Source organism: Spea bombifrons, chromosome 1, assembly GCF_027358695.1.
Source record: "Spea bombifrons isolate aSpeBom1 chromosome 1, aSpeBom1.2.pri, whole genome shotgun sequence".
Classification (NCBI taxonomy): Eukaryota; Metazoa; Chordata; class Amphibia; order Anura; family Pelobatidae; genus Spea; species Spea bombifrons.
In genome coordinates this window covers 20068659-20212837 of record NC_071087.1, presented here as the reverse complement: position 1 = coordinate 20212837, position 144179 = coordinate 20068659, and the positions used below count along the sequence as shown (strand labels likewise).

Sequence of the window (144179 nt, the reverse complement as noted above, 5' to 3'; positions counted from 1 at the left end):
CATTATTTATGTATTGTTTGGAAAATGCATGAAATCTGTTTAGTTTAGAAAAACGTCGCCTCAGAGGAGAGCTGATAGCTTTATATAAATATATTCGGGGCCGATACAAACCATTGTGTGGAAATCTGTTCATAAACAGGACTATGCATAGGACACGTGGTCATGCGCTTAGACTGGAAGAAAGGAGATTTAGACTAAAGCAGAGGAAAGGGTTTTTTACAGTAAGGACAATAAGGATGTGGAATTCTCTGCCTGCAGAGGTAGTTTTATCAGAGTCTGTACAGACGTTTAAACTGCAACTGGATGAATACTATGAAAAACAGAATATTCGGGGATATAATCTGTAATTATGGGGAAACGGCTTATTGATCCAAGGAGAAATCTGACTGCCATTTTGGGGTCAAGAAGGAATTTGTTCTCTGGTTAGCGCAAAATTGGAAAGAGACACAAACTGGGTTTTTTTTCCTTATTTTGGATCAACAGCAACAAATTTACAGATATAGGAAAGGCTGAGCTTGATGGACGCATGTCTTTTTTCAGCCTATATAACTACCGTATGTAAGCTCTCATTGCTTATGCACATTTAATAATTGAGCAGAAACCTCATTTAAATGATTGAAAGGTGCAGTCATTCCATCTGAATTTTCTAGGTTAGAATGTATACGCAGCTGTATTTAGAGGATATTTACAGACTGCTGGCTGTCATACCTGTCTGATAGTATCTCCTTCCGGATTGCTGACAGTGATCATTTTGTCTTCACTGCCCAAGGCTAGCAAGTTCTGAGAGCTCCAGCAACCGCATGTAATACGTCTGGTGTGTTTCCCTGCAACAAACATATATAACAACAACAATAACATTTCAGAAATTGTACACTCAGCTAACAAAATCAGACGTGGTCAGCATGGAGTTCTTAGCTTTTGTTGAACCGCAAAGTCCATAATTCTGAATGGGAGCTGCTGTAGATGGTTTCAACATACACCAAATACAGAAGAAAACATTACTTCACTATAAGCATGTTTTAAAAAAATAGTTTAATTACATCTTAACCCCTAATTATGCATATAAATTCCAAAGCAGTCTTTTAGAGCAAAACTGAGAAAGCAACCCTTGTGGACCGGGAGATTCTGGAAGCGCTGGAAGACATATATTTGAGCGGGGAAACCTGTACTGGATGATAGCCTGAAGAGGATATTTCCCAAAGAAAGCTCCCAGAAATTTGCCAATATCTTACCAAGCACAGGGACCTTACGAGACGTCTGTAGGTTGTAAATGAGCAAACTTCCTTTAGATGTTCCAACGGCTAACAGAGATCCAGCCTTTGATCAAAGCAAGAAGGACATCTGATCCCTATAATAAACAGCGACATTTACCAAACTCTTCAATGACAAGCAACACAAAAATATGTACACAATATGACATTTGGCAGGGTTCCGCAGCAGTACCGTACTTTGGAATACAACATGTTTGGCTTGTACAAAAGTTGAAAGGAAAAGGAACTATCGGACAACCAAGAATTGGGCCTAGTTGAAGAGAGTCTATCGTCCATGAGACTTTACTGCATTTGGGTATCAGAGCTTTAAAACATTTTTACTCAAATTACATTTTGCCTTTAATTATTAGGTATGAAAATAAGCCTTCAATGAACATCGATATTATATATGGTACGGTAATACAGATCTGAGGATAAAGGGGCAGGGATCTCATATTTGGGAAACAGAATCATCAATATAGAATCTGACAGCAGCAGGAAAGCACAATATGGTCCATATATTCCTTCCGTAGAAGCCTTGCAAATTACCTGACCCTTATACTTGCTTTACATCCAGGACAGCCTTATGGCTAATTATGCATGTTTAACTCCCTCATTGCATTAACGTGCACACAATAACTAGGACACTATTTTAAGAACTATGTCCTTTGTGGAGGCATTCATTTAGACAACTGCAATTTCTTGAAATAATAATTAATGCACGGATTCCTGGTAGATTATCATACATGTCCGGTTGAAATGTTTCCTCTTGGAGTTGGCGTGGCATTTGCCCTTACCTCATGCTGCTGTCTAACTGACTGGTCTTCCTTGTGTTTGGATCCCAAATGTAGATGGAATTTGATTTATCAGCAATGATAGCGAGAGCGTTCCCATCTTTGTCCCAGTCCATAGCAAAACACGTGCTGGGGTTAAAGTAAATGAAAGACCACGAACGCCAACACAGTATTACATCGAATCTGGAATTTTTAAACGTCAATAAACTAAAGATATATGAACAGCTTCGTCATGAAGGTCTGTCGAGCAAACTACTCACCCTGGTAATTTAATTTCATCTTTCTTCACCCCATGCCGATCATAGATTTTCACACTTTGAGATGATCTAGGTAAAATCAGGCAGATTAAGCAATACATAAACATATTTAGCTTTCATTTACTTATCACACTTAATATTGTTGTGTACGGTGTGGGTGTTTGTATTTATATGTGTGTGAGTCGAGGCATGGACTCCACTAGACCTCTTAAGATGTGCTTTGGTATCTGGCACAAAGATGTTAGCAGCTGACCCTTTAAGTCCTGTAAGGTGTTAGGAAGGGTCTCCATGGATGCGCTTTCGGCAGCGGATAGGGGTCAGCGTGGACATCCTGACTGCTCTGCAGCTACACAGCCCCATACGCAACAAACTGCAATGCACTTTGTGTTCCACACACGTTTCTATCAGAACCAGCATTAACTTTTTCAGCAACTCGAGCTCAATGAGCCTTGGCCGCCCATGACCCTGTCACCGGTTCATCGCTTTTCCTTCCTTGGACCACTTTTGAAAGGTACTGACCGCTGCAGACCAGGAACATCGCACAATAGCTGCAGTTCTGGAGAAGATCTGACCCAGTCAAATAGTCATCACAATTTGGCCCTTGTCAAAGTCACTCAGATCCCTTTCCTGCTTCTAACACATCAACTTTGAGGACGAAATGTTCACTTGCTGCCTAATCTATCCCACTCACTAACAGGTGCCATGATAATAAAATTATCCATGCTATCCACTTCACCTGTCAGCGCTCATAATGTTATGGCTGATCGGTGTGTGTGTATACACACACACACACACACACACACACATACATACATACGCACGCACACATCAAAAGACGGGAAGGGTCTATTAGGTCATTTAGAATAAGCTTACAGGAGGTAGCTACACTAAAAAGTAATTTTAAGTCAAGACACGGAGGCGAATATTGTGCATTAACCCTTTCTTTACTCCCACACAGCAGCAAAGAAAAACTACAACAGTGAATAGAAAAAACAAGTAGGAGTGTACATATAATAACCCCTCCCACATAACATGCATCCCATAAAAGGTGACACACATCCCAAAATCCTCCTCTTTCTTTGCTGCTCCCAGACAGCAGATAAGTACATTATTGGCCTTAATTTTACTTTTAATTTTATATTTAATTTTTTATTTAATTATTGTATATTGCATTCATTTGGTGTTTATCGGTGGTCTGGACTGCGGGTTTCCCCGGTGGGATTTCCCGTGGTCTGGCCGATTGTGCACTTATATTTATTTTATTTAATTGCTTTGTTCTATTTGTGTACCTGTGGTTTTTCCCCCTGGCTTGCCGCTCCCAGGCTCCCTGTCGGGCCGGGGGCTCAGAGGCCCTTCTGGTTACCTCTACCTTTCCCCTTAATTTCCCCTGTGTGTCTCGTGCGGTGTGTCGCGTCGCCGGCGTTTTTTCTTCTGACGGTTCGCCGGCTCGTTTTTTCTTTCTTACCCTTTCGGCGGTCGCGCTTGCTTCCGACGATCGGGGGTTTTTCCCTTCATCCTCGTGCGTCGCGGACGTTCTTCTTCTCGTCCGTCTGCTCCTACTCCTGGCTCCTCCCACGACGTTTCGCGGGCTTTTACTCTAGTCCTCGGACGTGTGGTGGATAGGAGCCTCGGGTTGAGAGTCCGGTATTTGCCGTGCATTTCTTTGTTCCTGCCGTTCTCCTTTCTGCAGGATCATTTGTTCTTAAACGTTCGTTTGTTCCTCTTGCGTTTTTCTTTGCCGTTTTCTTAAAGGGGCATATCCCTGTTATACATTTATACCTACCATCTACCTGATTCCATACATATATATTTTATTGCTATGGCTGGGCAACAACCCCCATCTGAGGTGTTGTCTGACATCTGAGGTGTTGTCTGACATCTGAGGTGTTGTCTCCCTGGCCGAGAAGAACGCCATAGAACGGGTTCCCCCGGACACCCCAGGCTTCCTCAGCAATATCTTCCTCGTGCGCAAAAAAGGTGGAGGCCTTCGTCCGGTGATCAATCTCCGTCACCTCAACGGTTATGTTCGCTACCGCCACTTCAAGATGGAGGGCATCCATCTCCTTCGGGATCTCCTGTTGTCGCACGACTGGATGGTCAAAATAGATCTCAAGGACGCTCATCTCACGGTTCCCGTGGCGGAGCACTCCAGGAATCTCCTTCATTTTCTCTGGCGCAATGTCTCCTGGCGTTTCACTTGTCTCCCCTTTGGTCTTTCGTCAGCTCCTTGGTGCTTCACCAAGCTGCTCAAGCCTGTGGTGGCACTTCTGCGGTCTCGGGGCGTTCGTCTGATTATTTATCTCGACGATATGCTTCTCATGGCTCAGGAAAGGGAGATCCTCCACCTGCACACCCAGTGGACGCTGGAGTTGGTCCAACAGTTGGGTTTCCTCATCAACGAGGACAAGTCTCACCTCATCCCGTCCAGAAGACTGGAGTTCCTGGGGTTCGCCGTGGACTCCGTGGACAGTGTTCTTCGCCTTCCAGTCTCCAAGATCCACTCCATCAAGAAGGAGATCCGGAGGGTTCTACGTTTGCGGACAGTTTCGCTGCGCCACTTAGCCCGCATTATCGGCCTCCTGGCAGCCTCCATCCAGGCGATCTTTCCGGCCCCTCTCCATTACAGGGCTCTGCAGCGCCTCAAGATCCATCATCTCCGCTCGGGGGCGTCCTATGCGGATCTCGTCACCTTGGATGCCTCTACCATAGCGGAGTTGCGTTGGTGGTTGGACAACATGTCCGCCTGGAACGGCAAGGCAATTTTCGGCACTACCCCGGATCTGTCAATCGATTCGGACGCCAGCCTGCACGGTTGGGGCGCGCGATGTGGCGAGATCTCCACGGGCGGTCCTTGGTCCCGGATGGAGACGGGTCTCCACATCAATTGCCTGGAGCTTTTGGCGGGCTCGTTTGCCATACGGAGTTTTTCCAAGGATCACATCAATTCTTGCATCCGCCTGCGCATGGACAATGTCTCTGCAGTGCGCTATATCAATTATCTGGGGGGTACCCAGTCAGCCATCCTGGCGGATTTGGCCAAGGACCTATGGTCCTTTTGCTTGGAGCGCAACATCACGTTGCAGGCGGAGTATATTCCCGGCCTTTCCAATGTGGTGGCGGATTGGAATTCGCGCTACCTCTCCGACGCCAGCGACTGGACCCTGGAGTGGGGGGTGTTCTCCTCTATTATGGAGCTCTGGGGTCCGCTCCGCATCGATCTTTTCGCTTCCCGGTTGAATTCACGTCTCCCTCTCTTTTTCAGCTGGCGGCCGGATCCGGACGCGTTGGCGGTGGACGCTTTTCTTCAGGATTGGTCCGGAGGCCGGCATTACGCTTTTCCTCCGTTCGCTATGATCCCCAGGACACTCCTTCAAGTCCGCCGGCAACAGGTCACTCTGGTGCTCGTGGTTCCCTTTTGGCCCTCCCAGGCTTGGTTCCCCAGTCTCCTGGACCTTCTGGTAGAGGTGCCGCGGTTGCTCTGTTCTCACGGGCCTCTTCTTCTGGACCCTGCAGGGGCACCTCACCCGTTGATTCAAGACGGCAGTCTTTCTCTCCTGGCTTGTTTGGTCTCCGGACAGTCCGCCGGCCTTTCGGTCTCGGCTCAGCGGCTCCTGGCCGGAGCGTGGGCTCCAGGTACCCACAAGTCTTATGGTGCAGCCTGGCAAGCTTGGTCTGCTTGGTGCTTGGAACGGGGTCTGGATCCCTTTTCAGCTCCTCTAACCTCTGTTATCCTGTTTCTTACCTCTTTGTTTGAGTTGGGACGCGCTTACAGGACAGTCAACCTGTATCGTTCGGCGATCTCCGCGGCTCATGTTGGGTTTGACGGGGTCCCTCTGGGCAAGCATCCGTTGATTTGCCGTCTTCTTAAGGGTATCCGGTTTGCTCGGCCGCCTCGACCCAGGTATTCTTCTACTTGGGATGTGTCTCTGGTTCTGCGCTTCTTTCTCTCTTGGCCCCCTAATTCTGAATTGTCCTTGCGGCAACTGTCAGCTAAGTTGGCTATGTTGTTCTGTCTCATTTCGTGTAAACGCGTCTCTGATGTTAGGGCTCTCGACTGGGACGCTCGTTCCTTTGTGCCTGAGGGAGTGCGTTTCGATATCTCGCGTCGCACTAAGACCTCTATTAAGTCGGTCACTTATCCGGCCTTCCCGGCCAATGCCGCTCTGTGTCCTGTGGTTTGTCTCCGGGAGTATGAAGCGCGCACTTTGGCTTTCCGTTCTGCTCATTCTCCTGTGACGTCGGCTACTTTGTCTCGCTGGATCAAGTGGGTTATGTCCCTCGCTGGTGTCGATGTCTCCAAGTTCGGGGCGCATTCTACTAGGAGTGCTGCGGCGTCCAAATCCCTGGCTCTGGGTGGTCGCCTGGAGGATATTTTACGTGCGGCGGATTGGTCCAGGGAATCCACCTTTCGGGATTTTTATTTCAAGCCTATTGATCATGTTTTTTCCTCCGTGGTTCCCTAGCTTTAAACTTGCACAATATGAGCCTCCGTGTCTTGACTTAAAATTATTGGATTTTGCTAAAATATGACGTAAAGTCATGATTTTATGAAAGACACGGAGGCGAATATTGTTCCCTGCCCGTTTCTTTCCCCCTCCAGTGATTGAGGGTTTTTGCTGTGTCTTTTCTTGGCAGGTTGGAGGGTTCTATGGTCTGGTAGGTTTCTCTTTTCCTCCGTGCTGCGGTTGGACTGTTTTTTCCTTGTACTGTGTATCTATGTATTTGTTTATATGACTGCTGTTGTGTCTTTGTTCTGTACCTCTTTTCATGGTTGTTCTGCATATTTTGGCCTCTGTGGTGTTTTGTTGACTGGATCACTAACTCGTGTTCGCATGTTTTTCCTCGTCTTCTGTTTCAGGTTCATCCTTCTAATCCTCGCCTACCTGGTGGTGGTTGATCTTCGATGCGACCAGTCTCCTTTCCTTCGGCGTTCTGCGAGTGGTTTTGGCGACGGAGTCGGTGTCCTGTTTGGCTCATGTTGCCTGTTGGTTCCGGTTTGGATTATCCGGTCTTCGTCGCAGCCTCGAAAGAGGAGGATTTTGGGATGTGTGTCACCTTTTATGGGATGCATGTTATGTGGGAGGGGTTATTATATGTACACTCCTACTTGTTTTTTCTATTCACTGTTGTAGTTTTTCTTTGCTGCTGTGTGGGAGTAAAGAAAGGGTTAATGCACAATATTCGCCTCCGTGTCTTTCATAAAATCATGACTTTACGTCATATTTTAGCAAAATCCAATAATTGCCCTTTATAATATACGCTAAAAAAGGTTTCTGTTTGGAGAATAAAAACATGATACATTGTAAGTTACGCTGACATTAAAAGTATGGAAGAAAAGGTTTCCTTGACATACCCTGTCACTGCAATGTAGTTCCCCAACGTTCTCTGCCAGACATACTGGATAGGAGATCCAAGCAAGCTCTTTTCCGTCAAAGCAAATACACGCTGCAGAACAAAAGCTAATTAATGAAGATTTCCAAATGCCGGTCAAACCTTTGCCCTTAAATTTAGGATTATATGCACTCAGATCACAAGACACAGACGTGTTCAGGGATCCACAGTTAAAAACATAAGAAGGGACCTTTATTTGTTGGTTTTACTGAAAGATAAAAAATATAATTAAAACTTAACTGTGAATTTAACATTAAAAAGAGTACAAAAAAACCACAGGTAAAGTTTATACAGCGCATCTGTTAATAATTATTATTTGGGTTTATTCTAGATCCTGTTGTCAGACTTGATATTTTTGTATGTTTATACTGCACTTGGAAATTATACCCCAGAAGTCTATCTCTACTCTTGAGCCCTAGCTGCCCCATTAGCAAATCTTTACACTTCTAGTACATTTGACAATAACCCCTCACAATATAAATATGTTATTTTACATGCTATGATTTGATCTTAAGAGCTTGCTGTCAATTATCTCTGCCTTGACGTTATGGTAATAACCATAACTATATGTAAGGAGTTAGTCATGAGTCCTATCAGCATTAAGGAGAAGAGCAGCGGCAGGGGCCACAAACAGCTTGTAGGGGTGTCTTTAATCTCCTACACATCTTATACCAAAGATTCATGGCTATCACAGGGGATAGATTGAAAATAAGGGATTTATTTACTAAAGGAGAGCTGTGGTTTGAAGTCTCTCACTCCAGTGTTCATAATGAGGAGGCAACAGTGGCAGGTTCCTCCAGCACGAATGATTGAGCTGGCATGTATAATGTTCCCAGGGCCGGCCCAAGACAAAATGCCGCCTCCCCCCATTATCTATCCTTATCTACCCTACTTTCAGCAGTCCTGCGGCGAGTCTCCCTGCTCGGTCTCAGTTTGTAATGCTGAGCGCCAGAAATGACGTCATCTTCCGGCGCTCAGCATTACAAGCCGGCACCAAGACCGAGCTAGAGGGCTCGCAGAGGAGAGAGAGAGGGGCGCCGAGCGGGTACCGATAACTTGGTAAGTGAAAACCACTCGGTGCCCCTCTCTCTCTTTTTAAAAAAAAAAAAAAAGGGGGGGCTTGGGGCCGCTCCATTGTCGGGTCAGTGCGGCCCTGAATGTTCCAATAGTTCAATGGGTCAGCAGACTTTGATGAGCTCTCATGTATTTAACTATACATCATACAGGACCAGCCAAGCTGTCTCTGCAGCAGAAGCTCCCTGGGGTTGGCCCTTCACAGTGAAGTCAATGGGCTAAAACTCAGCTGTCCTGTCCAAACTCTCCTCATAACTGTTTAGTGAATAGAGCCCTAAGACATACAGCCTTGCGTGCTGTGCACTACAACTCCTATGACGCCTGGTTAACCTATGGGACACCGGCTGCAGCGCCTACAACTCTCCTAAATCTCAGCAAACCACGGTGTATCTGTCTGCACCCCTCAGTCTAGTAGAGCGGAACCCCAATCAGTTTCGGGAATTGTTGAAGAGCGCAGCCCCCGCCTAACCCAGCAGATTCCTCTCCATGACTCGGATATACTCGGGCGCTGCTGACGAGGCGCCTGAATACACAGCTGTCTTTATTTGTAGCCATTTGTACCCCTCGAAGATAGCCCATGCACGGCCTTCTTACCTTCATCCTTTTCGTCACAGCTCCGTATTGCGCATGCGCGCCCCCTTGGCAACCGCAGGCGTTCAAGGCGACACAGTATTTTCGATCTCCGTAGCAACTGCTCAGCCAATTACAACAGAGAAAGGTGGGAGACTCGTTGAGTCGAGTTCTATGTACAAGAGCTGCGTTAAGATCGTTGCCTCTTTTCCGGAGACATATTTTGGAGACCAAACGCAGGTTCCAGTGTTTTGAACTTTACTGGCTGCATAACCATCATAAAGTGTTTCTTCATAGCGATACGTTTGTTGATTATGTAAGTAGTCTGATTCAAACCAAAACACCGCCAAATATTCGATTTTAGGTTCCATCAGCATATAAAATGTTTATTTGTTTCAATATTATAAAGGTTACTGGAATTATGTTGAATGTTTTCATGCACTAAGTGTATTAATTGTAATAAATCAATTCATAAAGTCAATAACCGCAGCTATCTCTAAAATAATACCCCTGATTTAATGTAAAGAGCAACGTAGGAGCAGATAAATCTGCATACCCAGACACACAAACACACATACCGAGACAAACATACATATTTACACACTTGAGCCTTCCAGGTGTCCCAAGGATTTTGTGTTACGCTACTGCTTGGGGGTAGCACACAATTTTATTTAAATTAAAGTATGTTTTGGGGGTTTTTAGGTAGTTTTTTTTGCATGTCATCTACTTTTTTTTAAATACAGACGTATACAATTTCTTTTTTCATCCAAGCAAAAATCTTGTTGTCTTTTTCCCTTTGGGAAAAGCCTTCCCTTCCAAATGTTTGTACAGTATATATTTCTATTTAACAGTAGACAATTGTAACATTTTTCTCACAATTAAGGTGCAATATTTAAAAGAATAACGCACACAAAAAGAATTAGGAGACTACTAAAAGTTTATTATTAAATCAAATACACTATGTGGACAGAAGCAAAAAGTACACATTTACCTCAAAGGAGGTCAGATATAGGGCTACCTCTGGACTCACAGAGAGTCTTTCTTCAGCTCGCAGGAGAGAAAAAACCTCATTGGAGGAAATCTCTGGGGGACCATGGCTGAAAGAACTGCTCTTCCCTCTGGGCATTAAGAGGTTAATATAAATCCTGACTGTGCTTTTCTACACTGCACCTTTTACTGTAGTCTATTCAATATTTGCTATATGTTTCTTAGCCCTGTAAAACAGAAAGTTAACATGAAATAAAAAAAGAAGTGACCGCCTTGTTGTAGATGTTACTCCTTCCTCGTTCTGCAGCACCAGACATCTTCAGATATCTCAACTGGAACCCTGACAAACTGCCAGGTAGCCAGCGAACTTGATATCTCCAGGGCCTCTTGTCGGAAGTCTTCATACGCCTTATGGGTGTTACTCCTTCCTCATTCAGTAGCAGCAGCCATCTTCAGATATCTCACAAACTGCCAGGTAGCCAGCGAACCTGAAATCACTAGGATCACAACATAAGTATTAATATATCGGACTGGAACCCTTTATATAGGCAGCTTCTATTGTGACATCACAATGCCATGAACAGTGTCTGTGACATAATTTTCTCTTCTTAATATGAAAAAAAAAAAACAGCTTTGCCACTGCATAAACCTGTGCACACTAACTAGGACACTGGAAAGAACCACCCTTCCCTCTGGGCATTAAGAGGTTAATATAAAACCTAATTGTGCTTATATTTATATTACTATATTACTGTATACTATTCAATCTTAACCCTGTAAAACAGAAAGTTAACATGAAGTAAAAAAAGAAGTGACCGCCTTGTTGTAGATGTTACTCATTCCTCGTTCTGTAGCACCAGACATCTTCAGATATCTCAACTGGAACCCTGACAAACTGCCAGGTAGCCAGCGAACTTGATATCTCTAGGGCCTCTTGTCGGAAGTCTTCATACGCCTTGTAGGTGTTACTCCTTCCTCGTTCTGTAGCAGCAGCCATCTTCAGATATCTCAACTGGAACCCTGACAAACTGCCACAAATTGTGACATCACACTGCCATGAACAGTGTCTGTGACTTCATTTCTTCTTCTTACTATGTAAAAAAAACAGCCTTGCAAATTGCTTTGTCACTGCATAAACCTGTGCACACTAACTAGGGCACTGGAAAGAACCACCCTTCCCTCTGCTTTTCTACACTGTACATTTTACTGTATACTATTCAATCTTAACCCTGTAAAACAGAAAGTTAACATGAAATAAAAAAAAAGAAGTGGCTACCTTGTTGTAGATGTTACTCCTTCCTCGTTCTGTAGCACCAGACATCTTCAGATATCTCAACTGGAACCCTGACAAACTGCCAGGTAGCCAGAGAACCTGATATCTCTAGGTTCACGCCGTAAGTGTTAATATATCTGACTGGAGCCCTATATATAAGCAGCTTCTATTGTGACATCACAATGTCAGTGTCTATGACATCATTTCCTGTTCTTACTCAAATAAAAAAAAAAAAAAACCTTGCAAATTACTTACCACTGCATAAACCTGTGCACACTAACTAGGACACTAGCCCTGGGCTAGCTGTGAAAACAATCATTCATCAAAGACAGTGTTCAGGGGTCCACAGTTTACAACATACATAGGTCTTACTAAAAGAAAAAAATAGATTGTAAAAACGTAACTTTAAATTAAACACTAAAATGAAGACGCACCAGAAAAAAAAAAGAAATGTAAAGTGTATATAACACATCACTCAATCAAACTGCAGCTAGGAGCATGTACTGGAAATACTAGATTCTCACATAGTCCCTGCCCTGCCTGCCTTAACAGTTTTATTCCCATTCCTGGTGTTTACCTATAACTACCCATCTATGAAAAGTGGAGGGAAAGAAGATATTAATTAAATGGGTAGAAACATAGGAAAATATGATATATGATGTGACCTGTTATACAGGGCCCCCAAGGTACTCAGAGATGGCTCCAGCCTGGCTGTCAAACAAAGATAACACAGGTAGGAACTCCAGTGCTTAAACTAATCCCATTTATAGGATTGCTGCCAGGGGATTAAAGGTTGGGTTGTATGCATGTATCTGGTTATCTATGTTAATGCAGTTCTGTGGATATACGAGGCTATATTTTACAACAATTAAATGTTCATTCCTGCTGTACTCAATTCTAGGTAGTTGTATCTACTTATTGGGTATACACAGCAGGGTTCCATGGTGTGCATGCTAGCTGGTGCTGGAAGTGATTTCGAGGACAACAGGAGGATACATCTGGGTGATTTCTGGGAGTTACTACGGCTCTCTTGGTGAACCCGTTACATATTACAACAGGTACTATGATGGAACCCAAATAATAATAATTATTAATAAAAAAGTTATATATTTTTATTTGTTATTATTATTATTATTATTTGGGTTTTATTAATGTTCCTGTTGTCAGACTTGATATTTTTCTATGTTATACTGCGCTTGGAAATTATACCCCAGAAGTCTATCTCTACTCTTGAGCCCTAGCTGCCCCATTAGCAAATCTTTACACTTCTAGTGCATTTGACAATAACCCCTCAAAATAAAAAATGTTATTTGATCTTAAGAGCTTGCTGTCAATTATCTCTGCCTTGACGTTATGGTAATAACCATAACTATATGTAAGGAGTTAGTCATGAGTCCTATCAGCATTAAGGAGAACAGCAGCGGCAGGGGCCACACACATTTTGTAGGGGTGTCTTTAATCTCCTACACATCTTATACCAAAGATTCATGGCTATCACAGGGGATAGATTGAAAATAAGGGATTTATTTACGAAAGGAGAGCTGTGGTTTTAAGTCTCTCACTCCACTGTTCATTATAAAGAGCCAACAGCGACAGGTTCCTCCAGCAAGAATGACTGAGCTGGCATGTATAATGTTCCAATAGTTTAATGGGTCAGGAGACTTTGATGAGCTCTCATGTATTTAACTATACATCATACAGGGCCAGCCAAGCTGTCCCTGCAGCAGAAGCTCCCTGGGGTTGGCCCTTCTAGTGAAGTCAATGAGCTGAAACTCAGCTGTCCTGTCCAAACTCTCCTGACAACTGTTTAGTGAATAGAGCCCTAAGACATACAGCCTTGCGTGCTGTGGACTACAACTCCTATGACGCCTGGTTAACCTATGGGACACCAGCTGTAGCGGCTACAACTCTCCTGAATCTCAGCAAGCCACGGTGTATCTCATACCTGGGAATTCTCCAGGTTTGACTCGGAGATTGCCGGGTGAAGCACTGCTTCTCCGGGTCAAGACCCGAATCCTCAAGGTCGCGGGAGCATGGTCTTGACACGGCCCGCTCCCCGCCCATTTTCCCTCTTAATGGGGGTGTTTCCCGCTGCTGCCATCGGGAATATCCCCCTGACGTCAGTGTGGAGTCCTGGCCACATCCCGCAAGGGAAGGCTCTGGGTAGCCGGAGCCCAGAAGCACTGCCATGTAAGCAGCATAGAACAAAACCTAATTAGGTTAATTAACCGAACCAAACACTTAAAAATTCCAGTCACTGATATTCTTGTTATTTAGTTTTTTTCCATTATATCCTTACATATGTCTTTCATGCCCAGCAGTTATCAGTAGGCTAACTTACAATATATCATGTGTTCCTTTTTCCCCTTTTCTTTCTTTATATAGTTATTTTTTAGTTTATTTATACTAAATGACCTGCTAGACCCTACCGCAGGGGCATCCAACCTGCGGCCCCCCAGCTGCTGCAAGACTACATCTCCCATCCTCCTCAGCCAGCTCCTTGGCTGAAAGAGCATTATGGGAGATGTAGTCCTGCAGCAGCTGGAGGGCCGCAGGTTGGACAACCCTGCCATTATGCCTTTTGAAGTGAGTGTGTATGTATATATAGATACACACACATTGTGACAGGGAGAGGGGCATGGTGGTGGATATGTTTCATGGAACATCTTGCAGCGCAGTCCTCAAATTGCTGAAAAAAGGTAATGTTGGTTCTGATAGAAAGGTGTCAGAACACAAAGTGCATTGCAGGGACAGTCTAATATCGCTGACTCCTCTGTTATAGATTAATGCATATGAAAGTATTCTGTGAGTAACCCTAACCCTCTTTGAGCACCGCTTTACTTTATATGTAATATGTAGCTAATAAAACACTTGGGAGAGAAGTTATAGGGATGCGGCAAAACCTTCTTTGCTTCTCCATGATAAGAAATGTCCTGAAGCTAATTGGCTACTGAAGCAGTCAATCAGTGGCAGTAAGTACTTCCAATCAAATCAATGTATGTCCTGTCACTGATTGACAGCTTAAGCAGCCAATCAGTGGTAGGAAAGTGCTCCTGACATGCGATGTTCAGCAGAAGTAGAGCCGGAGCTCACTGGAGTCAGCTCCTCGGGCGAGGAGATGCATTCGCCATATTGGACATAACATCGGTAACTGTTACTGTGTTTTCAGTATCAAAAACTCATACAACTGGAACTGTTGCAAAACGTTTAGGGGGAAAAAAGGAGTGTACGTCCTTGATGTGACATTAAAATGATAAATAACTTGTTACATTATATTTTTTACAATTTAATCAACAATTCTGTATAACTTCACATGTTTTATATAAAAATCAAATAGTTCCATTGGGTAATCCTTAGCACAATAAACTGAGGTTATACACCAAAAAACTGCGTTCAGGTCTAATTTGCAACACAGGCTCACAAGCAATAACGGAATAGAACTTGAACAACAAGTTGGTGCTTATATTACAATACTGACGCTCAGGAAAGTCACATCATTCAAGCTTTTATAGACACTGGGTGCTGCGTGACAAGGCACAAAGTGAACAGGCAACTACCACCCCTCGTCCTTCAAGTAAGATGGTACATCGGGTCACTTGATATTACAATTAGGAAGACAGCATTGAAAATAAAATGCATTTAAAAGAAACCCAGAAATGAAAACACATTTAAAAAATTAACCATCGAAGTGCAGCAGGTTTGTGTACCGTTTTACTGGTATTCTGGGTTAATAGGATGCACAAGTAGGGGAAGTTCCCATTCCTGCTGCATTGCACTGATTCAATGTATGATGGCTAAGAGAAAAACATTTGTGACATTTTAGTCTAGTTATATATCTATATATACACTGCCGTTTAAAAATTTGGGGTCACTTAGCTGTTTTCATTGAGTGTAGTTAAAAAATAAAAACAAAAAAAAAACGCACATTGTATTTCAAATTTTAAATATTATCTATGAAGCCTTTGATTAGGATATATACACTACCATTCAAAGGTTTGGGGGGAAAGATAAAGGACCTCTGTACACCTATGAAGATATTCCATAAAAAATCAGCCATTTCCACCATTAACAATGGTTTCTCATCCATTTATTACGTTTTTATATGAAGGACACCTGTTGAGTTTTGATCTAGGTGTTTGAGATGTAAATTCAAGGCCAGAACATTTAGGTAAATGTTGGTTTTTATTGTTTAGATATGCAATAGAGTGCCACAACTCCACTGTAACATTTCTCATCCCCTGGGTACAACGTATCTTGCCTCCTGAGTACAGTGTATGGGATCTTTTGAGAGTTTTTCTTTAATTGTTTAGATACCCTAATACTTTGGAGGGGCACTTTCTAAGAGAATGTACAAGTGCAAAAACTGTACATGACATTTATGTTATATGCAGTTTTATATCATTCTAAACAGCAGCACAGAGTATATTTCACCTGTCGGGATTATCTAAGTGCGTACAACGTCCAGGGTTCTATTGTGGCCGTCGTAGGGAACCAGCCTGTGTGCAAACAGAAGCATTTCACAGAGAAGCAGCATACGTATAATTATATGTACTTGTGTCACGCATACCAAACTGAATATACCTTATGATACAAGTGATATGAAACAATGCGATTTCTGTTTCCACCCCCCTTTTTGTGTGAAAATTAGTTACGGCTGCAGCATCCATTTATTTCTCCTGCCGGTGGTCTTTCCGGCTAGGGCAAGAAGGCTCACGATTGCGCCATGGATTTATTTTCCTGCACAACTCAACCCCTGGTCCTAACACTCAGAGCAGTACTAAGAGGCTGCAATATATTATCAGAGAGGCCAAGAATTAGATGAACTATGTAACATGGGAGCATGGATGCTGTCTCAAACTTTCCTGAGGTTGTAGGGGTCATGGCTTTTTACAAGAGTTTTCGAACTTTTCCTGGATAATATTGTTACCCGTTGGATAACCCCACCAACGGTATTGTGCTATTTTAAAATAATGTAGTACTTAAAGCATCCCATTCAGAATAAACAAGCTCTTGACACTCTTGGTTTCTTTCTAAGTGAAGGTCTTACAGAACACGTATGTCTTTTGTATAAGTAACAGTGTGATTTACTGTATATTGTGCTTGTTTAATATTGTTTAATTGTTGCCATTTTCCAAAAACGTGCGGCAATAGCTTGTAACAAGTCTTCCTTTTTTTGTCATTGGATTCCCAGTAACTATATATTTCGTTCAGCTGGTGTGGATTTGAGTCCTAGCCTGGCCTCGTTCAGTAATTCTGGAGGGCTGACTCCTGCAAGGACTCTCCTTATGTTGCCATCCAGTCTGTCTCTGGTCACGCATGGCTTGAGCTGGACTACCACCAGCTTGCTCATCTACCTCTATATCTCATAGTGCAAAGCTAACTGCAAATTCTATGCTATAACAGCAATAACACAATACAAATAGTAAAAATAAGTATTAAAAATAAGACTTTGGTTTTAAAAAAGTAAATAGAAACAAAATAGAAACAAACAGATCGATACAAAAAAATATAACAATATAGCCATCAACAAACTATCAATTAATCTTCATTTGTTTCCATTCTTTGCTCTTTTTATCTTGTTCTCTCACTTGCATTATCTTCACTTTTCCATACGTTTCTCATCCCAATGACAGTGTCCATTATTTCACCAGATGCAGCCCATATAGGTGTTTCACCAATGGAACGTTTATAACCAGCCAAGGACACATGGACAATTCTGGCATCCCATACGGAACTCACCAATGTCCTTCAAAGACCAGCTGGCACTTGCTTTGACTGCTGCCGAACTAACAGAGCAGGGTAGCATATTGTTTTTTCCTATAATGAAGTAAAAACTATCCACATTATCCAATACCCAGTGATTCCGAAATATATTGGATCCATTAATATTGGTCATAAACAATTATTTCCCAAGAATGATAAAAATAGATCTTGGAAGGTGAATCTTTGTTTAAAGCTGATACATTCTTTATGCTTGATTATAAATTATTGAATATAACTTAGTACAGATAAAATGTATTTAAATCCGAGCAGATTGAGATAAAAATTGTGTTTTTTCAATAAACTTGTAAATAAGAAGCAGTGGTGAAGGAGAATCTCTTTGGATATGTGGTGGTCTAACACACGTGCGTCTTATGCGTGTCTTATAGTTTCACGGTCACTACGCAGGCACCGGCTCTTCCAAGGCACAATGGGGCAACCTTAAAGAAACAAAGCGAAATGAATTAGAACAGAAACCTGATTCACTTGCACAAATTTTAAATACAAGTGCACAAGTATAAACCGAACACCAAAAATAAGGGTAATGACAAATTAAAAGCAATAACTGCAGTGTCCCTATTAGATATGGAGCCGGTAATGGTATAATGTAAAAACCCAGATGGTCAGTTCACAATGGGCGTTATAAAGTTAATGAATTACTAAAAAATAAAGAGATTTGTTACCATGTAATGTTTTCATTTGTTCTTTAACATTATTAAGTCTTCAGAACTTTGTATTATAAGCAATGCTGACCTGCGTCCATTCATTTGTTTGAGGGTCATACGCCTCCACGTTATTGAGATAGCTTTGTCCATCATATCCGCCAACAGCGTAAAGTTTGTCACCCAGCAGACATACCCCTACTGCGTCTCTACTTATACTCATGGAGGCCACTGAAGTCCACATGTCTGTTTTGGGATCGTACCTATAACAGTTTAAATGAATTACTCATTTGTACCGCATGAATCACATTATGCTAAGCATATAAAACATAACTCTCTGGAAGTGTTTTATCAGGTAGGCAGACAATCCTACTAAATTCATATATATATATAGTCTACAGCTTTATTAAAAGGCTTATGGCTACACTCAGACATAAACCCACAGATGTCAATATGAGCTACTCCATAAAATGTTAGGTAGCAGTAGTTATTTTTTCAGGTACAGTGGTTGACAGTCTCTGCTCTAAAAGGTCCTCTACACATCCCCCTGATCTGTGTATGTAAGAGGATCAGGGGAAATCCTTATTATGAGGAACCGGTTCAACACAGGCATACCCCACATTAACATACACAATGGGGTGAAAATGTACCTAAAGTGAAGCACTTTTCATTGCATGTACTGCATTGCAATCGTCATCATTTCCACCATGAAACGCTTGAAGATAAACTGACTTGCAAAGGGAATGTATTAAACAGGGAAACGATTGCGCTGCATCTATGTCCGGGGCACGTCTGTATGTGTTTGATGTCCCCATCTGAAATGTTACCTTTCGACACAGTCTGAAAGCCGAGATGTTAGGTTGGAAGCTGGTGCATCGTGTCCTCCGATTGCATACAAGAACCCATTCCAAGTAGTGACTCCCACTCCTCCTCTTCTCTTTGACATCTGGGAGCAAAGGGTCCATTTGTTGGTGTGAGGATCAAAGCATTCTACAGACTTTAGACAAGAACTCCCATCACGACCACCCACTGCATAAAGTCTAGTGGGAAAAAAAGCAAAACACAGTTTCTAAATTACCAAAATGGCCTCAATATGCTAAAACTCCAAGAGAAATTATTCAGCTAAACTAATAAACAGTTTGGGGGACTAATTCCCAAAATTGTAAACTGGAATCTGAAATCTGTAATCTGAAGGTTTTGCAGCATAGACCATAAGATATGGTACACATGGATTTGTAACACCAACGCTTTTCCTATATAGTGTGAAGATTGTTTTTGTAATTAGGTTAGTTTATTGCCGCGCTGCTACGCAAGGTTCCAGCAAGTGTTCAATTACTTACTTTCCACTAAGCACTGCCACGCCAACCGTGCTCCTAGGCGTTGACATGCTGGCCACAAAGTTCCACTGACGTGCTTGAGGGTCCCACCTTTCCACCGTGTTCAGGTAACTCCATCCATCATGGCCACCTACAGCATACATGGGTCCTTCTAACACCGCCACTCCTACAAGGAGGATGCATTCAACACGTACAAAGTACGTAAGTGTTAGGAATTATCGAAAAGACATGCAATACACAGAAACGATGTATGGAAATAGAACATATTTTGGCAAAATATATATGGACAAGGATGACAATATAAGGTAAGGAAGAGTGGGGATGCGGTCCTCTCAATAGATTGGGGTTGATCTTCCCTTTGTAATGCCATGAAGAAATGTACAATCAGGATAAAAAAAATTAACCAAAAACCATGCTCGCTGCTTATGGCAATGCTAATTAGATCCTTCTTGTCCACTAAAATCCCTTCCTCTATAGACTTTTGTTAGTAATAGTGTATGCCTGTGTGATTAAGACACATCACTGAACAATATTGGAACCTGCATAGTCCACAACAGTTTATGACTAATCTGAGAAAAAACAAACTTCTTGAGGAAAAAACAGCTACTTTATGTTCTCACATATTTTTAAAGTCATTGTAAAAGTGATAACAAGAAGCACACAAAAAGGTACAATGCTGGTATAAAGGCCATATCAGATCTAAATGTGTGTTTTAATTAAAAATTCCCAAATAGGGACAAAAGCAAATAAGGAACACACATCCACATGTTTCCTGCTTTGGCATTGGTACTTTTTTGTTCCAGTCCCCAAAAGTATTTATTTATGGGAGTCCCACAATCTAAGCCTGGTCTACAATCCCGTTACACCCGTCTCCTTTCTCCCTGGAACAGTCTGTCATATTACAAATACATACGCCATTTAGAGTTCTGCATAGGTTTTTCTAAACAGGGCAATAGTCCCGGTAAGCATTGCTACCTACCAAGGCCATGTCTGTGCGTAGACATTGGTGGCATAACACTCCATGTTTTAGTTTTTGGATTGTAACACTCAACAGTATTCAAAGTGTGTGTGTGTGTGTGTGTGTGTTAAATGGGGGCATAGGGCATTTCTGGAATGCCTTATACCCCTATATACCACTCTGGCACTTAGGGGGTTAAAAGGCATATTATGGGGCAGAGTGGCATATAGGGAGGTATAAGGCATTTCAGGAGGCAGAGTGGCGTTTTCCCTAAGTTAATATTCAGATTTTGGGGGGTCGTCTTATAATCAGGGTCGTCTTATAATCGCTACTGGGAACACTGCCAAAATGTATTCTGCAGTATTGTATCCCAGGAGACACCATTGGTAACACATGGAACTAAAAATGTCTATGAAGAGTATAGAGCAATACCTTTGGTGGCATCCATTCCACCTACAGCAAACAGCATACCGACTGTGGACTTTCTTGGCTTTGTGCGAGGGCTCTGTAACATGGGTCTTCTTTCAGGCAACAAGTGGTACTTCATGGCTTCCATAATTAGAGTGCATTCGTTTCCATATCTGCAAGAAACTACAGTTCCAGATAATCATTATTATTATAGGAAAGCTGTATTCATGCTCCGTTCTACCTCCTTATATACTGTATGCAGCGCACAAAGTGTATATTAAATAAACCAAGACATATTCCCTGGGGGTAAAAGGTATATCAGGGGGCTCAGTGGCATATAGGGGGTATAAGACATATCGATATTAGGCATATCAGGGGGGCATAAAACAAGTCTGGGGGTAAAAGGTATATCAGGGGGCTCAGTTGCATATCACTGGCATATAAGGAGTATAAGGCATATCAGGGGGCACAGTGGCATATCAGGGGGCACAGTGGAATCTGGCGTATAAGGCATATATGGGGGCAGAGTGGCAAGCTGGGGGTCAGATGTGCATAACTGGGGGCAGTTTGGTAAATAAAAAAATTTAAACAAGGCCTTTTTCTCAGTTTTTATTAAATATGAAAAATAGTTAACATATGAATTAATATTTACTAATAACTTTGTATTAAAACCTAGTTTGAGAAACACCGTGTTTGGGTTCTTGTAGCTTTTATTATTATGTCAGTAAAATAAGAAGGTGAATAGAGAGAGGCCATTGCAATAAAGAGATGAAAGTGTAAATTGTACGTTTTTTATTGCAATTTTTCTTCAATTTAAAATAATGTATTTTTTTATCCGATTAATCGATTAATCGACAAAATAATCGGCCAACTAATCGATTATTAAAATAATCGTTAGTTGCAGCCCTAGTGCCGACCAACAACCACGCGCCGACCACCAACCACCACCACGCGCCGACCAACAACCACCAAGTGCCGACCAACAACCACCACCACGCGCCGACCAACAACCACCACGTGTCGACCAACAAGAGGAAGGCAGGAGACTTTTATAGCAGCCAGCAAATAAAGGTACAAACCACACGATGCACACAAATATTTAACAGCCTACGAATAAGCACTCAGCTTGAAATGCATAAGGCGTTTACTTTCATGGTTCCCCTCTGGGCCATATTCATCTGGTGTGCGGGAGGGGGAGGGGGATTTACAAACCGGCAATAAATAAATATTTTTCACATCGTGAGGTTGTATATTTAATTGCTGCCTCCTTGGTCCCTTTCTGTTGTTGCGCTGGATGTCAATGCCGGTGAGATTCGTGGAGAGCGTCGCAAACCTAAACACTGCGGTCCTTATTTTAAGAAAGAAGAGGGAGTTATGATGCCTTTCCTAATGTGGGCTTTCGTTACTCACCATCTGTGTGATACTATGGAGCCGTAATGTTACTGTAATTTATTGCAATTCCGATCATATAGGCCTTTTCATTAGCCATTTCATGGTAGGTAGGCCATTGGCCGTAGGCCGTTGAAATCATGTCCTTCCCGTAGGTAAAAGTTAAGTGTTTGGTAATGAAAGCGTTACATGATCAATAAACATAGCCACAAGATGTGTAGTAAACCTAGCCACACGGCTACTGAGCCCAGGGGCCCTGTGCCCATTAGAAAACGGTCTTACTGTGCTTTTTCCCGGCGATGTCCGCTCGTCAGTCTTCATCACAGAAAACTGTATATCACTGGGCTCGAGCCTCACCGACGTCTGTGCCATAAACAAACAAAATCACATTTTTTCATAGAAATACCCTTGAAACTTGCCTCTGATGACAAAAGTAGACTAACAATTCCTGCATAATTGGTATCTGCCATTATTTATGTATTGTTTGGAAAATGCATGAAATCTGTTTAGTTTAGAAAAACGGCGCCACAGAGGGGATATGATAGCTTTATATAAATATATTCGGGGCCAATACAAACCATTGTGTGGAAATCTGTTCATAAACAGGACTATGCGTAGGACACGTGGTCATGCGCTTAGACTGGAAGAAAGGAGATTTAGTTTAAAGCAGAGGAAAGGGTTTTTTACAGTAAGGACAATAAGGATGTGGAATTCTCTGCCTGCAGAGGTAGTTTTATCAGAGTCTGTACAGACGTTTAAACAGCAACTGGATGAATACTTGGAAAAACAGAATATTCGGGGATATAATCTGTAATTATGGGGAAACGGCTTATTGATCCAAGGAGAAATCTGACTGCCATTTTGGGGTCAAGAAGGAATTTGTTCCCTGGTTAGCGCAAAATTGGAAAGAGACACAAACTGGGGCTTTTTTGCCTTTTGGATCAACAGCAACAAATTAACAGATATAGGAAAGGCTGAGCTTGATGGACGCATGTCTTTTTTCAGCCTATATAACTATGTAAGCTCTCATTGCTTATGCACATTTAATAATTGAGCAGAAACCTCATTTAAATGATTGAAAGGTGCAGTCATTCCATCTGAATTTTCTAGGTTAGAATGTATACGCAGCTGTATTTAGAGGATATTTACAGACTGCTGGCTGTCATACCTGTCTGATAGTATCTCCTTCCGGATTGCTGACAGTGATCATTTTGTCTTCACTGCCCAAGGCTAGCAAGTTCTGAGAGCTCCAGCAACCGCATGTAATACGTCTGGTGTGTTTCCCTGCAACAAACATATATAACAACAATAATAACATTTCAGAAATTGTACACTCAGCTAACAAAATCAGATGTGGTCAGCATGGAGTTCTTAGCTTTTGTTGAACCGCAAAGTCCATAATTCTGAATGGGAGCTGCTGTAGATGGTCTCAACATACACCAAATACAGAAGAAAACATTACTTCACTATAAGCATGTTTTAAAAAAAATAGTTTAATTACATATTAACCCCTAATTACACTGTTATAGATTATAATGTCAGTGACACCACTACTCTAAACTGATGTGATGTAATAAGATGTCATGTGCAAGCAATAAGCCATTATAATATAAAACCCGATTAGCTAAGGGAAAAAAGTGTGGTTATTTTTCATATTTGTTCAAACAAATTCATATGCACAAGTGCAACAAAATATCACAATTATGCATATAAATTCCAAAGCAGTCTTTTTCCGCAGAACTGAGAAAGCAACCCTTGTGGACTGGGAGATTGTGGCAGCGCTGGAAGACATACCGTATTGGCTCGAATATAGGCCGCACTTTTTCCCCCCACTTTAAGTCTTTAAAGTGGGGGTGCGGCCTATATTCGGGGTCTAGCTCCCGACGCCCGGGACATGCAGTCCCGGGCGCCGGGCAGCCAGCGGGGTTAGGATACAGATCCCCGCAGCGGTGCAGGGGACCTGCATCCTACTTCCCGATACGCTCAGACAGCCTCCCCTGCCAGCACTTCCCACGGGGGGGGTGCCGGCACGGGAGGTTGTCTAAGCGCATCGTGTAGACCGTCCGCACGATGCGTTTTACCTCTGCCCACCCCCGACTTACCGGAGCAGACTCCCGGGTGTCTTGCGGGGCCGGCGGGAGACATCTACGCAATACGCGTATGCAACTTCCGGTACCGGCACCAGAAGTTGCATACGCGTATTGTGTAGATGTCCCCCGCCGGCCACGCAAGACAACCGGGAGTCTGCTCCGGTAAATCGAGGAGGGGGGGGCAGAGGAGGACAGTGGCAGCATATCTCGGGGGGGACAGTGGTAGCATATCGGGGGGGGGGGGGAGGACAGTGGTAGCATATCGGGGGGGGGGAGGAGGAGGACAGTGGTAGCATATCGGGGGGGGGGGGAGGACAGTGGTAGCATATCTCGGGGGAGGAGGACAGTGGCAGCATATCTCGGGAGGGGGGGCAGAGTGGCAGCATGTTTTTTTTTCGTGCTTTTTTAAAGAAAAAAACTTTTTCTTTAAAAAAGCACCAAACTTTTAGGGTGCGGCCTATATACGGGGGCGGCCTATATCCGAGCCAATACGGTATATTTGAGCGGGGAAACCTGTACTGGATGATAGCCTGAAGAGGATATTTCCCAAAGAAAGCTCCCAGAAATTTGCCAATATCTTACCAAGCACAGGGACCTTACGAGACGTCTGTAGGTTGTAAATGAGCAAACTTCCTTTAGATGTTCCAACGGCTAACAGAGATCCAGCCTTCGACCAAAGCAAGAAGGACATCTGATCCCTAAACAGCGACATTTACCAAACTCTTCAATGACGAGCAACACAAAAATATGTACACATTATGACATATGGCAGGGTTCGGCAGCAGTACCGTACTTTGGAATACAACCAAGAATTGGGCCTAGTTGAAGAGAGTCTATCGTCCATGAGACTTTACTGCATTTGGGTATCAGAGCTTTAAAACATTTTTACTCAAATTAAATTTTGCCTTTAATTATTAGGTATGAAAATAAGCCTTCAATGAACATCGACATTATATATGGTACGGTAATACAGGACTGAGGATAAAGGGGCAGGGATCTCATATTTGGGAAACAGAATCATCAATATAGAATCTGACAGCAGGAAAGCACAATATGGTCCATATATTCCTTCCGTAGAAGCCTTGCGAATTACCTGGCCCTTATACTTGTTTTACATCCAGGACAGCCTTATGGCTAATTATGCATGTTTAACTCCCTCATTGCATTAACGTGCACACAATAACTAGGACACTATTTTAAGAACTATGTCCTTTGTGGAGGCATTCATTTAGACAACTGCAATTTCTTGAAATAATAATTAATGCACGGATTCCTTGTAGATTATCATACATGTCAGGTTGAAATGTTTCCTCTTGGAGTTGGCGTGGCATTCAGTCGCCCTTACCTCATGCTGCTGTCTAACTGACTGGTCTTCCTTGTGTTTGGATCCCAAATGTAGATGGAATTTGATTTATCAGCAATGATGGCGAGAGCGTTCCCATCTTTGTCCCAGTCCATAGCAAAACACGTGCTGGGGTTAAAGTAAATGAAAGACCACGAACGTCAACACTGTATTACATTGAATCTGGAATTTTTAAACGTCAATAAACTAAAGATATATGAACAGCTTCGGCATGAAGATCTGTCGAGCAAACTACTCACCCTGGTAATTTAATTTCATCTTTCTTCACCCCCAGCCCTAGCTGCCCCATTACCCAATCTTTACACTTCTAGTACATTTGACAATAACCTCTCAAAATAATTTTACATGCTGTGATTTGATCTTAAGAGCTTGCTGTCAATTATCTCTGCCTTGACGTTATGGTAATAACCATAACTATATGTAAGGAGTTAGTCATGAGTCCTATCAGCATTAAGGAGAACAGCAGCGCAGGGGCCACACACAGCTTGTAGGGATGTCTTTAATCTCCTACACATTTTATACCAAAGATTCATGGCTATCCCAAAGGATAGATTGAAAATAAGGGATTTATTTACTAAAGGAGAGCTGTGGTTTTAAGTCTCTCACTCCAGTGTTCATTATGAAGAGCCAACAGCGGCAGGTTCCTCCAGCAAGAATGATTGAGCTGGCATGTATAATGTTCCCAGGGCCGGCCCAAGACAAAATGCCGCCCCCCCCCATTAACTACCATTACTCCCCCTGTACTTTCAGCAGTCCTGCGGCGAGTCACCCTGCTCGGTCTCGGTTTGTAATGCTGAGTGCCAGAAATGACGTCATCTTCCGGCGCTCAGCATTACAAGCCTGCACCAAGACCGAGCTAGAGGGCTCGCAGAGGAGAGAGAGAGGGGCGCCGAGCGGGTACTGATAACTTGGTAAGTGAAAACCACTCGACGCCCCTCTCTCTCTCTTCCCTTAAAAAAAAAAATAAATAAATAAAAAAGGGGCTTGGGGCCGCTCCATTGTCGGGCCGGCCCTGAATGTTCCAGTAGTTCAATGGATCAGGAGACTTTGATGAGCTCTCATGTATTATACATCATACAGGACCAGCCAAGCTGTCTCTGCAGCAGAAGCTCCCTGGGATTGGCCCTTCACAGAGTCAATGGGCTGAAACTCAGCTGTCCTGTCCAAACTCTCCTCACAACTGTTTAGTGAATAGAGCCCTAAAACATACAGCCTTGCGTGCTGTGGACTAAGACTCCTATGACGCCTAGTTAACCTATGGGACACCGGCTGCAGCGGCTACAACTCTCCTAAATCTCAGCAAGCCACGGTGTATCTGTCTGCACCCCTCAGACTAGTAGAGCGGAACCCCAATCAGTTTCGGGAATTGTTGAAGAGCGCAGCCCCCGCCTAACCCAACAGATTCCTCTCCATGACTCGGATATAATTGTCTTTATTTGTAGCCATTTGTACCCCTCGAAGATAGCCCATGCACGGCCTTCTTACCTTCATCCTTTTCGGCACAGCTCCGTATTGCGCATGCGCGTCCCCTTGGCAACCGCAGGCGTTCAAGTCGACACAGTATTTTCGATCTCCGTAGCAACTGCTCAGCCAATTACAACAGAGAAAGGTGGGAGACTCGTTGAGTCGAGTTCTATGTACAAGAGCTGCGTTAAGATCGTAGCCTCATTTCCGGATACATATTTTGGAGACCAAACGAAGGTTCCAGTGTTTTGAACTTTACTGGCTGCATAACCGTCATAAAGTGTTTCTTCATAGCGATACGTTTGTTGATTATGTAAGTAGTCTGATTCAAACCAAAACACCGCCAAATATTCGATTTTAGGTTCCATCGGCATATAAAATGTTTATTTGTTTCAATATTATAAAGGTTACTGGAATTATTTTGAATGTTTTGATGCACTAAGTGTATTAATTGTAATAAATCAATTCATAAAGTCAATTACCGCAGCTATCTCTAAAATAATACCCCTGATTTAATGTAAATAGCAACGTAGGAGCAGATAAATCTGCATACCCGGACACACAAACACACATACCGAGACAAACATACATATTTACACACTTGACCCTTCCAGGGGTCCCAAGAATTTTGTGTTATGCTACTGCTTGGGGGTAGCACAAAATTTTATTTGAATTAAAGTATGTTTTGGGGGGTTTTTAGGTTGTTTTTTTTTTTGCATGTCATCCACTTTTTTTTAAAATACAGACGTATACAATTCCTTTTTTTCATCCAGGCAAAAATCTTGTTGTCTTTTTCCCTTTGGGACCCAGGGCCATTGAGAGCCTTCCCTTCCAAATGTTTGTACAGTATACATTTCTATTTAACAGTAGACAATTGTAACATTTTTCTCACAATTAAGGCGACATATTCCTTTGCAATATTTAAAAGAATAACACACACAAAAAGAATTAGGAGACTACTAAAGGTTTATTATTAAATCAAATACAATATGTGGACAGAAGCAAAAAGTAGACATTTACCTCAAAGGAGGTAAAATATTGGGCTACCTCTGGACTCACAGAGAGTCGTTCTTCAGCTCGCAGGAGAGACAAAACCTCATTGGAGGAAATCTCTGGGGGACCATGGCTGAAAGAACTGCCCTTCCTCTGGGCATTAAGAGGTTAATATAAATCCTAACTGTGCTTTTCTACACTGCACCTTTTACTGTAGTCTATTCAATATTTGCTATATGTTTCTTAGCCCTGTAAAACAGAAAGTTAACATGAAATAAAAAAAGAAGTGACCGCCTTGTTGTAGATGTTACTCCTTCCTCGTTCTGCAGCACCAGACATCTTCAGATATCTCAACTGGAACCCTGACAAACTGCCAGGTAGCCAGCGAACTTGATATCTCTAGGGCCTCTTGTCGGAAGTCTTCATACGCCTTGTAGGTGTTACTCCTTCCTCATTCAGTAGCAGCAGCCATCTTCAGATATCTCACAAACTGCCAGGTAGCCAGCGAACCTGAAATCACTAAGATCACAACATAAGTATTAATATATCGGACTGGAACCCTTTATATAGGCAGCTTCTATTGTGACATCACAATGCCATGAACAGTGTCTGTGACATAATTTTCTCTTCTTACTATGTAAAAAAAAAAACAACAGCTTTGCCACTGCATAAACCTGTGCACACTAACAAGGACACTGGAAAGAACCACCTGGGGCATTAAGAGGTTAATATAAAACCTAATTGTGCTTTTCTACACTGTACCTTTTACTGTATACTATTCAATCTTAGCCCTGTAAAACAGAAAGTTAACATGAAGTAAAAAAGAAGTGACCACCTTGTTGTAGATGTTACTCCTTCCTCGTTCTGTAGCACCAGGCATCTTCAGATATCTCAACTGGAACCCTGACAAACTGCCAGGTAGCCAGAGAACTTGATATCTCTAGGTTCTCTTGTCGAAAGCCCTGTAAAACAGAAAGTTAACATGAAATAAAAAAAGAAGTGACCGCCTTGTTGTAGATGTTACTCCTTCCTCGTTCTGTAGCACCAGACATCTTCAGATATCTCAACTGGAACCCTGACAAACTGCCAGGTAGCCAGCGAACCTGATATCTCTAGGTTCACGACGTAAGTGTTAATATATCTGACTGGAGCCCTACATATAAGCAGCTTCTATTGTGACATCACAATGTCAGTGTCTATGACATCATTTCCTGTTCTTACTCTAAAAAAAAAAAAAAAAAAACCTTGCAAATTACTTACCACTGCATAAACCTGTGCACACTTACTAGGACACTAGCTCTGGGCTAGCTGTGAAAACAATCATTCATCAAAGACAGTGGTCAGGGGTCCACAGTTTACAACATACATAGGCATTTTATTTGTTGGTCTTACTAAAAGAAAAAAATAGATTGTAAAAACGTAACTTTAAATTAAACACTAAAATGAAGACGCAACAAAAAAAAAAAAAGAAATGTAAAGTGTATATAACACATCACTCAATCAAACGGCAGCTAGGAGCATGTACTGGGAATACTAGATTCTCACATAGTCCCTGCCCTGCCTGCCTTAACAGTTTTATTCCCATTCCCGGTGTTTACCTATAACTACCCATCTATGAAAAGTGGAGGGAAAGAAGATATTAATTAAATGGGTAGAAACATAGGAAAATATCATATATGATGTGACCTGTTATACAGGGCCCCCAAGGTACTCAGAGATGGCTCCAGCCTGGCTGTCAAACAGATAGCACAGATAGGAACCCCAGTGCTTAAACTAATCCCATTTATAGGATTGCTGCCAGGGGATTAAAGGTTGGGTTGTATACATGTATCTGGTTATCTATGTTAATGCAGTTCTGTGGATATACGAGGCTATATTTTACAACTATTAAATGTTCATTCCTGCTGTACTCAATTCTAGGTAGTTGTGTCTACTTATTGGGTACTCATAGCAGGGTTCCATGGTGTGCATGCTAGCTGGTGCTGGAAGTGATTTCGAGGACAACAGGAGGATACATCTGGGTGATCTCTGGGAGTTACTACAGCTCTCTTGGTGAACCCATTACATATTACAACAGGTACTATGATGAAACCCAAATAATAATAATTATTAATAAAAAAGTTATATATTTTTTATTTGTTATTATTATTATTATTTGGGTTTTATTAAAGTTCCTGTTGTCACACTTGATATTTTTGTATGTTATACTGCACTCGGAAATTATACCCCAGAAGTCTATCTCTACTCTTGAGCCCTAGCTGCCCCATTAGCCAATCTTTACACTTCTAGTGCATTTAACAATAACCCCTCAAAATAAAATTTTTTATTTTACATGCTGTGATTTGATCTTAAGAGCTTGCTGTCAATTAGTTTTGAACTTTACTGGCTGCATAACCGTCATAAAGTGTTTCTTCATAGCGATACGTTTGTTGATTATGTAAGTAGTCTGATTCAAACCAAAACACCGCAAAATATTCGATTTTAGGTTCCATCGGCATATAAAATGTTTATTTGTTTCAATATTATAAAGGTTACTGGAATTATTTTGAATGTTTTGATGCACTAAGTGTATTAATTGTAATAAATCAATTCATAAAGTCAATTACCGCAGCTATCTCTAAAATAATACCCCTGATTTAATGTAAAGAGCAACGTAGGAGCAGATAAATCTGCATACCCGGACACACAAACACACATACCGAGACAAACATACATATTTACACACTTGAGCCTTCCAGGGGTCCCAAGGATTTTGTGTTATGCTACTGCTTGGGGGTAGCAGACACATTTATTTGAATTAAAGTATGTTTTGGGGGGTTTTTAGGTTGTTTTTTTTTTGCATGTCATCCACTTTTTTTTTTAAATACAGACGTATAGAATTCCTTTTTTTCATCCAGGCAAAAATCTTGTTGTCTTTTTCCCTTTGGGACCCAGGGCCATTGAGAGCCTTCCCTTCCAAATGTTTGTACAGTATACATTTCTATTTAACAGTAGACAATTGTAACATTTTTCTCACAATTAAGGCGACATATTCCTTTGCAATATTTAAAAGAATAACACACACAAAAAGAATTAGGAGACTACTAAAGGTTTATTATTAAATCAAATACAATATGTGGACAGAAGCAAAAAGTAGACATTTACCTCAAAGGAGGTAAAATATTGGGCTACCTCTGGACTCACAGAGAGTCGTTCTTCAGCTCGCAGGAGAGACAAAACCTCATTGGAGGAAATCTCTGGGGGACCATGGCTGAAAGAACTGCCCTTCCCTCTGGGCATTAAGAGGTTAATATAAATCCTGACTGTGCTTTTCTACACTGCACCTTTTACTGTAGTCTATTCAATATTTGCTATATGTTTCTTAGCCCTGTAAAACAGAAAGTTAACATGAAATAAAAAAAGAAGTGACCGCCTTGTTGTAGATGTTACTCCTTCCTCGTTCTGCAGCACCAGACATCTTCAGATATCTCAACTGGAACCCTGACAAACTGCCAGGTAGCCAGCGAACTTGATATCTCTAGGGCCTCTTGTCGGAAGTCTTCATACGCCTTGTAAGTGTTACTCCTTCCTCATTCAGTAGCAGCAGCCATCTTCAGATATCTCACAAACTGCCAGGTAGCCAGCGAACCTGAAATCACTAAGATCACAACATAAGTATTAATATATCGGACTGGAACCCTTTATATAGGCAGCTTCTATTGTGACATCACAATGCCATGAACAGTGTCTGTGACATAATTTTCTCTTCTTACTATGTAAAAAAAAAAAAAACAACAGCTTTGCCACTGCATAAACCTGTGCACACTAACTAGGACACTGGAAAGAACCACCCTTCCCTCTGGGCCTTAAGAGGTTAATATAAAACCTAATTGTGCTTTTCTACTCTGTACCTTTTACTGTATACTATTCAATCTTAGCCCTGTAAAACAGAAAGTTAACATGAAGTAAAAAAAGAAGTGACCGCCTTGTTGTAGATGTTTCTCATTCCTCGTTCTGTAGCACCAGACATCTTCAGATATCTCAACTGGAACCCTGACAAACTGCCAGGTAGCCAGCGAACCTGATATCTCTAGGGCCTCTTGTCGGAAGTCTTCATACGCCTTGTAGGTGTTACTCCTTCCTCGTTCTGTAGCAGCAGCCATCTTCAGATATCTCAACTGGAACCCTGACAAACTGCCAGGTAGCCAGCAAACTTGATATCTCTAGGTTCTCTTGTCGAAAGCCCTGCAAAAACAGAAAGTTAACATGAAATAAAAAAGAAGCGACCGCCTTGTTGTAGATGTTACTCCTTCCTCGTTCTGTAGCACCAGACATCTTCAGATATCTCAACTGGAACCCTGACAAACTGCCAGGTACCCAGAGAACTTGATATCTCTAGGGCCTCTTGTCGGAAGTCTTCATACGCCTTGTAGGTGTTACTCCTTCCTCGTTCTGTAGCAGCAGCCATCTTCAGATATCTCAACTGGAACCCTGACAAACTGCCAGATAGCCAGCGAACCTGATATCTCTAGGTTCACGACGTAAGTGTTAATATATCTGACTGGAGCCCTATATATAAGCAGCTTCTATTGTGACATCACAATGTCAGTGTCTATGACATCATTTCCTGTTCTTACTCTAAAAAACAAAACAAAAAAAAAAAAAACCTTGCAAATTACTTACCACTGCATAAACCTGTGCACACTAACTGGGACACTAGCCCTGGGCTAGCTGTGAAAACAATCATTCATCAAAGACAGTGTTCAGGGGTCCACAGTTTGCAACATACATAGGTCTTACTAAACGAAAAAAATAGATTGTAAAAACGTAACTTTAAATTAAACACTAAAATGAAGACGCACCAGAAAAAAAAAAGAAATTTAAAGTGTATATAACACATCACTCAATCAAACTGCAGCTAGGAGCATGTACTGGAAATACTAGATTCTCACATAGTCCCTGCCCTGCCTGCCTTAACAGTTTTATTCCCATTCCTGGTGTTTACCTATAACTACCCATCTATGAAAAGTGGAGGGAAAGAAGATATTAATTAAATGGGTAGAAACATAGGAAAATATCATATATGATGTGACCTGTTATACAGGGCCCCCAAGGTACTCAGAGATGGCTCCAGCCTGGCTGTCAAACAAAGATAGCACAGGTAGGAACTCCAGTGCTTAAACTAATCCCATTTATAGGATTGCTGCCAGGGGATTAAAGGTTGGGTTGTATGCATGTATCTGGTTATCTATGTTAATGCAGTTCTGTGGATATATGAGGCTATATTTTACAACAATTAAATGTTCATTCCTGCTGTACTCAATTCTAGGTAGTTGTGTCTACTTATTGGGTACTCATAGCAGGGTTCCATGGTGTGCATGCTAGCTGGTGCTGGAAGTGATTTTGAGGACAACAGGAGGATACATCTGGGTGATTTCTGGGAGTTACTACAGCTCTCTTGGTGAACCCGTTACATATTACAACAGGTACTATGATGAAACCCAAATAATAATAATTATTAATAAAAAAGTTATATATTTTTATTTGTTGTTATTATTATTATTATTATTTGGGTTTTATTAAAGTTCCTGTTGTCAGACTTGATATTTTTCTATGTTATACTCCACTTGGAAAATATACCCCAGAAGTCTATCTTTACTCTTGAGCCCTAGCTGCCCCATTAGCCAATCTTTACACTTCTAGTGCATTTGACAATAACCCCTCAAAATAAAAAATGTTATTTGATCTTAAAAGCTTGCTGTCAATTATCTCTGCCTTGACGTTATGGTAATAACCATAACTATATGTAAGGAGTTAGTCATGAGTCCTATCAGCATTAAGGAGAACAGCAGCGGCAGGGGCCACACACATTTTGTAGGGGTGTCTTTAATCTCCTACACATCTTATACCAAAGATTCATGGCTATCACAGGGGATAGATTGAAAATAAGGGATTTATTTACTAAAGGAGAGCTGTGGTTTTAAGTCTCTCACTCCACTGTTCATTATGTAGAGCCAACAGCGGCAGGTTCCTCCAGCAAGAATGACTGAGCTGGCATGTATAATGTTCCAATAGTTTAATGGGTCAGGAGACTTTGATGAGCTCTCATGTATTTAACTATACATCATACAGGGCCAGCCAAGCTGTCCCTGCAGCAGAAGCTCCCTGGGGTTGGCCATTCACAGTGAAGTCAATGAGCTGAAACTCAGCTGTCCTGTCCAAACTCTCCTGACAACTGTTTAGTGAATAGAGCCCTAAGACAAACAGCCTTGCGTGCTGTGGACTACAACTCCTATGACGCCTGGTTAACCTATGGGACACCGGCTGCAGCGGCTACAACTCTCCTGAATCTCAGCAAGCCACGGTGTATCTCATACCTGGGAATTCTCCAGGTTTGACTCGGAGATTGCCGGGTGAAGCACTGCTTCTCCGGGTCGAGACCCGAATCCTCAAGGTCGCGGGAGCATGGTCTTGACACGGCCCGCTCCCCGCCCATTTTCCCTTTTAATGGGGGTGTTTCCTGCTGCTGCCATCGGGAATATCCCCCTGACGTCAGTGTGGAGTCCTGGCCACATCCCGCAAGGGAAGGCTCTGGGTAGCCGGAGCCCAGAAGCACTGCCATGTAAGCAGCATAGAACAAAACCTAATTAGGTTAATTAACCGAACCAAACACTTAAAAATTCCAGTCACTGATATTCTTGTTATTTAGTTTTTTTCCATTATATCCTTACATATGTCTTTCATGCCCAGCAGTTATCAGTAGGCTAACTTACAATATATCATGTGTTCCTTTTTCCCTTTTTCTTTCTTTATATAGTTATTTTTTAGTTTATTTATACTAAATGACCTGCTAGACCCTACCGCAGGGGCATCCAACCTGCGGCCCCCCAACTGCTGCATGACTACATCTCCCATCCTCCTCAGCCAGCTCCTTGGCTGAAAGAGTATTATGGGAGATGTAGTTCATGGAACATCTTGCAGCGCAGTCCTCAAATTGCTGAAAAAAGGTAATGTTGGTTCTGATAGAAAGGTGTCAGAACACAAAGTGCATTGCAGGGACAGTCTAATATCGCTGACTCCTCTGTTATAGATTAATGCATATGAAAGTATTCTGTGAGTAACCCTAACCCTCTTTGAGCACCGCTTTACTTTATATGTAATATGTAGCTAATAAAACACTTGGGAGAGAAGTTATAGGGATGCAGCAAAACCTTCTTTGCTTCTCCATGATAAGAAATGTCCTGAAGCTAATTGGCTACTTAAGCAGTCAATCAGTGGCAGTAAGTACTTCCAATCAAATCAATGTATGTCCTGTCACTGATTGACAGCTTAAGAAGCCAATCAGTGGTAGGAAAGTGCTCCTGACATGCGATGTTCAGCAGAAGTAGAGCCGGAGCTCACTGGAGTCAGCTCCTCGGGCGAGGAGATGCATTCGCCATATTGGACATAACATCAGTAACTGTTACTGTGTTTTCAGTAACAAAAACTCATACAACTGGAACTGTTGCAAAACGTTTGGGGGGGAAAAAAGGAGTGTACGTCCTTGATGTGACATTAAAATGATGAATAACCTGTTACATTATATTTTTTACAATTTAATCAACAATTCTGTATAACTTCACATGTTTTATATAAAAATCAAATAGTTCCATTGGGTAATCCTTAGCAGAATAAACTGAGGTTATACACCAAAAAACTGCGTTCAGGTCTAATTTGCAACACAGGCTCACAAGCAATAACAGAATAGAACTTGAACAACAAGTTGGTGCTTATATTACAATACTGACGCTCAGGAAAGTCACATCATTCAAGCTTTTATAGACACTGGGTGCTGCGTGACAAGGCACAAAGTGAACAGGCAATTACCACCCCTCGTCCTTCAAGTAAGATGGTACATCGGGTCACTTGATATTACAATTAGGAAGACAGCATTGAAAATAAAATGCATTTAAAAAAAACCCAGAAATGAAAACACATTTAAAAAATTAACCATCGAAGTGCAGCAGGTTTGTGTACCGTTTTACTGGTATTTTGGGTTAATAAGATGCACAAGTAGGGGAAGTTCCCATTCCTGCTGCATTGCACTGTATGCAATGTATGATGGCTAAGAGAAAAACATTTGTGAGATTTTAGTCTAGTTATATATCTATATATACACTACCGTTTGAAAATTTGGGGTCACTTAGCTGTTTTCATTGAGTGTAGTTAAAAAAAAAAAAAACGCACATTGCATTTCAAATTTGAAATATTATCCATGAAGCCTTTGATTAGGATATATACACTACCATTCAAAGGTTTGGGGAAAAAGATAAAAAAGATAAAGGACCTCTGTACACCTATGAAGATATTCCATTAAAAATCAGCCATTTCCACCATTAACAATGTCTACTCTGTATTTCTCACAAGTTTTTGTACGAAGGACACCTGTTGAGTTTTGATCTAGGTGTTTGAGATGTAAATTCAAGGCCAGAACATTTAGGTAAATGTTGGTTTTTATTGTTTAGATATGCAATACAGTGCCACAACTCCAACGTATCCTGCCTCCTGAGTACAGTGTATGGGATCTTTTGAGAGTTTTTCTTTAATTGTTTAGATACCCTAATACTTTGGAGGCACACTTTCTAAGAGAATGTACAAGTGCAAAAACTGTACATGACATTTATGTTATATGCAGTTTTATATCATTCTAAACAGCAGCACAGAGTATATTTCACCTGTCGGGATTATCTAGGTGCGTACAACGTCCAGGGTTCTATTGTGGCCATCGTAGGGAACCAGCCTGTGTGCAAGCAGAAGCATTTCACAGAGAAGCAGCATACGTATAATTATATGTACTTGTGTCACGCATACCAAACTGAATATACCTTATGATACAAGTGATACGAAACAATGCGATTTCTGTTTCCACTCCCTTTTGTGCGAAAATTAGTTACGGCTGCAGCATCCATTTATTTCTCCTGCCGGTGGTCTTTCCGGCTAGGGCAAGAAGGCTCACGATTGTGCCATGGATTTATTTTCCTGCACAACTCAACCCCTGGTCCTAACACTCAGAGCAGTACTAAGAGGCTGCAATATATTATCAGAGAGGCCAAGAATAAGATGAACTATGTACCATGGGAGCATGGATGCTGTCTCAAACTTTCCTGAGGTTGTAGGGGTCATATGGCTTATTACAAGACTTTTCGAACTTTTCCTGGATAATATTGTTTCCCGTTGGATAACCCCACCAACGGTATTGTGCTATTTTAAAATAATGTAGTATTTAAAGCATCCCATTCAGAATAAACAAGCTCTTGACACTCTTGGTTTCTTTCTAAGTGACGGTCGTACAGAACACGTATGTCTTCTGTATAAGTAACTGTGTGATTTACTGTATATTGTGCTTGTTTAATATTGTTTAATTGTTGCCATTTTCCAAAAACATGTGCGGCAATAGCTTGTAACAAGTCTTCCTTTTTTTGTCGTTGGATTCCCAGTAACTATATATTTAGCTCAGCTGGTGTGGATTTGAGTCCTAGCCTGGCCTCGTTCAGTAATTCTGGAGGGCTGACGCTTGCAAGGACTCTCCTTATGTTGCCATCCAGTCTGTCTCTGGTCACGCATGGCTTGAGCTGGACTACCACCAGCTTGCTCATCTACCTCTATATATCATAGTGCAACGCTAACTGCAAATTCCCAGTTTATATTTGAAGATGGCTGATAAATCTCTTTCTGCTAATGAACCAGTCAATAGCAGCATTAGACATGCTATAACAGCAATAACACAATACAAATAGTAAAAATAAGTATTAAAAATAAGACTTTGGTTTTAAAAAAGTAAATAGAAACAAAAAAATATAACAATATAGCCATCAACAAACTATCAATTAATCTTCATTTGTTTCCATTCCTTGCTTTTCTTTATCTTGTTCTCTCACTTGCATTATCTTCACTTTTCCATACGTTTCTCATCCCAATGACAGTGTCCATTATTTCACCAGATGCAGCCCGTATAGGTGTTTCACCACTGGAACGTTTATAACCAGCCAAGGACACATGGACAATTCTGACAACCCATATGGAACTCACCAATGTCCTTCAAAGACCAACTGGCACTTGCTTTGACTGCTGTCGAACTAACAGAGCAGGGTAGCATATTGTTTTTTCCTGTAATGAAGTAAAAACCATCCACATTATCCAATACCCAGTGATTAAAATAGATCTTGGAAGGTGAATCTTTGTTTAAAGCTGATACATTCTTTATGCTTGATTATAAATTATTGAATATAACTTAGTACAGATAAAATGTATTTAAATCTGAGCAGATTGAGATAAAAATTGTGTTTTTTCAATAAACTTGTAAATAAGAAGCAGTGGTGAAGGAGAATCTCTTTGGATATGTGGTGGTCTAACACACGTGTCTTATAGTTTCACGGTCACTACGCAGGCACCGGCTCTTCCAAGGCACAATGGGGCAACCTTGAAGAAACAAAGCGAAATGAATTAGAACAGAAACCTGATTCACTTGCACAAATTTTAAATGCAAGTGCATAAGTATAAACCGAACACCAAAAATAAGGGTAACGACAAATTAAAAGCAATAACTGCCCCTTCAGTGACCCTATTAGATATGGAGCCGGTAATGGTATAATGTAAAAACCCAGATGGTCAGTTCACAATGGGTGTAATAAAGTTAATGAATTACTAAAAAATAAAGAGATTTGTTACCATGTAATGTTTTAATTTGTTCTTTAACATTATTAAGTCTTCAGAACTTTGTATTATAAGCAATGCTGACCTGCGTCCATTCATTTGTTTGAGGGTCATACGCCTCCACGTTATTGAGATAGCTTTGTCCATCATATCCGCCAACAGCGTAAAGTTTGTCACCCAGCAGACATACCCCTACTGCGTCTCTACTTATACTCATGGAGGCCACTGAAGTCCACATGTCTGTTTTGGGATCGTACCTATAACAGTTTAAATGAATTACTCATTTGTACCGCATGAATCACATTAAGCTAAGCATTTAAAACATAACTCTCTGGAAGTGTTTTATCAGGTAGGCAGACAATCCTACTAAATTCATATATATATATCTACAGCTTTATTAAAAGGCTTATGGCTACACTCCCGTTCTCATAATAATGCCTATTGACACCAAAAGAAAAGGTCTTGTTAAGTCAGAAAGCTGTTGATCCAGAGACTCTCGGGAGTACTAAAATCTAACATTAAAGTAAAAGTGCATTGGTTTGGTATAAATGACACTGGGCCCAGTGGGCCCTCTGTAGCATTTAACATTCATCCAGTGTCCAGGATGGGAAATGAAGAGTACTCATTGCCTCTGAAGAAGAAACTGGTTATAAATCAATCAGTTTATTTATCAATGAGCTAGGGCAGACATAAACCCACAGATGTCATTATGAGCTACTCCATAAAATGCTAGGTAGCAGTAGTTATTTTTTCAGGTGCAGTGTTTTTGACAGTCTCTGCTCTAAAAGGTCCTCTACACATCCCCCTGATCTGTGTATGTAAGAGGATCAGGGGAAATCCTTATTATGAAGAACCGGTTCAACACAGGCATACCCCACATTAACATACACAATGGGGTGAAAATGTACCTAAAGTGAAGCACTTTTCATTGCATGTACTGCACTGCAGTCGTCATCATTTCCACCACAAAACGCTCGAAGATAAGCCGACATGCGAAGGGAATGTATTAAACAGGGAAACGATTGTGCTGCATCTATGTCCGGGGCACGTCTGTATGTGTTTGATGTCCCCATCTGAAATGTTACCTTTCGACACAGTCTGAAAGCCGAGATGTTAGGTTGGAAGCTGGTGCATCGTGTCCTCCGATTGCATACAAGAACCCATTCCAAGTAGTGACTCCCACTCCTCCTCTTCTCTTTGACATCTGGGAGCAAAGGGTCCATTTGTTGGTGTGAGGATCAAAGCATTCTACAGACTTTAGACAAGAACTCCCATCACGACCACCCACTGCATAAAGTCTAGTGGGAAAAAAAGCAAAACACAGTTTCTAAATTACCAAAATGGCCTCAATATGCTAAAACTCCAAGAGAAATTATTCAGTAATCGTTAATCTGAAGGTTTTGCAGCATAGACCATAAGATATGGCACACATGGATTTGTAACACCAACGCTTTTCCTATATAGTGTGAGGATTGTTTTTGTAATTAGGTTAGTTTATTGCCGCGCTGCTACGCAAGGTTCCAGCAAGTGCTCAATGACTTACTTTCCACTAAGCACTGCCACGCCAACCGTGCTCCTAGGCGTTGACATGCTGGCCACAAAGTTCCACTGACGTGCTTGAGGGTCCCACCTTTCCACCGTGTTCAGGTAACTCCATCCATCATGGCCACCTACAGCATACATGGGTCCTTCTAACACCGCCACCCCTACAAGGAGGATGCATTCAACACGTACAAAGTACGTAAGTGTTAGGAATTATCGAAAAGGCATGCAATACACTGATATATGGAAATAGAACATATTTTGGCAAAATATATATGGACAAGGATGACAATATAAGGTAAGGAAGAGTGGGGATGCGGTCCTCTCAATAGATTGGGGTTGATCTTCCCTTTGTAATGCCATGAAGAAATGTACAATCAGGATAAAAAAAAATTACCAAAAACCATGCTTGCTGCTTATGGCAATGCTAATTAGATCCTTCTTGTCCACTAAAATCCCTTCCTCTATAGACTTTTGTTAGTAATAGTGTATGCCTGTGTGATTAAGACACATCACTGAACAATATTGGAACCTGCATAGTCCACAACAGTTTATGACTAATCTGAGAAAAAACAAACTTCTTGAGGAAAAAACAGCTACTTTATGTTCTCACATATTTTTAAAGTCATTGTAAAAGTGATAACAAGAAGCACACAAAAAGGTACAATGCTGGTATAAAGGCCATATCAGATCTAAATGTGTGTTTTAATTGAAAATTCCCAAATATGAACAAAACCAAATAAGTAACACACATCCACATGTTTCCTGCTTTGGCATTGGTAATTTTTTTTCCAGTCCCCAAAAGTATTTATTTATGGGAGTCCCACAATCTAAGCCTGGTCTACAATCCCGTTACACCCGTCTCCTTTCTCCCTGGAACAGTCTGTCATATTACAAATACATACGTCATTTAGAGTTCTGCTTAGGTTTTTCTAAGCAGGGCAATAGTCCCGGTAAGCAATGCTACCTACCAAGGCCATGTCTGTGCGTAGACATTGGTGGCATAACACTCCATGTTTTAGTTTTTGGATTGTAACACTCAACAGTATTCAAAGTCTTTAAACCGTCTCGGCCTCCCACAACATATAGTTTGTCATCTAACACGGCTACGCCAAACTGCAGCCTCCTGCCGTTCATATTGGCTACTGGTGTCCACATGTTGGTGCGGAGATCATACTTTTCGATACTTGTAGCACCTGAGGAGAGAGAAAAAACCCTATATATATACACACACACACACATCAATTCCACTATATAGTTGCTTTTAATTAATCTAGCTTTATGTATATACACTTTGATATGGATTCTTCAAATATGTATAAAAAAGATAAATCACTTACCAGCCAGTTGGAAAGAGAAATTATCTCACTTGTTTCCTTGAACCATTGTATGAATTCATTCCCAGATTGCATTATGGTTTTATTATTAGTACTATTTTTGAAGCAACTTCACTCTGTGAAGATCTGGCTGTTGTCACTACTGGGAACACTGCCAAAATGTATTCTGCAGTATTGTATCCCAGGAGACACCATTGGTAACACATGGAACTAAAAATGTCTATGAAGAGTATAGAGCAATACCTTTGGTGGCATCCATTCCACCTACAGCAAACAGCATACCGACTGTGGACTTTCTTGGCTTTGTGCGAGGGCTCTGTAACATGGGTCTTCTTTCAGGCAACAAGTGGTACTTCATGGCTTCCATAATTAGTTTCTGGCATTCTATGTCATCTCGAAAGAGTGCATTCGTTTCCATATCTGCAAGAAACTACAGAACCCAGATTATCATTATTATCCCCCACCAACTGGCTTTTCCATAGGAAAGCTGTATTCATGCTCCGTTCTACCTCCTTATATACTGTATACAGCGCACAAAGTGTATGTTAAATAAACCAACATCAACTTGTGGTGCAAAGACATATTCTTTATCTTCACTGTGAACAGCAGCAGTATGCAAGCTCCCTGCACTCTGATTTCACGCGAAGATACTTCAATAGGATTTGTTTCTAAAAAGTACACTCTTTGCAGAGATGATATCTGTATCTTTCGCCTTTTTCGTACTGGCTTATACCAATTTATTTAGTTACTTACCTTTTGGTGTCGCTTTCTTAGCGTTCCATTTTTAAGGCCGTTCACATCCCAGCGCTGATGCGCGGGTCGATGTTTAGTAATAGAAAGGCTTTACTCCTTAGGAATACTTCCATTCACTACCATTGCCGTACGCGGAGACTTACTCTGCGGATATCACAGCTACGTTCGTATTTATTATTTTTAGGTTACGGTGAGTAGGCTATTTTGGGGATTTTTTGCAATTTAGCCTAAATTGTTAACAGGTGCATTTAGCCACATGCACATTATCTTTCTTTGTAGGTTTGTCTCATAGATTTCTGTTTTACGGAGGGATTTGACATTAATTCCTTTAATTTTAATATAGATTCAAGTTATATTTTATGGGTTTTTTTTTCCATATTGATTTGTTCGTACCGGTTACCTCCAAAGTAATTAATACTCTAGTGTTAGAAAAATAAACTGTATATAACCAAAGCATGCAATTCCGGCCATAAATTTTTACCTGTGGAGCTAGCAGTGGTAACCTGATGAAGGCCAACAATTTACTGAGGTCCTTTCTCCTTTGCTCCACATCATGCCGAACCCAGGTGAGCAAGGCATTAAGAATAGTCTCTTCATTGGGGATATTCATGTCATCACTGGCTAGAAGTTTGGCAATCTCTCCTCCTGGCAATAACAGAAATTCTTGATTCCTGATCACCTCCATAAAGTGTTCCTGAAAAAAAGATCAAACAGGAGACTTCACATTTTCAATTTCATAGAAAATCAAGATCTGATAATAAAAAGTAGCAAAACTCTCAATAAAAGCCGGACACTTCTCTCACAGTGTGCTACAAGGAAATAATCAGAACACAACGAATGAATGTTTCTATACAGAACTTTCCATTTAACTATGTAATGAAGACACAACATAATAACAAATCAAATGATTGTGCAAATTACCGTATTTGCTCGATTCTAAGACGAGGTTTTTTCCAGAGCAAATGCTCTGAAAAATACCCCTCGTCTTATAATCGAGGTCATCTTCTAATCAGACCTCAAAAAAATTTCTGCTGGGGCCATGCTGCTTACCGGTGCTTTGGTCGCGAGCAGCGTCTCTGCTATTAGCACCAGGAGGAAGGACACTAGGGGGCGCTTGTGTATACCGGTTTGGGACAGTAAAAAATAAAACAGAAAGAAAAAAACAAATAATTGCGTAATATTGTATATGAAAGATGACACTATATGTCTAAGTAATGCACTCACACTTTGTGTGAATTTTCAGGCTTCAAACAACATCCAGTCCTCCGGGTGAATATATGATGTGAGTATGTAAAGGAAGCAGAAGATACGTGGGAAAACACAATTGTGTAGTATCTAACAGTCATATAACCCGCAAGCATAGACAGACACTTACACTTACTATAAGGGTGTCACACCCCTTAAAAGCTTGTTCCTGGTGTTTCTCCTCCGTAGCATAAGACACTTCTCCGTATTCCCCGGGTATATGCTGGTGCTTTGTGATGAAATGGAAGTACATCCACACTATGCTTCCATTAAACAAATTTATTTGTAGGCTATAAGCCAAATATTAAAATTATAAAAGGTGACAAGTATCCACTCAGGGATATTTTTTAAAAGACTAAATGAGTAAAAAAGTCCAAAGTAAAAGAGCTCTAAATCGTCCTTGAAATCCTCAACGCGTTTCGTCCATAAGACTTCATCAGGAGTGTTCATCTTCCACTGTGTGCTTTCTTTTTAAATGTTCCGGGCGTCCTCATGGCCTGCCGACGTCTGACGTCAATCCGTTCGGCGTCATCGGCATTTCATCTATCCTCCGTACGTGCCTTGTGGATCGGAGACCAGGGACGTCTGGGGGAACATCTGGAACATCGCGCGTCACTGCGTCCTGAGTATGCGGAGTCGTACCGAAAATACAGGCAGAGACGGCGGTTATGTCCACAAAGGTAAGACATTTTTCTTTTTTCTCCACATAAAGAGCGTGGGTGATATATTGTAAAAAGAATATCTCTATGATAGCTGTATAGGAGAGTTCCGAGAATATATATTATTAAGCCATGTATTTCTTTTCTCTTTCCGTAGATACCTAATCAAATTTCGAGGTCTATACATTGTGCAATGAAGTGATGCTAGGAATGTCGGGGGATGAAATTATAATGAAGACCGAAGGAGTATTATACATATTGTTTGAAAAGGTGTATGGTGCTATCAGTGTGGATAATCGTAAAATTGATATGAGAATATAACATATCGTGCTGGATATATTTATTATGTGTATGTGGTGTGTATTGTGGTGATTGTGATAATATGAATTGATGTCAAAAAATGTAGTTTTATCACGTGAGAACTATAATATATCGTGCTGAATATATTTATTATGTGTACATAGTATATGGTGTGGTAATTATGTGAATGTTTTATCATGTGAGAAAAAAAAAAAAAAAAAAAAAAAAAAAAAAAAAAAAAAAGGAAAAGTGAATAATGATAATTAACTGAATGTATAATAATATAATGTATAATAATAAAAAATAATGATGAAAGTGTTGTGAAAAATGAATAAAAATTAGATGTGAAGAAGAAACCTATGTGCGTGTTGTTTGTCCTATTTTCATTAAATCTGTAGTGACTAATTACATATATGTCAAAATATCTAGTTCCATGTTCAAACCTCCCTTCTTAAAGGTTTTTAATTTAAAGATCCATTCGGTTTCCCGTCTTGATAAGTTGTCAATTGCACTGCCCCCTCTCCAATTGGGGGGGACCCAATCTATCCCTATGATTTTTAAGGTATCCATGGAGAATTTGGGGCACGTATTACAATGTCGGGGGACACTTTATAGAGAAAATAGGGGCCAAAAGAGAACCTTAATGAATTTATAAAATATACTAATAATAATAAATTCAACCTAAAATTTACCTCAAATATACAGGAACAGCAAATTGAATTTTTAGATGTAGAGCTGTTCGCAGATGAGAACCAAATATGCTCCAGAAACTATAGCAAACCCACGGATAGAAATGGGTATATTAATTACAACAGTTGCCATCACCCCCAATGGCTGAATAACATCCCAAAGGGCCAACTCCTGAGAGTAAAAAGAAATTGTACAAAAAGGGAGGATTTTGAACAAAAGGCTAAGGAGATTAAACAGAAATTTCTAGAGAAGAACTACCCAGAAGAAAAACTGGAAAGCAGTCTCCGTGAGGTAGAGAAAATAGACAGAGGGAGACTTTTGGGAAACAAGAACAGATCCTCTGGCATACTAAAGGGGAGAGATTTCAGTTTCTCGTTTTTCACACAGTATAACACCCAAGCCAACAAAATCAAGCAAATTATTAACAAACATTGGCATATATTGAAAAGCGACGAAATCTTAGGTAAAACACTACCAGAGAAACCACAAATAATCTTCAAAAAGACAGGATCACTAAAAACAACATTGGCCCCAAGTGTCCTTCCAAAACAAACAATAGTTCAAAATCCCAATATGTTTATAGGTAAAAAACCAAATGGGTTTCATAAATGCGGCCATTGCAAAATGTGTATATCACTTCCCAGAAAAACAAATCAGTTCATAGGCACGTCAACTGGTCAAATATATACTATTAAGCATTTCATAAATTGTGTAACTAAAAATGTAGTGTATTTATTAGAATGTGGGTGCGGATTACAATATGTAGGGAGAACAATAAGGCCCATGAAAGAACGTATTTTAGAACACCTCGGAAATATAAAAAATAAGGATGTTAAACACAGTGTCCCCCGACATTGTAATACGTGCCCCAAATTCTCCATGGATACCTTAAAAATCATAGGGATAGATTGGGTCCCCCCCAATTGGAGAGGGGGCAGTGCAATTGACAACTTATCAAGACGGGAAACCGAATGGATCTTTAAATTAAAAACCTTTAAGAAGGGAGGTTTGAACATGGAACTAGATATTTTGACATATATGTAATTAGTCACTACAGATTTAATGAAAATAGGACAAACAACACGCACATAGGTTTCTACTTCACATCTAATTTTTATTCATTTTTCACAACACTTTCATCATTATTTTTTATTATTATACATTATATTATTATACATTCAGTTAATTATCATTATTCACTTTTCCTTTTTTTTTTTTTTTTTTTTTTTTTTTTTTTTTTTTTTTTCTCACATGATAAAACATTCACATAATTACCACACCATATACTATGTACACATAATAAATATATTCAGCACGATATATTATAGTTCTCACGTGATAAAACTACATTTTTTGACATCAATTCATATTATCACAATCACCACAATACACACCACATACACATAATAAATATATCCAGCACGATATGTTATATTCTCATATCAATTTTACGATTATCCACACTGATAGCACCATACACCTTTTCAAACAATATGTATAATACTCCTTCGGTCTTCATTATAATTTCATCCCCCGACATTCCTAGCATCACTTCATTGCACAATGTATAGACCTCGAAATTTGATTAGGTATCTACGGAAAGAGAAAAGAAATACATGGCTTAATAATATATATTCTCGGAACTCTCCTATACAGCTATCATAGAGATATTCTTTTTACAATATATCACCCACGCTCTTTATGTGGAGAAAAAAGAAAAATGTCTTACCTTTGTGGACATAACCGCCGTCTCTGCCTGTATTTTCGGTACGACTCCGCATACTCAGGACGCAGTGACGCGCGATGTTCCAGATGTTCCCCCAGACGTCCCTGGTCTCCGATCCACAAGGCACGTACGGAGGATAGATGAAATGCCGATGACGCCGAACGGATTGACGTCAGACGTCGGCAGGCCATGAGGACGCCCGGAACATTTAAAAAGAAAGCACACAGTGGAAGATGAACACTCCTGATGAAGTCTTATGGACGAAACGCGTTGAGGATTTCAAGGACGATTTAGAGCTCTTTTACTTTGGACTTTTTTACTCATTTAGTCTTTTAAAAAATATCCCTGAGTGGATACTTGTCACCTTTTATAATTTTAATATTTGGCTTATAGCCTACAAATAAATTTGTTTAATGGAAGCATAGTGTGGATGTACTTCCATTTCATCACAAAGCACCAGCATATACCCGGGGAATACGGAGAAGTGTCTTATGCTACGGAGGAGAAACACCAGGAACAAGCTTTTAAGGGGTGTGACACCCTTATAGTAAGTGTAAGTGTCTGTCTATGCTTGCGGGTTATATGACTGTTAGATACTACACAATTGTGTTTTCCCACGTATCTTCTGCTTCCTTTACATACTCACATCATATATTCACCCGGAGGACTGGATGTTGTTTGAAGCCTGAAAATTCACACAAAGTGTGAGTGCATTACTTAGACATATAGTGTCATCTTTCATATACAATATTACGCAATTATTTGTTTTTTTCTTTCTGTTTTATTTTTTACTGTCCCAAACCGGTATACACAAGCGCCCCCTAGTGTCCTTCCTTCTGTTTAAGAAAAACACTTGGAGAGTGTTTTGTACGGGCTGCAGCTGGGTATCCGGAATCTGTGTACAGAGGAAACAGGGAAGTACACTGATTATTATCATTTTTCTCCAGATAATCTTTTCAGTCTGTCCTTCACCACTTTGAGTTTTCATATATTAGCACCAGGAGAACAGGAAGCTAGCAAAGTCCTCACATAACTCTACCTCCCCCTCCTTCCTCTGGGGGCGGGGCCAGAGAAGTTGCTCGCACAGCCGGGCCCCTGCAGAAGTCTGCGAGTGGGAGATCTGCAGTTCAGGTAAGGGGGTGGGGGAGGGTTTTTGTGATTAATGTGTGAAGTATGTGTGATTAATGGAATGAATGAGTATTTAAATGTTTGTGAATGAGTGTGTGTGTGATAGCATGGATGTGTAAGGGGGGTGGTGGTGGTAGCATGGCATAGGGAGGCTGTAATCCCACTACTATCATCCCCAGGTTCCAGCATGTACTGGCTGCCTTGGCTTGATAGGAGTGTGATTGCTGTTAGCAGTTTATATATATATATATATATATATATATACCTCCAGAAATGCATTTTAACCCCCTATATGCCACTCAGCCCCATGATATGCCTTTTAACCCCCTATATGCCATTAGAAGGCATATCATGGGGCAGAGGGGCATATAGGGGGTTAAAAGGCATATCATGGGACAGAGTGGCAAATAGGGGGGTATAAGGCATTTCTGGGGGCAGGTTGGCAAATAAAAGGAAATAAAAAAAATATATATTTTTCTCAATCATAGCTTTTATTAAATATGAAAAAATTGTTTACATGAATTAATATTTACTACTTTTCCTATGGGGTAGTCTTATATTCAGGCTTTTTGTTTTTTTCCTAAATTATTATTTTGATTTTGGGGGGGGTCGTCTTATAATCGAGCAAATACGGTAATACAAATAGTCTAATCATTCTTTTAGGTTAGTTAAAAAGAAGACCCTGCAGGGAAGCTGCATTTTTTCTTTTTTTTAATCAGATTTAAGAATATTCTGGTATAGCAGTTTTTTTGTGTGAAGCCATTTGTATGCTTGTCAGGATCCTGGATAGATTGTATAAGTGGAGAAATTGACGGTGGCATATTGGGATGGTATAGTAGACTCATCCTTGGTATTTCTCACCCAGGGGGAGACCTCATCAGGACCAGACTTACCATTGGGCAAACTAGGCACATCTCCCAAATACCTTTATTCCGGATCATGTGGCACATGCGGCCTTCAGTGTGTGGCTGCCAGCTGGATATACCCACCTGCCACCTGCAAAGGTGTAACAGCATAGTGTGCGGCTGCACGTATGTAGCAGGTGGTCGCACACCTTTTACGGTGCCTGGGTTGATTTTAATCCCCAGTCCGGGCCCTGGGAGCTATTTACTGTACAAAGCTGCAGAATAGGATTGTGCTAAACTTGGATGGGAGCTTTAAGGGAGGTTAGCAAGCCAAGGTCATGGGACAAGAGACAGACAGACTAGTCCAAAGCAAAACGGTAAACAAGGTCAAGCAGGTTCAGGTAAGGGTAACAAGCTGTAGCAAGGACACAAGGGGAATGTAGACTGTACAAGGCCAGACACCACAGCTTGTGGACACTCAAGCATGGAATGAAGGGGGAGCATAGTTTATATAGGGCTACAGGTGACTGGCTCCTCCCATTAGCTTCAGGTAACTACCCCTCAGAGCAGGATTGGATAGTATGTCTTTTCCGGGACCCGCCAAAAAACATGCGGGCGCGGGCGGTCTTGCTGGGGCTGCGGGCGGGAGCGGGCGGTCAGGCACTGTACCTGCGGGTCCCGGTAATCCCGCGCAGTCCCGCAAGGCTGTCTTCTCGCTGCTCCATAACAGTGTCTCCTATCTTGCTCCGCCCAGGAACAAGGCGGAGTCACGTGATGTGACGTCACTTCCTGTGACTCCGCCTTCTTCCTGGGCGGAGCAAGAGAAGAGACGCTGTGAGGGAACAACTTGCGGGACTGCGCGGGAAATCAGGTAAGGAGGTGGGCGTGATTGGCCACAAATGTGGCGGGAGCGGGCAGGATTGGCCACAAATGTGGCGGGAGCGGAACACCCACATTGCGGGAGCGGGATTAAAAACAGTGGGAGCGGGCGGGAGCGGGATTAAAACAACAGTCCCGCACAGGGCTCTAGTCTGGAGTACTGAATGCCGGGAATGCAGCCTATTCTGCAACAACATCGCCGAAGCTCCACGCGAGAGATGCTTCACTGTGTTACCAGTGACCCTAAAAGCTGCCGAATCATTATATCGCAACACTGAAACAGCCTTAAAGCTCATAACGTGAACCTTTTTTCTTTGGATGACATTCAGGGTCTTTTAATAGAAAACATAAAATTAAATCACAAGAGGCCCAGGCAGAAATTAAGGTTGACCGTAAAATCATTTTCCCTTATAAACATGTTTTGCAATTCAACCAAGTTATTTTCAAAACGTTCATTATTATTAACATTTAATTTCTGTTCTGTACTCAACTAAACATGAAAGGGGACCTGGGGAGATATCCATCTGGAACAGCTTGTTACTCCTTGAAGTGTCTGGCTCATACTGAGTTCATTTAAATATTTATGTAGAGAGGGCATATAAATAGCTGGCGGCATGATCTTAGCTGGAAGAAACTGCAGAAAATCCAAAACATACTTGGGGTCTGTCCCTACAATGCAATAGTAAAAGAAAATATCATACGCAAGCTACCGATAATGGGCATGAAGGCCTAGTATATCACCAGTCACTTATTGGTGTCAGAAGAACTGGACAAAACCAGGGTCGATGTATGAGAGATTCCGGTGGGCTTGCAACAATGCTGCCCCACTGCGAGGCAAGCTAGCATCGTAATTTATGCAGGATTACTGATTAGTGATTCGGGGGAATTAGTGATTCGGGGGACCCTAATGCCACACTTCTGGACTAGTGGCTGGTATAATGCGGCAACTGATTACAGCAGAGGGAGCTAAACAAGGATCCTGCAGCCTAATAACCCTAACACTGAAGGCATGCCTCAACCAGCTCAATAGTAGCAGCCAGTTTGAATCTAGGTTGAGTACAAAATATTTGCACTTTTTTTGGCTGTCTCCTAGAACCCTGTGGACCTTTCACTAAAAATGGGGTATAAAGTGTGTCCTCTTTGTCATCAACCAAATGAGTAAAATCAGTATGTACAATGTACGGGCAACCCCAGTAAACATCTATTACCCTGAAAACGCACATCTAAATTGGTGAAATCCCATTTAGTTTGGACAATACATTATGCAAGGCCAGCTCAGCTCTTCTTGTAGGAGAAGTGTATTGTCTTTGACAGTAAATATGCACAGCGCGTTTGAAAAGCTGACACAGGAGTTCCTGCAAACTCCCTCTTTAGTGAATAAGGCCCAAGTGTTCAGTTTTAGCAGATAGGGCTGGAGTTAGGAGATGGAAGCAGCTTCCAAGCTTTCTATGAATTAAAAGAGTCATCTCAAAATAAGGAACAAATTATGAAAGGAGGAAGTGTGTATGAATATTTCACAACCGTAAAAGTGTGCTTCTGTTGCTGCTTTTATAATTAATGTCGGTCTATATAAGATGGATCCAGGGCTGGCCTAAGACATTGTGCTGCATGGGCCCAAGAATGAAATGCTACCCACTCCCCCCCCCCCGACACACACAAATCCAGACAGACATGCAAACCCTGACTGACACACACACACTTACATACCCAGACACACACAAACCCAGACAGACATGCAAACCCTGACTGACACACACACACACTAACATACCCAGACACACACAAACCCAGACAGACATGCAAACCCTGACAGACACATACATAACCAGTCACAGACACGTGTACCTAGACACACACATAAATCCAGGCAGACACATGCACATACCCATACTTAGGCAGACACACAGAAACATTCTCAGAGAGACACACATACATACACAGGTAATTGTTGCCCTTCCCACAGAATCCCCCTATGCTTGGGTCTACAAATTGCTGCCTGGCTTCCATAGACCCACCGCAACCAGAAGGGCTGGCTCTACTTAAGGTGACCAAAGCTAGTGCAGTGATTCAATAAAATGCTCCACCAAGTTTTCTGTACACGGGCTAGTATCAAAATGTTTTCAGTGCATTTTATACATATGTGTCCAATACTTTGTTCACAATCTAATGGCTTCATTATGATCACATAGTAAACCTAGAAATGAATTTTCCAAACATTGGAAATGAATTTATGTGAATAACATTGTAAAAGGAAAATTGTAAGTGAGCAAGTCATACCCACCATTGTGTAATTATGAGCCACTTTGTGCAGATCAGTGCACCCTTGTGCATCAGCAAATGAACGGATTCCCAGGCAGTTGGAGGGATGCAGCTGTTTCATTAAAAATTTACAGCAGGCCTCTACAACCTGAGACAGCTGCAGGAGACAAGCGGCAGACAGGAGGCATTCAATGTTGTCCTCTTTGAGCTCCAGCTGACCTGGAAAGACATTATACGATGTCTAGTGAGCTTTGGATGCAATATGAACACAATGTTGTTACTCCAAATCAAACAAAATAAGGTTAAAAAAAAAACGTTCTCCTTGAAAATTGAAAAAAACAACTATAAAAAAAAATCCATAAACATAATATAATTTTGTCACCTAACAGTAATGTCACTCTCTGTTATTTATAAAGAAGAACGTAAAGCATTAATTGAAAACCCCTTATGCTAAAAACATGGTGACTGGTTGCCCGAGAACATCTTGCCTAGTGAAATTTAAGGATAATATATAATAAAAATATGTACGATACATTATGTATGATGAGACTAACACAACTGTGTATACACACACGCTATATAAAAAACACTTATAGTTGAGTACTTTGATGGCCTTTGCCCCAGTTAAATAAGACCTATTGCTGGTAGAAACCATTATTACAGAGATATTTAAAACCAAATGGTCCTCAGCTGGGTTTATATCATGTGTCTAATGTCTATGAGGTCATTGACTTCCTGTGAACGGTGAGGTCATCCCTAATGTCACACCAGCATTCTCAGCTTTCACAGGTCATTAGTTTAACAGAGAGGTAGATGAATTATGTGTCCTCCTTGGTTTGATCTATAAAGCAAACAGGATAAAGCATGAAAGACATTAAAAAAGGAGGGAGTGTTTTTTTTTGTAATATTGCTTAAGATGAGTAAACCCATTAAAAATTTTCAAAGTAATCAATACTTGTAGTTCTGGTGAACGGCCAAGAAACATCTAATTATATTACAAGCTGTTGCAAGAAATATAAACAATATAATAGGTAATATAAATGAATACAGTTTCAGGGCATTACCCGTATATGAATACTGTACTAAGGCCCAAAGAGCATTGGGCTCCACGCTCTCCATCTTGATTTCTTCTTGTTTCGCCTCCCTGACATCACTGGTAAACATGGCCGCAAAGTAGTCAGAGACGGATGAAAGAACCAGCCTAGAAAAGTAACACGCATGGAAAGGTCATATTCGACCAAGCTGATTTTTAATTCTTCACCACAGACCAACTCATTTTACATCTGACAGCTACGTCTTACTGCTGGCTTCCTTGAAGAATTTTACATACCGCTTGGCATTTTTTTGTTTGCAAGATATGTTCTAAGTCACGACAATCTGACACAAATGAAAGCAAGTAAATTGTGTAGAATTCCAATGAAATAGTAGTGGGCAGACTGATCACTCTCCCTCATTTTTCTCCTATGTCATTAGAAAAAAACATACATTCCTTGGTAGTTAGATTTTTACTTACCAAACAGCTGTATCATGAGACTCAAGCAAAAGGAGCTCCCACAATGGCCAATTAACATCTTTTAGAATAAGTAGAATATAAATGTAGACCCACATTACACTGTTTGCGGTACCGTTACAGATGCCATTTCTGCGATTTACTCCAGGACTAATATTCATTTTACACGTTGCTAACCAGTGCCGGTAAACTGAGTAACTGGTTCCAGGGCCAACACACTTATACACTCCCATGGTAATGTATATACAGTCATACTTGCATACTCCCTTATCCTTTCTTTCATTCCCTCTCTCACCCCTTTACCTCAACCACAGCTTTCCCTCCAGCTGAGAGCAGCCACGCCGTCATGTAACCCAGGTCAGACAGACCCTTTGTGAATAATTTTGGACCGGCCCAAACTGAGTGGCACCCAGAGCGGACCCCCTCCCCAAGTACGCCACTGCTCCTGGTGTAGAGAAAGAGAGGTGCAGAAACGCTTCTCTTTCTCCACAAGTCTATCCCAAAAGAACATGTCTTTGGGAGGCATATTGTTCCCCTGTCAAAGTGTCACCTGGATCCCATGGACTTACTGGTATCTATGTAAAGGCTGGCTCTGGTAGGCCCTCTGTTGCTGGTGAGCCCTGGGCACGTGCCCATGTTACCCATTTATTAATGCGATCCTGACTGGTTCACTTTTGAAAGTTTATACATCCCATGTTCTGGGGGGGGGGTAAATATTGCAACCCTAGGTACTGTGCCACCTTATAGGATTGGTGCAATGCAGAAATGTTGGGACAATTGCTATAACTCACTGTAACCATGGAGTCTCCTGAGACCACTGCCAAGTACCTGAGCTCTTAAAAGTATACAAGGAATTAGTGAATAGGGTCTAGGAGAATACTGGCTCATCCATCAACAAATTACAAATCACATGGTATAAATTAATTCTGATTAAGGAGACAGATATGTTGAAAATGCATGTTTACAATATATATACCGTATATTCCGGCGTATAAGACGACTGGGCGTATAAGACGACCCCCAACTTTTACAGTCCAAATATAGAGTTTGGACTATACTCGCCGTATAAGACTACCCCTCTACCCAGCGTACAACAACCAGCCAATCACGGCAAGCGATGTACCTTACCGGTGATTTGCTGACATATACATACATGCACTGCCCTTACACACACACACACACACATATATAATATATATATCTATACATATGCCTGTCCATACATACACATTTATACACTGCCCTCACCACACACATGTATATGTATATGTATATATATATATATATATATATATATATATACATATATACATATATACACACACCAGTATATATATATATATATATATATATATATATATATATATATATATATATATATATATTTCTCCCCCCTTTGTCCCTTTCTCCCCATCTCTTACCTTATCTTCTGTCTTCTTTCTTCCATCCAGTTGTGGGAGCCCGAGGTCTGGCACTTGAGACCTCAGCTTCCCTGCTCTCTAATCACTAGGCGCCGGCTATTGATGCCGAGCGCAGGGATGACGTCATGTCCCGGCGCCCGGCATCAATAGCCGGCGCGTAGTGATTAGAGAGCAGGGAAGCCGAGGTCTCAAGTGCCAGACCTCGGGCTTCCCTGCTCCCTCATCACTACGCGCCGGCAATTGATGCCGGGCGCCGGGACATGAAGGCATCCCTGCGCTCGGCATCAATAGCCGGCGCGTAGTGATTAGAGAGATTGGTGGCTTCGTGGGAACCTCCGGCTTGGTAAGTACCCGGCGTATAAGACGACCCCCCACTTTTAAGAAGATTTTTTGGGGTTAAAAACTCGTCTTATACGCCGGAATATACGGGTATATATATGCTTGTTTACATGATAACTGGAAACAGTCCTTACCCCCCAAGATTACTGCTCCCCCTTCTGTGCTCAACATCCCAATTCCAATAACACAAATTGGAAATACAGTACCAAATGGACCCAAAATCTTTTGGAATACGTTTCTCACTCAATCAGTTCTGAAAGTGTTAACCAGTAACGTAGGAAATACTGTTTCAAAATATGGGTTTACAAGGGAAACCAACGAAAACCTCTCATACATTTTCCCCGTTTATGTGCTTTTTTACAGGATTATGATGCATAAACCAAACAATGATGCCTCCAACTGGCAAAGATATGTTAAACTGTACCATAAACGCCAATGCCTGGCACCTTCAGCAATCATGCTTTTGTCACATGTGATGGCATGCATTAGACTTTAGTGGTGATATAATGGAGTGGAGAAAGTAGAAAGGGAATGGTCATTATTGGTTCCAGAATTTAAAAAAAATGGAGTCTATTAAAACTATCTTTTGCTTGTATGATTTGTTTCTGAGTGCAATTAGTTTAATTATATTTATCTTTAAATAATAGTCATTGCTCTAACAAATGGCCTGAAGGTTAGCCTTAAATACTTGCTTATGTACTAGACTTGGTACCCCAAAAAAATCCCAGATGTTCTACAATAATAGTTATTTGACCTAAAGGACAATCAATCTGAATGGAATGCGATCCTTCGTGAACAACATCGGCCTTCTAGACAACCCATTTTGAACCCAGTGGCCAGTCTAATGTTCTGCCATTGTGACTTACCGATGAGCAGGAATCCTGCGATCTCCAGCAATCAGGACAACGTCACAAAGTTGTTTGTGCCTGAGGTAGTTTTCCATTTTCTTAAACGTTTGCTCTGCATGGTTGAGAGACTGGAAGAACTCATCAGGGGCACATGACTCCATGGTGTGGCAGGACGATAATGTCTGGCTGCTGTTTGATGTCCTGTGGGCAGAAAACAAAATGTTTTAAAAAATAATAACATAATAAATCTTATCTGCAACAAAATGTCCCCGGTAGAGCAGCAACAACTTAAAACCATAATGTAATGGAATCCACAGTCAGATGAACATCTAGTGTGGGGCGCACCAATGATACAATATCAGTAGTTTAAAGCTTATCCTTGTGAACTGTGTGTTGGCAGATCCGCTGTCATATAACATGCAGGAAAAGCCAATCTCAGTTTACGGATTTCATGTGTGCTGTACTATTTCCCGGCTGATTTAGATGCTTGAGTAGCTCAGAATCAAAATGCATTAGAGCACAGTATTTAGTGGACCTATACGGCTAATAGTAATTATAATAGTCATTTGTTGAAACATATGGTACAAAAAATTATCACAAAGGAACGGCACAGGGGACACTACATATTCCACAATTTAGATCAGGGCTACAACAATTCAAACTGGCCAGTGTTATCTACTGAACACCGGTGACCCCATACAATTCAGAAAACATTCCAGGTAGGAGCATTGGCTAAGAATATTCCAGACAGGTCTGGTAACTGTAAGAGAGCGATGACAAGCACTTTAGACTTCACGCATATCTTAGCCAGATACATTAAGCGAGCACTAATCTGCCTCAGCCAAGGTTTGGGTTTTACCTAGGTTTTGTATATCTCCTTAACTTAGGGCATAAAGTAGGGGCTATAGATGGGAAACAAAATCTAAGCCTCCAAGAGGTTTCTTGATGAACAAGTAGGTCCTTATAACATGGTACTCTGCCATTAGTGACTCGATTAATATGTAGAATGTGTTTATTTGCAACATTGTATAAGTGATTTAACAAAATTGCAGCAATGTGTTTTGAAACATTGCCATTCAGGTCCAAACCAAGATACAGAATGAAGAGCCAAGGAACATACAGAATGAAGAGCCATAAGAGAGCTGGCATGGTGCTTCCAACTTTTGTTTTAAGCCACTGCGCATAGTGCTTTTCTGCCACACTGAGACACTTAATTCACTTGAGTTTGAGAGCAAAATTATTCTCCGGTTGGTGATACCCTCGGAGACCACAGCATTTTCAAGCATTGGTATAACTGCACCAAAATTAGTTTAATCTCCTTTCTAGTTGCAGATCCCCAAATTGATGTGTATTTGGGCATAGATAAGCTCATTTTCACATTCCAGATGCTCTCCTGAATCCATACAACCTAGCACCGGGGTCTTTACATGTCAGCCTTCTTAAAAATAAGGGATGATGGAAGTGAATGCACCCCAGGTTCAAGGATTTAAATCACCACGCTCAGTCATGTGCTTTGAGTCCCCAGAGAGGCCATATATGGCGCTACAGTCTTTTCAATTACAAATGAAGCAAATTGTTATGAGAATACAATTAAAACCTGATGCTCTTTCTAGTGTATTTTAAGAATATCTGCTGCCAACAAAACATCAAATAAAAGTAAAAAAAAAAAAAAAAAGAATGGCGGTTTAAATGATGTTATTATAAGAATCTGCTGATAAAAGAATATAAGAATCACATAGGCTAAAATAAATCTATTTTATTTATTGTATATTTCATATCATAAAAAAATGTATTATAAAATTCTATGATGCTCCTGTCTGATGTCACACATTGATTGAGATGCAGTGTTACGCAGGGTATGCATTACCCAGCCAGGAGAGCCAATGCTGCACTCCCAGAACAACCAAAAAAACGTATGGACTTGGCGTTGCACAATTATTTGTGGGAGTGTATTCTTCAAAATTGTGAATACTATTATTCACTGCATTGGCTTAATGAGCTAATGGACATGTCCACATGTTAGAAGCAATGGGGTTTCTGGTGAGTTTGCCTTCCATGTAGAAAGTGTTCCATATAACAGAGCAGCAATGTTAGCCGGGAAGAAGAAAGATGCCTCTTTTGGGAAATTCATGTGTTATTGTATAATTCAAGTCAATGATCTTGTGTATCGGTTAAGGAAGAGGCATACACAATAAGAGACAAAATTAGGAGGACAACAGGATAGCATTTAATTCCACTGCTATTCCACAACGAGGCTTGTATGCACTTCATGTACATAAACAGCACTTTATGAAAGTAAAACATCTTATTAAAGCCTGAGTAACCTTAAACTTAAGCATTGGAAACATATCCTTCAATATATGAGAAAACACGGTTCCTTGATCAAATGAATAGTCCTAGTGTTCTTCTTAATGTTGGCCAAGCATTATAGGAGGAACCTGCATTCCTTAAACTTTTCTCTGTAAAATCACCATGAGTTTTTTTAGTTAATGGAAATAAAACAGAATAAACACCTCTCACACGTCACAAAATATATCTTGTTTAAATATATTGCTGATCTCCTTATTCTTATTTGCTGCAGTTGGTTCCAGATACCCAAACCATGTTTCCAAAGAGATTTATTCATTTTTATAGTTGCCTCTACCTTTTACATGAACCGCCTGACGGAGCAGACATTGCTGGTACCTCCCCGATGCTATATCACTCAGGCAGACAATAGAAAATAGCATAAATCCATTAACAGCACCCGTAAATAGGGAAGTTGATGTACATGTGCCTTTGTTAACCTAATTTAATATGTAACACAATCATAGTCAAACCTTATGTGAAATCAATTGTGTTAATATTAAATAAAGCCTCGAATAGCCTTGTGCTAAAATAATTTGTCTGCGTAAGTAATTTGTTTTGCTAATGCATTCTTTATAAATGCTTTATCGATTCTCGTTAGATGAGAATCTATTTGAATGTTGTTACTGTTTTGTTTTTTTTGCCAGAACAGAATTCCTGAGTCTGCCTAGAAATGTTCCTATGGAGATGCGTAGACCCCGACAGACAATGGATAGCAATTATGTAGGTCTGTTATAAAGTGGAAATACAACACCCTATTTTTCTGCAGAAAAAGAAGAATATATGCTGTATATGGTAATGCAAAGGTTAAAAAAAGTATAATAAAACCAAACGCAACAACATATTTTACAACCCTCTACACTACAGAGGATTCAGCCATTAATAATATCATATTTATAGTTAAGTACATCAAAATGCATAAAAACATGAACAAATGTCAAAGTAACATGAAAAATTACGCTAGCGTCCACTTAAAGGAACATCACACTTTTTTTCTCAATGCGTCAATAGTGTGCCTTTAGTTGGCGACACCTTGTAAGGTGAAGGAACGCGGGACAGAGATGTATTCTAACCTGCATGAAGTGCTCTCAGATTCGCTGCCTTCCTCGCTAGCTCCATCTTCAGCTTCTGGTTTATTAGGGCAACCAGCTCCTTCTGAGGCATCCGTCGTAACCTCAAGAGATGGGACTGTGATCTCTGGAATTGATGCCATTGGGCATGGGATCACATTTGTGAAGTCTTGGCTGCTTCTGTAACCACGCGATGGCAAAGGCAGCAGCAGGTTACTTGGACCTAAAAACTTTCTTCCGCCAGACACAAGGCTTTGTTCCGCATTTGAAAAGTCTTGATGGATGCTGCCTGAGTTAGCGGCGGGTGCTGCCTGGTGTCCAAACCACCTCCATCTGACTTTCAATATCTGCTTTACATCAAAGTCCTTGCGAGAGCCAGACATTCTCTCTGAAAGCAAATGATTGTCTAGGCAACAAGGCAAGAAGCACTGCGCATAGTACATCTACATGCTCAAGTTGCCTGATGTGCCAGCACTAGGCACCAGCTGCGAGCACGTGCCACCAAAAAAAAAAAAGGAAAAATACAATGAAGGAATATTCCGATTTCAGGGAACGATACTAGCAATAAATACATCACCTGAAGCTAGCGATGGGAAAGAGCAGATGTTCCTCTACTGTGCTATGAATATGAAGGGCTGAATTTAGAGCTGCATTCTGCATATGAGCTTTCAAAGACTCTGACAGCATTCATTAAAGCCTTTCAGATGCTCAACGCCTCCCCCTTCTCCAAAGCCACAAATGGCATTAAATTCCTATGCAGCATCCTTGTTAGGCCACCTCTCTCTCTCTCTTTGTAATGTAACCGCGTTAATCTTTCCAAACGGCACCGACAATTGGGTTTTTTTCTCTCCCAATAAACACTTTTAGCATAATCCACTCACTCACTTAGGCCATTGATTGGACGCTGAATTAAATCGATCAGTATACTGCTAATGGGTTCTGTATTAATTTTTAAACAGGCTAAATCAATCTGGTACTTCATTCATTTGGTTGGCTTAATGCACAGGAGCGAGAGTGAATCGAGCCATGTAATGTATTCAGGTTACACGAGAGCTCTGGAAAGTCACGCAAACAGAACACACATGCTCTGTTCTATGTAATAAAACAAAGCACACATGGGCCTGATTCATTACAACATATTAGGATATAGATCATCTTAACAGTGCCCTCCAAGCATAAGCGCCCCTGCTGCTCTGGGACCTGAATCCCATGACTCATATGTGGCTAAATGGCTGGTTCGGAGTCATGGGATTCATACCCTTGAAGGAGCAGCAGATGGTCAACCCAGGTGACGGGACATAAGAGAATTCCGCATATAGTTAAAAAACCTATTGGCTGTTTATATCTTTTAATTTGCATATTACAGTTGTTGATTACAGTAACAGTATACAGTGAATTGCAATTAGACAATTAAAACTTTTTCATTATGAACAGATTAATTGCAACACAGACTGTAATTGTTCAATATTCAGAAGTAATTATTTTACCCCAAACAGTGCTTTCATACAAAATTACAGTGAAATTAGTCTTTTATGCATTCCATACGCATTGCTTCTGTACTTCAAATAAACCAGAAAGGCTCAAAGTTGTAATATCCCGTGAAGATGAAATACCTGAAGCCAGGAGAATGAATTATTCTACATCACACCTTTCTACTCAGGCTAGCGCATACAGACAAGTGGAGCTGGAACCCACTGAAAGGTGAACTGTCACAGGCTTAGCATTACTAAACTCATTCATCAAAGCCACCCATGCCTTGTGATTTTTGTTTTCCAATCAGTGAGACTGTTTTGGAGGAATTAGGTTTATATTTACATTTTTTACAAGAAATCTAGAGAAGCCTGTCTTAACAGATCACTACTACCTTTGTGCAATGTGCCAACGTCGCGGCTGATGAGGGGGTCCCAGGAGACGCCGGCTGTGGGCCCCTAAGATAAGCCTGGGTCTGGAGCATGCTAAAGCTGGCCCTGGTTTTGACCACATGCATATAGGGACGTCCCTCTTTGGAACCCAAATTTGTCCCTCTTTCCTCCTCTAAAGTCTCTTTTCTCTGAGTTCTGAGTGATTGTTCCACAGTCCTAAAATGCACAATAAAGTATGTAGAAAGAGCAGCAACAAAGTCACATAAAAAGTAAAGTCCTGACCCCTAGATACAGCTCTACTAAATCCTTCTTTGTCTACGATGGTAGACATGATCTAAGTTGATCTATAAAACATTTTTATATAGTAACAGGGAAGTTTATCCATGTATTCACAATAAATTCAAGATGAAACATTTTTGTTGGCTATTCGCTGGGCGAGCGCTAAATTCTTGCTTTGTTTAGTGTACTTATTCCTCATTATTATTCTAGCAACAACTTGGGAATTAGAATGTGTATGCCTTTTAACGCTTTTTAGGTTCTGCCCTCCACTTTCTGTATATTTTCTTGATGAAACCATCCATTGTCTTACCAGTCTAACTATGGGTTAAAGGGACAATCTTTAATGCGTATGACACCTGAGTGATTCCTTTACATTTTTGGTGTGGTTCCCTTTGCAAATGCATGGTGAGATTGAGCAGAAACTCCCCATATACATTTGCCCCCTCCATGGCGTAACTGACCAGACTATCTATGATCTTTTTGTGCAGTGGGGCGCAGTCATGCTGGAATAGAAAAGGGCCTCCCCCAAACTGCCCCCCACAAAGTTGGAAGGATAGCATTGTCCAAAATGCTGAAGGGGACTTAGACATTTTGGACATAAAGACATGGTTGGATGTGTTTGGTGTGGAAGAACTTGACCGGCCGCACAGAGCCCTGACCTCAACCACATCGAGCACCTTTGGGATGAACTGGAACAAAGATTGCGAGTCAGATCTTCTCACCCAACATCAGTGCCGACCTCACAAATGCTCTACTGGATGAATGGGCAAAAATCCCCACAGAAACACTCCAACATCTTGTGGAAAGCCTTCCCAGAAGAGTGGGAGCTGTTATAGCTGTAAGGGGGGACCAACTCCATATTAATGTCCATGTATTTGGGATGCAAATATCATCAAAGTCCCTGTTGGTGTAATGGTCAGGTGTCCCAATACTTCGTCCATATAGTAGAAATAAAAGAGATTTATATAGGTGTATAAACATATATCTGTTTTATATAATCAAATTGTCCTCTTATCAAAACATTTCTAGTGTGTGTGGCAATTGTAACATAATGTAAATGAAATAGCATATAAAAAAAAAGCTGTTCAATAATGTTAGCAGAATATGTACTGCTCGCTGAACAAAACAATAGCGCATTGCTCATTGAATAGCTTAATGTCAGAAACACAATGGAGAACAATTAATACATTTGTTTCAATCAGATAACATTCATTTCTCCCTAATGAATTAGCAATTTAACCTCATCATGACCAGGGGTTTTCCCAGTCTACTGACCTAAGCTTTTTTCCCATTTTTACTGTGTTTGCTCAATCACAATTCCCCCCCCTTTTCACATTTAGTGTACCCACACAACTTATATACTTATTACACTATTTTTGTAATTTTGTGGGTTTTTTTTGTGTGTTTTACTCGTGGAAGGGGTTCAAAGTGTCTGGGAACCTATTTTTACAATTATAATAATTTTATATATATATATATATTATTTTTTTTTGATTATTTTTGTTTTGTTTTTACTTTTCAAATGTTTAATTCTGTTTAATTATTTTCACATATTTCATTTAATTTATTTAACTATTTTTGCATGTGTTCTAGCTCTGTTATCTTACACATCTTACCCAGAGGCTTATCATACTGCCTGTCGACGAATAAGCATTATTTTATTGTACACGGAGGACTTCATTAGTATTGCCAGAAAAACATGCTCCGTTTTGGCAGGGAAAGTCCCATCGCTGTATACAGCATTTTAAGGAGAAAAATATTTTTCCATGGAACTCCCCATTTAAGCCAATCTCTCATCTTAGAAAACACAAGCCTGATAATACACAGTCCAAGCTTTTACAAAATGAAACAATAAATATAATTTCTACAGCCCCTGATAAAACCCCCAGTTGACCTAAAACTTAACTTACTTTTATTTACTACTAGTATTATTTCTTAAATAATATAGTGCTATTTAATGCAATGTATGGCACTTTAAAAGACAGTAGACTAGAAATATATATATATATTTTCAGTTTATTTAGTTTGGCCCGTTTCCAATTCTAAAAAGGCTTCACAATGAGCTGGCACCTCACGAAAGGGTTTTAGCGGGCAAATATCCAACACATTTCAGCTATATTTAAGATTTAAAACAATACTTTAGCAAAAAATGCATTTATAATGCTGTGCATAACCAAGAACTCAATACCACAATCATATTTTTATAACATCACAAATATAAATTAAATTAGGGTTATTTTGAACTTTAGTTGAAAAATATTCCTTTTTTGGACATTAACAATAATTAACAATCAGCAAAACAGAGTGAAGCCAAATCTGAAAATATTTTTTGTTTAAAAAGATGAATTTGTTACGTAAGTTTGTGTTACTATTCAGAGTAGTGTAGCTTCGTGTTGTGGTGTATACCGTCGCTTAATTACAGACATTTCATAAGAGGGACTGCCTGCTATTCTTGTTATTGTTACCACTTTACAAAATGTCTGTAGTGTAGCATATATTTCAGAGTTATCATTTATACATTTTGCTTAATAAGTATATAGCTATTATTTCACCTGTTTTCGTTCTAGCTACAGGTAGAAACAAGAAGCTCGTCTGCTGACATAGAGGGTTTTAAGTATTCTGGATCCATAGCTTGCCCTGCTGTCCCACTTTAGGAGGGACAGTCCCTCTGCTGGACCCAAATCCATCTCACATTCTTTCCTCCTCTCCTTTCTAGGAGCTCAGAATGTTTGGTGTACACGAGTCTATCATAGTGTTCTACACACAATAATATAAACAACATAAAACATGCTTGAAGATTAAATTATATATTGAATTAAGTAAAATGCAATACTCTTCTTAAAAATTCCCAAACATACACTAATAGGGCACAATGATACGTAAGAAGTCTTGATGATGCCCCACCACCTACGTCTCCATAAATCAATTTATTGTAGAAGTAGTCTATCCCTATCCATACATTTATTCTTAGTTGTAATTTTAGAGATGTAGGCATAGTTAAAAAACATTATTTCAAAATAAAGATTTTGACCAACTTAAAACTAGAATCTAGAATATCTATTATTTGATTTAGGTGTCACCCATGACTATCTGTATATCATGTATGGCAAATCCGGCTTCAAATGTATAATATGCCTGTAGAAGAGGACTAAGTAGCCCTGAAAGCTTGACATCTAATCCAATCCATTACATTACAATTCTATCTTTCATAGAAAAGGGTAGATGACCCTTATTTTCCATACATCGGTCAATGACTTGATTCAATGATCCTTAATTGGTTTTAACGGAGGTGAATAACCCGTGGTTTACCATTTAATGACCCATCTGAAATTTTCAGAGGCAAAATCTACAAAACAACCTCTAAAAATGCTACAATTAAAACTTATGGGAACATCTGCATCGTGTTTCTATGGGGTCTATGGGAAAAATGAAACTATATTAATACATTGTATGCAAACCTTCCAGATGATCAAAAAGCAGGTCTAGAAACCTTATAAAAATGCACAGGTGTAGGTCTAAACTGAATAAGCGATCCATTAAAAGGTAAAACTAACACACAGCACATGCGCAGAGGAATCTAAATACACTTTAGCACCAACACATTACCACCCTCATTCCCTGATGGAACTTAATACGTCCCAGCGCTGCTGTGCATAGAATAGCAATAGTACTGTATATGTAGTACATTATTAAAATAATTCAATACAGGACTTAACAGGCCATGGCGACTAGAAACCACTTCCAGGGTTTTGCAGGGTTGCCATCATGAATCCGGCACCCTATGCTTTCCTGCTGGGGAGCAGTGTAGCAGGTGCCATGAGTATCCCAGCGGGGTCACGTAACGCATGGCACCCGCCTTACTGCGCCCTCTCGGAAAAGCATAAGGTGCCAGATGATAGATATCCGCGTGTCTGGTCTCCGTGAGGTGAGAGGGAGTAGTGTATGTGAGTGTGTGTATAATATAGTGTCAGTCAGTGTGTTTATGTATAGTGCTAGAGTCAGTGTATGTATGCTGTAGTGTCAGAGTCAGTGTGTGTGTGTGTGTGTGTAAATGTATAGTACCATATGTATATGTATATGTATCAGTATGTCTGCTGAATTGATTCAGTGTGTATGTACCCATAGTGTATAGTGTTAGCCAGGGTGCATGTATGTGTATAAGAATGTGGTGCTAGCGTGTATGGTGTTGTTTATGTTAAAATATCCCATTAACATGAGTGTGTATGTCAGCATATAGTGTTAAGGGTATGTGTATTAGTTTATGGTGTTAACATGTGTGTACATGAGTGTACAATGTTAGTGTGTGTTACTGTAATGTCTTTGTGTTTGTCAATGTATGATGTTAGTGTGTCTGATTCTGTATGGTGTTAGAGTGTGTAAATGTATGTTAGTGTAAAGCAAGGCTCGACAAACCCTGGGTGTGTCAGGAACATATAAACATGACTGAGAAAGAAAAAAAAGCTAGCTCCTAACTTTTTTGGCTAGGTCCTAGATCCAAATCAGATTTATCGACCCCCAGATTATAAGATTATATACAGATTATAACAATAATAATTATTATTCTAAACACATTAAAGTGACAGTTTGATGTCCCTGACACATCCATTAAAGAAGAATTCACATAAAACCATTCTTTACAGAGGATTTTTTTTGTGTCCAAAAACAAAAAACTTTTTCAGCATTTTTACATTGTCTCATTTTACATAATTCTACTTTTTACATTTTTTGTGCTCCCACATGAATTATATATTGTTTTTTCACAGACAGATAGAATTTTTTTTTATACCATTTTTAGATGTATAGTCCAACACTTTGCTTGAACCATACATTAAAATAATGAAAATCTTTGGGGGAAAAACAATGTTGTTCTAATATTGACCAAAATATCATACAATGTATAAAGTGTCTTGTACATAGAAAAACCCAGGATGCATAGGATTCTTTATGTTTTTTGGAAGTTACAGGACACAAAATGGAACCCTTTTCCAAACTTGAAATTTTCTAATTTTATTTTGTGAGGCCTACGTCTCATTTGGGACAGTTTAGCAGCCCACCATCTTAAAATGGAAAATAATGATCATTTTTGAACATGTTTATTACAATATAAACCTCTGCCGCTGTAGCTGCTAAGCATAGCCGTGGTCTTGTAGCAAAGGGCGGCAGGGGACGCAGGGACTGATGACCCGGTCAGGGAGAGGCGATATGTGCCTAGTTATAACCGCACTAGAAATCCAGTCCCAGGCCCTGCTGAGGGTGATGGGATTTGTGTGTCAAAAGCATCTAAAAGATTGTATGTTCTCTTACAGGTCTTTACTCATTAGGAAATAGCGTATACATTTTGGGGCACATTACTGTAATCAGAGCTGCGCCCCTTTACATAATTTTAGGCAATTTCTCTGAAAACGACTCTTTTGGGCTCCTCCACTTTTTTATTCTAAATGCAGGAGCCCTTGTTCATTTCACCCTATAACTGATACTAATGGACAACAATCCGTCAATTAAACAAAAAATCAACACAGAACATTAATGATGTACATCAAAGAATGTTATTATTATTTATTGTTTTATATAGCGCCATCATATACCGCAGCGCTGTACAATGCTTTCAATATAACACTGACAATGGAAAAAGGTAACGCAAAACATAAATAAAAGACATAAAATCTGCATATAGTGCTGGACCCCGCGGAGAGCCATAAAGTGCAGTAATACGTTATTCCAGCGGCCCGTGGAAATAGTGTCTACGCCTTAGTGATACTCGCACCAAAGGGAACCGCGCACAAGCAGCGGCAAAGCCAAATATCATTTACTGCCCAACGCAAATAAACTTAGGGAGAAAACAAATAAAGGCGTACAGATCAATCTATAATCAGCCAGTAAATGAGTGCGGGGCAGCCATTTCTTTTGGGGTACTTAACTCCTTAAAAACTGTGAACTTGTATGTGTGTGTGTGTGTGTGTGTGTGTGTGTGTGTGTGTGTGTGTGTGTGTGTGTGTGTGTGTGTGTGTGTGTGTGTGTGTGTGTGTGTGTGTGTGTGTGTGTGTGTCTACATATAAATATATAATATATATATGTGTGACAAATCTGCAGCAGGGAGCTAAAGGTACTGATAAAAGTCATTCTGTTTATGTACCAAGAATGCAGAAGGGGCTGTTTTTGCAGCACACAACTAGAGAGCGAACATTTACCCCGGACACCCAGTAGCCGCCCCCGGCCATGACCCTATCAGGCACCCGTCCCCAGGTACCTCTCCAGATGTGCTGAAGGCAGCAGGGCCCCTTACTCCTGTGGAGGGCCAGAGGTACTCGTTGCAGGGCTGGTAATTCTCGGCTTCCAGCTGCTGCCTTCGCCTCCATGCCTCTCCTCCCTGCCTGTCTCACCGCCCGTCCTCCGCCTCCCCAGATCTTGAGAACTCCGGCCAAGGATCCCACAACATACACAACGGATGGGAGGGGGGGCGGTAGTGACGTCACGCACCCGCTGCACTGGAGGAAGAGAATGGCAGGGGTGGCGGCTGTGCCTTCACACGATGATGATACACGGGGCAGCGGTCTGTCCGAACACGGCGGGTCTCCTTCATGTTGGGACGCGGCAGAAGCCGGGGACACGAAACCCTGTGACCGTAACGGGCTTAACTCACTGCCGGACTATACACCGAGCCGGCAAACACTGCGTCACTGGCTTCAGTAAAAGGGTTAATCGGTGCACGACAATCTCAAAACACCACAGGCACTCCAGAAAAGGGTTAAAAGGGAAAAATATACATAATGTACAGAAACCTGGTTTACCTCATTTTACATCAATAAACATACTTTATCTGCAGACATGGAGGCCTCATTGTTATCATTCATGTGATATTTTAGGTGACTTTCCCTGCACAAACACCACACTAAGCTGATGCTTTACGGCAAGGCTATTGTCTGTTCCTCCATAGGCTTTCATTAGTCAGAGTGTCCAGCTGGATGAATGGAACCAAGGCATTCTATTGTTTTGCCACAGACAGTACGATTAAAAGCTTGCCTAGTAGATTGGGCTAAAACAAATCCCAGGAAGGGGTTAACGTGTGCAGTGCATTTATAAAGCATTAAAAGGGGTTATTCCAAGCGCTATATTTTGAATACAGAATCAGAACACCACAGACTGTCATTAAAGGGGTTAATCGGTTAGTTACTCCCTCTTAGTGAGGGATTTATGAAGATACCAAAAGCATATCACAGTCACAATGCCTGAAATCTCACCTAACGATTAGTATAATAAGAGCGATCCCTGAATATGTGAGAATATTTCGCCCTATGGGGGTGACCCTGATATTATATACTAATCCATCTTGGATGGAAGAAACCTAAAATCACCCAAGTTTATTGCTTACAATTAAAATGTAACATTTGCTGAAATAACCCCCTATTGGGAACAAAGTCCTGCTGAATGGATAAATAGAGGACCTCCGGGTAATGTCACCGTGGAAGGCTGTGAGTATTAGAGCCCAACGCCGCTAATAACCTGAGAGGTAGAGAGTGCTGCCTAACATGAACGCGGGACATCTGCCTACATTCACTGCGGGTCCTGTGTGTCTAATACACTGCGGAACTCCCTCGCTCTCTCGCTAAAATGAGGTATGCCTGCTTTACAATATCAGGGGCCAATGAATCCGCTAATCAATGTTCATTGCCTGAGCATGGAAGGAGAGCCATAAACCACCCGACATGTGTTTCGCCCCATATACAGCTTCCTCAGGAGAGAGAGAGCGAGGATGCGCAGTGAATGCAGGCAGACAGCACTTCCCTACCTCTCTGATTTTTAGTGGCGTTGGGCTCTAATACTCACAACCATACCTGGGAACTCCGGGAGAAGTGTCAGAATCCTCCGCGTTGCGGGATTGGAGTCCTGACACGCCCCGCTCCCCGCCCATTTCCCCCTTAAATGGAGGTGTACCCGTCACATCAGTGGGAATACCCACTAACGTAGATGGGAACGCCCACTCACGTTAGCAGGAGAATCCATCCACTCCTAGCGCATCCAGTTCCCAGGTCTTCTGACAACCTTCCATGGTAACATTGTTGGCATCATTACCAGATGTGGACACAGCTGCCTATCTATTTATTTGTTACAGGGAGATTTCTCTATTTCTCCATTCAGCAGCCTCTTGTTCCCCAATATGCAGCTTATTTAAGAAAATGTTACATTTTATTTGTAATCAATAAACTTTTGTCGTAAAAAAAAAACATTGGCAAAAAAAAATATTTTTCTCTCTACCCAATGATTTTTGGGTCCTCCATGCATCAAATATCCATTACCCATCTCTGCTCAGAGACCTTTCTTAAATATAATACGTGGTCCAAAATGATTCTTCACGCTCATAGTTTGTTTCAAAGCGTATACACATTGTCTCAAATTACTAATAATTGTTGCATCCTCCTTGGAACCTGCATGATAAGTCTTGAGGAGCACTGGTGGAGAACTTTTGGTGGAGAATATTTATGCGCAGATGAAAAGTTTGTGGTGAAATTGCGTAACCTTAAGTTGAGTAACTTTAAGCAAGACGCTTCTAAGAATCCAAAAATGACACACGATACGTGATTTCTCATTCTTCCAGTCAAGATGGACTACAGGGGAGTCTTCTGGGAATGCCCCATGGATGTGAAGAGAGGCAAAGTCATCATTTGCTTCACTTAGCCCAAGGGTGCTTTTTTACCTGAGTCAGACCGACCTCTCTTCTCAAAGTACAGAAAGCGAGCACTACGGCTTCCGAAGGAAGTGGCTACAAACACATGCTGTATAGAACTAGGGAAGTTACACAGACTTTATATTGAGAGCATGTGGCCACCGGAGGCCCACGTGTTTTAAAAAAATGACAAAACCTGTTGTTATAAAACTATTCACTGGAATAATCATTGCCCTTATTGTTTGCATTCCTGAACTGTTGAAAACTGTAAAGGGTGAGTTTTTGTAATTTTTTTGTTTGTTTTCTATTTCCAAAGTTCCAAAGCAATTTTTTTCTTTTATTTTCTGTCATTGTCTTTAACCCTTAACCCTACATGGGTAAATTAGTTTTGCCATGCTCTATTTCTACTCTGTTAGCAACCCTGATAGAGTTATAGAAGGACAGTTATTAATATTTAATTTTTAAATGATTGGTTTATTGTATATAAGTATTGTTTATTAGTATATTCTAATTTATTGTATAGTCTGTGACAAACCCTGTTGCATGAGGGCCATACATGTCACATTTAGGGGTCCTAAGCACAGTCCTCTAGGGCAATCAGAGTCGGGAACACCAGCTTTAAACAAAACAGCACTTTATTTTAATCACTTAAACCCCCCAAAAAACAAATCAAGAAAACCTAGCTCCCAATTGGAGCCCTCTCTAACTGAACTATGCTGGTCCAGACTGACCAGCCTTATCACTCACTACCAGGGCCGGATGAAGACCTAACGCCGCCTGGGGCGAAGTTTAAAACGCCGCCCCCCCCGCCGACGTCGGGGGGGGGGCGGCATTTTAAACTTCGCCGACGCCATAATCTACGACCCCCCCTCCCGGTACTTACTTTTAAACAGTCTTGCGGCGAGTCTCCCTGCTCTGCCACGGTGCCGGCTTGTAATGCTGAGCGCCGGAAATTGGCGTCACTTCCGGCGCTCTGCATTACAAGCCGGCACCGGGACCGAAAAGGGAGACTCGCCGCAGAGGAGAGAGAGAGGGGCGCCGAGCGGGTAAATGAAAACTACTCGGTGCCCCTCTCTCTCTCTCTCCTCCACTTCAAAAAAAAAAAAAAAAAAGCGCTTGGAGCAGCAAAGTGCCGCCCCTTCTAAAGTGCCGCCTGGGGCAATTGCCCCAGTCTGCCCCATTATAGGGCCGGCCCTGCTCACTACCTCAACCTCCCAGCCAGACCCAGCTACGCCAGGCTCTGGAAAACCTCCCCCAGGCAGCAGACACAGGTCCAGACAGGTATTGCCTCACTTAGCTCAGGGATGGTCTTCTCGTTCAGGGCCTCTCCTTGCCCTGGGAGCACAGGGAAACCTCCTCTTCCCCCAACAGTCTCTCTGAGTATCAGGCTCCAGGGGTTTTTAACGCTCAGCACCTGTGTCTGATGCCAGCCTCATAGAAATCCTGGACTGGATCCTGCAGACTGCTTGCCTCCTGGAAAACCCGGCATGGAATTGCCACAAAATGGGGAAACGGAGCATTGGCCCACCCTGCTCTCCAATTGCTCCACCCCAGGGACCCATATGCATAATCTGCATAGCAGCTGTACCCAGATGCCATGCTAATCATCTCCCTGGGGTTTACACTGTCACAAGTCCTAAAATTTGTTCTGTTTGAAATTTGGAAACAGGTATCAAATAGAGTGCAATGGATTATGCCATTTACATACAGCATCTGTTGTATCCTTACACAATAACATAAACGCTTTTGGTACATAAATTAAGACTATTGTATCTGAATGTTGAAGGTTAGGTGGCCTCGTTAGGTGGCTTCCAGACTTCTTCCATGATTTGGAAGTCTAAATCCTCACTATGCCCAGAGGCTGATATTATTTAATTCATGCTAGTTTTTTTCAGAGGAGATTTACCGAGTAGCTACATGTCTGCCTTGGCATGTTTTGCACTTTTTCACTTCCCCAGCCATTGGCATAGTGAAGAAAGAAGCCATCTGCTCTCTTGTAGCGCTCTTCAGTTGCTTCGCTGCAGCGATGAGCTCTCAATGGAAGCAGCGTTAAGGGCAGTTACAAAACTACTGCCTGTTCTGACAGTCTCCACGGTTCTGCACAAGTGGCTAGAACTAGTAGGATGAGAAGAACAAACTTACTAGTTGGCGTTCAGAACAGAAGACAAAACTCACATAGAAAATCTCCACCTTGTCATTTATTGTTCTGAGAAGTAATCCGGGCAAGAAGGTGGCGGAGGAAGATCCTTCTAATGCAGCCATATTTTGTAAACATTTTGTTACCTATGGTTTTAACCACAATTTGCCTTTTGACTTGTTAGTTTTTTACCTGCTCCTATTGTGTCTTACACTCATGCATTTTCCCAAATGCTATCACTAAATGCCCTCTTCCATTAAAGCAGTTATTCACCCAGCATCCCCTAGGTCTGCTATGCCTAACATTTGTTAGGTAGATTCACAAATTTCCAGAGGTTTTGCCATCAAGCAGTAGACACTCTGGTTCAGGTAGTTTGTGACTACTCACCAAAAAGTACTCTCTCCAGTCTCCACTGGCAAAAAGTCATATTACTTTTGTCTGAGAATTCATAGAGTTCCTTCAAAAGACAATGTCTTTTCACCAATGTTCTAGATGAACGGAGACTCAGAGGAATCCCTCCAAGTTGAGTCAAAGTTATTGTCAGTAAGAATGTAGGAATGATAACTTTGGGGGTACACTAGAATTAAGTTGAAGTCCTGCACTTAACACAGTTGCACTACCATCTTAGAAATATGCAGGAGATTAGAACCATTTGATCCATCTAGTCTGCTCAGACCTTGGTCTTGTCCAAAGGCTAGCACAGCCTCCATAGATTGCATTTAAAAGCGATGCATGGCTTTAAGACAAGGCGTTATGATATGACCTCATATCGCAACACACCATATCTTAAATGTGTTTCCAACCGCAGGGGGGTCCTGGGGCAGTGTTCTAGGTCAGGCCTAGGGCAGTCCCAAAGGTAAATACGTCACTCAGTGTTACTGCTACAAAGAACGTTACGCATTGATAATATTGACTTACTGTCCTTACTTTTTTTGTTCTAGAAAACTCTGTATTGTTGTCGTGCATAGACACTTGTTTCACAGACACATATCACCAGTCGATAACAGAAAATGCCTCTTTCCTGTGCCAATTACAACAAATAGAAACTGACATCCAAACTGTTCTAGAATCCTTCACAAACAAGAATAAAACTATTTCTGCCACAATCCGCAGAATTTGTATGAATTTGTCAGATGATAGCCTTGAGAAGATTAATTGTGTTCCACAGGGTCATCAGCAGGTGAACATACAGGGTAAGCATGACCACTTGATAAGACAAGCATTTCATGGAGCATACATACTTTGCACATTTAGGGTGTCTCTTTAAGTTGGACTCCTTTGAGTAATTGTTAGAGGGCCATTATTTAATTGAAATTATGCTTCATTTTAGAAGACGTCACCATTAATCATAAAGGTGCATGTTGGTTATACATTTTGGATAAAAGGTTAATGATAAGGTAGTAATGGTAGTAATGGGACTTGGTCAATGGTAGGGAGACATGGGTGTGAAGGCATCTCTATTGTACTTCCATCCCTAGCTATAGGCTCAAAAACCAATGCAAAATGTGCATCGATATACTCACATAAAGTATAACTATGAGTGTATAAAAATATACAGATCTTTATGAGTGTTATATATATAACAGGTGTATAAAATAAAGCATATAGGCACATACACAAACACTGGCCGTACATTGACTTTAAACATCGCACTCAGAGGATACCACTTTTACCACAAGTCAGTTTGTGCTTATATTGGGAAGTGGAACCATCTAGGAGTAAGAACAGCTCAGCCACAAAGTGGTAGAACACACACAAACACAGAGAGGGGGCCACCGAGTGCATAGATTGTAAAGATCGCCTGTCCTCTATAGCATCAGAGTCTCACCAGATGCCTCTGGAAGCAAAATCAGCACTAGTCAGGAGCTTCATGAAATGGGTTTCTATGGCAAAGCTGCACACAAGCTTCAAAATCTTGTATAAAGCCTTCCCAGAAGAGTGGATGTATGAGGAGAGGTCACCTCCATATTAATGCCCATGGATTTGGAATGGGATCCTCATGTAGATGTGGTGGTCAGGTGTACACATGGGGTTGGTCATATAGCGCATGTAAAACCCTTGTCAGCATCTGAAATGTCAGCCATGATGGTCCAATCATAATGTAATGACCTTGTTCCGCTCAGTGTTCCAGTTCCCAAGCACTGACCACACAGATGGAGTGAGATGTTCTGGTACTTTTGGTATGTAGAGGTTGATAAGAAAGAGAGACTGGGGAGTGGAGGACAAGTTGGTTGCAAGACAAAAATAAGAATTAGGCACATCATTATATATATATATATATACGTATGTAACATTTATTTGTACATATTTTATAGAGAATCGATCCCTGGAAACAAATGGAAAATACCTTCTCTTTTCCTATCAGAAATTTCACTTCATTCTGGTGAATTCAGAGGAAGACAAAGAGCCATCTTCTCCTTCATCCCTTAAGATTCACATTATAAATGCTACTGACAAGGGAAAAAAATCAGCGACTAGTCATGTGATTTCGTTATACCAAGTTACTGAGATGACACATCATGACATCATCAATATATCACTGCAGTTTCAAACCTACGTACCATGTAAGCTATAAAAATAAGGCACAAGGCACATTTCCTACACATAATCATATTGTGTATGAGAAAGCAACTAATTTAGAAAAAGAAAGTAATCTTATATGGTTTTAACATCCACTGATATGGTTTATGACTATATTTGAATATATAGGGATTGGTCCGCTATTACACTATTTGAGTGTGGTAACAGAGCAACGATGGCAAATGGGAGAAAAGTGTTTAAATGTTATAGTAAAATTGTTTCGTTAATGTGTCCCATTTGGTTTGCAAATCCCACTTACTATGAAAAGTTGGATACTGAAGGAAACGTTAATCTATTCTACTATCTAAAGTATCTGAGAACTGGTGAAACCGGGGACCAGCTCTGTAGCAGAGTGTGCTAGCCAACAGACCTCCTTTCAATGGACTAAACTTCAATGGATTGGGCATTAATGGATTTTGCAATTTCTATCTTGAACTAGAGCGTGCCAAAGTTAAATTAAGCTCTTAATGAATAAACCAATGATCCCGCACTTCCCGCTGGGTACATGCAAAAGTAGATGCCCTTCAAACGGCCTATAAAGAGGTAACGCTGAAGTCACCACAGGCTAATTTTCTGTAACATAATAGCGAATTGAAAAAGTGACAATGAATAAGCACTGGCCATGAAGTCACATAATCCATTTTTACTACATTCTGGATATATTTGTACATTTCATGCATTCTGTGTTATTTCAGTAAAATGTCCCTTGTTTTTTTAAACAGATTACACAACAACCCTTGGGATCATTTGGCTTGTTCTACTTACAGTTATTGTGTTATGTGCAATATTAATAGTTGTATACAATGGTGTTACAACGAACAGACCTGGCCAAAACCTGTAAGTACAGATTCATTTTTAAATCATACACATTGCATTCACTTGGGTGCATTCGGGTTCTTTTGTGTTTTGCCTCAGCATCTGTCTCTACAGTATGGAATCCTTTATATAGATATGAATAAACCCGAACATTTTAGGAGGATGTCATGTTCATGAATTTCATTCACATTAAGATAGCGTTTCTCTCTAAATATTATATAGAAAATGGCAAAATGCAGACAGGAACTAGAAATACTAGAATACTACCTTATAACGGTTTATTTCTCTAGAAAAGAACATATGCTTAGACTTCTAACCAAGTCTGTTTATGAAGGTGTTATCTATTTCTGCTGTTGTTGTTTTTCATTTTTTTTATTTTTTTTTTTTATTTGGTTTCCAAAAAATTCAGGGGACGCATCTGATCAGCAACATGTGCCAGATTTAACAAATGTCACATTTTCTATATCGTGTTCACAAAATGTTTGTTTGTAATGACAGCATGCCGACAGGCGGTAGTAAAAGTTATGAAAGTTCATGTACTATTTGAAGTATCTTTACATGTCCACTTTTTTATAATCAACTTCAGAACCACATTATTGGCCTTAAATTGCGTATTTCTTGTATGTTTATTTCAGGGAATAGAAGAGACAAAAGATGTTTTGTGCAGAAACACTACTCTGTAACCGGATTCCGCTCTAGCTCTGGTTACTCACTTTTGTCTGCCTTTTTTTTGCATTTTTGGATAATCGAGTAACCTATTGCAAAGACATCGCAAGCTCCAGAGATGTTTATGGATTTTGCATTTCTTGTGCAAAAACGAAAATAAAATATATGGATTTAAATAGTAGGATCCTTGCAAAACTTACAGGCAAATTCCCACCAACATTTTTTGGAAAATGTTTTTAGACAGCTGTGTATTAAGTAATTTCTATATGTTCTAGCTCTGTTACCTCATTCCAATCTACGAGGCAAACACCCTGACACCTTATCATATTGCCCTTGGTGAACAATAGAATATGTCACTCTCCATAGCCTAGGCGGGGTGTCCAACCTGCGGCCCTCCAGGTGCTGCAGGACTACATCTCCCATAATGCTCTTTCACCTAAGGGGCTGACTGAGGAGGATGGGAGATGTAGTCCTGCAGCAGCTGGAGGGCCACAGGTTGGACGCCCCTGGCCTAGGTGAACCCCTTGACAAATGAAGGTCTATGGAGGAAGGTTTTCCTTGTACAAGTAGGACTACTTTCAAAACAATACATTTCCGATGTCAAAAGAACAAATTTTATCTTAACAAAAACCACATTCCAAACAGAACATTTCCATTTAGAATTATGGAATGAAATAAACTCTAACTCAGAATGTTCAAATACATTTATTTGTTAAAATATAAGCAAAAACATACTAAGCAGAAGTGTTTCATCTCAGGTAGTTATATAGTAAACATGATTTGGAAACTGAAATGTCAATAAAAAGTGATTCTGGAGCAATGTTTGAAATGTGGTCAATTTTTTAAAGCACTATATAAATAAACGCTAATAACCATAGCAACCAAAGCCATCAGCATGGAAAGGTCCAATCAGCATAAAGCCGCCCCATATCGCTATGGTAACTAGCTTTTCCTATCTGCATCAGGGGGACTTTATACACAACCCTGATGTAAGTTTCCAGACCTAACTGATTAGTTGGACAATACACAGGAGTGTACGATCTTCAACATCATATAATTTAATATATTATTACACATTGCTCCCAATTTTCTGATTTTCTTTTATTTCAATAAGGCACTATTACATGGCACAAATTAGTGTTATACTGCACATTTTGCAAATAACTTTGGCATTACTTACCAATTTATGTGAAATTTAATAAAATGTAAAAAAAAAAAAAATGTAAAAAGCGCTACTGTTTTGACTTTTGATGTCGAACCCCAAAAAATTAAAAATACATAAATATACTCTAATAGTTGAAATGCAACGGAAAACTTAAATTCTAGTAAATAATCATTCCTTCTCGCTCCCCCTTTCTGTAATGCTGCTGCCAGGACCCGAGGAACCCGTTTAGACGTACATGATTTTCCAGGAAATTCTGGGGAGGTGCAAATACTTTTCTAAATAAATTAAATTTTAAAGAAAAGCTTGAGTTTATTAATCTATTAGCAATCCTCAGAGCTAAACACATGAGCTAAACGTTAGTGGTGATAAATATCAGTAGGGATGGAGTTGGCCTGAATGCATCATAAATGTGGCCAAAAAGCTATAACCGTCTGGTTTCGCTATACTCTGGATGAGGAGTCCAACTTGCCACCTGAATTAAGTGAGTTCCTTGGTACAAGTTGGTGGCATATTAGTGATCCCCGATATATTATTTAAAATCTCTTTTCAATAAATATACTCCTGTGGAATTAGAACACTGTGGCATTTCTGATTAAAATTACTCAATCTTGAGGCTTAAGAACAATTTCAGGGCACTTTTCCAAGGTCATAGCGGAACATCAGTTATCCCATCATTGAACTATTAACCATTTATGCAAGGGGAAGGCAGATCGGTGTAGACCGGATTTATATTGCTGTTACCACCCTCCAAGTAAAGAAGGATTTGTAGGCAGCCATTATCGGGAATACTAGGTTGAGTATAAACGATAAAGACCAGAAAATTATTAAAGCTTACTGTGGCTTACTAAAAAGACAGCATGGTATATAATGGTCTTCGTAGGGTCACCTTTAAGGGTCTAAACTATAAAAGAAAGCTCTCTCCGGAATATTGTGCAAAAACTGCATTTAACTCATCATGCCCTTCCCAGCAGCAGGACACGTGAAGGTGGCTGTATTTTTTGGTAGATGACACATGCCGGTCCGCGGAGAGAAGAAGCACCTATGCTTTCGAACTGATGGCCTTGATGTGTGAGAAATGCATAACCGGAAGCAGCAGTCTGAAGGCATCTTGGATGTACATGGTGCTGTTGCATCCCTAGGGGAAAAAAAATATCATGATGGCTATGAGTTTAAAAAACATTAAATGTTACACCTATAAGATCATCATCAGAAAAGGGGGGAAAAAATAAGAATAGTTATTTTCTAAACACATATTTAATGTCACAATAATTTTACACTTATACATACAATTATGCAAAAACCTTAAAATAATATTAAATAATATTACAATTAGTTGTTTGTATGTTTTTTTGTTATCCTATGTTAGGTTTTGGTCTAATTTGTATTTTTTATAATATAATTTCAGTTTTCTTACTTTAGCTTACATTATACTGGCAGCTCTTTGGTAACATTTTGTTGTGAATGAAAAATAAATCATCGTAAAGCAAGATGATGTAACCCCCCCCCAATATTTGCAAAAATGCATTTTTATTTACGGTTTGCCCATACCATCACTTCTGTCATCTGAATAAAACTATAGATACAAAAAGAAAAACTAAGGGTTACCTCTCGTTGTATGCTGGTGACCATTGGATTCAGGACCTCTGCTTTTGTTTTGCTCTATAAGGAACAATTAATACATCACATGTAAAGCAGGTATTTTGGTTGTAAAAATATTAAAATATAATTGCACATAACGACACTATTTATAGAATAAATGGAACAATTATTTGAAAAATCTAAACATGAATGTCAACAAATAATGTGATGTCAGACACAATGTGGCAGCAATAATTTGTTAGTATAACAAAAACTTTACATGTACATGATTCAATATTTGTTTTAGAACAAGGGTGTCCAACCTGCGGCCCTCCAGCTGCTGCAGGACTAGACTCCCATAATGCTCTCTCAGCTAAGAGGCTGGCTGAGGAGTATGGGAGATGTAGTCCTGCAGCAGCTGGAGGGCCGCAGGTTGGGCCCTTGCTTTAGAATGTTCCTTTAGAGATACTTAAGGTGAAACAGTCAAAATTTGTATCAAAACTAACATTATTTACTGAAAGATCAGACATGGGACTCAATGTGGCACAACTTTTATCTAATCCCTTGCAACCTTAACAAAGGCTGCTTGAACCAATCAATGACAATCAGCAACTTGACAACAGCGAGGAGAGAACATAAAAAGGAGTGATAGCCATCCAACTCCAGCGGCACATCAGGGCCCGCAGGCTAGATATGTGCAGCTCCATGTATGAAAACATAACATGTAGTGGCGTGTATTCAGGCAGCCGCTGCCAGGGCCACTTGGTCATACCCAGTGCGGTCCTGGCATACTTTAGATGCCCTTTCATAGTAAAAAAAAAAAAGTCCAAAATGGCTTACATGCAAGGAAAAAGTAATATCAAATTAATCTCGATTAACAAATTGGGAAAAGCAGGAACACTTACACCAGCGCATGTTACACAGTCGGAAAACTTCTTTGCTAAAGCAGATACCTCCTTACACATAGCGCCGGTCAACCTAAAAATAAAAACACAGAGACAAAAGTTCATGGCGATGCCGATTAGCTTTTAAATATGATGTAACTGGTTTACCCTTTTTAATGATTAATGACCAAAACATAATGAGTTCCACAACAGGTAGGAGGAAACATGTTATAACAAATATTACTGTTAGAACTGCCGCATATTAACACAACATAGAGCTATATTTCACATTCTACCGATTAATGACAACTTTAGTTTTGGTGAAAAGTCCTTTTAAAAGGGCAAACACGGTTTCCTTAACTTATATTTGAATAAATGGGCCTGACGGTCCCTTTAAATCAGACATTCAAAACTGAAAATCCCTACAAACCATCTATTCCATAAACCATGTATCTTTCCATTTAAGTGGGTAGCTTTTAACACAGTCAGCAAACAGTTTAATGGAGCATACGCACTTTGTTAAAACCACCGCTTGGTCTTTCGCTGGCTTTTCCACATCTTGCCCGTGGAGTATTAATTCTGCTACTTTGTGAAGCTGCTCAATGCAGCGAGCGGTAATCTCAGCCAGACTTCCAATAGACAGCATGTACGCGTCCTGCGGAAAAGTACATTATATTGCTTTCATTATTGATTACATTTCACTTAAGAGATGCTCGTGCTGGTGAAAAAAAAAAATTGTTTATCTTTACCTTCCAATCCCTTAACCTGATTGTACAAATACTTACAGCAACAATCCATTCTCCACATGTCAGGGACTTTTTAGGTGATTTATGACAAATTAATTCTAAAACTGGATTAGCTTTCCTTTTTTTGCCTTGTTCATAATTTTTGCCGGGACTACGTAACACAAAAGGTGGCACATAGGTTGCTTTTTGGAGTTTCTATGTTTTTAATGTGATAATCATTCAGAGAAGAACGCAAAAGGACAGATCTTCTAAGGTTAGTTTACTTAACCTACTCCTTTAACCCCCAATTCACATTTAGCAATGGGACGCAGCCAAGGAAGGAGGATTCACATACAGTTGCTGGACTGCAAATAAACAGATTATTTCAAGATCTCAAATAGTCTACTACTCCAGTTGATTGTAATCCTGAATGCTGGCATTGGACTGTGCGGGGGACCTGCTGTCAGAGGCAGAGAACGAAATCCACCCAGAGAGGAAAGCATTGGGACTGCTCCCAAAGTTCTGCTACTGACCCAACTGACTACCACGTTCTCAGATATAAAGACTACAGATGGACTCCATAAATAACTGGAAGAAAAACACGAAATTAATCTCACAGATGGTGGGTTTATTTATCCTTGGTAATCATTAGGCCGTATTAAATGTAGAATTTAGAGCAAGTAATTGCATAGAACCCTGTCCAGCAAAAATGTGTTTGATGGCACCATACTCAATTTAGATATACTCCAAATGTGTGTGTGTGTGTGTGTGTGTGTATATATACACACACACACACACACACACACACACACACACACACATCAAAATAATAATATACGCAGGTAAAACATCTATTGATTTTAGGCTTTTACATTACCTCCGTGTTCATGCTTTTCTTGACATCAGTGTTATCGTCATTATTTGCCTCAGTTTCAGTATCTTTTACTTCAACAAGAGAATCACATTTCCCCGGCTGCTCTTCTGTGAGAGACATTTCCGTGGACAGCCAGTCATGCGCTTTCTTCATAGCCTAAAGTGGAAAAAAAACCTCATTGTAAAGAGCTTCACAACATTTTTACTGTTAGGCTCTCTCTTTTTTTTTTTTTTTTGTTTTTATTGACTGGGCAAAATGAACAAATTTCAAAGACACCATTAAGTGTAAAAATATGCTGATGTAAATAGAAATCACGAGTTTAATATAGATAAAGCACAGGAATGAAAATGTGTTTACCCCGACCTTTTAGAACAGAAAATCGGTGTAAACAAAAGGACCAGGGATGAGGTTTGACCGATTCAGTGTCTGAGGGTTGAGTGGTACTTCTGTGGCCGTCTGTCACATCCTTGTTCCTATTTCATGTCAGCTCCACTGACTTTTTACCCTCATTTCTTGTTCCCTCTCAACTGCCTACCTCACATTTATATAATTTCTTCTCGATCCTTCTTCTTCTTAGTCATTTATTTCCCCCAACCAACGAGTCTCCTTTGCCTCCTACTACTTTCCCTCTCCATCCCATCTTACACCATTTACCATACTCCCAACCCTATAATGTCTTCTTCTCCTGCACCCTCTGCCTCTCACTTTGCCCAACCTTCTCTTCCTCTCAATTCTGCCCCCTCTATCGAAAACCTTCTCTCCTCCTAATCTTTTTGCAGGCCAGCTTGATGATAATACAGAAGAGATGAGAAATTATATGCGAGGGTGATTAGAGAGTTATAGAAAAGGCAAAGTTAGGAACCCAACTCCAAAACAGACCTTGTTGAGCTTGTCAGGGGTAGCAGCAACGTGTAGTTCAAAGAGCAGTTCAGTAAGCATGCTGGCAAATTCTTCTGTCTCCTCTCCTGCAGGTAAAGATTTCTCTCTGTAGTTAACCCCAAACTTGACCAGATACGTTTTGCCCCAACACTCTGTGTGAGTCAGTAGATTCGCTCATACACGTACAAAATGTGTGCAGAAATGAATTGTAAATGCACGTTTTTATGAATGATTCAATTGCAAAGTTCTTTCTTGTAATAAACACAAATGGTTAGTAGTTAATGGGTACGCTATAAGATGACGAAAAGATAAAAGTTGGTATATGCAGAACAAACTGAATTGTGCATTAGTCATATTATCTTGTGGTTTAAAATATATTTAATGAAGCGCTTTATCTGTTTGTTGATCTATATGTGTATAGATGACAATACCATCTCTTTTTCATAATCTAGATGTTATATTTATTGAATATCCATCTAAATATCTCTGAAATGTGAAGCCATTGTTGGCCAACCAGTGGCCAACAATCAGTGTTTTCACATGCGCTATATGTAGACATCTGACCATCACGTCTATATGAGCTTGTTGGACATCCCTTTCCAAAATTAGCTGGCACCCTCTTTACGGCTACAGCAGCCTCTACTCTTAACTTTCCGTAGGATTTTGGACGGTGTCTGTTGGAATTTGTGCCCATTCCACCTAAACAGATTTTTGAGGTCATGCAGGGATGTTGGACTAGGAGGCCTGGTTTATAATCTGATTTCCAATTCATCCCAAATGCGTTCAGTGGGATAGAGGTCAGGACGGTGTGCAGGCCACTCTAGTTCCTCCACACCAAGGTTGTCAAACCATGTCTTTATGGACCTTGCTTTGTGTACCTGTGAAAAGGGCCTTCCCCAAACTGTTCCCACAAAGTTGGAAACATACAATTATCTAAAATGTTTGCTGTAGCATAAGCATTGCCCTTCACTGAAACAAAAGGGAAAGACTGATTTCCTCAGCTACGCTTCCGCAAAATATAGAAATGAAATCCTTTAAATAAGCCCAACTTTAAGTCAAAGCATTGGAAGTAAGACATTTGTCATCTGTGAACCGACATTATTTAGCCCAGGATGCAATCCCAGAAGATACAGCCGCCCAAAGCATATACTGGACGGAGACCTCACTAAGTGCAAACTATCGGTGCTGTCCAGAACATGTTTCAAACTAGACAATATGAAACTTTTTACTCTTTAAAGAAATAATTGAGATTTTTTTAAAATTAATTCCTGGAGGTTAAAGCAAATATTTCTGTGGCATGGGCGTTTGTTTAGTTTTAAGGGACAGAGGAAATTGTAAATTATGGAACAGAAAAGGAAAATATATCAGTATAATGAATGTTATTCCTGACATTTACCTTTTTCACAGGTCTCTTGTACTTCGCTCTCAGAGTCTTTCTGGAGGAAGATCTCCTTGATGGCAATAAGCTCGGCTTTTAGTGATTCCAAATTATCACCATCTAGAGACGATAAATAAGACTGAACCTAAAAAGAACACATTGTAACCATTAATACACATCTTTATACCTGTGAGGTTTAAACAATAAACGGGATTACAATGATGAAATAAACTGAAAGTAAAGAGATGGAATTTATGACCCAATATTTTCTGATCTCTTGGATATTAAGTTTCTTTGTGATTTAATATAATGTTTAGTTTATTTGCTTGACCGATCTCTTAGATCACATTAATAAGAGTTTTTTAAAAGTAAAAAATGACTCTCCTAGAATCAGATCCGATGCACCCATTAAGGAAAATGAACAAAGCCATAATATATTGCTGAAATGCGAATGCTTTGTAATGTGCCGGACGACGCATATCCCTAGGATTACAATGTCGAGTACCTTAGATTCACTCTCATTCGACAGAATTTCCAGAGCCTCCAGATGAGACAAGCCTTGATAGTCGTCGAACAGGACTCCGTAGTGAGCCGTCTTCTCTTCGGTGACCTGCTCCGCCAATCTTTGCTTCTCTTTTTCTTTAGCTTCTCTCAGCATCTGCAAGAAATTGTTAGACGGTTACAGCACTCCATGCTTCTGATTTAGAACAAACTTCTTACACAGAACATGAAGCCTGGAGTACAACACTGTGGTATTATAAGACTGTGACAACTATAAATTATAGTAATCTATATTCACCTATTTCAGGGAGCTTTAAGAGAGGGTACATATAGCAAATACACACACACACACACATATATATATATAATATATATATAAACAAATTTACTAGAATTAGTCCTATAAGTCAGTGTCTAACTTTTACATGTTGGAATTGGTCACCTTTTAGGGAAATGTTTGATTTGATTTGTAGCGCCATCACAGCTACAGAACTTGACCCAACCATGGGTTAAAAAATTGCCGGAATGTCTTGTTTCCTCAAATTCCAGAATCAGATATTAATTTAATAATTTATTACATTGTTGCAATCCATTGACATACCTCCCAACTTCTACCCCCCTTGGGAGGTAGAGCGTCACTCAACCTGGCAGCATGTCACGTTGGAGAATGAAATTGGGACCGTGGACTTGCGTGCTCAAATATCTCTGTCCCCCAAAGGAGGACAGAGGCAGAGCTCATGGGACAGACAGATAGGGTGGCAAAATCGTGACTATCCCACGCAAAGAGGGACAGTTGGGAGGCATGCATCAATGCTGGGGTGTCTGCACTTTTTAGTAGTGCCACCCTACCTAGCACAGGAAAGGTCACTGGATTTACTGATACCGGTCTTTGGATTTTCCCTGCCCCAGGAACACAAGCTAAAGAACCGCCGAATGCAAGGGTGGGCTTAGTGGCCCTGTAAAGCTTTTCACAATTCAAAGTTAAAGGCGCTTAACATAAAAAAATAATGAAAAGAGTAACTCCAGCAAATTAGAAATTTTTTTTTTTTAATATTTCAAAGAGCAACAGCTTTTCCATGATTAGTTTTGTACTGTTTTGGAGTAATATGTATATATCTTACCTGTGACAAGGATACCGTCCTCTGCATTAGAATTTTAGTCTTTTTGAATCCCGGGTCACTTTCTGCAAGAACATTCATTGTCTTTTTACCGATGAATTCCAATGCATCTAGACCTCCAGTCAAAACAGTTTTACCCTGTACACGGGGTAAACGCAGAATAAATCACAGCGGAATCATGATGTATATATAAAGAAAATGTATATATATAGCCAGACCCCTCCGAACCGTGTGAAAAAATAGTAAGAAATAAAAATGTGGCTTATGGTAAAATATAAAGTGTTATTATTACTATTAAATTAATTAAAAAAAATAAATAATAATAATAAATGAAGAGGATATATCCAAAAGCACAGATTTCCTACGATGAACTAGAAATCAACACACACATTAACGTTGGCAACGAAATACAGATATAAAAATCAGCACCAAGGCTCTGGCTTACCGTGTTCTGCACAACGTTAGTGAGAGCCGACAGAACTCCGCGGGATGTAGGCGATGCTGGTTCCGTGGCACGGTCCTGATTCTCTGATGCTCCCTCGACTTTATCAACAGAGGAAGAAAGACTTTAAAGCTTTCAATGTGACGGCAAATCCTGCAGTCTAAACACTCATCACGCTGCCTTGTGGAACAAATCTGAGGATCGCTCAGACCCTACAATGGATACCTATTTGGGCAATATGAGCTAACACTGGATTTTCTATATTACAGCATACAGCAGTGAATATGACGATTAAACAAAAATACTTAATGCTTTCCGCTCCTGAATGCGGATCCTACCTTCGTCTCGGACCTCGGTGGCATCAGTAACGCTGCTTTCTTCAGACTCAGAGTTTCGCATTCGTAACGTGGCTCCTGCTTTTTCTTTGACAGCAGACAATCTGTGCCCTACACATCAGAAAACAGCAAGAAAAGGATTAGGAATCAAAAAATGGGAGCTTTAGCTGCTGTCCCTTGTTACGCAAATAGATAATATGGCACATTCAATATATTGTCCCGCACGACATATAGAAAACGTAAGTGTCCCCGGTTAAAAGGGACACCTGGTCCCTCGGTTCATCTTACCTACTGTGGCACTGGCTGATGACAAGAGGGTCTTGCCCCACGTCCCCCATGAACTCCATCCACTTCCGGCTGTTGAAGAGTCAGCGTCCTTGAAAATATATATAGAGAAAAATGTATATATAGAAAAAAATAGAACCGCAACACAACACTTACGGGATCGTCTGGGACTTTGCATATACTTTTCAGCTACACCTCTCCTATATGATTGTATCTCGTTTGGAAAAATAAATGATTACAGCACATGTGACCATAACCGGGAGTCTCAGGGTTTTTGCTCCAGTCTCGGGGTGAAGGCCCAGAATCTCAGGGTCACGCAGTCTGGATCTCATCAGTTTATACTCTACACAGATCTCACGATACCGGAGCCTCTCACTACCAGCAGGTCAAGGTACATATCCCTACTTCAATGCAGATGACTCAAAAAACGAGCCATCACTATTTACAGAAGGTAGAGCTGCACATATTGTGAAGTTTTGGCTTTTTGACTTTTATCCATTTCTCCACCGCCAAGTTTAAAACTTATAAGATGACCGAGTCTCCAAAATACCTGATTGTTATCCTCTTCCCGAGGTCCCTCGTGTTGGGCCGCTGGCTCCAAGCTCACGGAGTCGCAGCATTCTAGTTTACTTGCGGGTCCTTCTTTTGCGGGATACTCGGGCTCTTTAGACATCACACAGGACCCGGCATCGCACATTCCTTCCTCGTGTTCCTCGTGGGTTCCAAGTTCCACTGTTTCTTCTGGGTTAGAAACCCAGGACCCGGCATCGCACGTTCCTTCCTCGTGTTCCTCATGGGTTCCAAGTTCCGCTGTTTCTTCTGGGTTAGAAGCCCAGGGCCCGGCATCGCACGTTCCTTCCTCGTGGGTTCCAAGTTCCGCTGTTTCTTCTGGTTTAGAAGCCCAGGACCCGGCATCGCACGTTCCTTCCTCGTGGGTTCCAAGTTCCGCTGTTTCTTCTGGGTTCGATTCGCCATCATCAGTCAACACAAGGTCTGCAATCCTTTCTACTCCAGCTTCTGTTTTACTGGTTTCCGACGACATTTTAACTATAATGTAGAAATTGGCAAATTCTAAGTTAGTGCTGTTATTGTAGAGATTATACGAGTAAATCCACGTACCCACGAAACGCCTCCCAGTGCAAACAAATTAACCGCTGTGAAAAATATCTGAAAACGCTAAACCAGAAGCAGACAGGGGCCACATGAATGGGTCAACAATCTAATAATAATAATAATAATAATAATAATAATAATAACGGTACGCCATGTAACAGTACCAAGCACAACAGGCTTGGATGGAAATGGCCCTTTATACAGCAGCTGTTTCACCCGCAGATCAGTATTTATCTACATACACCGAAAAGAAACTTTATTCGTTCATTTTAATTCGGGGGCGGGGGTTATAAATTGATATTATTCTTTTGTGTACATACATATATATATATATATATATATACATATATATATATATATATATATATACATATATATATATATATATACATATACGCACACACACACACACAATATAGAGAAAGACACATACATACACACTATATATAGAGAATATAGAGAGACATATACATACACACTATATATAGACATATACATACACACTATATGGAGAGATATATTTATACACACACACACACTATAGAGAGAGACATATATACATGCACACACAAATGCTTGCCTACCCATACATACATATATATATATATATATATATATATATATATATATATATCTCAGCACTATACATACAGGAGAGTGACTCATGAGAAAGCCCTCGGGGGTGCTCCGCAGCACATAGGTGATGCATCCCCGCTCTGGCGCTCACATGGTTAATACTCTATAGTGTTTGTTAATGTATATGTAAATAAATGATTTGTTAGCAAACAGCTCCTTACCGCTGTATAGAGAGCCGCGCTGCCCCTCCTTCCACGGACGAGACTCCTCCTTCCTTGCCACGTAGACACGCGTGGAGTGCAGGCAGCAATGGCTTCATGATCCACAGGAGCGGGGACTGGCCCGCCGGGACCGCTGCTAATAATACATATTACATGTTACATGTTTAACTGAGGGGCGGATTAACGCTTACGGGCTACGGACATTATTTTGACTCTGATCGCTCGGGTTACGCCCTGGAGTCTATGTTTTTATATGGGGGCGTGGTCAGGGGCGTGGCTGTGCGGAAACCTAAAGTTACTTTTTGGATAGAAATGAATATAGAATGAGGGTGTCATTACAATCACAGGGGTGCTCATAGATTTCGACAAATCTAAATATATATATATATTATATATATGTATATATTACACTACAGTGTGATACTCTGGAACAAAGCAAACGCTCCTAGATAAGAGGGGTACCAAGGGAAGAGAGAGGGACTGGATCACCTAGAGAGGGACACTTGGGAGGTATGGAAGAATATAAATATATATTGTAATTAAAATGTATTGCATCTGTTGATATTTTTAGATAGCGTACAGATGTCAATAATAATAATAAAAGAAACTTCATATTTAGTCAAATCTCCGTTTATTTCCATAAAATAGAGAAAGATGTGAATACAGGGATGAAATACAGCACACCGTGCTTCACAGCACGGAACAGCAAGTACAACGTTAGTAGGTAAATATGACAGGTAGAGCAAGAAACAGAACAATATGCAAAATATCATCCAAACATCACATGACCATACATATTTGACAACACAGAGTCACCTGTACTGGTATCATAAATCCCACATAGTGTCGGCAAATGAGGAAATGTCGGGAGACGGAGAAGACCAGTGCAATGATATAAAAAACATAACCGAAACAGAAAAAAGAAACTTCATATTTAACCCCTTAAGGACTGGGTTGCGGTTTTCTTTTTTGTATCCTTCTTGACAGTGTCTGTTTTAATGTAATTTTCTCCTCTCCCATTTAGTGAACCCACACAAGTTATATATTGTTTTTGCCAGAGCAAGAAAGGCTTTCTTCAGATGCTATTTTTTGTTCATATAATCTAATTACCTATATATATATATATATATATATATATATACAATAAAATACAGTGAAAAACTGAAAAAAACACTTTTTCTCATTTTTATTAGAAAAATCTTTTACTCATCTACAAAAGCTAATGAAAAAAACTGCTAAATAGATTATACTATTTGTCCTGAGTTTAGAAATACCCAATGCACTTTATGGGGCAATAAGTACAAGCAGCGTTTTGCTATTTCAAAACCATTTTTTTCAAATCTGGTCATTCTGCCCCATGTGCTATTTCAGGTATCTTTGAAGCCGGCCAATGCAATTAATGCACTAATTCTACCACCACCCTTTGTCAAACTTTATGGAAGTAATTTATTTTGTGTTTTTTGTCGCACATTTTATTCAGGTAGGGATTTACAGCTCCTGGTGTATGTCACTGTCACACAACACCCCAGCAACATCTCCTGAGTACAGTGATACCCCACATGCATGGGTTAGGTTGTTTGGGGGTAAAAGGCCACATTTGGGAGATGCATATTTTTCAATTGAGAATTTTACCTTCTGGTCACCCCCCCCCCACGTCCGCTTAGGGACAGGCTAAGGCTTCACATTGGTAAATAAATTGTGTATGACTGTGTGTGCGTGTGTCTGGGTTACTGTGGTAACTGTGTTTGTCTTGGGTTAGTGTGCATGTGTGTTTGTTAGTGCATGTGACTGTTTTTTGTTGTGTGCCTGATTGTGTTGGTGTGAGTGTGTTAGTGTGAGTGACCATGTGTGTGTGCTAATGGCAGTGTCACATAATGGATGTGGTTTTGGAGGTGGGGGCAAAAATGTATTGTTGGACTCAATGGCTTGAGCTGGCCATGATCTAATGGTTCTAATAGCAGTCCTTATTAAAGCCATTACATTGTACACATGTACACGTTATACTAGTGTACAACCCAGAGATTCGCACAAGAATTCCCAGGTATAGTAATCAAGGGTTAACTTGCCAGCACTGGATGAAACTAATTTGAGCTGCGTATTAGAAAGCTCATACAAGACTGCCTGTGCTTCCTGTTTTAGACTCGTTTCATTAGAACAGCGAGGAAATCCCCATCGCACAGAGCTGCCTCTCTCTCCTAAACAAAACGATCACAAATCTGGGCATCTGTAAGTATGAGAAACTGGCATAAAACGCGTATATCCCACCAGGCTCATTGTCTACAATGATGATGATGATGATGATGATGACACAGTTAAAAATAAAGATTACTCATATCATCCCATCTTTACGAAAGGCAATTTAATGATCTCCCAGCTGCGTTATTTGCAGTTCTTTCAAACTAAAAGTAATGCTTCTTTTTTCTAATCTCTAATTTGGGGCTGTAGAGGAAGCTGTACGTTAGAACACTATAAAATAATGCACGTTCTATACAGGTGTTACTGAAAGATACAGGGCTTCTTGCTGCAATGCTTCATGAGGTTCTCGGCTGCGTTCCTTAGCTTATCTTTATTATCTCTAATTCAGATGTTTTTCTACATCGCATTTAGGGCTGGCAAACACGCAGCATGGAAGTTCTTTCACTTTCTCGTTAGAAATTAACTTGTCTGGCATTTATAAAATGGTGCGTGCAAATAAATAAACCGGTTTCTGGGTCAACTGCTCCCACCAGGATCTTTGCCCACTTTATTAACCTTTGGGAGGGAGAAAGCATTTAAGCTCTCTAGTGCAGGATAACAACTTTGTAGAAGAAAGCTGACGTCGATGACTTTCAGTAATCAAGGAAATGTCTACAGAAGTAGATGAACTCCCAACTATTGCCATGAATCTACAGCTCTAATTACCTCGGTGTAGTGTACTCAGACTACTTCATCATGGATCGAATTAAATATGGCATTCCGAGCTCTATACCTCTGCATTAGAAATATGTAATTATGCCCACTAGCCATCTGGAGATGCCCCTACTCCACAAAAGGCCTTGTGTATCGTTCACACTCAAAATGCTAAATTATTAGAGCATTCACTCGTGCCTTTGTCTCAACCAGTTACATCAGAATTTGCCCAATTTTTGGCCAGTATCTCCTCATACTTGGTCCATTGCATGCGTAGGTTCACCAGTGGTCTTTTGCATCTAGTGTTACCAGGAATGTAAATCCAGGCATGATCAGGGAAATTGTTGGACCTCTTGTTACATTGAAAAAGAATGTATGTATGCATTATACCTAACATACATGGAGTTATACTTTGCATGTACAATTCCGGATGCAGAATGATTACCAGAACTGAGATATGTTTATATACAACTTCTTTACAGAAGATCTGTAATATTATGCCTTCGAACCACACATGGTAACTAGATCTTCACCTTAACCAGAGCAGTGTTTAATATTGAGCCCCTCAGATAGTTTGGCCGCTTGGACTTTCTCCATCTCCCGGCAGGAATTAAGGTATCAGATGGGTCCGAGTATCGGAGAAACCTTCATAAGTGCGAGAGAACTGAAATAACTTTATTTAATAGCACTAGGAAATATTGGTTTACATGTGTTCTGCCATACAATGTAGATGTGAGGATAAGCACAGTTCCACATAGAATGCTGAAGACTTCATTGTCTACGTATGGTGGGATAACCTGCCCGATGAATCTCCACATTTTGAAAGCGCTGCAGCAATATCCCGTGGCTACTTTACTTTTGCCAGATAAATAAAGCCTGGGGGCCAGGTAAGTAATCACATTCCAGACGATGAGCGCACAACAAGCTCTTTTTTTACTGGCCATTTGGCAGCCGACCTCGCTGAGCCTGTATTTCCTGCTTTACCACAGAATATTCAATCAACAAGGAAACTCCAGCCACACAGAGCTCCTTCTTCTCCCAACAACCCCATCTCTGCAGAGACCTGTAAGCACTGCTGTATTCTTTTATTTCTATAGCACAAGCTGATTCTGTAGTGCTTTACAATATATATATATATATACATTATCATATTTAAACCATAAAGGATGGAGGGTTCTGTGCATTCCATTGCTGTTTAATCAACGATCAGTCAATGTTACTCTCAAATCGTTGTTCATATCGTAGAAGACCTCCTAGAGCAGCGGTTCTCAACCTGTGGGTCGCGACCCCTTTGGGGGTCAAACGACCCTTTCAAAGGGGTCGTCTAAGACCATCGGAAAACACATATTTCACAATATATAATTACATAATTTTTTTGGTTGGGGGTCACCACAACATGAGGAACTGTATTAAACGGTCGTGGCATTAGGAAGGTTGAGAACCTAGAGGTTTCAGGATCCGTCCATTTGTTTGGATTTCTCTTCAGTTTCAGGATTCTGGGATATACTGCATTGATTTCAAAATATTGCAAGTGGAGAGTTACATACAATATCTGGTACTTGGTACAATATTTCTGGCAACCAAATATTCTGGTTTTAGAAAAATACTGAATAATCTAGATTCTAGAAGATGTATTCTTGCCTCAATCTCTAGATTGTAAGCTTGCAAAGAGGGGCCTCTTTACCTAAAGTATCAGTCGGTCTAGTTTCTGTATTATAAGATGCACTGGGTACATTATTGATGCTATATATATAATATTACAATAATAATAAATCTTGGGCATGATGATCAAATATTTTATGTTTCCAAACCTGACTCTGCTACCGCATCTGTTGCCAGCAGAATGCCATTTGCCCCATAGCCCCATTAAACTTGGGCTAATAAAAATAACTAAAAGATTTAAAGCATAGAGTGGAGATCTTTAATTATTTTTTAAGAAAGAGTTTTGATTTCTAGGTGCTATTTTAGACATTGTATACAGTTGAACAAGCAATAAGAAAAATCTGTATTCTTGTCCCACTGCAGAAAGATTGATTGCTGATAAAGAATTCTACATCTAAAGGGAACCCAGGCAAGAAGAGGCAAAGGGGACACAATGACTGTTTTCTTCTGTCTTCTCACCCTCGCCGCCAGCCTCATTGGCTCCTGCCATTCTAGCCCCCACATGATTATTGCCAACTATTCTGGCCAATGGCTTACTACAGTACCAAAGAACTTGTCATCATGGACAAACGTACTGGATCTAGCTTTTAATTTTATACACGCTGTAGAACAAACAGACTTCAGCTACATGACCGAACTAAAAGTCCTTAACGTATCCCATAATTCAATCAATGATCTGAACTGCACTGTTTTTGCGTTCAATAAAAAAGTGGAATACATAGATTTATCCAACAATAAGTTGAAGAGCATTGCAGGAATCTTTCCAGAGACTATTCGTCATTTGGACATTTCAACAAATTATTTCAAAACCATGTCTATGTGTAAAGGGTTTGGAAACCTGTTGCAACTAGAATATCTTGGGATTGGTGCCACTCAAGTCTTCAGGTCTGACTTTGAGCCTATCGCTCGTTTGCAGTTGCAGTATGTGCTAATTGAGTTACAAGGACTCACTGATTATGACAATGGCAGTATAGCCGTGCTAAACACCAAGAACCTTCATATCATTTTACCCTCAACAGCAACGGACCCCTATAATGTTCTTCTTGATGCTGTAAAGACATCTGAAGTCTTAGAATTGTCAAATGTAAGGGAATGGAATTTAAAAAGTGACCCAAAGAAATACATGACAGATATAGCACAAAATTCTATAGTAACCCATTTAACCTTGAGTCATTTTGTATTGGATTGGCATACTGTAGTTAATGCTCTGCAGAGCATTTGGCATTCTTCAGTTGAAAGCCTACGTTTTTATGACCTCACTTTGTCCAGACATATTGATAAAGTCCAGTTTGACTATTCTAACACCTCAATGAAAGCACTTTTGATACAAAAAGCCTCAACTACTGAATTTCAGTTTAAGCAAAGTGACTTGTACAGTCTTTTTGCTGACATGAACATCGAAAATTTAACTATAACCGATGCTAACATACTGTTTATGGTGTGCCCTTTGGAATCCAGTCCTCTGAAGCATATTAACTTTGCAAATAATGCCTTGACGGATGATGTTTTTCAAGAATGTGCCACTTTAAAAAATCTGGAAAGCCTGGAAATGGCACAAAATAAACTGGAAAAAGTGTCTAAAATAAGTTCTATGACCAGAAATATGCCATCCCTTAAACATCTAGACATTAGCCATAACCTGCTTCACTATGATGGAGAAGATTGTCACTGGTCCAACAGTATTACCAGGTTAAATATGGCGTCTTGTGATTTGACTAATTCTATCTTTAAGTGCTTGCCAAGGCATCTTGAAACGCTTATACTGAAGAATAATGAAGTGACACATGTTCCTTTGGGAATATCTCAGTTTGAGAACTTAAAAGAGCTTAATCTTGCTTCTAATCGACTTTCTGATCTACCTGACTGCAGTTTCTTTAAAGGTCTTGTGGGACTTAATGTGGAATATAATCAAATTTTCTCCCCATCACAAGAATTGATTGAAGAGTGCCATAGTGTGCATGAACTAAGAGCCGGAGGCAATCCTTTTCAGTGCGATTGTGAAATAAAAAACTTCATTACTTTTCAAGAAAAATCACCAGGAAAAATAATTGGATGGCCAGACGACTATATATGTGAGCATCCAGAAGACACAAAAGGGACTACGCTAAAAGATCTTTATATACCTGAAATATACTGCATCGTTTACTTACTCATAGCTGTGATTGTTTTGCCAATCGTTTTCTTATCCATCCTTATTTTTGGCCTTTGTAAGTATTTTGATGGGCCTTGGTATTTAAAAATGTTATGGAAGTGGACACGCACAAAGCACAGGGTGCAGAGAAAGAACAAGAATTATCAGGAACTACAGAGGGACTTGGTGTATCATGCCTTCGTATCATATAGCGAACACGACTCGTCTTGGGTGAAACATACTTTATTGCCAAACCTAGAGAAAAATAACTCATCATTACAAATCTGCCAACATGAACGCAATTTTGTCCCTGGGAAAAGTATTGTTGAAAACATTATCGACTGCATTGATAAAAGCTATAAATCCATATTCGTTTTATCCCCAAATTTTGTCCAGAGCGAATGGTGCCATTATGAGCTATATTTTGCTCATCATAAACTGTATACTGAAAATACCGATAACTTAATTCTTATTCTACTCGAGCCAATCCCTCAGTACCTTATCCCTTCGAAGTACTATAAACTGAAAACTCTCATGGCACAGAGAACATATCTCGAATGGCCCAAAGAGACAAGGAAACATGGCCTGTTTTGGGCAAATTTAAGAGCATCTATTAACATTAATGTGTCCAACCCAGAGACACCGAGTTCTCTATCAAATGTAACCGCTTAGGTGGATTGCCTCTCCCGAAATAAAGGGCATTTAAATCTCTTTGCCACTGCTGTAACAACTTTGATGTAAATAACTGTTAATTTACTTTTTTTGTTGTGTACATTTTTTGGACTAAAAGATAGAAACCACCTTACTTATAATTCTAAAAAGCGTACCCAGAAATATAGAATTTGAGTTTTTTATGACAGATAAGAACCATTTTATGCATGCTGAAATTCTTTGGGGCAGAGGCAGCGCGTATAATGCGCTGTCGGATCCTGACTGTCGGATCCTGACTGTCGGAAGCAACGATCTACAGTAGATATGGACACTGCCTGCGCTCATACTGTCAGAGAGGGGCAGCAAGCCGCAGGAAGTTGTCAGCATTAACGTTCTTACTCAAATAACGCTTGTGCAAACCTTACTTTTCATATAAGTAAGGTTTGCTTAATGATTTTAAGGGTGAAAAATAAAGTTCAATGAAACTCAAATATGATATGCAGCAATTGACCCAATGACAAGGATGGATGAAAAACCAGTTTAGAGAGGTTTTACAATACTGGATTTTATTTATTGTGTTTTGAGTCTGAACGCTGGATTTGCTTCATTAGTCTTCTGCTCGTAAGGGGAGCAGGGTGTGCAACTTCTGCATTTTTTTGTTCTACATATATTATTTCCTTTTAATACATTGTGATTAAAAATAAATTCAGAAGTGAAACCATGTTTGACTGTTACCACACTTGCCTCCTTCATGTCTTCTCATTTGCAGTGTTTATTATCATTATTGCTTTCACTACACATAGTATAGGGATTTCGTTTCAGCCCTATTTTTATAGGCATCTGCTTCATTCTACCACATCATACAGCTTCTTCACCAATGTTGACCTCCAAGTCCTTCAAACCGTATGTGTACACTTTCAAAAACTTGATATAAAACAGAAGACACATTGTTAATATTCGACTTGGGCACCGGTGAAGTCTTTGTGTTCGTCTTCGGGGTAAAATAATGTCTGGATTCTACTATTTGCCTGTTCCCTGTACGTTTTCTGCTGGTTTTCTAGCAGGGGTTAATATAGGGTTAACACTGTAACAGCAGCAGCTTTGGCGCCAGAATTAAAATTTCCGTAAGAGCGACTCTATTGGTCGCTGACAGGGGGCTCGTCTGGCATCAACCAATAAGGACCAATCGCTTTGAGCAACTTGGCCTGGGAGGAATCGGCATTTTTCTCCCCCTGGCAAGCAAAGGGCAAGGTACACCTCATGGACGTCAACGGCTTTGGCACCAGATTTTTAAAGGTCTGTAACAGCGACTCTATTGGTCGCTGGCAGTGGAGTCCTGTGGCATCAACCAATGAAGGGCAGCTGTATGACTCAACATCAGGATGACATCCAGACGTCAGAGTGTCTTGCGACAGAGAGAAAAGTAAAGATTCCCGGGCAACTGCAGAACTGAAAGTCCCGGCAGCATTTAACACCAAGGACTGATAATTTTTTAACATTTCACTAAGTAATAAATATCTGAATAACCTACAGTGCAGTATCACATGACACACGGTAATAGAAACTGCCGGCCCAAATTACAGAACTGTCATGTGGCTGCAAACAGCAGTCAGATCCCTCACCATTCCCATGGTTGCTGTACAAGGGAACCCTGCAGGGGACTGCTTTGTTTGCTGTACGGGGGAACCCTACTGGCAATGTCATCATTGCTGTTCCTCTGTACCAAATGAGAGAATGGTGATTGTGTAACCCCGAGAATATACTCATTTACCACAACACTCTGATTGAGATTTAAAGACAAAAGAAAACCCAGGTATTTATAATTTTTACTTAAATTACAGGCAACTTAAAAAATAAAAGTTTACTAGTTTATTAAGAAAATGATAAGAAAGGTACAGGTTGGTTGGAGGTATGTCCACTGATCACCAAACAACACTGATCATAAATTAAACGGAAGCCCCAGGAGTCCCCAAGGCCCAGAATATAATTTGTACCCTAGCCCATCTTTTCCTGTAAAACCACCAAGAGAAGAGAACCTCCCCACAAGATGGCTAGAGCACTTACACCAAAGGTGTTCCACGAGAGACCAGAACCAGTTAAAGAAAAGGTGATCAAGTGAAGGCGAAGAAAAATAAATAATGGACAGGGAAGAGAAGATAAAAAAGTTTTGGGGGGACACTGGACCAAAGCGCCAAGAAAATCCTCCAGCCGGAGACTGTTTTCACTGGTGTTATTCATTGGATTTTCTGACTCAAAAGAGACTCCCCTCCTATCCAACAGCTTGTTTTATCCAACAGCTTTTTTATATCTTCAGACTGGCAGTTTGGCTGCGACTTGCTGAGCCTAGTTTTTCACCATCAATTTTGTGTTTCAGATATCTAACATTCCAAGTTAAAAAGACTGATTTCCTCTTCATTTGCATAAAGATTGATATTAATTGCTTCCCAGAGGTTAGCCCAAAACAGCCCATGTTTACTTTTTTTCCTTTGGCCACTCCATATAAGTCCTGTGTTTCATGATTGTTTTTAACTTCCTATATTTGTTGGGAATCAAATACTGTGGTATGGGCTCTAATAGGATTAGGATTACATTATTGAAGTTTTTCCCAAATAATGCATGCTGGGCAAAATACAGTTCATGGTGGCACCACTCACTTTGAATACAATTAGTAGATAAAACAAAGATTGATTTAAAACTTTGTTCTATACAGTGGATTATATTTTCAATTATTGTTTTGCCTGGGACAAAATGCCTTTCGTGGTGGCAAAGCTTTATGGAGCCATCGCTATTTTCAAGGTTTGGTATCAAAGCATTTTGTACCCAAACTGAATCTTCTTGGCTGTATGATATGAAAGCATGAAAACGTTTGCTCTTCTGAACTTCTTCAAGGTCGATGTTCCTTACTCTCTGTTTTGTTTGAGCCCACTGAAGCAACATACGGATATACCAAGGCAAATCAAAATATACGCAAGAGAAAACAAGACAGGCAAGCAGAGCGACTGCAGTACTCAACACTGTAGCTAACAATATGTATATATTACAAGATATTTCAGGAAGATAAAAGTCCTTAAATAAGAATCCCTTTGACGTCATCTGGATACGCACATTTGTAGAACTTTGGCCACCCAACCAATTTTCCTGGTGTCTTCCTTTCAGTGTCAACAAACTCCCTTATTTCACAATTACACTGAAACGGATTGTGTCCAGCACTTATAGCCTTAACATAACCACAACGCTGCAGGAATACAACTGAGGGAGTGTGTATAGAATTCTCATCAACCTTAAGGATTGTTAGACTGCTACTAATAAAACGGCAATCAGGGATATCTAATAGGAGGTTTAAGGCCAAATTGCGTTCTTTTAAAGATGTATAATTCTTTATTTCTTTGGGGACACTTGTGATTTGGTTTAAGGAAAGCTCTAAAACCTGAACGTTAATGGGTAAACAATCAAACACCAAAGACGTTAGCTTATTTTCAGATACATTTAGAAAAACAAGAGATTCTGTCCAATTGCAAAACTCATTTTGCTTGTAGAACAATATATTTTTGCTTACATCTAGGTGCTTGAGTGATTTCATGGTAGAAGTCATAAAACTGACTTTAGATAATTTTTCCAAGGTGTTACTTTGCAGATTGAGAAGTTCCAGAGCAGTTAGATTTTCACATTTTTGAAAAATCTCATGCGTGATCCTGTTGTTGGCAAAGTTTAAAAATCAGAAAATACTAGGTCGAGGCGGACAAAAAAAGTGTATAATATCTGCATTTGAAAGGATAAAATTTTCGACAAGTATTTCAGAATATGTATTTGAAGGATGTGGAGAAAAACACTTTAGGAGTAAAATGATCTATTGTAAAAGACTTCAGTGAGCCATTAGAAAAGTCAATTTCTACATAGGTAAATTCACATACAAGCGTGAAATTATAGATGAACAAGTGCTTCACAGAGGATCGCCACACAGCTTTCCAAATATTGGTTATCATATTCCAAGGCATTGCGATGTTGCTCAGTATTAGTGTTGTCACAACTGAATGTTTGTTAATACTGGACAAAGGTACCATGGGACAATCACAAAGAACTTCACATATAATCCGGGAAATTTCAAGTGTTGATGAAGTGTTACAGGCATCGTGTAGCAGAGTAGGAAATAAATATTTAGGTAGATCGATATGTAGCTTAGCCGTATTAAGCAACGGTAGGCTTCCAGCCTCATATTGCTGTAGGTGATCAAGACCTAAAAATACATATTGCAGGTTTTTGTGTTCAATATTAAGCAAGTCATATTCCTGTATTTTGGCAGCGCTCATTCCAATATATTCCAGTTTTGGTAATGCCGCAAACTCCTTGCAGATATGCATAGTTTTGAACATATTTTATGACAGATTTATATTTTTCAGGTTGTTTAGAAAATGCAAAGAACTGCATCTTATACTGCTCATGTTATTGTGCGATAAATCAAGGTGTTCTAGATTCATATTGTACTGGAACACTTCAGCATTTAATTCTTCAATCAGGTTACAGGAAATATTTAAGACCTTTAACTCTGTGAATAACCTGAAATCGCTGGTTTTAAAACAGCATATGTTATTTTGGGATAAGTCCACGATTGTAACTAGAGGCGAGACATCCGATGGAACTTGCTGTAGATGCTTATGAGAGAATTGACCTGCAAATCCATCTTCAGAAATCACTGGTATGGAGATATAGGTTATTATGAATAAATGTGGAGATATTCCAATTCATTTCATTGCGAGATTTTTTCTAAACCTTTAAAATGAATTTGAAGAATGACATTTAATAGAATATAATATAGTTTACAGCATCTGCAACATTGTAGGCTAACATAAGTGAGTGTGTGTGGGCATGTTAGTGTGTGAACATGTGTCTTTGGGTATATTAGCAAGTGTGTGGGGGCATGTCAGTGAACATGTGTCTGTCTGGTATGTTGGTGTATCTTTATGTGTGTGGTTATGTTAGTGTATGTGAGTATTTTAGTGTGAGGACATGTGTCTTTTGTCTAGGTATGTTGGTCTAGGTATATACTGGCGCAGACATTGACGGTGGTACAGCACAACTGTTATCATTATATACTGAGGCAGATATTGACGGTGGTACAGCATAACTGTTATGATTATATACTGATGCAAACATTGACGGCGGTACAGCATAACACCTATCACCATAAATTTAGCCAGACATTGACAATAATGTAGCATAACCCCTATGACAGCAACTCCCGACGCACAGGAGCAGTTGCCATGCCCATTGCAAGGGAGTAGGATCGGAGGTCTGCATTAACAGACCCCCGCTCCCTTGATTGGCTTTAAGCTGGTTAGAGGAAGACCCTTGATCTCCCCAACCGAGCCTGCTCTTCTAGCGGCGGACATTACTGTCCGTCTCTCTCGAGGGGTGCCGGCGTGGTGGCACCTCCCGGATGAGCGGCACCCAGGGCTGACCGCCCCCCGCTAGGTATGCTACTGAGTAAGAAACATAGTGTGCAATCTGGGTGCAATGTGAGTGGCAGGGCTGGCCTTTGGTGTATGAGAATTGTGATGTATGCCTGCCATGTAGGCTCCTTTAATACAGGGGGCGGGTCATGTGTATGATGGGCGGTATACAAGGGGTAGAGTCAAAGGGTCGGGCAAATAAGGTTTTCCCTAGAGTGACCAAAATCCTCGTTTTTATAAATCAACAGACTTTGAATATTGCAACATTAGTATGATTGTCATGTTTCACTCCTCTAATTCACCAAACACTAGACCCTGATCTGAAAGAGAAAAGCCCAGTTGTGATGAACAGGATTGTGAAAGTCAGTGAAGTCTATGGAGAATTTAATGAAATGTTGCTTTTCATATCCTGTATGTGGAAAGTTTTTTGTGAAGATAATCAAAAAATGTTTTGTTTTCTGTAACTATTGCCTTTGGTAATGTGCCTTTAATATACTTATTACTAGGAGACAGAGAAAGGTGACTTCTTAAACCACTTATTCGTTTTGCTTTTAGTAAACTACAAAAAAAGATAAAGCTTTACTCATAATATTTCAGAAATTGGAAATAAAATCCACCGATTTAATTTTTGAGTCCCATTAATGGGTAAAAAAATACAAAAATGAGAAATATTTTTTTTAAAATTAATTTTTATTTGGGTTTCATTATAGTCCTTGTTGTCATAGTTGATATTTTTCTATGTTTCTAGCCATTAGATTAATTCTTCTTTTCCTTTTCTTTTCATAGATGAGTAGTAATGGGAATAAAATAAGGTATACTGTATTTGCTCTATTATAAGACGATGAGTAAATATACACTTTACATTTCTTTTTTTGTGTTTGGTGCGCCTTCATTTTAGTGTTAAATTAAAAGTATTACTATATATTTTTTTCTTTTAGTAAGACCAAATAAAATGCCTATGTATGTTGTAAACTGTGGACCCCTGAACACTGTCTTTGATGAATGAATGTTTTCACAGCTAAACAGCCTTTTAGATAGTATGAGCAGATGCCACAAAGCCTAGGGCTAGTGTCCTAGTTAGTGTGCATGGGTTTATGCAGTGGCCAAGTAATTTGCAAGGGTTTTACTTTTTTACAGAGTAAGAACAGGAAATGATGTCATAGACACTGTTAATGACATTGTGATGTCACAATAGAAGCTGCCTATATATAGGGTTCCATTCCGATATATTAATAGTTACGTCACGAACCTGGAGATATCAGGTTCGCTGACTAGCTGTCAGTTTGTCAGGGTTCCAGTTGAGATATCTGGAGACTTTCGACAAGAGAACCTAGAGATATCAAGTTCGCTGGCTACCTGGCAATTTGTCAGGGTTCCAGTTGAGATATCTGAAGATTGCTGCTGGAATAAAATCTACAACAAGGCGTTGTTCCTTTCTTATTTCATGCTAACTTTTTGTTTTACAGGGCTAAGAAGCACATAGTAAATGTAGAAATATTGAATTGTCTACAGTAAAAGATGCAGTGTAGAAAAGCACAGTCAGGATTTATATTAACCTCTTAATGCCCAGAGGGAAGGGCAGTTCTTTCAGCCATGGTCCCCCAGAGATTTCCTCCAATGAGGTTTTTTCTCTCCTGCGAGCTGAAGAAAGACTCTCTGTGAGTCCAGAGGTAGCCCTATATCTGACCTCCTTTGAGGTAAATGTGTACTTTTTGCTTCTGTCCACATATTGTATTTGATTTAAAAATAAACTTTTAGTAGTATCCTAATTATTTTTGTGTGTGTTATTCTTTTATAATATTGCAAAGGAATATGTCGCCTTAATTATGAGAAAAAGGTTACAATTGTCTACTGGAGGAGCTAAATAGAAATTTATACTGTACAAACGTTTGGGAGGGAAGGCTCTGAACGGCCCTGGGTCCAGACAAAGGGGAAAAGACAACAAGATTTTTGCCTGGATGAAAAGATGCATTTGTATATGTCTGTATTCCAAAAAAAGTAGATGTCATGCAAACAAAAACTAAAAAAGAACCCCAAAACATACACTTCATTCAAAAAATTAATATGCTACCCCCAAACGTAACACAAAATCCTTGGGACCCCTGGAAGGCTCAAGTGTGTAAATATGTATGTTTGTCTCGGTATGTGTGTTTGTGTGTCTGGGTATGCAGATTTATCTGATCCTATGTTGCTCTTTAAATTAAATCAGGGGCATAATTTTAGAGATAGCTGCGGTATTTTACTTGATTTTATACAATTGATACACTTAGTGCATCAAATAAACGTTTTTTTATCCTGATGGAACATAAATATCATATATTTTGCGGTGTTTTAGTTTGAATCAGAGTACTTACATCAAACCAAAAAACGTATCGCTATGAAACACTTTATGACGGTTATGCAACCAGTAAAGTTCAAAACACTGTAAGCTGCGTTTGGTCTCCAAAAAAATGTCCCCGAAAATGAGGCTATGATCTTAACGCTATTTTCTCTATGGTCATTGGCTGAACAGTTGCCATGGAATTTGAAAACACTGCGTCGACTTGAACGCCTGCGGTTGCCAAGGGTGCGCGCATGCGCATTACGGAGCTGTGACGAGACAGGATGTAAGTAAGGAGGCCGTGCATGGGCGACATGTGATGGTCACAAATGGTTACAAATACAGCCGTGCATTCAGGCGCCTCGCTAGCAGCGCCCGAGTATATCCGAGTCATGGAGAGGAATCTGCTGGGTTAGGCGGGGGCTGCGCTCTTCAGCAATTCCCGAAACTGATTGGGGTTCCGCTCTACTAGTCTGAGGGGTGCAGACACATAATGAGTTTCAGCTCATTGACTTATGAAGGGCCAACCCCAGGGAGCTTCTGCTGCAGGGACAGCTTGGCTGGAGGAACCTGCTGCTGTTGGCTCCTCATTATGAACAGTGGAGTGAGAGAGTTAAAACCACAGCTCTCCTTTAGTAAATAAATCCCTTATTTTCAATCTATCCCTTGGGATAGCCATGAATCTTTGGTATAAGATAACAAGCTGTGTGTGCCCCCTGCCGCTGCTGTCATTAATGCCATAGGACTCATGGCTAACACCTTACGTATAGTTATGAATATTACCACAACGTCAAGGGACAGCTAATTGACAGCAAGCTCTTGCTATATTTTGCATGTTGTATTTTTTTATTTTGAGGGGTAATCGCCATTATTGCCAAGTGCCCTAGAAGTGTAAGTGCGGTCCGCACAACTAGGGCAGTCGTCGAGCAGGGGGTGCACAACAACCCGCTGCCTGGGTAAGTAGAGATCGTAACAGCCTGTGTCTGGGTAGGTATTGTCTTTGTGTCTGCGCATGTTAGTGTGTGTGTGTCTGCGCATGTTAGTGTGTGTGTGTCTGCGCATGTTAGTGTGTGTGTGTCTGCGCATGTTAGTGTGTGTGTCTGCGCATGTTAGTGTGTGTGTGTCTGGGCATGTTAGTGTGTGTGTGTCTGGGCATGTTAGTGTGTGTGTGTGTGTGTCTGGGCATGTTAGTGTGTGTGTGTGTGTCTGGGCATGTTAGTGTGTGTGTGTGTCTGTGCATGTTAGTGTGTGTCTGGGCATGTTAGTGGTGTGCGTCTGGGCATGTTAGTGTGTGTCTGGGCATGTTAGTGTGTGTGCGTCTGGGCATGTTAGTGTGTGTCTGCGCATGTTAGTGTGTGTGTGTCTGGGCATGTTAGTGTGTGTGTCTGTGCATGTTAGTGTGTGTGTGTCTGCGCATGTTAGTGTGTGTGTGTGTATGTGTCTGCGCATGTTAGTGTGTGTGTCTGCGCATGTTAGTGTGTGTGTCTGCGCATGTTAGTGTGTGTGTGTGTCTGGGCATGTTAGTGTGTGTGTGTGTCTGGGCATGTTAGTGTGTGTGTGTGTCTGGGCATGTTAGTGTGTGTGTGTGTGTGTGTGTGTCTGGGCATGTTAGTGTGTGTGTCTGGGCATGTTAGTGTGTGTGTGTGTGTGTCTGGGCATGTTAGTGTGTGTCTAGGCATGTTAGTGTGTGTGTCTGGGCATGTTAGTGTGTGTGTCTGTGCATGTTAGTGTATGTGTGTGTCTGCGCATGTTAGTGTGTGTGTGTGTTTCTGCGCATGTTAGTGTGTGTGTTTCTGCGCATGTTAGTGTGTGTGTTTCTGCGCATGTTAGTGTGTGTGTTTCTGCGCATGTAAGTGTGTGTGGGGGCAACAAATAATTTTTTGCCTATGGTGATAAAATGTCTTGTATCAGCCTTGCATAAGCACTGTAGTCGTCAGCTGATGATGTTGATATTCTGTAGATGTAAACTTGACCTGGCAGACTGTGTGTTATCAGCCAGATTTTGACACAGATGTGGCTTGCAGAGTAATTACTAAGGATTCTGTATGGTTTGTACCGGAGGAGATCCATGGGGTGACACCATAAATAAATGCACCGGGTGACACCAGCCCCAGTGACACCTCTGCCCTAAACAATTGCATATTTTTAATATTAAAGTAGTTTCCTTTATAAATATTGAAGTAAAACACATGCCTTCCAACAGCCCATAGCAGGGAATGAAGATGTCTCCTTTCCTTCCTACCTGAAATCCACCTTCAATAGGGTTGTGTAGTTGTACTATAGTGTTAAGCTGCCACCTAGTGATTGTAGATGGTATAGCAGCACTTACCTGTGAATATTGCTCTAGATCGAGAATTCTGTATAGTTTTATTTTATCATTCTAAACCATCTTATTGAACTGACAATGCACGAGTTTGGCTATCAAACAATCATTGAGGCATGGAGTCTGACACCCGGCGGTATGTGTATTTGTGAAATATGTTTATTTATTACATTATTTTGTTGGCGGTCATTAAAATTCACTGTTAGCTATTACTGCTGGAAAACTTGAAAGAGGTGAAAAAAAACAAATAACTGTCGAATTAATGAAGTAGCTTCACTAGAGCTACATAATCTTCTGGTGCTTTATAAATAAATAATAATAATAATTGAAAATAAAGCTGGATTGAACTTTTTTGGTGATATTAGATGCATTTCAGTTAAATTTTATATCATTTTTTTAATATAAAATGAACATTTACATGATTATCATCACCAAAATAAATGGAACATAATCAGCATGATAACACATAATACCATAAAGAAAATAAATATGTTCCCTAAGCTAATGAGAAAAAAAGGTGCAAATCAATATCTTTAACGGCGGTCCATACATCCCAATAAGGATTATAACTAATTATTATGGTTTTTATGTCCAAAGAGTCTGGCATAGATATAACAAACATGCTGCGTAACTCTGCTCCACACGCTTCCTGCCTCCACAACTCGTCAAAATGTATTAATAGTAAATCAAGAGACAGTTCAAGTCATCACCGTGTTTGTGGAGCCATCCACGTACAGTGCTCAAATGAAAATGCCTCACCTAGGGCTCCGAGTTCGGACATAAGTAGTAGAAGCCAACTGAATGTGTCGGATAAATATAAGAGGCATATGCCAACTTTAGGGGTTCTACACCAGTAGATGTAGGTGGGGAGGTAATGTGATGGTGATATCCATGTAAAATGAGCCTTAGGAAGGAGGTCAGCGACACCAGCCTTGTGGTAGTGATGGTGCTGGGGGCCCCCCACAGGACAGCGCAATTAAATATCCATGATATCTTTCTGGGTTACAAAAGATGTGGACTTTGTTGCATATTAAATGACACAATACTTATACTGATGAAGGGATCTGCAGACAAAACATAGTAAAAGAAACCAAAAAACAACTGTACCTCACCCAACCCACCCTTGTTAGTTCCAATGGCCGTGTCTTTGCTTAATACCCATAGCCTCCTTATCCATCGGAAGTCTTTGTTAACGCGGTTGGAAATTTGAGCTTGGATGAGTTGGGTCATATGCTGCAAAGTGTACTTGAAGAAAAGGTAAATTCGCATTTGATGTGAAGGCTCATGTATCTTAATTTATAATTCATAGCCCCCTTATCCATCAGAAGTCTCTGTGTCACAAGGTTGGAAACTTCAGCTTGGATAATGTCTAATTAATCTTCATTTGTTCAATTTGATAAAACTGTTTTATCAGTAATAATGTTGACTTAGGCCTAGGTGAATTCCAAAGAGAACATTTTTTTCAACTTGCAGAGATAAATTAATAATTTTATATCTCATTCTAAAATCCACTAACAATCTAAGATGTTCTTGTAAAAACTGGGCAGATCATGGCATAGAAGAAATATAAACATAGGAAAATTAGCAAAATATAATGTGTGTTTAAAATCAATTTCTCATTGTATGGTATATGTTAAAACTCCAAGCACAACAACCTACTAGGTTTCTAAATAACATATATATTTAATGTTAATATTTATAAAAGGTATTTCTTATGTATTATCTGAATGTGCCATATGTGTGTTTACTGTGAATGGGCAGCCTTTAATTTTTTTAGTTTTTTTTACAAACGCTAAGACATGCATGCTTTGTCTGATACATATTAACAATTAAACTAAACGCAGCATTGTTTGCTTTGTTAGGAACTTGCACTTCATAGGCTGTCCTCTCAGGACAAACAGTACATCAAAGTTGTTTGGGTCATGTCACTCAACTGCTTTTAAAGTTGGCGTGCTGTGATGTGTGAGAAATTTCTTCGTGAAACACATGTGGACACATTATTCGTGGTGTTTGTATATCCTTGTTAATGCTACAATGGTTAAAAGCAGTCATTTGAAGTTTAAGATATTAGAAATATCTCCTAACAGTGAATCTCTTAAAAGTCTTGATATTATCAGTGGCGTACCTAGGGGGCGGTCTATCCTGGGTGCCACTCATCAGGCCGGCCCTGGGTGTGAGCCAGTCTGGACTATACTTTCCACCTCTGGAGGAGGAAGTCTGGTTGGCATGATCATAGATCTCCCTCTATCCATTCTAAAATCAAGGGATCGGGAGGTCTGTTCATGCAGACCTCCGTATCTTGCTCCCTTTCGATGCATGCTGGCTTCTGATGCTGAGGACCTGGGACATGATGTCATATCCTGGCACTCAAAAAATAAATAAATAAATAAATAAAAAAAAAAAAGAGGAAGGAGAAGTAGAACTGCAGGAAAGGAGAAAGGAATGTGAGAAAGGTAAGGAGACGTGAGACTGAGAGAAAGCATGAGTGAGAGTGTGATGGGAGTTATGCAAGACGAATCATACAGTATTTGACTTGTTCTCCAAGTTTAGTGGATTAGTGATGGTTTCAGTGATTCCACAGAAAGTTTATATTAACGTATCAAACCCAAGGATTGGCTATTATGTTCAGTACTTTGGTAAATACAGTACTTGTGATGTAGTTAACACAATGTGACAATTTTTATTACTAATTATTATAAACATTTTCTTTTTTACTAGATTTTGTTTTTTCTTAGATTCCACATATAACCTCAAAACATTTGTGAAGACCGAATATTAATAAAATATGTGCTGTAACCGTTGTGATCTGTTAACTATGAGTCAAGGGGACAATTTCTCCCCGTAGACTTCTAAAGCAGAAGCAGTTTGCTATACCCTAAATGACCATAGGAGGGGGCTAAATAAGTAGCTACAGCTAGGTCTTTAAGACATTTTAAACCCAACACTGTCCTTGTATGTAGTTTTCTTTACACCGATGTATGCAGATTGTTCAGGTATCCTGGGCCATGTGCTTAATTTTGTCATGATTCGCACCAAATCTGTTCCTGCTTGTAAATAAATAGGCTGCTGCTAGAAGCATCATGCCCTACAAGATACTCAGTAGAGAAAAATAAATACACTTTAAAGTACAACAAAATGTATATTTATTTAACAGAAATTGAAATATCAAAATATAAACATGAAAATTGTAGAAAAGACAATGAAGAACTACTTGAAAAAGGCAACTAAGTCAAGCTGTGTGTGGCCTGGAATATTTTCAGCCTAAAGGCTCATTATTTGAAATAATTCCCCTATTTATTTAATGTGTGTTCTGCCATAAACAAAAGCCTTCTGCTAATACATAGTTGTAATCAGAAATTACCATAATCCTACTTTTATTTCTAATAACTCCCTAATGTCTCTTTTTGGGCAGTAGGGATCATTGGCTTCTTGGAGACCTCCTCTAATCTCACTTGATTGCCCCGGAGGGCTGTAAAACCAACGGAGGCCTGTGCTGCTCCCACATCGTGGAGTTCTCCAGCTCAGGGACACAAGGTGGGCCTTCAGGTAAGGTGGCCAAGCGGCCATGCCTCTTGCCCTGCTCATTCCTGCTTCCGGCCAAGTCCCCAACACAGGTGTCCAGATTTGGAGACCCAAAATGTTGAGGGTATACATTACAGAGTTTTGTTTACATTTTGGTATTAAAGGTTTCATAAAGCTAAACACACATTAGCAGACCGTTGTGGATCACTGCTGAGCACTGGATCACCTCACTGGCACTCAAGATTTAAGTTATAATGGATGCTAAAACCTTTGTTGTTACGTTACCTTATTATATTACACAACATAATATTGGGCTTTAAATGTATGCATTTTTTGCTAGTTCCATAGTCTTTACATATGTAATAAAAACTTATTAAGTAAGCATCATACACATACAAAAAGCCTCTTTAGTGCAAATTTCAATAAATGCAATTTATACTTTTGGGTACAAAATATATAGTTTGTTGACACAGCTGTCTCGTGGATGTTGAAGGTACAGTGTGAAATAATATCCAGAAGCCAGCCTGGAATGGCAAAGTTTTATATATATGGTATATATAAACGGTTTACACCAAGAATGCCCTGTGCTACACGATGGAAATCTACTGTAGCTTTTTAATAGAAAAATAAAGTGATGCAAACATTATCCCTTTATCGGCACTTTGCATGATCTCCATCCTTAACTATAGTACTGTACTGAAGGCGGACTGGCATCATCCCCTGCACATAAATATTCCAGTACTAAAATTATATTTTAGTATTGTTTAAAAAAGTTCTGTGTAGAAATGCTCTCTCTTTATATAATGAAACATGGTTTGTACTGGAAATACTATAATACTGTACATTGAACATACATGTTTTTTTGTATTTTTGATGTTCCAATTCATCTGCTTTATTTAAAACATTTGCAAGTAAATGCAGTGTTAGAAACACTATTCCAGGTATTATTATTAAATGCCCAAGGAAGTCATTCTTCAATCGTGTACAATTTGTCTCATTTGCAATATGTGTTGGGAACGCTTTATTGTCGTGTGCCACAAAAGTATGTTTTATGTGATTACACTTATAGAGAAATTAACAAAACAAAAGACCTTCCAAGGTTTGCTTAGCATCCTAGAAATTAAAAATATTTTTTGGAAATGCACCTTCAATGCTGGAAGTATTTTATGAAAGACCTTACACCAAAGCATAGTTGGTTTGGGTTAGGAGAGCAACAGGGTAAATGTGAGTATTAAGTGCTGTCAAATATGCTGTACCAATTGTCAACGTCAGCAGTGATGTAGCGTGAGGTAATATTTCACGACCACACAAAAGGCATTGGCCATCCCAATATGGGCTCTGGCTCTTTGCATGCACCACAGTTGGGAAGCACCATAATAAAGGCACGGAAACCGATGAGGAGCCAGTTACCATCATGACTAACAAAATCGCCCATAAACAAAATAAGTAACTTGTTTCATTGAATTACATGACATTTAACAGGCTGGACCTTAAAACAATTCTGGGCATATAAAAATTCACTGATACAGTTTAGCCATCAATTGCCAAGAGTGAAATGTGTCCGTTCACCAATTCTGACATTCTGTGACTGTGTTACAACAGGTCAGAAGTACAAAATTACCACTTCTAGTTGAATCTATGCGTTAGTAGACTCTGTGTATCCTATATGTAGTATAAGTAACGTTCTCTGTGAAACATTCTAGAACTTTAATATTGGCTCACTTCTATCATTAATGGTCTCTATGGAAATACACAGTGATAACACAGTGATGAATATTTATAATAAAATGGTTCATAGTAATGGAGGTTGACAGATAAAGAAAAGTATTCTATTAAACCAGGAAAAAGCATGAAAAAAATCATTTTAGCCAACACACAAATCACGCCTCTGACGCTCCTAGGTTTCGGTAGAGCATTAAATGGCATTCTCTGTTTCATACATGTACAGACAAGCCTTAGACTTGGCTACACGGTTGACACCATTGGTGACGTTATATATAACTGAATGTAAACACTGATAAGAAAAACAATGCACTTTGTCCTGTCACCGAGTTCACACTTATAAACTAATGAACTCTCGCAGAGGGCACTAAGAATTTATGGGGACTCCTATTTCCTACCAACCCAGAGCAAAACATACATAGATGAACCTGAAAATTCTGTCTGGTCCATTTGTGTTGTTGGAATGTACCTCTTTTGTGCAAGTTTACAATTCTAATCTCCCCAACACAATATCATTTCCCCATTTGAAATTCTTAAAGTAGGGACACCCTAGTGTGACCCATGACTGGCCTGCTCTGGAAAGTCCAGATGGCGATGTTACATGACCCTACAATAGTACTGTGACAGACAGCACTGTACTGTATGTGAGCAGAAGGCGAGCCAGGTGCCAGCCAAGGTAAGGGTGTGTGTATGCAATGTGTGGAGTTTTAATGAACATGTTTGGCTGTAAGCTCATATAGAGTGAGAAGGCACTTGGCTGAATGTGCTAGGCCAAAAGAGGCCATCCCTCCTGAGTAGATAGCAGCGACAATTGATCTCTATTGATCTATTGATCTCTAGCTGTCAGAAAAAAAATGATTCACTGGTGAAACTGAGCAATAAATGTCAATGAGCAAAAGCATTGCTTTCACAAGAGAGATAGAAACATGCCTTTTTTTGATAAAGCGGCCCTGGTGATTACAGAACCCTAAAAGTCCAGGAAGCGTCTGTTCCTTTATTTCATATCAGATTATAACAAAACTCCAACACACTCCTATGCAAATATGGGAAAATTATATGCTTCATAGAATCATATGTGATATGTACTTCTTTACCCTGGGGTCCGTAAGTTTTAGAAAATGTTCCCGTTCAGTGAGTTTAGGACGTTTTAGGCTGTCCTTAAAGTGACATGCAGGTTTGTACACAAGATCCTATTTTATATCCCCACATAACCAACGCTAGGTTAAGGTAAAAGTAGAGAACCGCCGTTGACCACAGCTGTTATAAGAAGGTACATGGTCACTGCACCTCCACTCCATATTCTGAATTAAAAATGAAGGCACACACAGAGTTCTTTTATTTAATATCCTGACTAGGGCCACAAGGAGTCATCTTTTGTCTCTAATCTCCAATGAGTTCCTAAATGTTAGGCTAACACAGGCATCTACTGCTACAGACAGTTATGTTCTATGGCAAGTTCTTTGGTTGCAAGGAACTATGGAAAGCAGTTGGATATCCATTCACAAAGTTAATTGAATACTCCTCAAAAAAAAAAACTTTTGTCCCCCTCCTTATATTGAACCCATGGCTTCACAGTGTCACAAAACATCTCTACATGCAATTATAAACAAATTGTTCTTATTTGTTAATAACATACAGTAAATATTATTAAAATAGATTTTTTTCCAAAATTGATGAAATAAACAAGTTGTACATTGTACATTTTTACAAACACGTGGATACATACAGTGAATATACAGATTATTTTAAGTGGCATTGTTCAATACATTTTTTTTTCTTGATTAAAGTGAATTTTGTTAATATCTTATCCATTTGGCCATTGATTCTGAAATTTTATTGAATGTATACATTTTAGGGGAATCTGTGTACTCCTGAGACCCGATGTTGTAGGCCTATTGATGCTGGGATAGTATTGTGTCTTTGTTAACTGTTTCAGTGCCGGAGCTTGTTTTGCTCTTTCAGTGCACACAGAGTTCAAATTTGCAGTTTCTTGTAAAAAAAAAAAAATTAAAAAAAAAAATATTTTTTTCTTTGATCGCTTATGCTTCCATACCTTATATATAAAACAAAGATTCTCGACTTCTTTAAGAAATGTATCTCTTTAATTGTGGGCACAAAATAATAATTCCTTAGAGCTAACAAAAGTGAGGAAAGTGGCAAGATGAAGCAGGCTAGGTATTGTGTTGATAATTAAATACATTTATAAGTTATTTAGTACAGATATATATGGCTTGCAAGTACACATGAAGCAGTACGACTGTCCTTTGATTTCCTGAGGTGTGCTACGTGCAGGAAAAGTACTGCGAGGCCTCTGTTAGGAATTGTTCACATTCGGAGGTCTGACCCGTGATAACTATAAAGGATTTTTACAGAACATCACATACTGACCATGTACAATTTTATGAGTTAGGATTTCAGACCAGCTGATATCCTTTTTTTTTTTTTTGTACAAAAGACAATAAGACAATTTACACAAGCATGTGTCTCTTTCTGTGAAGAGCGAGGTGGTCCGAGCGAGAAAAGCTACGGTCACAGTCCGGGCACTGAAATGGCTTAATTCCAGTGTGTTTACGGAAATGCCGAGTCAGTTCGTCAGAACGGGCAAACTTCCAGGTGCATCCTTCCCAAGTACACTGATAAGGCTTTTCCCCTGCAGGAAAGAACAGGAAGATCATACAAGGGCATGGAATAAGGCTTTTTTTGCCCCAGAAAAGCAAAACAACATGCACACATGCATAAAAGAAAAAAAGGAGCATCTCCTGTGAGAAAAACAGGAACGTTGTGCTATAGAAGCAAAACACCAGCTAAAAACAAAAACACGGTGTTCAGTTTTTCTTTATGTTCCTGGAATCAAAGCAGTTGACAAACTGAACTATCTCCAGGCAACATAACACATCGTAGGAATGTAGGCACAGAATTATTCTATTACGCAACAAAAACATGTCTATCAATTCAATACAAGTTCCCTTCATTAACTACAACAGGATAAAATGAGCTAAAGCTAGTGATGCAGGGAAGTATACTCTAGCCTTTGAACCGTTGACTATGTACATTTCTAATTGACTTAAAAAATACCAAATAACATGGTTTATGTTGATTTTGCTCTATAATGGTTTTCATAGTGCAGCCCCGCTAGATCTCAAGCTATACTGTATGTTTACCCTCTAAAATAGAGTAGGTGATGCCTACAGTAAAGTATTTTCTTACATTTTTTTTTATACCCTCCAAGCCATTAAATTCCATATTTGGAAGACTAAACACCAAGGCTGGCAGCAGGAAACATGGCTCTAATTGAGATCGTCATCCTAGGACAGCCACCAGTTCTGTGGATGATACTTGATTAACACGTCTGGAATCATCCATCGCCTTTCGATCTCTGATTGTGGTCAAACATTCCCCCTGACCCTTATCTAGTCATTGGTAACAGGACCTGGACGATTAAATGCTGGCTGGGTGAACCTCAATGTCAGAGTTTGGACTGAGGTTGAGAATGTGCATGCAGCTTGTTATCTGAGATGCAGCCTCATTTGTTGGTTATAATGGCTTATGTGTTCCTCATGTTGCCCCACACTACCATTTCATACTCGATCTGGCTATAGGAGAAAATCCATTAGCTTACACAAACTGAGCTGACAAACCCCTCACCTATTGACAACCCTCCACCTTGGGACTCTATGATCATGGGGACAGATGCCGAACCAGTACTTTTATTTGTATTCTATGTTTTTGTGACTTATTGAAGAGTAAGTATACAGTTGGTTCTTCGTACCTGTGTGTGTCCTTCTGTGTGCTTTTAAATGTGAACTTTTGGTGTAAACTTTGTTGCAGCCATCGTAATCACATCTGTGAATTCTTCTTTTCCTTTGTGTTTCAGGCGATTCCACTGGTAAAGGCCTCTTCCCTGGATGTACGATGACAGAGGGGTGATTTCTGCATAGACAAAGAGTTACATTTATTACACCTGCAATATACCAGTCATGCTGGTTTAAACACAACGCAAGTAAGATCTTAAAGTCTTAAAGAAACAAAACATCACAATAAAACTACAAGCTATGATTATGTTACAGTATACTATCTTGTACTATTTTTTTTCAAAATACATTTTAGCCTTTTTTTAATTTGACCAAGAATTAACTCAATCTAGAAGTGGTATTTCCTAATCAATAGTTTAAGGGGAGCTGTTGCCATTACAGCTCTTAATTGTTTGGCGACTATTAAGGTTAGATTGGTGGCAGCTTGTGGCAGAGCCAGCATTATGTAATCAATGTCCTGTCCTGAAGCTCACTTCCTTTCAGCCACCCTTACAAAGTCTGCCTTTTTTTTTTTTTTTTTTTTTTTTTTTTTTAAATATTCCAGCCTGCCAGGGATTCATTTTTTGGAGAAGAATGAACACCCTTAAGAGTTTATAAAAACAGAAGTTTTGTGCAAGAGTTTATTGTTAAAAAAATAATTAAAAGAAGGGTCATTTCCTTCTTTCCCACACAAGCCTTTAAAAGATTGTGAAACTTTCTAGTGTTGCAGCTAGCGTTCCATGTTGTTGTTTATATGTGCTGCGTCTTTAAGGAGTGTTAATCAGAAACAGTTGATATATTGTATCTCTGCAGTTTCTACATGCAGGGTGAGGACCTTTAAGGGGTTATTGTTGCAGTCTCTGCTTTGCGAAGCAATTATGAATTTCCTGTTGTTTGATGCCAACAGGAGGGTGCGGTCTCAATTCTGTCACTGAGACGTCAATTCCTAAAAGTAGAGTTGGGCCTGTGCGCCACACCCATAGGAAATCCTAAAATTGGCTCCTCACATTCAAAACATATTGCCGCACCTCAAGTAGAATGAACCAATCCCTTTACCCGCAGCTTCGGTTCTTCACTTATATATACACAGAGGCAAGACAATGTATATTACCCCTTTGGAATTACCTGTTTTTTTTGCATTAATTGTTCATAAATGTCATCCGATCTACATCTAAGTTACACATGAAGAAAAACAGAATGTGCTTAAGCTAATAACACACAAACAATGATAATCTCTCATGTCTTTTTTGAACACACCCATCAAATATTCACAGTGCTGGTGGAAAAGCAAGTGAACCCTTAGATTTAATAACTGGTTGAACCTCCATTAACAGCAATAACCTCAAACAAACACTTCCGATAGCTGCGATCAGACCTGCACAACTTTCAGGAAGAATTTAAGACCTTTCTCCCTTACAGAACTGCCTAAGCTCAGCCATATTCTTAGAATGTCTGCTGTGAACGGCTTTCCTCCAGGGGTGTTCTGCTGTGGACTTCATGCCTGTTCAATGTTTTGCATCTGGTAGACTCATCATAGTTGTTAACCAGTTCCATCGATTCCTTCAAGCCTTTAGTTGTTACGCACACTTCTAGTGAGAGTAGCCACTGTACTAAATTTGTCTAACCGTGGAAGGATTAATATGAAGACTCTTTGAGATCACTTTGTAACCATTTCTGGCTTTATGCAAATCAACAATTCTTGATTGTAGGGTCTTCTGAGATTTCTTTTTCTTCTGAGGCATGGTTCATATCAGCAGATACTGCTTGAGAATAGCCAATTCAAAATGTAACTCCAAAATACACCTCCAATCCCTGACTCTAAGTTTGCTAACTCCTGACTCCAATAAGCTTTTGTTGACGTGACTAGCCTAGGAGTTTCACATACTTTTCCCAACCCACACTGTGAATATTTGAAAGATGTGTTTAATATGGACAAGAACAATAATGATCATATCATATTTTAAGACAAATTTGTACATAAATGCTGGTAATTCTGAAGGGTTCACTGACTTTTCCTTGCCACTGCACGCACACACACACACACACACACACACACACACACACATATATATATATATATATATATATATATATATATATATATATATATATATATATATATACCATATTTATATATATATACACACACACCAATATACTAGTACTGATGGTAATTAGTGTGCTTTTAGAAAAGTCTAATGAAACAGCTATTTGTTTGCTTTAGGAGTATTATAAAGACCATTATTTGAATTACTCAATACAGGCAATATAATCATTAGACAATGACTGAAAATGTCTCAAACTAAGGGAAAAAACATGGTGGATATCAACATGGCCAGGCTGGGGAAGAAAAGCAGCCCTGGCACTTTAAGGCCAATGACCGCTAAATGACATATGTGCACCCACCACCTGGACACTCACAGACACTCGTTTACACTTTATTCTTTCACAGTGTGCTGTCTTGAGCTAGCAGCCACACAATGCCAAACACTGAAGGACCAGATATGCCGCCGGCAGTATCAGCTGCAGCCATTTGGGCATTGGCTTGGATATTCCTCAGCAAGTTTTAGTAATATTAAATGGAGATACTTGAACAATGTTACAATACACGGGGTAAAACAAGATGAATATTTTGGACTCAACACATTTCAAGACTATCACCAAATTACATTTTATCAATTAATTAGTAAATCATAATTTGTTGCATCCTTATTCTTGTTCCATGGTAAATCCCATTTATAGCATGTTTACCAATCAGGGCCTAGCTTCGATTCTACCTTGTTCAAAAAAGCCATATCTCTCTTTTTGGATTATGTTGCCATTGTCCTAACAAGGCAAGAGTGAATAAATTCCAAACAAATACATTATTTTAACTATGATGAGTTAAATGTGGGACACTACAGTTGGTGTAATGGTTTAATGACCTATTAGCCACTTACACAAAGCTGTAATATCAGCTGTCTAAGGAAGTATCCTGTGTGTTAATCATGAAGGTGGGTTTAGAGGTATCAGAACTTACTCATGAAACACTCCCTTGGGAGTCGTACTGACACCGGGTGACATTGGTTCTGGATAGATATCCATCCCTTTTTGTTCCAACCCTGGTTCAACTTTTATTGTTCTTATGAGTGGTGATTTTTCATAGGACTCTGTTACAGGCACTATAAAATAAAACAAGATAATATAAATAAACCACAATACTGACATAGCATAAAAAATAGCCACGCTCATTAACATAAAGCCAACTCCTTAAAACGCTTACACCTAAAAAACCTTTGGGGTGTGTATAGCAAGTCTTTTACCAGGAGAGTAACCAACAAAAAATGTCACTGTTTTGCATTTCTTGATAATTATAGAGCTAAAACGCATCACTTGAAATATTTTTATAGTATTGTGGCAAACATGGTGACTCAGGTCGCAAAACAGCTGGAGATAGCTTATTGTGCCCCCTCAATTTAAAGCACTTTACAAGAACAATTCTACAGGGAGAAAACACACATGTAATAAAAACCCCTTAGATGAAAGACAAAAAGAAAGATACAAAGTGAATATCCCAGAAATGGAGGACACGTGTCCGATGCCAGGCAGCAAGGGTTATAATTGAGAACTATATAAATATTCTTGGGATAGACCATGGGTAAAGCGCCCGATAGCTAGGACCAAACTCATTAAGTAAGAAGAATATAGTATACATTAACCATTTATATCAATGACAATTACACAGGCTAGCATCATTAGGATCCTTTGATGTAATTCCAATGAGAGTTATATATCGCTTTGGCTTACTATTGGGCTCTCCTGAGGGCGTCAGCAGGTCGACTGTAGGTAATGCCCTTAAGGAGATGGGGATGCGTAAAATGGAGATTTATGCAAGAACCCACACAACATGCTTGGTACTTACATAATAGAGTATACTCACTGTGTTTATTGCTTGGATTCTCCAGCTCATCTGATAGAACAGTAGATACCATGATTTGTTGCTGAAGATGTGGAGAGTACATGAAGGGGACAGGTTGTACCACCACTGGTTGTAGGAGAGGTAAAAGTCCAGGGTTCCTATACCCATTTTGTGGAAAGGCAGGTAGTATTGGGTTAATTGTCAATGGCAATGGCATTGTGAATGGAGGCACAGCAGGTGGTGACGGGGTTAACTTTTTCATGGGTGGACTGGGCGAAGGCATGTACAAGCTTGGGGAGCCTCTTCTCTTTGGAGACTGGTATTTGATAGGAGACGGTGAGCTTCCATCTGAAGAAGGAGAGTTCCTTTTGTTTGTAGTGAGATCAACAGGCTCCATTTGAAATCCAGACAGTGCTTCTGGGCTATGGTAAAATTTACTGTGCAGCATGCTTGGCGGGTGATAAATGAATCTGTATTTGTTTGCGTCTATGTAGCTGGGTTGATACGACTACGGAAGAAAGATAAAATAACTCACTACTGGACCAGAGGAATGAAAATTCAAACAGTACACTTGACATGCCATGCTCTCTCTTGTTTTTTTCCACGTCCAAAGTACATAAACTATAGACACTCTTTTTAAACATTTCAAATCTCAGTGTTTTCTTCCCCTTGCATTTCTCACACAGGGGTTTAACATGTTAATTCGAAATGCAGCTGAAGGAGTCTGGCTTTTAATGTTTTAAAGTTCTAAAAAAAAACATGGAGTTCAGCCAATAGGAGAGGAACAGAATGGTGATACTAAATCCCATTGGCTGCAGACGGATGAGCCATTTCCCCACCAACCCAACGTTGACCTTGCCACATTCCCAAGAGCATTTATGACCATGTAAACTTCATTCCCTTATTGACTCTTTCATGCACACAACAAAATACATTTTCTGTCATCATTTTCACTTAGTAGAATTCCATAATGATTTCATCAAAAAACATAGCATGAGGTCTAAGCATTCTTTTTAGGGTTCAAACCTTCCTCCTACATAAACAAACTTGGTCTGCAACCTCCGCCAGCCAAATGGAAGCTGTGAAGAAAGATTTCATAGGACTTTTTTGTGTGCCAAGCATGGGTAATAATTTAAACAACTGCTCCAAGTTCAGTAATGTTCTCTGCCAAGAAACCACAATGACTTTTCCTTTCAAAGCATCCTTCTCCTAAACCAAGGGTGGAGACATCACTTCCAGTAACGAAGCTTAGTCTCTCAACACAGACCATGATTCAAGTTAATGAAATCACCATCATTGCACGTTCCTTTATTGTCTGCAAGAGGACATGAATAAGCCATGGCATTAAAATACGCAGCGTAATCATTTGTCTTAAAGTCCACACCACGCTAATCCACGCTGTTGTGACAATTACTGTAGATTTGTAATCCGATGCGACGGTAGGGATGAAAGAGTGATAGGAAGAACAGATGGCAAAGCAAGTCTATTCAGAAAACACAGAAGAATATGTTCTGCGGAGCTGAAGCCTGCCAAAGTCTATGGTGTGGCTCTTGGCACAGCTTGGTATGCGACTAGATTTCATACCATAATAAAGCAATTGCTGAATCAAATATATCGCCATGGAAACAATCATTATTTCACCACAACTTTTCATCTTCTGGGAGAACTGTGTTCAAACAACAAAAGTCCTAACTTGTTCTGGGATATTAGTCGTGCGTATCTATATATCTATATCTATATATATATATATATATATAAATAAATATATATATATATATATATATATATATATATATATATATATATATATAAAGTATGGTTACTGGTGCTGCGCTTTGTTGGCAGTGGCACAGGACGGTGACTTCACTTGCACAGTTTGCTTAAAAGAACTATTAAAAATTATAGCTGATTCGAGGAAATCTGGTTTTCCATTCAAAATAAACTTGGAATATACGTTTCAGAAGGCATTGGAACACGTCTTTAAATAACAGTGCTGACCCCACACCTCCGTTACCCTTGGCAAAGAATTCTGTGAAAAAACAACACAAAGTACAACCCCCCCCACTTTTAGTATCACTTTTCTTTAATTATTGCCACATTTAATTCTTAAACTGCAAGAAAAGAGAAAGTCAAAGTAGCTGCGGGGCTAGAAGTGGTCCCAAAAACATAAAAGAGCCGTACAAAAGCACACAGCATAAGAACAGGTCACAATAGACAGTATTTAGGATCGTCCTCATTCTCCACATCCTAAAAAATGCAAAAGCAGTTAATGTGGAAACGTATACACATTTTATTTTGTACTTGCTATAAGCTGATTTTCCACGTGTACGATTAGAAATGATTTTCCTGACATTTGCAAGTACTTTAAAGCATGAGCACATACGCTTCACATCTTACCGCAAACTCAAAAGGCTGAACTTTTGGTAGAAAGGCAAAATCATAAAAAATAAAAATGACATCATGCTGTGATTTTTTTCTCTACTGAGGTCTTTTATTACATGACCCTTTTAATATTAGGGTATGGGACGCCAATAAGGTCTCTTGCATTAGAGAGCTACCTTTCAATGAAGATGTAATCTTTTTTGAGACACTTTTGGGAACAAAAGCGGGATTCTACTAGGTGTGTTAAAGTAAAATTAGTTCATCTGATTCCTCTGTTCTGGTTAATTATCATTAGCCAACAACAGCAGATATTTAATAGTTTCACTATCACCTTAATATGTTTTAATGGTCGGTTGCATGGTGTGAACATTGCGAAAGGAGGAGATGATGACTGGATAAAATTCGGAGGCACCATCAGCAGAATTAGTCTTTGGATTAATAGTGCAGTATACCCAGCGCTGAGTATCTTATTGAGTACAGCACCAAGGTATGATGTCATATCAGTAGAATGCAAGGCAGCTGTGGAGGAACATGCATGGACCGCTGCTCTGGGACAGGCCTAGGGGACATCTGTCAAATACACCATTAGAGTGATGCTCACTCTAATGGCATTTGTAAGTTCTTCTTTTTCTGTCACTTTTCCATAACCCAACCTTTTTTAGTTTTTTACACCAAATAAGCCTATGGATTGATATCTACATAGTAACATAAGCCATATATATATATATATATATATATATATATATATAGGTATATATATATAATTTTTTAAAAAAATGTTATGTGTATACCACAGGGGCAGCTATACTAACTTTGTGTTCCTAGGATTCGCATTATTCTTCACCATTAAGGTATCATTAAGTTGCTGATAATAACACTGGAAAATAACAAGAATTCCTTGACAGAGTTAGTCAATTGCCCATCAGATTTCTGCATTTTAGTTAATTTTAAGTTAAAGAGGACAGTGGGAAATATCTTATTAGTGTGTCACAAAGAGCATGCATATATATATATATATATATATTTTTTTTTTATATAGGCAGTGTAGTTACCAATAGTTACACATCGTGAATTCTGCAACACATTGTGCAACTGTGTAAAAAGGCTACAGCATCACATTACTTTATTTACCGGAGTAGCCCTAGTATTCTTTATAGCCATAAAATGCTAGTCTGCAATGTTCCCCATAACATTAAAATTACATAAAACGTGGTTTTATCACACTTTCATTACACGCTCTGTTTAGTTAAGTAAGATATGGCTGTCGAAAGCATAGAGTGGGTAAAAATAATTATTTTTTTATATTATTATATTGCCTCAATAAAAGTGCTCTAAACTCAAGGGTGTATATAATCTGGTTTTCCTGGAAACCTGATCTCATCAGGCAACTATTCTGCTGTCTGATGGCCTGTGAGGGATAATGTATTTTTTTTTGAGCCTTTTCTCTCCTTTTTTTTCACAACAGTGTTTATACAGAGTGATAAACTGTGGACATATGGCTTGAAACTCAGGAATCTGGCACTCGGAGGGAAATCTACGCCTTATTTTTACATAACCAGCTTTTACTGTGGCGGCTTTCTATTACAAGATCCATGCCAGGGCTGTGCTGAAGGCATCTCAGAAGGGTTTAGTAATTAAGACCTTGTGCTTCTTCAGTGACCTCCAAGTTAAATTGCTGTCACTGTACGTAAGCGGCGTAGGGCTGCCAAATAAAGGTTCTGCGTTGTGTGCCTATTGAAAAGGACTGTGTTTCTTTTCGAGGCAGACAGCTTTCCTCTTGATCTCATGTTTCAGGCATTGAGAGCATGTCTGGCTACTAATCTATGTAAGGGGTTTAGTGACTTCCGGGTCAGTCTCCTGCCTCAGTCTCTACACCTTCTGCATCCTGACTTCACCAGACTTTACATGAAAACTTCAAAGCCTTCACTTCTTTGTGCTTCTGCAACGATTGCTAGTTTCCTGGCACAGTTGTGCTTGCAATATTTGGCTAGGGTGGCAAAGCAGGGTTTCCATGACCTCATAGATACAATATACCGGTATATATATATTTTTCCTGTTGAGAGAGCTTCCACAGCTACACCCACTGACAGCGTCTACGGTTCCATTAAAAAATAAAAGCATTATATGCCTTGATAGTAGAGTCTGCATTTCATAACTATAACTGATATTTTAACAAAAACTGTCTGGACTGCCCTAATACAAATGGGATACCTGAAAACTATGGATTTACAAAAAAGAAGATGTCTGTTTATAAGGAAGTCAGATTCAGAAGGGAATCTAAAATCAGCGCCAAGCTTTTGCCAAGCCACCAAACTGGCAAAAATGGCATTTATAAAATGTCCCAGATCATTATTTTATATTTTTTGGCCAAATCATTCTGTTTAAATATATATAACATATATAAAAATACTCAGCTTAATGGCAACCTGAATATGTATATATTTATTGTTTTCACCCTCTTGGACATAAAAATTAAACTCTTGACCAAAGTCAGAGCAAGTTTCTTCTTAACTGCACCGGTTTCTTTGCACTGATCCAATGGTCCTGGTCCTATAACAGGATGAGCCAGGTTTTTGACCCAGGCAAAATGTTCTGATATCCTAATTTGTGGGCAAACGCTTTCCATGTTCACGGTGCGCATACATAAAGAGAGGAAAGTTTGTTGATTGAAGCTAAGATACCGTATACAGTTTGTTAACGTTAGTATAATAAGCACCATACTCTTTGAGCTTCACAACAGAAGGAAATTTAGGAATGCTAACAATCCAAAGAAATACAGAAAGAAACACATTCCAACTAAGATAACGCAATACAATACGTGTAAGCAAATACACAAATATTGCAGTTACCAACTAAAGATGTAATAAATAAAGTCCTTCGGAGATTGACAAGTTGTATGCATCAGGATAAAGAAAAGGAGGTTCTGGAAGGTCCCGTAAATTCAAGTTTAACATATGTTTACAATTGCAGTGGTGTTGTACATGTGCAGACCATTAGACATAGCTAATTCCTGCTAAACATCTGAGCTCATAGGACACCTAGCAAAGCGCACACCGATTCCACGGTAGATTGGGGTGTCTACAGAAACATGAGCCTCTCAGAGCCTTAATAGAATTAAAGAAACTTTAGAACTCTCATAAACATACATTTATTTCTCTCTAAGGGATAAATGTTTCTATTCGCAACCTGCAAAAGCAATTATTGAGGTAATGAAGGAGCCCTGAGTGTCCGTATCCTGCATGAGGGACGATTGCATCCGGCTTACAAGACGCCGGTCTGTATGCGTGTAGCACATTGGGAGTACTGCTACTCCATAATCTCGCCAGATAAGTGTGTCTTATTTAGGCATAGTTCTTCACCTTCCTCTTAGTTCTTGTAAAACAAACGAGAGTGATGATGCTGCCAACAGTGGAAATAGAACGAGACAAAGAAGGAGGAATAAGGACTGTTGCGAGACAGGCTCCTACCAGCCTACCTTCTTGTTTATATACATCTATGCTCCTGGTGTGTCTCGATGTCTAACAGCTGCCACCAGACACTCTAAGGGCTACAGATCAAGGCAGTGTTGAGAAAAGGTGGAGTGGTTAAGAGAAAAAGAAAAAACGTAAAGTGGAAACAAAACCGTTTTGTAGACCGAGAGAGGAGGCGAAATTGCACGGAGAGAATTAGGGAGGTGGGATAGAGATATATACAACCGAAGAACTCGTCAACAACGGAACGTCTTGTGGCTCCACTATGTATGATTTAACCAAGGTTGGAATGAGTTCATAAACACTTTGCAAAGGGGTTTGTTACTGTACATCTTACGTTCAATTACTTGAATTAGTATTCACACATCGAACATATAAATACAGTACAGATGTCATTAAAATTTACAAGGAGAGTGGGTCCTATAAAATCCCCCAGCTTTTTTAATGACCTACTTTGAAATACAATTTGGCACCAGGATGGACCATGTAAAAAGATGTAGAATCAACACCACACATGCTAAGTTGCTTAAGTATAATAAACTGTGGTTGGTTACGGCCCAGACAGTTTCACCCTCGCTCCTTCCAGACTAACGGCGCAATCTGAATTATTAACATGTCTATTCTGCTGAGACATAGTAAACTGGGAAATTATTTTCACACCCCAACATCTGAATCCTTTGTCGAAAGAAATCTATAGATGTCGACCTGTGCAATTGTATTGCATATTTACGCATATGAAGCATGGTTCGGCTATAATCATGGTTCCTGACTCTACGGCATGGTGCAGAACTGCCATTGTGACTCCAGTCCCAGCTATAGGCATGGCTTACTGACTGTCTTTGCTGCATCCTTCTGGTTGTGACTGGCGATCTGTGATCAGACTAACTTTCTAACCAAAACCTGGCTGTAGTCAACATTAACTTACACCATCATGCAGGCACAACCACCTTTACAAGATACAAAATGCAATTCAAAGACCGTGCTTGTCACTCTTATCTCTGGGTATTCTAAATGCAGAACTTTCGAGGCGGTGAGGAGGAACTGGTTACAATGACCGGAGTAACTTCTACAAATGTACATGTCTGAAATATGTGTTTTTTCCACCTTAATGTTTAACAGCATTAAACATTTTATGTGATTGATGGCACAAAATGCAACAAAACATTTTAGGGATGCTTATTTTTGCTGACACAGCAGTACAGTCATTCCATTCCTATAACATTACATACAGATCTTACATTCAAACCGTCAGTAGTCACAGCTGGAAGTCAGCCTCCTTTAGCGGCCTGTTAGCTAATACTTGGGTTTGTGGTTAAATATTTTCAGCATGACATCCAGAAGTTTATTACCCAAAAAAAAGGGCTATGTTAAAATAAGATTCAAAATGTAAGAATAATATCTGAAATGGAGGAAAACTGGAGTAATGTTTTGGAACACATAGCATAAAAAAGTGACTTAAACTGTAATATTGCCATTACCCTTCTTATTATTTAGTGTGGCACTAGAACGCTCAATCTTTACTAACCTAGTTGGTCAATATAATTTTTACTTGGTATACAACTTATTTTTGTTGTCCTTGACTATTAATTGGTCATACGATGCCAGTCCAGTAAACTTATAACAAAGCAAAAATACTTTTTTTAATCAAAAAGACCTCTCTAATAATGAAATCTAAAAGTGAGATCTGCAGTAATTTTACTACAAATATATTTAATCTAAGACCCCAAAAATATAAAAATGGATTTATCTTTTAACTAAAATGAATTAAAACATAACCCACCAATACTAAAAACATAAAGCTAATAATCGACTTCCGTCTTTATAAGCAAAAAAAAAATATTGAAGGTTGGTAATATTATTAAAGTGATCTCCGCACAGGGATTATACTATCACTATATCATCCAGCGTGCATTTGTTTATTAATGACAAAATAGATATGCATCATGTTAAGTAAAAAATGGGCCGATAGAAAAAGCAAATGAGTCTCTAGTTGAAGTTGATACCATTTATTTTGCCAACATACAAAAAGATGTAAAGATACACAAGGATTTTGAAACCTCAGAAGCCTCCTCTTTAGATTTAAGGAGACATTTTAACAGATATTCTGTTGATTAGGGTTGGGTTAGGATCCGTGTCGTAGCGTAGACATCACTTACCATAGATACAGGCTCCAAGGCCTCTTGCTTGATTGGAACTGGGTCAAACATCATCATTATTGCATTAAGACCTCTTGTAGATGCTCTGAGCTAAAATACATGAAACAGACAGAATATTCATTATCAGTGCATTTCAGAACATGCTTCGGGAAATACACACAGATTAATTCACGTACATGATATGCTGTATACATTAAGAAAACAGGTCACAGGTGTGTGTATACATATATATATATATATATACATACACACACACACAGACATTGTGCATCTAACCAAAACAAAAATATTACTAATAATACAAATAATAATGACGAATATCACCACTTCCAAAGAAAGGTAATATATCCTTTCAAACAATGGGGAACACGGGTACTGCAAGGAATGAATTGAATTTATTTGCTCAATGATTTGATATTACCGGCCAGTAGGTGGCATCGTTTTGATAAGGAAAAATAACTCATCTTATCACACAATGACTGCCTCTAAGCCTTCTTTGTATAGAATAGCAGAAGACTATCCATGTGATGCAATAAAAAAACGTTTTATTTCTAGACAAGTTACGATATAAAAGCGTTCTTCTATGATCCAGTGTAAAGTGTGAGCAAACAGTAACATAATATTTCAGGTTGAAAAAAAAGATACAAGTCCATCAGGTCCAACCTTCCTGTCACTTGTAACAATAATTTGTTAACATAATAATAAATATGGTTTGCTACATTATAAAACATACATTTAATAAGCCTATGGAATTATGTCCTCTAGATTGTAAGCTCGTTTGAGCAGGGCCTTCCTTACCTGTTGCCTCTATTAGTCAATTTGTTATATTACATACTACTTGTTATATCCTGCCTACCCATTGTACAGCACTACGGAATTTGATGGCGCTATATAAAACAATAAATAATAATAATAATAATTATAGAGTAAAAGACATATGTGTTTATTAAAAGCCCACTTTAAGCAGATAACAAGGGAAAAGTCATCTTAACTTGTCATGATCTGCATTATTATTCCTCCTCTTTAAGTTATGTCTCACCTATAGTTAGGCGGCTGATTGTTCTTGAAAAGTTCTATGTAGTTTTAATAAACAGGCTGGTTAATACGGACTTTTAAGTGGTTTGGCCTTTAAATGAATAACCATAATCCTCCAGCTCGGAGCTGCATTGCCACTCCTCGGCATTCATGTAGATGAATGGCTTTGTCCTCTCTGCCAGCACTGGTGCTTACCAATGGCTGGAGAAGTCTAGGTCTGTCGTGCATCATGTAGGCTCTTCTCATTATTGGAATTAATGAAGTATTAGGAATCCAGAGTTACTTAACAAACATGCACGTATAAAAGCTGCCCATTCAGCCTTTACTTTCTCACCGCCGCCGTTACGTTTAACCCTCTGGCTCCAAGACTATGGTGTCATGAAGTGCCTTTTGCTGACACTCATACATGTTGGAAAACATGCAATACAGGCACATTACGACAATGGCTTCAAAGTAAGCTCAGTCTACACAAAGGCTACCTTTCTGATGTAGCTGCTACACGTATGTTGGCATAGCAATTCTATACCATGTGTTTTATGGTATTTTTCTAATGCTGGAGATTTTTACCCATTGGCTTCTTTTATATGAAGTGAAAAATTGCTTGCAATTGTATACAAACCGTTAACATCTCACGTTTTGCCATTTTCAATAATAAAAAAAAAGAATAGAAAATGATTAATTTGCTAACAATCTGATTTGGTGTTTAAGGAATAACACTTTTGACTAGCTGTAGAAAAGAACCCCCGCTCCAAATAGCTACAGCCATGCAAACGTCAGAGACTATTCATGTTTTTCTTAAAGGTTTACAATATTTATATATATATATTTCAGCAGACATGGAACAGAGACAAATAGTATTCTTTTCAGCACGGCTGTGGAAAATAGCAGGTCAATCATGGCCAACAAAATACTTGGGGTTGTTCCATTTAGAAAAAAATATTAATCAAACTTTAGTAGATCTGTCATTTTATTCTTTCCCCTGAAGGTTTCAGCCCATAACAACAATACAGAAACATCTTCTTTTTAAGATAAAAAAAATAAATGATGAAAAAACTTGGGATTGTAAATTAAACTTTAATATGACTGATGTTTCTAATGCTGAACTCAATCACAAAAGTTTCTAATTCAGCAGTAGTCGGTACAGCACTGTGTTATATTATTACAGTTGTTACGTACTGGCATAGAAACCTTGGAAAGCTACAGCCCCAAAGAAGAAGTTGGATAGAATGGATTCCAGACAAACAAAATAAACCAAAACATTTCTTGAGTGGGGTAAATCCAGCCTTTTGTTTAGCGTGGATATGAAACATACCCTGCATACCCAAATTCCAGAGAAGCCAAATCATAAACGATCCATACACAAACAGCAATAAATTTAGTTCTGTTTTTATAGGTGCCATATAAATGAAACAATGCCAAGACATAATATCCTGTGCCAGCCATTGCTGAGCTGCTTACGGGTGCCGGCCTGACACAGTGCATGCCATAGGGTGCAGGAAAGCATGTAAGCGGGTGGGGTAACATGGGCAATGGACATGGGGTGTTATGCCAATAGTAGGGGACCCATGATTTTGGCAATTTCTATATTCATTTGTTACAAAGCATGTGTAGGATAATGGTCAACATATAGTTAAATAATGTGTACATTGCCTCCTCTTGATAAAAAAAATTAATGTTCTGTAATAAAACTTTATATTATATTATATATTACATATATATATATATATATATATATATATATATATATATATATATATATTATGTGTGTAAGTGTGTAGGGTATCTGTCATTTAAAAGGCAAACTAGGCTGGCATTTTTGCATCACACCCGCAAATGATTAATTTAAAAAAATAACACAAATAACTATTTTCATACGTTTAATGGCATAAGAGCGGCCTATACATTGCGTCTTCCTTGTTGTACTCTGGAGCTAAAAGAAGTTAACCCTTTAGGGGTTTATTCCGAACACGACAGATACTTTCCAAAATTCTAATAAATACCCACAACATCTGTGTTAACATTCAGAAAATGTTTCTGTATAGGATATTCCTAAATAACCTTCATTTAATGCTCATTTACTTTCTTCCTTATACCAACAAGACGGCTGTGACTATTGGGGATTGCCAGATGTTGGCGTGTGGGGGCTGTGGGATCGTGCAGCGCTGAGAACACAAACCTTGAAGATCAACAATGAAGAAAAAAAAAGGAAGGAAAAAAAGAGTCCCTGTTCTGACCTTTCCATGGCACTTCCTGTGATGGAAGCTTTAGAGACTTAACTACCTCCAGCCCAGGGAGGTCTGTAAATCATCAGAAAGCACTGTTGGACCCTCTGGAGCTGAGGGGTTTAAGGTACTTACAATGTAGTGAAACAATAGGCCGGGTGAAGTTTTCACTCCACGTGAGTGCAATATAAATGACATCATTCCGCACAGAGTGAATGCCAATGAATAGTAGAGCAGATAGGGAGGTGCAGATACTGGGAGAACAGCTATTCTGTCTCGATTAAAGTCACAGGCCAAACGATAAAGAAATCATAAAAAAACATTAGTCACAGCTTAATGATAAAGCGTGAGTTATGATGCAAACTCCCTGTGCCTAGTCATATATATATATATCTATCTATCTATCTATATATATATATATATATATATATATATATATATATATATATATATAGCATTAAAACCCACCAGTGGTCCTTCGATAATATGACCTGCAAAGATGGTGCCAGCTCTAGTGTTCTAGAACCAAGTTGCAAAGTGTCCACTAGTTTAGGTCACCGATATTTTACTATCTCCAGTTACCTTGGTGTATGTGTCCGACTGAATTTACCACATTGTAGTGAAGCAACGTAAAATCGAAATTACTGCAAAACAGTGTTTTTAAAGGTTTCTTCCTACCAAATACCGCCGGTAACATATTCTTTCCATCTTATCCAACACATTTTTCCTACAAATTACCATAAATTGGTGGCAAAGTGCTTTCTTGGTAATATGAAAAGTAACTCATAGGTACACATTTCATAGCTCTAAACAAGGCTGGATGCATGGTTCCAAATTCCAAGGAAATTTTTCTCAATAATCGCCAACCTGGTAGAAAATACTGTATAAGTGGTATCCCTTCAGAGGCACAGAACTGACGTACCAGTTAAACTACCATTATTATGGTTGTCGTGATGACCTTGCATCCCATCCCAAATAGAAGAAAAATGTGAGATGCATGAGCAATGCTATGGTGGCTATGTGTTTGGCAACCAAAGAGCCACTTTTTGATGTCCCTTTAAGCAACTGATAATTGTGTCTATTGAGAAACAGGAACTCAAGATTACGCACACATCTAATAAACAAATACACATCTCTCTGTGTTTCTTTCCAATCGGCCATGCAATTAAGCTATCTAACCAAGTCTATTGAACTTCTGCCAGGGCTGGTCAACTTGACCAAACAGGACATGCTTTGATAAGGAACACTGTTCACACCCTTTGGGAGGACAAGAAGAGCAATTGATTATATTTTATGCAAATAAGGACAGGTGCAAAGGTATAACTCTGGGAAAATCCCAGTAAGTTTCCACTGTTTAGGGAATGCTTCTGCTCTGTGCTTCATTTTCAGTGAGTTAAACCTTATCTATTATACATTCATGCATTGTGGGTAATTTGTAGAAAACACAATCCACACAAATACACTTAAATACCGACACAAGTCTACTCCATATACACAAAAGTTAAAGGGACACTTCAGCCATATATTGACTTTAATACTTTGGATATCTTTTAATTTCCATGTATTCCCCCTTGTGCAGATTCCCCTCATATGCATTTCCTTTGGATTTCTTTTACCCTACCTCCCAACTCCTTGGATCGCTGGATACTTGGTTGACTGAACACATCTCCTGCTGCCTGTGCCCACGTGGTATACTGCAATCCACAGAATCACACCATGCATTGGCAAGGGGGAAGCCATGTAAACTTAAAGGGACCTCTCAATATCAAAGTGCATATGGTGGCTGGAGTATTCGTTCCAGAAAGTGGAAATTATGTTCATGGAAAATTTCAGCCATAAAAAATGAGCTTTTGTTGTGTTTCGTTAGCCCGTTGTACAGCACTGCAGAATATGATGGTGCTACATAAATCAATAAATTATAATAAGAATTGAGTGGTATATATTCACTGCTATATATGATTTTTTTGATCATTCTATTCAATGCCAGACATGACAGCATTACTGATGGGTTTTCAGAAGATTAATTTGCTCCTTTGCCAGGTGGTCCATGACGGCTATTAGCTTCAATAATCACTCACAGCCCTACCTAATGAAGAGCCGTACATATAAGTGCTAATACTACTACTACTAATCATACATTAAAGTGCATTTGGGTTTGGTAGATGCACTCTTGTACCTGTGTCTTGGGTAACACTGCTGCTAGCTTTGGTCTTAATCAGCAACAGGTATCCCCTGGGCCTCCTTCTGTTGTGGACTATAACTCCCAGTAGGCTAAGTCAGATGTAGCCAGGAGCTGAACTTGTGGCTTAATAATCAGCTGAGTATATACTGATCAGACTTTCTTTATAGCTTGTTCTGTTGTGGCGTAAGCCAACATTAATTTGGTGATACATCCAATACTATTACATAGTGCATTCTGGGTTTAAGCTGCTCTCCTCATCCATGGTTTGATTATTGCCACTGATTAGTTACTTGAAGGAGCCAATCAGTGGCAGGAAAGCGTTCATATTGAAACAAATAGAGCGCTTTCCACACATGGGAGTTTGAATACACACCCACCCGTAGTGTTCACCGAGCCAGCAAGTATATCACATGCAAGGAGATGTGTTTGGCCGCTAACTAGGGGCAAAGGCATTAAAGTGCATATGATGGCTGGAGTGTTAAACATACATGCCAATACATGCCTCCAGATGTGTTACCTGCAGAGATTGCAGGGCCACGGTTTGCTTTTCATATCTGGAGAGTGGCTACTAAATTCCCAGATACTGTAAAGGTTATTAAAAGAAGAAACCATTAAAATGTATTGCTTGTCTTTGTGTTTGCAAATTTTTGAAACACAGTATTCCTAACAAATTGTAACACTTAAAAACTTGTTTTGCTGCATTACACAAAGCAACTAATAACATATTGGTATAAATACACTGAACGACCACAAGCCAAACCGGCTTAGAGCAGCTGTAAGCACATCATACTAGATATTCCTGCAGCTGTGGTGCCATTGGCCACCTAATTACCCCAGTGCTTAAATATGCCATTTTAATTAGACCCAATATCAATCGTACTCTTTGGTATGCTATGCAAAAAACATTAGAAGATCTGCCATTTTAATCACAAAAAAACACAACAGAAACTTGTTTTTTCACTTCGCATAGCAACCTATCAGCACCTGAATTCGTGTCATATGACAATCAGGTGTTCCCAACAAAAATTAGAAATAAGGGAAAATTTTACATGATGGGAAGGGTTAGGATATTAAACGCTAGGTGGGAAGTTTCTAAAGGTTCATTTAGTAGTTAAATTTAGCAAAGTAAGTAGAACCTGAAACTGCAGCTTTAAAGTAGCTTGCTTCACATGACTTTAGATTACATACTGATCTCGAGTGGCAGTGGCAGATTTAAGTGTAGTATAAAAATAGCCACTAGACCCAGGAGCTAGCACTGCAAGGGTCGTCTTAGACCTTTCTTCCGCATCAGTAAATGTTCTCACCTGTTTTCCCAGTGGGGTTCTCTTTTAACAGGAGCCAGTCTCACACTAGTACTCCTATACGCTGCCAGACATCAAGGGAAAGGGAGGGCAGGCAGCAGAGAAATTGGAAGGGTCCCCTCCCTTAGACAATACCATCCCTTATCAGGGCTGGCTGCTGTCTGGTTTCCTGTCTCAAGCTTCTGCATTACTGGTTTGGACAAGTGAATGGTAGGTTAGTAAAAAGGAACAAAGTAGATATCAGATCCCAGTGCAGAAAAATATGCAGACGAGTTCCCTCCTCCAAGGCAAACTATACTGACTTGAGAAACAAGGGGCTCTCTTGTCTATGGGGACAGCACCGGAAAACGCTCCCTAGCACGTTTGAATACGTGTCCTGGAAAAATTAAGGTTCAGACCAGTGCTAGAAAACAAGAATAATAATAAAAAAAGGTACAGCTGGCTGATTTCACGCCAGATGGATCTGGCGTTTGTTCGCTCCTGCCAATCACTGCTCATTTTCAGGAATTCTGATGAAATTCTCTGCGGTTTCAAGCCTATGAAGAGAGCACAATGGGGGTCGCAGAGACAAACAAAGTTTAAAGACAGTGACACTGTGTCCTGCAGAGCTACAAAGCGTCTCCTGAAGGCTGCCTAAACTATTTCTTCTTTCATAGACTTTGGCTTATTCTGCACGTTATAAAAGCTGCAACAATACATAAAGTTGCTCAATCGGTTTCTGTCCAACGTTGGTTAATCATACTGATTAATTTTAGTGGGCGGCTAAAGTATACGCTGTACAAAGTTATCAGGAGCAGAGATATCTTTAGCGAACATCAGTGGCGCTTCTGTTCAGATGAAGCTGCTGAACTATTATAGTGCCATCATATTCTGTAGCACGGTACAATGGGTAAACAGGACAGTAGAAGTAGTATATTACATAACAATTTGACTTACAGAAACAAGGTTTTGTGCACACTAGATCATGGAAACAAGAGCATCAGACCTAAGAGCAACAGCAAGCGACAATTACTTTTAGAAAATCTTTGAAATAAAACAAACTTATAGCTGTTTCTCAAGAAATAAGTTAAGCAGCTTCCGTGATTTAATATAATGAGAATTTATCCACTACATGGACAAAAGTATTGGGACACCTGACCATTACACCAACAGGGACTTTTATGACAATGCATTCTAAATACATGGACATTAATATGTAGTTGGACCCCCCTTGCAGCTATGGCAGCTTCCACTCTTCTGGGAAGGCTTTCCACAAGATTTTGCAGTGTTTCTGTGGGAATTTTTGCCCATTCGTCCAGTATGCAATGTCATAAAAGTCCCTGTTGATGTAAAGGTAAGGCGTCCCAATACTTTTGTCCATATAGTGTATGTGCCACGTAAGGTCTGCTCTGCTCGGTTTCTCTGGATGTTACTACTAGTATTTATGAGCGCTTCATATTCTGCAGGTCAATACTACTGAATAGGATTAATGAACAAGGTACCATACAGAAAAAAGAAGCCCTGTTCACAAGAGATTACATCCTAGCTATTTACTCAAGTCTCTCTCTTGTAAGACTTACCAAAAGAGCTTTTTGTAAATTAGGTTGTGAGTACCAAGGTATGCCTAGCCATTCTTGACATCCGCATTAAATCTTCAAGAAGCCTGGTCTCCAAAGAGTTAATGAGACAATAATAAATGTAATTACCCTGCACCCAGTGATTAGAGAAAGGTGACTGTGTGACTGCAGACTGACACAGTTCATGGCTGTTTTCAGACACATTTTGCAGCTCAGAGTTGCCACACAAACACATAAAGACATTATAGTCTCTAGTAACAAGACAGAAGATCTTCTAAATGGATAGTGGACGCCTCCCTGTGACTAACCCGAAGTCACCCCTAAGATGACCGCATCATATTTCATAATAGAATCTTATCTATTATATCTAGAATGCACGGCTGTATCTGATCTAACACCATAACCCAGCCTGCAGACAAACCAAGACTGTGCGATAGTAAATACCCCTTTATGCGCAAAGCTCATACTATATATACAGATAGATTTCTTCAGCTTTTCACCACTAATTACATTTCTGTCATTATACGGCTGCCATCAATAACCTATGTGAGGGGAATGACTTACTCCCCACAAGTTGTTGAGGTTTATTCAGGGCCAATGCTAGAGTTTATAGGTGAACTATGTCTTCGGGGGCCTACTCCTCCATGCACTTGCTTGTAACATAGAAAGGCCCCTTACATCCTTGCCTTTTAGTGGGACCCTGGATGTTATTCCTTGAAACGTGAGCTTGCAGGTAAGGGGTAGGTTCAACTCCCTGACTTCACTATGCATCATGGAGGGGCAGCCCTGGTTATTGACCAGATAGAGCTAGCTGTGCCATCGTCAACACACAGATCACAGCTTATCCCGAGGCAAAGTTTTAAACTAAATATTGCCAAAACAATTCCAATATAATGTAATTATCAAACAAAAACATTACATTTGATTGTGCTTAAACCTGTGAAGGCAACAGTTTTTCTTTAACATCATATTTGTATTGCCTACTCATTAAAGAGATCATTGCACGCGCAAACGCCCTTAGGATCACTGCTCTTGGAACATTTCCATTCTAATCCTACCAAATGTTTATTGACGCTGGGACTGGACACTGCTTTTGTTTCATCTCCACTTTTAGGTTAAAAGTCTCCATGGTCCACTGCTTGCATATCTCTCATTAATATTTAACCTTTCTATTTAACTTTAAAGACAACTTAGCAAACAGAAGTTATGAAGCCTGGTGGAAATAATGTAATAAAATGGGCGACAGTTCTCCACTTGGTAACATTTTAAGACTCTTTGAAAATACAGAGAAAGACAATTAGAAGCCATCAGCAATGGAGATACCAAAGTAAGCAACTTTGACGTATACTATTCATCGAACTGAATGTTTCCAACATTTCTAGCCCTCCCAAAGAAAATAAAATGGAAAATACCGTAAAAGTGTAATGTTACCATTCACTAGCCTAAAGCTTCTGGGTATGGATTTGTCCTACCCCTTAACTGGAAGGTCCTCTCTATATCGGAGGTGGTATCTGGTGAGCTTCCTTAAGCAATACAGAAATTCTATACAGAACTTCCTGCCTCACCGAAAGTGCTACATGTTCAATGCCGCTACATGCGACAGAAAATAAACCTGAAATAGCCCTATACTGCACATGTCAGCTTTCTCAAGTCTAAATTGTTCCTGTTTCTCCAAAGTACTTCCTCATGCCGTCCCTCATCACCAAAATCTTCTCTGGCGGAGGTGAAGGGGCAGCTCTCGGGGAGCCTCACCCTGGTTAGGAAAACAAATCTGGAGCCTGAGCAGCAGGGAGTATGAGACATTTCCTGAGGAATTTGCAAGGGATTTTTTTTTACCCCTCTTCCTGCTCCGTTACACAGTTACCTTTTCCTCTTTCCTCTCCCACAACGTTGCAGGGTCACATCTCATAAAAGTGGCCGGGTTTAACACATTATGTACCAGGGAATTTGTATTATTATTATTAGTATTATTAATATAGCGCCATCATAATCCGCAGCACTGTACAATGGGACTAGCAAATCATTTGGACTTATGTGAAGGTAGAAGGGAAAATGTAATATTTTACTTGTAGATAGCAAGGTTTGACAAAAACATGATTACTGTTTATTAATAAGTAACATTAATGTAAACTGTAATATTAATAATAGTAAATGGAATATCTCATTTCAGTTGCAGTCTCTTAATAATAAATAAAACCCCAGGCTCATCTTGTAAAGGTTATTATAGGTCCCGCATTACCTTTTTATAGACCGGCATGTAAAATACTGGATAATTAGCTGCCTTCATTAAAAAACATATAGATGCGTATTATTATTATTATTATTAGTAGTAGTAGTAGTAGTAGTTTTATTATTATATTTTTCAAATACAGTGTCAATATAGTGCTTCTTACAGTACATATAAAGAGTATGACAAAATTAGACAAATTGATACATTCGGTAAATAGGGCCCTGCTCTATTATCTATAGCCACAAGCCATGCTGGCATAATGATGGCCGTCTAGGGGAGGGCACCCCTGGCTCTGTAAAGGAGTGCGCCATTCAGATACAAATGTTAATTTACCTTTAAAGACCCGATCCAAAATCCCATGCCAGGTGTTAGTTTTCATTCCGTGACCTGCCTATTGCGTTCCTGGAATAAAGTTTTGTGTGTGCGGTTAACTCATAATTGAGCCCTTTCTCAACAAACATCAGATGAGTTTCACCTTGTGTTGCAAACAATCGGTGATGGTGAAACTGCTCAGAGTGTCTTAACCTACTGATGTTTAAGAAAAAAAAAATCCAGGCATTCAACATTAACGGTTTCAACTGTCATTGATTTTTTTTCTCCTCTGCAAGTTTCTACAACTTTCTATGTAGATACCGTGACCATAGATGGTCATTGTAATTACCATAATAGCTCAGTTTCCCAGTTTGGTCCGGACTTTCCTGCTATTGACACCTGAGTTTCACTACAGGTGAACCTGGCCTCTGTCTCCACATTGTGCTGGGGAGAGAAGCCATGGATGTCTGATAAGGGACCAACTTAAAGCAATGTCCATGATTCCAAGGCTTGATGTTTGATTTACAACACACGTACACACAACAATTCATCATTGACCCTACATATCACTTAAAATGAAAGCCTCTAAACCTACATAACATTTAAAAAAAAAGTATAAATGGACCAAATACATTTTTAAAAGCCAAAAGCCAGAAAAAGGGGGAAATGCTCTTCATAATCTCACGGATCAATTTACTCACACTGTGTCCATCTAACAATCACACAACACCTCTAAAGTATTTATGATCTAAACATGTGACAGTAAAAAAAAGTACAGAATAGCGCTGCTGCCAGTAACATTTATATAGTAATAATTCTGGGGACAGTTTGCCACAAGAAAGACACACACATCACAGAATATCACAAGAATGAAGAAGCCGAACAGTCATTTTAATGAGCCGGGCAGGAAGTACAACAATGTCATTTATAGCAAGAAGACTTCTAAAAGGTATCATTTGACAGTTTTATTATCCATAGCTCCGTATCTGCCGTTATGACCATAGCTATGAATGTGTATGCTGTTAAACCCACAATTTAGCAGACCAGGGGCACACGGGGAAACATAACCTATTGGCAGTTGGGCAATAGCTTCTCTTAACTTTTGCTTCCTTGGGTGTGGATAATTGCATCATGCCGCTGAAAAGGTGACAAGTCTGACGGTAATTCATAAGGCTCAGGAGATATTGTGAAGCCCTGTATTTCTATACTAAACAATGTTGCCTTTCCAGCCTACAAATAACATAAAGAATACATGACCCAAGACATGACGCCCATCACTTGACGCCCATAGCTTGACTTGATGTTGTAATCACCCAAGAATGACAATTGTTTTTTTGAGTTTGTTGACAGTAGTTTAAATATGTTAATGTTTAACATAGTTTACAATGTTATAACATGGAAACAACTTTATGTTGCATTATGTCATTTATGCAGTTTCATGGACAATTTACCTAATACTACTTAAAGTATATATGTATATATTTATCCTTTCCTACCCTTCCTTAATCCCTTTTTTCTTCTAGAGGGTACACACCACATCCCCAAACAATTTTTTAGTGTAACCCAACACATTACCATAGAGTAAATTTTTACATTTTCATTAGAAATTACTTTCTAAAGGGGTAAGAGAGTGTTTTAACCTGTTCAGTGCCAGATAGATGAGCAATATATTGCAATCATTGGCACATCTTATTTGTCAACTGGTTTGGCTTGAGTTAGAATTTAGTAGCGAAAGAATGGATTCTACAAAAATCCAGTGCTAATCTCTGCTAGCCTTATTTTGAGGTTGAGGCGTTACGAGCCATAGGTTAGCCACAGTAAGACCTCCCCCCACCCTTTCAGTGCATATGAGAGGTGGCCTGTCCATGGAGGCCTGCGGAAGGGGTTAAGAGTTGGTGCGTGGAGGTGTTGACTCTCAGGGTGGGGTCTGGGAGTTGCTGGGGCAGTGACAGGGGATGGGCCGAGTGATCTGAAAACAGCCCGAAACAGGAAAAGAACACACATATGCCACTTGGAATGTATGACGCAAACTCCAGCCTTGAAACAAAGAGGAGGAAAGAGCTCTGCTGGCTGGGCTGAAGGGAGCTCACAGAGAGACATTTAGTCAGCGCTCGCTGACCAATATTCATGAGCAGCTGGACTTATTTTATACAGCAGCAGCGGGTGGAGGTGTTTGTTCTATGGGTGTGAATAAAAACAACAGCATTACAGGCATGACCTGCCCTATTTACAAATACATAGAGAGCTGGATTTTTTTGTTTTGTTTTTGTCCCGTGCTCCCTATAAACTTATAAGCGAGCAGATGACTAAAGAGTGAGAGTTGGGGTGTTAACCCTTTGAGTATCTCATCTATCTCCTTAAGGGTTAACCCTGTGGATACCATAGTTATTTTACCCAGTTTTATTGTACATTTTTACAAATTTTAGTATTTTTTTTTTGGGGGGGGTATTTTTTTAGACTTGGCTAGTGATTCTTTTTACGTTCACTAGGCAACCATCCTGTAAGTCAGTCACCTCTTTAGTTTTTTTTAAAATTATTTTCTAATGGCATTATAAGGCTCTAAGAGTATATTGGGGCACTGCTGGATGTCCAATGCTCATGCAAAGGACTTTTATGGTACAACAATCTCTGCCTTTCACTACAGTAAAGTAAGAAGCACTTTGTAAACTATGCGCAAGCTTCCGTAAAGCACCAATGTATTCAACGCTATTGCACAACAGGCAGATACATCACACAGTCTGTGACTGTAAACGTTTAGACCCGCTGGAAAAATAAATAAAAAGAGTGATGTCTTTGTCTCTCCTGTAATATTATATATATATATATATATATATATATATATACACATACATACATATACACATGTACACACAACACTGTATATACACACATATATAAATGAGTTATTAATGTGTGGCAGCTCATCAAGGCAAAGTAGTCTAATATAATATATATAATATAATAATATTACTGATTTACAATGTTAACCCATTTTTATATACTACACCGTATCTTGTGTACAGGCACCACCAAACAACCCACAGCTTTTTTTCTCTAATAATGGCTCAGAACAAAAATGTAGAACTTGAAAACACACAAGATGCAGCTCAGACAGGCACTGCTGGCCACACAGGAAACCTGACCAAAAAACAAGATTTTTACGAACTACAGAAGAGTGGGAGAAAAGTTAACACCGTGGTGCCTAAGCAAAAGAAGAAATGCCCCGCTTTGCCTGGGGTGCAAAGGGTTAACATTTTTCTTTCTTTTATTGTCGGTTGAATTATTGTAACAATGTTTTTATATTTCTAAATACATGTAAGGAGATCACATGCAAAGAACAATTATAAGTCACTGAGTTTTAGGAATGTTATTTCCTTCCAAGGTTACAAACAAAAACATTGGGTGTTTGGGGGGTAAAGCTGAACTAGTTACAGGGACAGATTATTGTATCTTTGTTGGTGTGATAGGTCACAAACAAAAACATTGGGTGTTTGGGGGGTAAAGCTGAACTAGTTACAGGGACAGATTATTGTATCTTTGTTGGTGTGATAGGTCACAAACAAAAACATTGGGTGTTTGGGGGGTAAAGCTGAACTAGTTACAGGGACAGATTATTGTATCTTTGTTGGTGTGATAATGGCTTCTTTGGAAGAAGGTAGAGAATTAAATGATGTAATAAATGTGTAAATATTTTTTTTTTTACGATCACAAAATATTAAGAAGCGTTTTTTTGGGGTGATCAGGGTGCCAACTGGGTTGGTAGTGTCTTCATAATTTAGGACATCTTCCAGTAATGTAAAGCCTGCCTTTATACTTGGAAGCACAGCTAGCAATCAAAACTCCTGAAGATAATATGTTTAAATTAACCGTCCTCAGATCGTCCTGAAGTCTATTTTACCAATAAACATCTAAAGTTTGAAATTGAATACAGTCAAAAAATATTTTTTTCCAGCCATGCCCTGTTACTCTGCCATTTAATCTTTGTAATGAACTCATCCACGATGTTGATTGTGTCACCAGATAAGATGTTCTAGTTATGTTCTTTCAAATTAAGGCTTTGGGACATGACAACATCTGTTCCCACCGCTGTCCTAATCTTGTGAAGGGCAAAGTAAGGGCAAAGTCTCTTCTTTTTTTTCAGTTATTACAACACTGAACAGACAACAAATCCAAAATGGTGTTATAGTTTAACTATTAACAGCAGGCACACACTTTACCCACAAAACTATCCCTGGAGACATAACCATCTACCTACAATAAGTATCTCCAGATATCTAACTCCATAACATGGTTGATGGCTCCCTAGGGTGATGGGGGCCTTCCTGCCACCTGGTAGTATCAGAAAAAAATAAAACAGTTTCCTGAAATGTTTACATAATTGGAATTAGTTCTAAACCTTAAATATTGGTTTCACTAACTCAGGGCTGGATAGGGAAACTTGCAAAATGTACAGAGGTAGACAAATTGTCTCCATCCTAGATGTCATGAGACAGCCCCTATTATATGACGTCCGACTAATGAGACTTGTAAGCATATTTGTGTACTTTCCAAGATGCTTATCTGTTTTTACGCTCTGAATTTTAAAAATATGTTCTACACAGCTGTGTACACAGGAGTTAATCTATGGTTATCAGTCACTGTGTGTTAAAGTATATATAAACTCCTAAAGTTAGTCGATAAAGCCCCAAAGTAGAATCCACAAATACACACTCACTAATAAAATATATATATATGTATATATATATATATACATATATACACACACACACAATAAAAAAAAATAAAAAAAAAAATATATATATATATATACATATATATATATATATATATATATATACACACACACACATATATATTCATATTGTCAGGGTACTCAACAGTGTGCCAGATATAGTAAGTATATCAATAAAGTGATATAATTAGAATGTACTACTAAATGCCAAAAAAAAAAAAATGAAAACAAACAATATGAATTCATGGATGCGCTGATAGATAGATAGATAGATAGATAGATAGATAGATAGATAGATAGATAGATCCGTATTTAGATATACATCTACCTATCTTCCTCTGTAATAAAGGGACTCCACTCGCACTGTGAATACCCTGGTCTTAAACAGCTCTCTAGAATGATGCCCAATGAAGTTCTCCTGGCACCCTTATTGAGATGTCCCAGTACCCGTGTAGGGCACCAGTGTAGGGCATGCAGCAGCAGAGCTCCTCGGGCACTGGCAGGCACCGCATTCTTATTTAAACCCCCCATCAATCAGGGGTTTGTTCAGGGGCAGTTCGCCAGAGTGGCAAAATGTAGAGACCAATGCGGACCCAGCACTCGATCAGCTGATGGCAAGTTTATCCTGTCCCGGGAATCGTGCCCACCATAACCAGGTGATCGGTGCCAGCAGAGCCACACAGTGCGCTCCATTCTACAAGAAGCTTCTTTACCCCCTGCCGGGCAACTAGCGTCTCCTGACTCCAACGGCAAAGAGGGCACGATCCAGCGATCCACACACGGCAGCCTCCTCTCCATATACCCCCCAACAGCAAACCGAGAGCAATGGAGGTGCAAACACACAAACCCCACGCCGCTTCCTCTGATACAATGCAACGAGCTATGTGATGGAACTTACTGTGGAGGAGCCAGGGGCCGGCAGGTTCTTCCGCGATCCCTCTGTCCTCCTCGGATACTACAATGTGTAGAAACTAAATCCGTTTACTCCGATCAGAAAGCTCCGGGCAGGCAGTATAATAGTATATAATATAGTATAATAGCGCCGAGTCGTCACTCCCAGCGCTGCAGCTCCGCTGTGAGCCTCACATGAGCAGGACGCCGGTGTGTGTGGCTGCTGCTGCCTCGGGGTTAGGGACAAGCCTCTAAGGGATGGGAAAGTCATGGAGGGGAGGGAGAGAGGCAGGAATACTCATCAGCACACCAGCAGCAGCAGCCGGCAGGGTGGGGTAGGGGCTGCTCCTGCCCATAGGGTGGAGGGAGGATTAGGGTGGAGGCTTGGACGAGTCAACATTGACACTTTCATAAATATATATTTACAGAGCACCCAGCCTCACCCTGCTGCTGCCGCTGCCTCCTCCTTCCTGAGGCTGATTACTGTGTAGCAATGTCTTATTATACCCAGAAACCCAATGCAAAGAATAATCATTACTGTGAACATATTCTACCAGGAAATTCAGGTGGAATATAAAAGGTTTTGGCTCTCACTCTGGATATTATGCACTGGGATGCTACTGCTGATTACAGAATATATAAACTATGGATTCACTTTTTTTCTGATGTGTAGTGGACTCCTTGAGGTCC

General features: G+C 39.8%; 6 protein-coding genes across 8 annotated transcripts; 1 reads left to right on the top strand and 5 right to left on the bottom strand.

Moving 5' to 3' along the window:
• Window positions 1-17018: 17018 nt before the first annotated feature.
• Window positions 17019-25852, bottom strand: LOC128477730 (kelch-like protein 5). The gene is made up of 8 exons (XM_053458097.1): window positions 25803-25852; window positions 25546-25671; window positions 20746-20894; window positions 20335-20418; window positions 19359-19521; window positions 18846-19058; window positions 18110-18281; window positions 17019-17796 (listed from the first exon to the last, which is right to left on the bottom strand). The coding sequence occupies exons 1-8, from the start codon at window positions 25850-25852 to the stop codon at window positions 17740-17742; spliced, it is 1014 nt and encodes a 337-aa protein (XP_053314072.1). The 3' UTR covers window positions 17019-17739.
• Window positions 25853-38197: 12345 nt separating this feature from the next.
• Window positions 38198-68189, bottom strand: LOC128481517 (kelch-like protein 5). 2 transcript variants are annotated; one of them, XM_053458371.1, is made up of 11 exons: window positions 67977-68189; window positions 56191-56373; window positions 53119-53255; window positions 52077-52273; window positions 42805-43017; window positions 41814-42000; window positions 41205-41429; window positions 40235-40397; window positions 39777-39989; window positions 38777-38948; window positions 38198-38457 (listed from the first exon to the last, which is right to left on the bottom strand). In XM_053458371.1, the coding sequence occupies exons 2-11, from the start codon at window positions 56331-56333 to the stop codon at window positions 38401-38403; spliced, it is 1707 nt and encodes a 568-aa protein (XP_053314346.1). In that variant the 5' UTR covers window positions 56334-56373; window positions 67977-68189; the 3' UTR covers window positions 38198-38400. The 2 variants fall into 2 exon arrangements, with proteins under 2 accessions (XP_053314346.1, XP_053314345.1); XM_053458370.1 differs by lacking the exon at window positions 67977-68189 and adding an exon at window positions 59592-60038.
• A 10493-nt stretch (window positions 68190-78682) lies between these two features.
• On the bottom strand, window positions 78683-88804 carry FAM114A1 (family with sequence similarity 114 member A1). The gene is made up of 14 exons (XM_053458372.1): window positions 88665-88804; window positions 87305-87801; window positions 86758-86845; window positions 86473-86580; window positions 86138-86235; window positions 85696-85830; window positions 84579-84731; window positions 84092-84218; window positions 82696-82781; window positions 81820-81972; window positions 80733-80872; window positions 80239-80311; window positions 79361-79414; window positions 78683-78890 (listed from the first exon to the last, which is right to left on the bottom strand). The coding sequence occupies exons 2-14, from the start codon at window positions 87794-87796 to the stop codon at window positions 78795-78797; spliced, it is 1803 nt and encodes a 600-aa protein (XP_053314347.1). The 5' UTR covers window positions 87797-87801; window positions 88665-88804; the 3' UTR covers window positions 78683-78794.
• Window positions 88805-90824: 2020 nt separating this feature from the next.
• On the top strand, window positions 90825-96055 carry LOC128481501 (toll-like receptor 1). The gene is made up of 2 exons (XM_053458369.1): window positions 90825-90890; window positions 93579-96055. Exon 2 carries the CDS (start codon window positions 93649-93651, stop codon window positions 96016-96018), a length of 2370 nt encoding a protein of 789 aa, XP_053314344.1. The 5' UTR covers window positions 90825-90890; window positions 93579-93648; the 3' UTR covers window positions 96019-96055.
• A 2320-nt stretch (window positions 96056-98375) lies between these two features.
• On the bottom strand, window positions 98376-99577 carry LOC128477572 (toll-like receptor 1). The gene is given in 3 exon segments (XM_053458083.1): window positions 98376-98471; window positions 98473-99066; window positions 99068-99577. Coding segments are annotated over 3 exon segments (1200 nt in total).
• Window positions 99578-113411: 13834 nt separating this feature from the next.
• KLF3 (KLF transcription factor 3) lies at window positions 113412-143592 on the bottom strand. Of its 2 annotated transcripts, none has more exons than XM_053458375.1 (6): window positions 143497-143592; window positions 127029-127118; window positions 119042-119528; window positions 118142-118283; window positions 115101-115261; window positions 113412-113981 (listed from the first exon to the last, which is right to left on the bottom strand). In XM_053458375.1, exons 2-6 carry the CDS (start codon window positions 127083-127085, stop codon window positions 113800-113802), a joined length of 1029 nt encoding a protein of 342 aa, XP_053314350.1. In that variant the 5' UTR covers window positions 127086-127118; window positions 143497-143592; the 3' UTR covers window positions 113412-113799. The 2 variants fall into 2 exon arrangements, with proteins under 2 accessions (XP_053314350.1, XP_053314351.1); XM_053458376.1 differs by lacking the exon at window positions 143497-143592 and adding an exon at window positions 133772-133918.
• Window positions 143593-144179: the final 587 nt, after the last annotated feature.

Coding starts and splice junctions, on each gene's coding strand:
- LOC128477730 (XM_053458097.1), bottom strand. CDS start 25,852: ATGGGGCAGCTAGGGCTGGGGGTGAAGAAAGATGAAATTAAATTACCA. Junction 25,672..25,802: donor GATGAAATTAAATTACCAGG/GTGAGTAGTTTG, acceptor CTTTAACCCCAG/CACGTGTTTTGCTATGGACT. Junction 19,059..19,358: donor GTGGCAGTGCTTAGTGGAAA/GTAAGTAATTGA, acceptor TTTTCCCACTAG/ACTTTATGCAGTGGGTGGTC.
- LOC128481517 (XM_053458370.1), bottom strand. CDS start 60,031: ATGTACTATGCGCAGTGCTTCTTGCCTTGTTGCCTAGACAATCATTTG. Junction 42,001..42,804: donor TACCACTGCTAGCTCCACAG/GTAAAAATTTAT, acceptor TGGGTTCTGTAG/TTTCTTGCAGATATGGAAAC. Junction 38,458..38,776: donor AAACAAATGAATGGACGCAG/GTCAGCATTGCT, acceptor TGTTTCTTCAAG/GTTGCCCCATTGTGCCTTGG.
- FAM114A1 (XM_053458372.1), bottom strand. CDS start 87,796: ATGTCGTCGGAAACCAGTAAAACAGAAGCTGGAGTAGAAAGGATTGCA. Junction 85,831..86,137: donor CTAACGTTGTGCAGAACACG/GTAAGCCAGAGC, acceptor CCCCGTGTACAG/GGTAAAACTGTTTTGACTGG. Junction 82,782..84,091: donor ACAAGAGACCTGTGAAAAAG/GTAAATGTCAGG, acceptor CTTTACCTGCAG/GAGAGGAGACAGAAGAATTT.
- LOC128481501 (XM_053458369.1), top strand. CDS start 93,649: ATGACTGTTTTCTTCTGTCTTCTCACCCTCGCCGCCAGCCTCATTGGC.
- KLF3 (XM_053458375.1), bottom strand. CDS start 127,085: ATGATGATGTTTGACCCAGTTCCAATCAAGCAAGAGGCCTTGGAGCCT. Junction 119,529..127,028: donor CCTTGGAGCCTGTATCTATG/GTAAGTGATGTC, acceptor TTTCTTCCGTAG/TCGTATCAACCCAGCTACAT. Junction 113,982..115,100: donor ACACAGAAGGACACACACAG/GTACGAAGAACC, acceptor TCTTTCCTGCAG/GGGAAAAGCCTTATCAGTGT.